Consider the following 144,179-nt stretch of genomic DNA (forward strand, 5'->3'; position numbering starts at 1 on the left):
GGATCAGGCCACACTCCAGGCCTGTTTGTGCAATTTTATCAACACGCGGACTTCCTTTTTTTATTTTTTTTAAAATCCGGTGGAAAATTGCCGGCACCGGGATTCGAACCAGGGACCTCTTGCACGCGAGGCGGGTTTTCTACCTCTACGCCACCGCTGCAATCTGCCACAATTTTGCCTGAAATGATGGCACTCACCCACTACGGGGGACCCCCTGTAACATTATATTGGGCTTTGTTTTGCTCGAATGACTAATAAATAGAGAGATTACAAGCAACAATGCCTTGAAGAGGTAATATGGCACAAAGCGTGTTTGTTCTTGTGCGAGAAAAATAGTATGCCACATTATTGCTTATCTTCTTGAGACTTCAGCAGCAGCAGCAAACGACATTATTGGGGTCCTGAGGGGCTAAGCGGGGGACTGCAGGTCCCTATACCCAGCCGTTGGCTAGTCCCATGTCGGAACAGAGTGGCCATGCCTCTCCGCTCGTTCACGGGCCCCCTGGACAGCCAGGAGCTGGACGTCCTGTCTCGCGTCTCTGATGGCCTTCGTCCAGTCTTCTTCTGTATCAAAATCCTGTAACACAGGGCACTGCCAGAGCATGTGGTTTGATGAGCTAAATTCAGTGCCACAATCTGGGCAGAGTGGATCGATGTCCGGGTGGAGCTTGTTCAAAAAACCCCTATAGGGGTAGGACCCCGTCTGGAGCATGCGAAGCGTGCTAGCTTGTGGCCTGTTGAGCTTATGATGGGGGAAAGGAAAACTCTGCCTATTCCCTCTGTAATGAGAGGTGATTTCATGAAAAGTAACCAGTGGATCGCTGTGGACGAGCTCTCCCGAACTCACCCGAGACACCACCCCGTCGCGGCATACGAAACCTCGCGCACGGTCGTGGGCAATCTCATTGGGGTTCATGTGACCCGGTAATACGTCTGCTCCCATGTGAGCTGGAAACCAGACTATGTGGTGAACAATGTCAGAGGGGTGTTTGCCGTTTAGAATCCTGGCTGCTTCTTTGGCTCTCAATCCCGATGCGAACGCTCTAACGGCTGCTCGGGAGTCCGTGTACACCGTAGTGCGTTTTGCGTCAAGTAATGCGAGAGCTATAGCAGTCTGTTCCGCCACATCGACCGAGGAGGTTTTCAGCGAGGCTGCCGAGAGGAGTTCTCCCCTATGATTGACTATGGCTACGGAGAACTTGTTGGCACTGGCGTGTCGCGCCGCGTCAACAAAGGTCTCCGTTCCGGATATGTTCTTTAAGAAAGTTCTAGCCCTCGCTAACCTTCGACCTTTATTGTGTTGGGGGTGGACATTTCTTGGAAAAGGGCCTGCAATAAAGGAGTTCCTTGTCTGAATATCAAGTTGCGCGACATTTTTCTGATTGAAGCTAGGACGGAGGCCTGCCGAATCCAGAAGTCTTCTGCCTGCTTTGGAGTTTCATAATCTAATAATTTGTGCTGATCTTTGTGCTTCTATTAATTCCGAAGTTGTGTTGTGTACTCCCAATGTCATGAGTTTCTCTGTGCTAGCCGTGATTGGCACGCCGATCACCCTTTTGATACTTTTGCGCATAAGCGTGTCCAATTTATCCATTTCTGTTTTCGTCCAATTGAGGGCCGCGACTATGTAAATGACATGGCTGATGAGGAAAGCATGGTGAGCCCTAAGGAGTATATCCTCGCCTATGCCACCTTTCTTGTTGGACACTCTCATAATTAACCTAATAATGTTTTCAGTTTTCGTGGTGAGTTGGGCTTATAGTCTTAGCGTTGCATCCCTTTGTGTTGTTTGAAAGCCCTAGTATTTTGATAGAGTCTACTCTCGGGATGGTTGACCCATCTCTGGTACGAATGCTAATGGGCAATTGATCGAGTGAGGTGAGTCCCCTAGCACCTCGTCTAGCCTGTCTGTACAGCAGGAGTTCCGACTTTCCAGGCGAGAGTGCCAGTCCCGTACCTTTCAAAAAAGACTCTGTAACTTCCAGAGCCTCCTGTAGAGCTTGTTCGACCGTAGCCTCCGATCCTCCAGGACACCAGATTGTAATATCGTCAGCATATAATGAATGACATACATGTAAGGAATTGCTGCAAGGCTTTCCGACAACTTGCGCATTGCTATATTAAACAGAAGGGGGTGAGATAACTGCCCCTTGGGGAGTACCCCTGTTTCCGAGTGTGAAATATTCCGAGACTGATTGCCTCAACTTTATGGCCACCGTCCTGCTCTCGAGGAAGGATGCAACGAACGAGAAGAATTTAACTCCTAAGTTCAAGGCCGATATCTCCTGAAGGATACAGTCATGTGCAATTGTATCGAATGCCTTGGATAGATCCAGTGCGAGGACGCCTTTTACATCATTGCTTTGAGAGTCGATTATCTGTGTTTTGAGCAGGAGCATGACATCCTGCGTTGAAAGCAAGGGCCTGAAACCAACCATATTGTACGGGAATAGTTCGTTGCGCTCAATATGTCTCGATATCCTGTTATGCACTGCATGTTCCGCTACTTTGCTAATGCAAGAATTAAGGGAGATGGGACGGAGGTTCTCCAAGCTGGGTGATTTACCTGGCTTGGGGATTAAGAGCACTGTGGCCTTCTTCCAACTCTCCGGTACAACGCCTTCCTCCCATACCTCATTTATCTCCTTCACTAAAGCTTGAATTGCTTTGTCGTCCAAATTTCTTAAGAGCCGGTTTGTAACTCCGTCGGGGCCTGGGGCAGACCTTCCGTTTAAATTGTGCAGCACTTCCCTGATCTCAGCTTCCGAGAAGGGGACGTCCAGCTCTGGGGCAGGCGCGCCCTCATACTGAGGGAGGGGAGAACCTGGGCTTTGGCCAATTGGAAGGTATTTGTTCGCTAGTTTCCGAAATATGGAGGCCTCTGAGATGCCTTCCATTTTTTCCTTATTAATTAATCGGCCTATGACTAGTCTCTGATTACATTTGGATTGTCCATCGTCTAAGAGATGTTTAAAGAGGGTCCATTTGCCTCCTTTGCGCATTTTTCCATCCGCTACCGAGCAGGCGTCTCTCCATTGCTGTTTATTAAGTTCGGAGCAATGCTCCTCAATGAGTTTATTGAGCTCCGCGATCTTTTTCCGTAGCCTGCGATTGAGTCTTTGTGTCTTCCATCTCTCGAGGAGAGAGCGCTTGGCTTCCAGGAGATGCGCTAAGCTTGCGTCCATCCCTGGGGCATCAAAATCCGTAACTATTTCCTTGGTGACCTTCTCGACATCCATTTGTATCTGTACAAGCAGTTCACTGAACGTGTCGTATACTGCCTCATCTTCACCTCTTATTTTCCTAGAGAGGTCCCAGTCTGTGTATTTATAGGTTTTAGGAGGAGCTGCTATTATTTCCATCCTGAGTTCTATTATGTAGTGGTCACTCCCCAAGTTCTCCTGTAAGTTGGACCACGTGGCCACAGCATTTCTAGTGAAGCTGAGATCAGGGGTCGTGTATCTGGCGACCGAGTTTCCCAGCCTCGTGGGGAAACGTGGGTCCGAGACCAGCGTCAGGTTTAGGTCTGTACTCGCTGCAACTAGGTTGGCCCCTTTCTTTGTTCGTGTTAAATAACCCCAAGCCGGGTGGGGAGCGTTGAAATCTCCTGCGACTATTAGGGGCTGCGATTTCGCAGCGGTTGCGACCCTATTTAGTAGTGAGCGGAGATTATGCTTATGAGCGGAAGGAGAGCTGTACAGGTTGAGAATGAAAATGCTTTGTTGGATTTTTCCGTGGGGAATGATTTCAATTAACTGTGCCTCGAGACCAGATTTCTTATCCGAGTTACAAATTTTGACTTCGTGCTCCTGAAAAGAGGTGTCTTTCCTGATGAATGTGGCGATACCTCTGCCATTTTCTCTTTTTTGACTAACCGAACGGTAGCCCGATAAATTTACCTTCTCACAAAGTGTTTCTTGCAAGAGCAGGACGTGCGGCATTATCGCTTGTGCTTTGATGAGCCGCAATAGAGCAGCCTGGCGCCTTAAGAAGCTGGCGCAATGCCACTGCCAGATAATTAGGTTTCCGGTTTGTCCCGCCATTTTGATTTCTATTGAACTAGCAGAGCCTGCAGGGGACTCGTGTTATCGGGATCCTGCTGTACTTTCTTAGCTTTTGCCGTGGTGCCAGTGGAGATGCCTTTGATTTTGCTAGAGTCTATTATTTTCATTTTAGACTCGAGGATGTCAACTCTACGTGTTAGGTGGGAGATGTTACTGTCCATATGCTCGACAGTACTAGATGGAATAGCTAAGGCCTCTCTCATCTGCATGAGCGATTCCTCAATTACCTTCAAAGACGCGAGTACGTTTGGTTCAGGCTTAGGGTCCTGAGCGGGGGACTCGTCAGTTTGCATTGGCTCTCTTTCCGTGGTCGCCGGGGGGGAAATAGCTTTGCGCTTATTCTACCCTTCTGCTTGAACTGGGATGGGTAAGGCTACTTCGCGGGGTTCACGCGAATTACGGAAGAGCTCGAACTCAGCCCTCAGCGTTCGTAGTGCCTCTTTTAGCTCTGCATTTCCCTTCTTAAGCATTAAAATCTCAGATTTCTCTCTTTTATGCTCCGGCGAGATGCCCTGTGTTACCTTTTTGCCGCTTGAGATGTTCATCCTGGCCTTGTCTGCCCAGGACATTGGTTCCTGGATTCGGACCCTGGAACCCGATCGTCCTCTCGAAAGGGAGCGTCTGCTGCTATTGTCGCGCCTTCTGGAGCGAGAGCGCGATCTGCTGGATCGCCCTCTGGATCGGGAGCAGGAGCTTCCTCTCGATGCCGATATGTTCCGGTGGGGGGAGTAGAAGGGCTTCTCTCCCGCCATTGCTTCTCCGCCGCTAGCTGTGTCGAAGCCACGCGGTCCTGCCGCCCGCTGCGCGTGTTGTGCGCGCCTGCGGCGCCGCCGTCTTTGGCGCACAATGTATGGCACCTGGAAGCTCTGTTTGCACTTGCGGTCTGCCGTTTGGTGTGCCCCACCACAGATGGCATACTTGGGATCACATTGATGATCCTCTGATGGTGTGAGCATGCCACATCCGCGGCATTTTTTCTCGTCTTCGCCCTTCGGGCAAACGTCAGACCTGTGGCCCAATTCTCCACACGCATAACAAACGTCAACTTGCCTGCGATACAAGGAACAAGGGTAGCGAACACCATCACATACGACGTTTAGGGGGACCTTGTGTCCGTCGAACAACACGATCACTGTTGCTGTCTTCTTGATTCTTCGAACCCCCAGAGCGCCGGGGTTTCTCCGGTTGACGATCATCTCCGCCAGTTCTGCGTCACTGATGTCCACGTTGATTCCGTGGATTACTTCTTTACATGTGTCGTCCGACGCAGCCACGTAGGCCGCCACTTCTATGACGACACTTGCCATACAAATCTGCTGAACCTTGGCGTAGGCGCGCGCGTTCGCCTCGAACGGCGTCGCAACCACGAGAATGTTCCGGAAGGGGTTCGTGCACAACCTGTCGTCGAACACCTGCTCCGCTGTTAGGGAAGCCGCCTTGGCGAGCGCACGCTTGAAAATAATAAGGTCCGTCTTCTTAACATCCAGACCATCCATTTAATGGTCTTAAAGTGATTCCTAGGAAGGTTCGCGATTCTGGAAGCTTCCACAACTCGTCTCAATACCTTCTGCGGTGCGGCATTGCGGGCGCCGCCATTACCGCTTCCTTTCGCTGACGTGGGCGCGTTAGGATCACACCGCTCGGCAAGTTTCTTCTTGCTCACGACTTCGATCCAGCCTGAGCACTCCACTTCCTCCGGATTGATTTCCATGCCTTCTACAACCGAGGTATTGGGGTTGGAGGCCATTTTCTAGCTCGACGACGCGTTGGGCCGAGGCTCGACGCCTGCCCGACCGCCCCGTATGGTTTGGCTCGTTAGGCGTAGCTGCGCGCCAACGTGGCGTGCGGTGGGAAAGTGTCGGAAAAGTCCGAAAAATCCACCCACCGGTAAGATTTTGGTAGCCACCTGTTCCTTGGAGTAAACTGCGTTGATTGATGCACAGTTCCTGTGGGTTGAGGCAAGAAATCTGGTCCAAAAGGTTTGTAGAAACGGGAGCCGACACGCTCGCACGTAAGCGCAAGTATTAAACTATTACAGAGAAAGTTACTGGTATTGGGGAACGGAATGGACCACCTCAGCCACTGCAGTAGTGGTCATGGTCTTATGCCCCTGTCAAGCGGGCAGTTAATCCACTTACGTGGAGTGTACTTCGGGACCTTGAGTGATACTTTAGGCTACGCGATGCTAAACGGGAAAACAGAGCGCACTCGTAGTAAAAGGAAATGGTGACAGACTAAGAGCGTGTTTTTTGAAGATGTCAATTAACAAGAAAAAGCTTCTAAAAAGAGGTTGCCTTAAGTTGAATTTTAAATAAAAACAAGCTTAATCTATTTGTCTCAACAAAAAACGAAAGGATTTTTTTTATTGTAAGTGTGTCAAGACGAATGCCTAGCCAATCCAAAACAACATGGCGGCGTTCGGCGTGTTTTAGGGCACTATCTGTGCGCGGGAGCCCGGCGACTGCGTCAAGAACAACTCGACGATGACCTTGAAGTCGCAGAAGCAACTTTCAGGTGCTTGGAGGATCAGCTCATGTCGAACAATTTCGCCATCGCGACAGTCCTGGCAGCGTACTATGGTTTGAGTACACTTTGCCAACCTAAGCGAATTTCGTTTCAGACAAGCACTACGTGTGTCTGCCTCCACCTTTCGGTACATATTGGAATCGTGCCGCCGGTACTTGAGCACCAAACCACCAACATGATGACTCCGATCTCTGTGGAAAAACGTGTCGCAGTGGGGCTATACACCGCTTGTGGTCCAGCGCCGAGGACAGAACGATTGACCACTTCTTCGGAATACGTCGCGCCACTGTGAATGTTCTACATCAAGAATTCTGTGTCACCATGGTGGACCTGCTTGAAGGGAAATGGTTACAAATTATACATCCCAACAAAATGAGTCCCCGCATGCGGAAAGCCTTCACAGGCTTCCCGCAAACCATCGGCGCCTTGGATGGCTGCCACTTTCCTGTCTTGCTGCCGAAAGAGCATGCCACGGACTATTATAACTTCAAAGGCTAGGATATACGTAGCGAAAGCTAAGGCATAGCATGGTTAGCCTAGTTAGCTATGTTGTGGCGTTTAGCCAGTCGTTCGGCGCGCTGTTCATCTGTTTCCTGGGCGATTCGTTTCCTCTTCATCTCGTTCCATGTCTATTCCCGGCCTCCTCCTGCTGATCAGAATTGTCGCCGTCCACACTGCCGCCTGAACAGGGGTTGCGGCGCACGCGAGCTCTCCTTTTCAATCCTCCAACATGTTATCAGGCATGCGACGCAGCTGGCGAAGCGAGCGGAGGCGAGCGCAACGACGAGGAACGCGCTGTGACGTCATACCAAACGGCGGCAGCGGAGAGGCGCGGCGTTACGCAGCGGCGGAACAACTGTGGCTTGGTGCTACTAGTGGCGCATGCGTAATAGTCACTAGGGATCGAGAGAGAGAGCAATATCCGCGGCGAGGCGCGAGTTGTGACGTCATGTGCCTCCTCGCAGCACCGCCACGGCGAAATTGAAAGTTTGCGGCCTTTAAAAAACAGGATAACGTGTCAGGAGGCCTATGCTAGCAGGTGAACTTACGAGCGCGCCTGTCTACCCAGTTCAAGAGCTGCATTGCATTGCAAGTGATAGCGGCGACAACGCCCCCTCATACGATAGGCGCTGGAAAAGGGTACTTATGGATAATGATAAAATAAAATAGAGTTGTCCTTTCTTTTACTCGTTACGCATATGTAAAATTGATTAGAAATGTTATCTTCGTTGAATGAATTTGTGTCTCGTTTTAACTAAAAAACGCTTTTTTTCTTTTCTAATGTTTGTTCCCTTCAAACAGTCGCGCTTCAATCGCTGCTCGCATAACCGCCCTTGCTAATGTCGGTGACAATTTGTTCTGGGCCATTTTTCACCCGAAGCTTCCTGACCTATTTGGATCGGCCTTACAATATCTGTGAAGCAATGAAAGACAGTGTAGAGCGCCAGTGGGAAAGTGAAGCACGTGCATTGAGCTTGTATGCACAGTCATCACGCAACACTGGAGAGCGCAGTGGGGGAGGGCAAGATGTAAAGGACGCCTTAGCAACTTATTTTTGGAAGGCCCAGTACTTGCCATAAATGAGTGCAACAGCAACCAGGCTGAAGCGAAGCAGCCACATTTGACTGCGTCACTGTGTGTTTTTTTAAGACAACTGCTTGATTTTGTTGCTCGACTAATGTTGCAGTTTTGGTGTGACATGACTTCAAAAATAAAGCACAACCAAAGGCAAGACAGAGGACATCAAAGAAGGATACGAGGATGTCAGAGAGAGCAGAGCTGTGTCTTTATCTGAAACCGAACTGTAGCGCAACAAAGGACAACAGAATATCAACGCGCAACAAGAACGCTCGTGCTGCGTGTCTGCGTCCTCTGCTGCGCTACAGTTTGCTTTTCAGACCATCAAACAACAAGCCCAAAAATCCCTGTTGTCTTTTCCTGGCTAATAAATATTTGAAATTCACATTTGATTTGTCACGCAAATAAAAAAAGGACTGCAAGGACACACACTTCATGTCACGTATCATTTATTTAGTTGTACATCTGTATGATGTCCAACAGCTTGTCTTCCCGAGCTTCGGTGCGCTTCAATATCGCAAGGCGCTCCCTCTGTGTTGCAACACTCTCACTTCTGTGCCGCTCTAGTGAGCAGCGCAGTTGGCGTTGCTCTTCTCACAACTGTGAGATTAGCCTTGTGGGCTCCCACAAGGCTTCGCAGTCGTTGGTCTAGAGGCTGCAGGTTCTTCAGCGGTAGAGTCAAGCGGGGAGACTTCCACTTCGAGAGACTCTGAGCTTGGCTCAGAAAGTAGTGAATCTGTAGGTGTATCCGGGGGCTGGCTCACTCCACCATGCACCATGCCATTGAACAGCTGAAGAAAAAATAAAAACACATTTTCGTGTGCAAAAAAAGTGTAAGCCTAAAACGACATCTGCGAACAAAATACGCGCTTATTAAGTGGTAGCTTGTGCTATTTCGCTGACAATAAATTTAGCATTTGTCCCTTCGCACAGTGTTCCTAGTTCCTCCATTTTTATACTGTTTTCAAACATGCATAAGAGCATGAACCAATTTGCCCCAACCTGATTTTTGAGCCAACAAAATATATCTTGCCACGAATGTGAATGTGACAGCCATTATGTCGTACTATATCAACTCGACTGGCTGACACCTGAATCAATTACTACCTAGATTGATGTTACGGTGGATACCTCCTCTGGAGAGGCGCCATCATAGTACTACAGCCAGTTTCCTTCATAAGGCTGGCATCATTCGCTGGAAGGGAGCCAAGAAAATGGTGGAGGTCCCAATAAAACTTCCGTGGTACGCCTCCTGACCCGGTCTTCGTGCAGGTCCTGGTCAGTAGCCTGAAATCAAAGAAGAAAAAAAGATGACGCCACAGTTTGTTGCAGTGTTTTCAGCAATGCACAACCACAACAATACTTTCTTTGCAGCTACAGCGAAATAAAGCAGACCCAAACTGTTCATTCTGTGGCGTAATTGCTGCGACAACAGACAATTTTTGACCCGCTGCGGTGGCTTTGACTTTCGGCTGCTGAGCCACAGAATCGAATCCCGCCACCTCCGGCTGCATTTAGATGGCGAACCGCAAAATCGTGCCAGCGCTGGGCAAAGCCCTTGGACGTCAGGGAACCCCAGGTGGTAAAAATTAATCTGGGGCTGTTCACAATGCCTCCGCTAGTGACCCGCGTGCAGCTTTGGGACAAACGCAAATGCCAACAAAAAAGTAAGACAAAATAGGAGACAACGAATACATGAAATAATTCAGCTGCCACAGGTAAAACATATGTACAATGAGGCTGTTAAACAGAATATAAATCAGCTTTCACCTGTATTTGTTGCTCATATTCTGGATCTTTTTCTTCACTTCCTTTGTGCTCTTCCGGACGCCCACTGCATGGAGACGTTCAGATATAGCCATTTAAGCCTTGAGATTTCTTTTGGTGACGCGCAGATCCGCGAAGACGTCCTCGCATATATTAATTAGAGCACGCTTCTCCGCATCAGTTTAAGTTGTGCGCTGTTTGCTTTGGCAGCTCTCCTCATTCTCAGCTGCCATATCCGCGACACGCCTGGAACACAAGTTCACACCACAGGCGACGCCGAGCTTCCAGGAGCGGTCATGTAAAGCGGCGGAAACACGGTGAGTTCGATATGCAACGACATCGCAAAGGCCGCGCACACGTTTCAAAACACAACCGGCGTAGTCAGTACGTATTTACACCGAAACATGAACACGAACTCAATGAACATGGCGAAGCCGCAGTGCCGCATCACGCCGGCGCCGTTCATAAATTTGTTTCTTTATTGTGCTCTTTCGCTTCTTGCTAAACACAAAGTATTTTGTTAAAAGCTGGTCAATAACTGAAATCAACTTCTTTGTCCTTTTTCTATGCATTACTTTTGTAATATTGGGACTACTGGCGGTGAGTCTACGAACTAGTTGAAACCGCTGGGGGTGAGGCTTGGCACTCGGCCAGCAAAGTGGGCTACGTGAACGCACTCCGACCGGAATGCGCTCTTCTGCGAGTACACTCCGCTTGCGACGTTCAGATTTGGGAAAGTGCAGGTAAAACCGAGTGCACTCTCCGTAAGTGCACTTAACTTGCCCGCTTAAGAATAACTCTTGACTTTACGAGGAGTTAGAATGAGTGGAATTGAGAGATCTGCACACTAGGGAATGGAATGGGAATAGAATGTGGTGTTACACTCAGCAATAGTGGTAGACTTCATGACAGCATGACAAATACGACGGTGCGATGACGACGATGAGGCCACGAGCATGCAAACGACGACGACAACATCAGCATTACGAGGGTTGCAACGTGGGCTTGTTGGTAATGCATCTTCAAGGGGAGTACGGTAGCGCGTTTAAAAAACGGGACAAAAAAAGACACATAGGGACACACACAGCGCTGTGTGTGTCTCTATGTGTCTCCTTTTGTCCCGTCTTTTAATCGCGCTACCGTGCTCCCCTTGAAGAATCAACAGTACCAATGAAGCAAGACGACACCGGATTCCGGACAGTTTGACGACAACGGCTCGACGACGACGGCACAGTGACAACAGAAAGCTTACAGAATGCAGGACGATGACGTGAAAATGGTTGTACCTCTTCATTTCCTTCTCTGGCTGTTTACTCCACCAAGGCCACGTACTTCTCCGTCCATTCGATTTGAAAATAATGCAAAGCCCACGCACCTTGATAGTAGGTCTAGGCGAAGTTGTGGTGATCTGGCCAGACTAAGAGGCGCACCTCGTCAAGGGACACGCAGCGCAGTCCGGCGAGGAGAGCGTCCAATAACCGTTAGCCCAGGTGGTGGAGGAACGTAACGGAGTGCCACCAGAAAAATTTTCGATTACCACATACACAACCGCCCACATAGTTTTCACGTGACAGCACGTAGGTCTCAAAGAGCTGGATCGCGTTCGGCGACAAACGGGCCCTGCAACTCGGTAAGGCAGCTCTCGCGCCAGAGGACGTGCCTTTAGCCTCAGGCTACATACCTCACCTGCCGACTGCGGAAATCTTTGGACCGTAGCCAAACAAAGGCATTCTCTTTAAAAATTCGGGCACATGTCGCCAACACCCTCGCGACGGGTGAAATCAGAGCACTCCCAGAGAAAAATTTTCTATTTTTAAGCCACATCTTTAAATGCGTAAGCATTCTTTGGCGAATAACCCAGCCCCGTCACGCGAAATGTGTAATGCTTTATATCCGTACAAAAATGCGTATTTTGCAGAGTTAAGACATTCAATCCTTATAATAGTGTAAATGTAGATTGGTAGTTTTATAAGCGATAATGAACAATTCAAACCAGGAAATTGATCACATGGAATACCCACACAGATTCATGGACATTCACAGAAGATGCACGGGGAAGGTTGAAGTAGGGGTGGGCCAACTGGAATTTCGGGGCGGGCCAACTTTTGGCGTGGACAAACTCAAATTGGGGGGGTGACCCACCTTAAATTTGAAGGTGGGCAACCTAAATTTGAGTATGGACCAATTTGAAGTTTGCTATGGACCAATTTCAAATTGTGGTATGGACCAATTTGAAATTGGGAGTGGGCCAACTGAATTATGGGGGTGGGCTAACTTGAAATTTGGGGGTTATGCTTATGCATAATTAGACAACTCCAGTGGAATGTCTGCATTCTTTTTTTTTCGGTGGCATATCGAGAGCGCAGACAGCACGTACGAAATACAAATCAAGCGCTTACATAGAGCCGTTGCCACACAGTGGCATACTTAAGACCGCCTCGTCAAAATTGGCGAATTAGACTGGAGATGTGCCTGATGTAGTCCCTTTAGCGGACCTAGATCTGGACCACCCCCGGAGGACGGGATACCATACAAGAGGCGAAAGCTTCCTAGTACTACTGCGACAATTCATTGAATTATTCAGGTTACAGTTTTCTACTGCATGCTTTAGTGAAAGCGGCGAATAAATAAGCAGCTTCTGGAATTGTGATATTGCTAATAATAATCACGAGACATATATATGAACACCACACATATAGAGGCAAAAAGTGAAGGAGGCTAGTAATTGCCCCCTGAAACAGACACATCGGCTACCTTCCTCAAGAAGAGGGAAAGAAAGGAAAGGAGAAGAGAACTGAAAGAGAAGAGAGGGGGTAAAATTTCGAGCTATTAGATTTACGAACCAAACTAGGTGACCGCAGTAGCTCAAGTTGTAGAGCGCTGCAGGCACAATAAAATTAATCACAATGTGGTGTGCAATCACCACGAGGTTCACCATAGTTTCGAAAGCTTTTCGAAAGGCGTTTCTAAAGCCCTCCGCCTAGTGCTTTATGTGGCAATGCTTGTTCGTGAAGCTCCTTACCGTTTTTTCAGCTTTCTCGCGACGGATTCATGAAGGGTGCCTCCGTGTGGCTGAGACAGAGAGAGAGGAAAGGCAGGGAGGTTAACCAGAAGAGTGTCCGGTTTGCTACACTAGACTGGGGTTAAGGTAAAAGGAGAACAGAAAGAAGAAAATAGGAAAAGATAGAATACTGAGGCCACATGGGAGGATGTCCAGGGACACTGTAACCAGTGTCCCGAAAATTTGAAATAACCTGAAACCAAGACTTTTCTAGCTCCACATGATATCAGCTGTATGCCTTCGTGCGTGGTGTAGGCTTGCCCTACCCTGAGCGCGCTGGTGTTACAGACGGGCCAACTTCGTCTACCCTCCAGTGCTCCGAAAACGACGCAAGCGCCGTTGACTACTGCGCCGCACCGCCCCTGAACGGAAATTCATCGCATCTATCGTTTTCATACAACCTTGCCTCAGCCGACGCATCGAAACAGACATCAACCTTCACGCATAAAACACGTCACCCCCTCGCTCTCATCAGTGGGCTTGGCAGCACTCCGACAATGCGGTTTACTGACACCCGACGCCTCTTCGCATTACAGGTGCTCACAGGCTTCTGCTTCCCCGTTGGCACCTGCTGTTCTCCTGGTGCCGTCACGAGGCCTGCGGGCACGCCCGGCTTATGGTGTGTTGGCTTGCGGGATACACTTACCTGGCGGAGCATCCTCTACCGTCTGCCCGGGAATGCCAATGCCGACCGACGTTCAGCGCCGCCTCACGTCTACAGTCAGCTGTATGCCTTCGTGCGTGGTGTAGGCTTGCCCTACCCTGAGCGCGCTGGTTTTACAGACGGGCCAACTTCGTCTACCCTCCAGTGCTCCGAAAACGACGCAAGCGCCGTTGACTACTGCGCCGCACCGCCCCTGAACGGAAATTCATCGCATCTATCGTTTTCATACAACCTTGCCTCAGCCGACGCATCGAAACAGACATCAACCTTCACGCATAAAACACGTCACCCCCTCGCTCTCATCAGTGGGCTTGGCAGCACTCCGACAATGCGGTTTACTGACGCCCGACGCCTCTTCGCATTACAGGTAACAACCAATTACGCTATTTATGCGCGTCGTTCCCGCTATGCCGCTTTGCTAGTGCTGCCAAGCCCAGGCTGCTGCATTACCATTGTTCGCGACTGCACGTATGTCATCTTACAACTTCTTTCTCTCTCTGGCGACATAGAATCAAATCCCGGCCCTAACACCCGTTCCACTTCTACGCAGGCATCCTGTGACATAATGGCTGCATTGGAGGAAATAAACTCAGGTCAGGCATCCCTTCTAAGTGAAATGAAATCAATTCGAAATAAACTATCGCAGAACGACAAAATTTTTGACGACATTAAAAGGCGACTAACAAAAATTGAAGGTGATGTTTCCGCCATAACTGCACTAAAAACCGAAGTTAATTGCATCAGGACAGTGGTCGATACAAACACTAAAGCCATTTCCGACATTTCATCAAGACTAAACGATTCAGAAGATAGGGCTCGTCGTTCTAACCTTGTGTTTTTTGGGGTATCTGATACTGAGCGTGAAACGTGGCAAGAATCTGAGAAGAAAATTGTGGAACTTTGTGCTTCTAACCTTAATGTCAAGTTGGATCCCTTAGACATTGAGCGCGCTCATAGAATTGGCAGATATAGCTCTAATAGAAACAGACCCATAATTATCAAATTAGCTCATTTCAAAGTAAAACAACACATTCGTTCAAATGCTAAACAACTTAGAGGGTCCAGCTACAGCATATCGGAAGACTACTCAGCTAACACCCGGCGTGCACGTAAACAACTAATCGAGTTCGGCAAGTCGCAACAGAAACCTTTCAAACTCCGGTACGATAAACTAATCGTGGATAACAGAACTTACAAGTATGATAACACTACAAATAGAGTTACCTCAACTTCATAGCTACCATCACGCGCTATCGCAAAACCATATACCACCCCTGTATCATTCGCTTATACTAACATTAGAATCCTGTTGCCCAAACGCGAAGCACTCTGTAGCCTTATCGATTCCTCTGATTGTAAGCTCCTTGTACTAACAGAAACGTGGCTGAATTCTACCGTCGATAACACAGAGCTTAATTCTTTCCTTCCTGATTTTGACATTTTTAGGCGAGATCGTGTAGGCAAACGCGGAGGAGGTGTTCTGATAGCTGCCCATCGTAACCTTTGTTGCTCCATTATCAATATAACTTCACCTCTGGAAATATTATTCGTATTGTGCAGTTCTTCATACCTACAAACTATTATCGGTGTATGCTATCGACCCCCCGATGCAGATGCTTCCTTCACTATTCACTTCCACGAGGCACTGCAAACTGTTACTAAGTCATTTAATCATGCGCAACTACTCCTCTTAGGTGACTTTAACTTTCCTGATATAACATGGTCCGAACCAGCCATAACACTGTCTAAAAATAACCTTGAATGTAATTTTCTTAACACATGCCTCACCTTTGGTTTGACACAGCTAGTATCTACCCCAACGCGGAAAAACGAACAGTGCTCTAACATACTCGACCTTATCTTAACATCCCATCCCGACAGTGTTTCTTCTATAACACATCTACCAGAGCTAAGTGATCACTCGGTACTACATGCAGAATTATCCTGGCAGCTACCTCATTGCAAAAAATCAAAAAAGAAAATAACACTCTACGATAAAGGTGATTACATCAGCATCAACAATGCACTAACCGAGTTTTACAACTGGTTCATTATAGATTTCCCGAAGCGCACAGTAGACGCCAACTGGACGCTTTTTAAAAATAAAATGATCGAACTCACTACGACTTACATACCAACCATCATTTTAACAGAGCGACCTTCGTCCCCATGGTTCAACAACACATTAAAACGACTAAATAATAAAAAGAAAAGATTATTTCGTAAAGCCAAGCGTTCCAATACCGCTCCGGCCTGGGAAAAATATTACGTCACTGAAAAGGAGTTTGATTCCTTGGCCGCAACAGCTAAACGAACCTTCTACTCAACTACACTCCCTAACTTGCTGCAAAACAATCCCAAACAATTCTGGAAATACATTAACCCAAATAACCGTAAACCATTACTATTATGTGATAACGATAATAACCGTGTTCCAGACCATAAAGTATCTGAAGTACTAAACTCTGTCTTCTCTTCCGTGTTCACTTCTGAACCTAACACTGACCTCCCAGACTGTCCTTACCTCAACAACCCAACGATGCCTGACATAACAATCGAAGCACATGGTATAACGAAGCTAATCGAATCCCTCAAATTAACATCCTCAGCCGGCATCGACGGCATCAATTCCAAAATGCTTAAGAACACCGCGCACATCTCTAGTGTATTTTTGTGTCATATCTTTCAGCAATCATTATCATCTGGAGTGGTGCCGCAAGACTGGAAAATAGGTAAGATAATTCCAGTACCAAAAAAAGGATCATCATCATCGTGCCACAATTACCGTCCAATTTCCCTCATCAGTGTTTGTTCTAAACTAATGGAGCATATAATTTATTCTCATATTGTAAACTTCCTAACATCCGCTAATTTCTTTAATCCAAATCAACACGGTTTTCAGAAAGGCATGTCCTGCGAGACTCAGCTAGCCCTATTCGTTAATGACATCAGCTCGCATCTTGATCAAAACATACCCATAGACGCCCTCTTCCTAGATTTCCAAAAGGCTTTCGACAAGGTTCCTCATGAACGGCTCTTTCTAAAACTATCATGTCTTAACCTTAACCCTCATGTTCTTCAATGGATACGCAACTTTCTCACTAACCGTCAACAGTTCGTTTACGCTAACCAATGCTCGTCTACCTTATCACCCGTTATCTCTGGCGTGCCACAAGGCACAGTCCTGGGACCACTACTCTTCTTAATATACATTAACGACTTACCTATAGGTTGTTCTTCCAAAATTCGTTTATTTGCCGATGACTGTGTAATCTATCGTCCTATTACTAACGACGCTGATTCTCGCGCCCTCCAGTCCGACCTTAACGTCATTGAAACTTGGTGTAATAATTGGCTAATGTCCCTCAACATCAACAAAACGTCACTACTTACTTTCCATCGTCGCCAATCATTTATGTCAGCTAATTACACTATCGCCGGTTCGGAAATATGTGCTGTAACTTCATATAAATACCTAGGCGTTAACTTGTCCAATAACCTCAGTTGGTCCTCACACATTTGCAACATTAGCAATGATGCCAATCGTGTACTAAACTACCTGCGCCGTAATCTACGTCTTGTTCCGCACTCAGTAAAACTACTCGCATACTTAACAATCGTTCGACCCAAACTAGAATACGCATGCTCAGTGTGGGACCCACACCAATCTAACCTGGCAACAGCACTAGAATCCATACAGAATCGTGCAGCAAGGTTCATTCATTCTGACTACTCTTACCACACTAGCGTTACTAAACTTAAATCATCTCTGAAACTTCCAACCCTCGAGCAGCGCCGCAAAACAGCAAGACTGTGCCTCTTTTACAAATTTTATCACTCACTACTTCATCAGACCGACATCACGCCTGCGCATCGCACTTCATCCCGTCATGGCCATTCAAAGGCTGTTTATCCCCCTCCAGCTCGCACCTCCGCTCATCTTAACTCTTTCTTCATTCAAACAGCGAAAGACTGGAATCATCTGCCTACTGAAGCGGTGCACCACTCCAGTCATTCATCGTTCAAGGCATTTATTGAAAATATTATGTAAATATGCCCACCCCTCATGTAAAACCCCAAATGGGGTATTTGAGGTACCAATAAATAAATAAGGGTCGATAGCCAAGAGTGCGTTTAGGAATTGAGAAACATGTATGGAAGAGTTCTGATGCATTTATGTTTTGGTGGACGCGAATGCGAGTTTTAGTCATCTCGAGACACTAGCTTCCTTCACGAAACTTGGGTCGAAAGCGTCAATTTTGTTCGGGCTTCTCTTGTTTGCGGCTTTAAGCATTTTGAATAATACTGAGGCCTCTGTTTCGAGCGGTAGCGTCTTATATAGGCCTTTAATTGTGCGTTTGTGTAGATCAGTAAGTGTTTCAAGTGTTTAAGGCCGCGAGCTACTGAGAACACAGAAGAGCGGATGCTGCCTGAAACCATGTCAATTCAAGCCAGGGACACGGCAACATGAGCTAGCCTTTCATGCCGCAATATCGAGAACCAATTTTAACAAGACTATAATGTCCGGCTTTTCTGCCGAGGTGAAATTAAGGATAGCAAAGATCTTTAGCACTGCCGGCATTAGGCACTTCACTTCAAGGGGGCAAATGGGTTCAAAATGACTATCTGTTTGGCCTGAAATAGTTTGAGGCGACCATGTTGACGATAACATAGTTTCCGTGGAACAGAAGTCTGAGGTGAAGAGAAGAAAAAAGGTAAAGAAAAGAGGAAAGCACACAACAACCCATCACTTCACGCACAGACTATGACCACTACAGGCAATAGTCGGGTCTCGCAACAAAAATTTTAAAACAGGTTTGCATTTCTAGCAATAGGCAATATGCCTCATTAGTTACCGCTTACAAAACAGGCTAATGACGGCCATCTTCGCCAACAAAGAGTACTAAGGTTTAGGGGCTCAGCGAAGTGACCGTTCACCACAGCTCAGATACAGAAGGAGAAATGAATTATTGATTTCACAATATCTTCTCAAAGTTCACATTCGAGTTTTAATGCGATATCATTAATTGCCTACCATCCCCAAAATTGTCCTCACCCAGTGATGTTTGGGATCGATATGACCACGTAAGAAAGAAATGAAGGAAATTTTCTCCCCCGCGAGGAATCAAACTAGGACCTGCAGCATGTTAAGCAAGTAATTATCCTTGGTGCCATGAACCGTTCGTTTTCATTCTTTATTGCGATGGTTCCATGCTAACTTTTGATTGAGGCACATAATTGTGCGTATTTTAATTCAGCCTTCACAGCCCCGTGATAGCGGCATCAGGTACAACAGATGAAGTGCACAATAATGTAATTATTCGAGATTGAATAATGTGTGTGTGGGTGCCATGCGAATGTTCTTGCATAACCTAAACAATTACCAAAGGTGAGTTCTGGCGGAAGATTTTGTTAACCAAAATCAGAGAAGCTTCGCGGGTAATCTGCCTTGAAAGAAGTGTTATGAAGTTTTAAGTCAACTTTATTGACTTTTCTTCAAAGACCGGCCATAATTTGAAATTTTACGTAGTTTTTTTACTCAGTTTCATGAACAGATTCGCCACCGTGTTTTAATTGAAAATCTCTTTTTGTATTAAGTTGAACGCCTGTTGAGTCAGTAAAAAGAAGCTTATAGACTAGCCTCACTCTCAAAAAAGAGTTACACTTCTTTCATTTTGGGAAAAACAGCGATGTTTCGTATGTTTGAGATCAAATGGAGTAACTTTCCTATCTTAGCCGAAACCCGAGAAGCAAACTGTGGCCGCGTTCTTTTTTTTTTTTCCTGTCTGACATCGGATCCGGGTCACACAATAGCAACTTCACATACAAGCATACCATACACAAGCGAAAGATATGCAAGACAGCATGGTACAGCACATTACTATATATAAAGTACGAGTTAAAATACACTCATTTATTTACAGGTATCCATCTTGATCACTTCTTTCTCTTCCTCCTCCTGTTCTTGTCTCTTCTGTCTTGTTCTTCTTCTCCGGAACATCACATCCTCCCGGACTTCGGTTTTCATCCCTCCTGGGATGATAGGGTATGACATTTCCCACTGTTGCTATTTCAGTTTTTCCTTCCGGTCCCAAATAGTGTAGCGATTTCAAGATTCCTTGTTGCTTGATGGTCTTTATCACTGTGTAGGGCCCAGAAAATTTGGACTTCGGTCCATCTAAACTCCTCCGGAATAAAACTGTATCTCCAGGCTCTATTACAGGCATCTTTGAGATATGTCGCAGATCGAAGTGTCTCTTCATTGTTGATCTGTAGCCTGCAAGCTCCTCTTCCGTCTTGCGCCTTTCCTGCAGATCTACTTTTCCAACGATTCCAAGGTCGTAGTCGGCCGGTAGCCAAGTTGCTTCGCCTGATGCAGCAAATTTAGGCGTGCATCCTAATCCCATGGTATGAGAATGATTGTGGTGCTTACTGCTGCTTCCAAGGCACACTTCCATCCTCCATGGAAATCATGGTAAATTGCGATGAATGTTTTCAAATCCCGAATGAGCCTGTCAGCTAGGCCGTTTCCTTCTGGATGGTAGGGTGTGGCAAATCTCAGGGCAATTCCTCTATCACGGGCCCATTCTTGAAGCTTCTTACTGCGGAAAGCTGGCCCGTTGTCGGAGACCACTACCTTGGTGTTCTTGAACATATTCCGCTCCAGTAACGTCAAAACAGAATTGCCGTCTTCCTTTCCTGGCTTTGCAGCTGCCATGCGTGTGCATTCATCTATTGCGACAAGGAATGCCTGAGTCTTACTGACTCCCTCTCCTCGCTTTTTTATTTCAGCAAAATCTAGATGAATTACTTCAAATGGTACTTGGGAATGATTAGCGATGACCATTTGATTCCCTCTTGGACGATACTTGACCTTGTTAATTTGGCACTGGTGACATGTTTGCACGTAGTTCTTGATATCTTCCTTCATATTTTTCCAGATGAATCGACTTTTTATCTTCCAATACGTTTTCCAGAATCCATCATGCCCTCCTGACTCTGGGCTGTCATGGTAAAACTCCAAAACCTTTGCAAGTCAAGTCTTCGGTGCCTTCCCACAAGCTGCAAACATGTTCATGATCAGATGTTCTCACTTCTGTGATGTGAAGCCTGGAAAGAGCATCTGCGTCAGGAAGCTTATCACCAGGTCGCTGGCTTACATCGAAAGTGAACTGTTGTATTTCACTGATCCAACGCGCCACTCTGCCCTTGGGCTGGGTTAATCCCAAGAGGTAGGTTAACGCTCGGTTGTCAGTGAAAAGCCGGAAATTACGACCCTCTATGTTGCTTCTGAAATACCGGAGTGCCATCACAACAGCCAGAGTCTCTTTTTTTGTGGTCGTATAATGTTCTTGAGCTTTTCAGAACGTAAAACAATAATAGCCAATCACCTTGAGCTGGCGTCCTTGCTGTTCCTTTGTGTCTCGTTGACATAGAACGGCCCCTGTACCATATTGTGAAGCGTCCGTGCACAGCTCGAAAGTCTTGTTGAAGTCAGGTAGCACAAGCACAGGATCCGACGATATAGATTCAACAAGGTACTCGTACGCTTTCTCGCACTCTTCACTCCAGATAAATGGCACATCCTTTTGCGTCAGCTTCGTGAGGCATCGTGTCTTTGCAGCGTAATCCTTAATGAACGCACGAAAATGAGCGGCGAGTCCGAGGAAAACACGGAGTGAGTGTAGGTCATATCGCTTGACGAGCTTCTTCATCCTTTGTATAGACTCCTCTTTTGTTGTTTTAGTTTTGCCGTCAAAAACTCTTCCTAGAAAGACAACATTTGTCTGAAAAAATTCACTCTTGTTCTTGTTAATCTTTAACTTTGACTTGCTCAGGCCTTCTAACACGCACGAAAGGTATTTTTCATGTTCTTCTCTTGTACGTGAGTATATGATGATGTCGTCAATGTATACGTTGCAAAACTTTCCCACGAACTCATCAAGAATGCCATTCATCATTTTCTGAAACCAAGCTCCAGAATTCTTCCAACCGAATGGTAAGCGGTTGTACTCGTACACATCGAAAGGTGTTACAAAAGCAGTGTACTGCTTGTAATCTTCTTGTAGTGGCACCTGCCAGTATCCTTTACAGAGGTCGATCCGAAAGAAAACATTTGATCCACCAGTTTCATTGATGATCTCGTCTATTCGGGGCATGGGAAAAGGAAACAAATCAGTCTGGCCGTTGATCTTCTGGTAATCTGTGCAAAGGGGAAATGAGCCATCGTCTTTCGATACTATGGTGACTGGTGACGCGAAAGTGTATGTTGATGGCCTTATAATACCGGCAATTAGCATTTGCTGCAGTTCGGCCTTTAGCCAGGTCTTTTTCTCGTGGGAAAGACTGTACGGCTTTTACGCACTACTGTGACGTCACGAAGCTTAAACGGTACCTCGAAGACATCTGCTGTTGTTGGGTACGTCTCAACACAAATAAGTTCAGGAAAATTTGTCAGTATCTCATCAGCATTTCTAACTCTTCGATGTGAATTTTCAATTCCACAAAAGTTAGGCTTAAATGATCCTTCAATAGTCACTTCGTCTCTCCAAGAAATTTTCATCTTCAATCGCTTCATATCAGGCCTAGATAAAATAAACAGGAAATCAACACCCTGCATGACAAGGGCATCTACTTTTAGGTGATGTCCACCAGATTCAACTTCTACTTCTGTCCAGTGTTGCAACCTTCTTGTTTTTCCATCATAGCTTTGAACACTAACTATTCTTCCTTCATACACCTTGCTCGGTTGGACGATTTCCTGATTTACCAGGCTTACGGATGCTCCAATATCAACCAGGGAGTCCAGACTTTTTCCATTTACCATCATTTTAACAAATAAGAGATTTGACTTCAGAAGGTATACATTTTCCATCGTGTCACATTGGTCGGACTCGGTATTAAAATATTCTACCGTTTCGACATGTGCGTCAATGCTCAGTGGTAGAGTACTATGCCTTTTGATGGGACCGTCAATCAGAAAACCACTGGACACATACTTAAGGCAAGCAAGTAAATCATCCGTGGAGGTTGGACGGTGTACACAAACCTCTCTTTGCGATTCGTTAGTCATGCCTTGAATTATCAGGGGAAGAATTGCAGAGTCCGGTAGATTAGGGTCGGCAATGTAGAGTAAACGTCTCTTCTCGAAAAAATAATCCATGACTGTCCCTTCTGTGTGTTTGAAAGCTAATGCGTCGTCCCACCTGTCAACCGGATTTCGTTCAAAAACAGAAAGAAAACTATCTTTCCACTTCTGCGATGAATCACGGCATTGACTTGCGATTCGCATGTCCCACCATTTTCTGGCATTGCCAGATAAAAAACGGCGCATGTTACACACTTTGTCGTCCAATCACGTCCAGTGGTTTTGTGCACATGCATATTCATAAAATCTGAGCCACAAGTTGGCGGCATTAGACACCCCATCGAAACTATCGGGCTTGAACTCTTCTTGATGTGGATTCTGTGCTCTTAGTGAGTCGCTAACAGCTTCGAAAATCAGTCGCTGTTGCTCATACTGCGTGGTCTGCTGCTGAAACAGCGCTTGCAACAAGGCGTTATGCGTGTGCTCATTCTCGTTCTTGGAATCTATCCTTGAATGCCCCGGAAACATAACCTCAAATTCAGACTTAGAAGCATCGACTCTTACCACACCTTTCTCAACGAGGGCCGCTTCGTTCAGTTGACTCTTCTCAGCGATGATGCGAAGCAGTTCCGATGAAGTCGCTGATTCCTGAAGAAGCACTGGATCTTCGCCGTCAAGCTGGTAGGTCTTCACGGTCGTCTGCCCATCTGTTCTTCTTGCCAACGTCACTTCAAGCCACATGGTCGGCTGCGCCAAATATAAGGTACGAGTTAAAATACACTCATTTATTTACAGGTATCCATCTTGATCACTTCTTTCTCTTCCTCCTCCTGTTCTTGTCTCTTCTGTCTTCTTCTTTGCCGGAACATCGCACTATACAAGCGCTACTTACACTAACTACACCCAAGACCTTTCAGCCGACATTTATAGCTATGGTGCTTCGACCTACAATGTAGCGCGAGTGATTGCACGTCTGCTATCCACAATTAAACAATTCTCAATATCATGCTTGTATGTTTATAGTGCTTTGACAGACCATACTATAGCACACAATCCTGTTAATATAAGCCCTCAGTATAATGAATGCCTTTTGAAAGGCGACTAGCCAATGGATTGAATTTAGATTTTGAAATTTTGAGTGTTGTACAACTTAGTTGACCTGAATAATGGGGTTCTATGTGCCAAAACCACAATTTAAGAGGCATGCAGTAGTGGGAGAATCCGGATATTCTGACAACCAGGGGATCTTTAACGTGCATCCAATGCACGGGACACGGGCGTTTCTACACTTCATCCCCATCGAAATGCGGCCACCGTGGCCGGGTTCGATCCCGCGACCTCGTGCTTAGCAGCGCGACACCATAGCCACTAAGGCACCGCGGCGGGTGTGTTCTGTCACAGAACACCTATAATACTCAGAGGAGGGAACCCGTAACTTCTACAGTAATAAGAGTAGCGGTGTCGTCATGAACTTAAGTATGCGACCAAGAGATGGTGCAGGAAAAATCAAACCTAATATCATCATCATTACACAGTGAGCAATATGGCTGCTGCGGTAGCGGCTGGTGGGACTGGTCGCTCTGCTCGCTGGCTGGTTTCGGGCATTTTGTTATCGCTGTCGGGGCGGTATTTGTGTGTATGGTACTTGAACATGACTACAGGTATCTTTGCGATGTCGCCAGGTGACCGAGCCCTAGACACCTCAACTGGCAAAAAAGACTTCAAACAAGTAAGCTTACATTCTTTATTCTCAATGGTGAATGAAGCAGTACATGCCCACTAATTTCGTTTAGGTGAGGTGGACTTAATTCTGTGAGTCACTGATTTTGCAACATAAAGAAACGAAGATAGCCATCTATTCAATGGGACTGAAAGCTCAAATCGAGCGAAGTTTTCTCACTGTATTCGGCGTACCGCTAAAGCTGGGAGAACGAATCTTCGGACAACGATACTTATGCCGGGCTGCCCTCTTACTATAGTTGCGTACAGCGCTGCTTGACATGTTTCATATAATATACACATATTGTCTGCATTCGCCAATTCTAGATAGATTTAATAAAAGAATCACGAAAAGTGCTCGCCAACGATGTAGTGCCAGCAATTGATAAGCTGAGACCGCTATGTCCAATTTTTATTTCCCGAACACGTTGGCGAGAGGCATGTAGTGGAGAAAAAAAAAAACGTTATGCTAATTTCGTTTTCAACACATATTGCCTGCTGTTGATATTTCTGCGGCACATTTAGTGTTCAGGTGCGGCAGTAAAGGATTTAACTCAAGTCATGTACTCATATGAAAGCAAGGAACGTTATGGAGACAATAGTGGTTAAAAGGACTTCAGCAGATATTGTGTGGATAAGCAACGACACCAAATAAACATATCAGCAAGCCCAATTAATGCTCACAAATCCTTGTAAGATACAATCTACAGTTTCATGATGAAAAAAAAAATCTCCGTTGATTTGTTCAAACTAGGAGAAGAGGTTGCAAGGAGATGAACACTTCAATTGAGTAGCAGCGGTGAGTAAGGGAAGCGTGAGCCTGGACCCAACGTTTCATCAAGCAAACATATTTGTGAGAGCCTGAGGTCTCCTGACGCTGAGGCTTCCGTTGCTCGTACACTGTTGATTGGCTGAAGATAAAGCCGAACTCATTGTGAGAGCATATTTCAACATCGTTTCCGTAACACACAGTGCTCAGGTTTGTGATCTGCTGTTTCAAGAGAAAGATTTTAGTGATTGGTCATGCAGGTTAAGTGTGGAGTAAGCCGGTTGTATGAGCTCGCCTTTTCTAGCTATCTCTTATCTTACGGTGCAGGGCTAACCTAGTAATTGATTGCATGCTAACTGTACATGAACCACGTCAGAGTGACTCGGTCAACATGAAATATCATTTTCTCAAAAGTGCATTGAGCGCATTTGATCCTCTCAAAGTTATATGTATTTTGGGTAAAGATCTATCGTTTTGATGGAGCATGTGATACTTGGTGGTAATGCGCACCAAGCTGATTTGCAAAGAGCAGATGACATAGTCTGTGCATTAGTAAGTAGGAGCTTGCTACATAGCTTCATGTTCTGGTCGACATGCCTATAATGACTATATAAAAATAAACAAGTTGGACTTCAACATATTACTTATACGTTTGTCATAAAACGGCCTTAAAAGCAAGTTTGTACGCCAAATTTTTGCATTCCCGCTCGGTATGATATAAACCTAGACTGCTGCTTTCCTGGCAGGGCTCTCAGTGTTATACATGGTAAACTGGCAAACATTTCATGGTGAAGCACTTCGTTCAAGAGGATTTGTTGCCCTTATGGTCACCGATGAGCTTCTTACGGCATGGCGTGGGCAGCTTGCAGACCAATAATCTCTCTTTTGTCCGTCTTCCTAAAAAGAGAAATGATGAAGCCATGACAAAGATGCAGGTTTAACATGGTGGAACAAACGTTAGTGCAATAAATGAACAAATCACGGTTCTAGGTGAAGTGTTCAGAAACATACCTTGCAGGATTCTGGGCCTTGATTTTACTTCTAGGGCTGGCACATTCACTGTTGACTTGTACGTCCAGAGAAAATAAAGCCCGAAAGGTGAACAAAAATGAACAACATCTTGGAGGCTGGAGTCGACTGAAAAGTGAGCCTCATTTACTATGGTGAAAGTGTGGGTGAGTTTGCGATTCATGTCCCACTAAGAATTGCACATAAAAAGCTCCATGACTGAGAAGCACACACACACAACACTGTCTCGCGTGTGTATTTCTTTCAGTGGTGTCCTTGTGGCGACTGTGCTTATTCTAGCTTCCATCAGATGACAAATGTGTTACCCACGTTCAAGAAATGACTACAGGTATCTGTTTTATCCGCCTCACACGCAAAGAAATTCAAAGTAGAAAATGCGAAGCACTGCTTTTTTGCTCGCCGATGCACACTCCTAGAGGAGGCAATGTTAATCCGTTTTCGCAGGCACTCTCCAAGCAGCGTGTACTCGGTTACAGCGATGAATTTTGCCCCTAGCAAGCACATTTTCTTTCAGGCAACATGTCATCACGTGGCCAGATTTGGCAGATCACTAATTGCGGAAGCCGTACAGCCTTGCGCCAGTGAAAGGCCGCAGCTGATAAAATTCCCCTTCTTTAAACACGTTCGCTTGGTGGCAGCTAACGAATGTTGGGCGCATAAACTGGCTGCCGTTTTACTATTATCTAGTTAAAGCGAACCTGCGTGCTGACACGCAAGGGCAACAGCCACCCCGGTCTTAAATGTAGCCGCCGTACAATTTGAATCGATAAACAGCCCGGACTGCAATCGGTAGTGTAGAGCTGTGCACGGGCCGCAATTCTGAGCCCGCGCCTGGCCCGGGCCCTACACTACCACAGGCGGCCCGGTCCGGCCCGACGCTAAAGAAGCCTGAGTTCGCCCGGCCCGGCCCGGCTCGGCCTCAGGCCGGATTAAGGCCCGGCCCGGGCCCGGCGCGACCTGCAATAAGGCGACGCCGACCCAAAAATAAACAATGTCAGGAAAATCAGGAAAAACAGCGGCGAGTTGCAAAAGTTCACCCGTTTCTAAGGTGCTGCTGAAATAAAACAGTGACTTTCTAGCATGGGCAGTGACAACGTGTGCTTCCTGTCAACTTCGGTCAACGACCAGTCTTCTAGCAATACCACTGCCCATTGGAAAAGCCCCCTGTACGCGGCCGCTTTGCCAATTTGTATGTGTGGCAAAGGCGACCACGCGTGCGCCGTACACAGACTTTTCTTCACTTCCCAAACGCTTCCCTTCTCGGCCTTGTTACTGGGAGGCGCCTGCAAGCGGTGGCTTTTCCAAAGCATCGGTACTTGGTAGAACCGAAAACGCATTCCGAGCCTCCGCTAGCTTTCGTTTGCCTTTTGTTAGCGTTGATACTTTTCTGCCGTCCCTTTAGATTCCATTTTTGATGAAGAAATACGTTGCACTTCCTGCTGTACCTACATGCGACACGACAAGCATACTTTCGCATAAGGTACACAGTCGAGATCGGGGAGCCTGACCGTCCGAGACATAGAAAGCCTGGACCGGGCCCGGCCCAAGCCCGAGTAAGAGAATCTTCAAATGGCCCGAGCCCTGCCTGCGGGCCGGGCCGGGTCCGGACTGTCGGCCCGGCCCGCGTCCGTGCACAGCTCTAATCGGTACCAATGGGCTGCTGCTTACCACACCTCAGTGAGATCTCAAAACCTTTATTCACCCAATACAGTACAGACTTAAATAACAAAAGTACAATAAAACCAACGACTGATTATTTTGTAGAAAATTGACATGCCAAATATGTTTGTCGGTTATTATATATCGACGACAATTGTAGATGACGTATTCAGCCGTGTTGAGCGCCCCTAGCAGAAAAATGCGAACTAAGGTATAAGACCCAACTATAGTAGTTCACCTTGGGCGCTTCATGCTAGAGGGCGTGGCGGTTGATTCGTCGGCCTCTGTGGCGATCGCTGGAACTTTGGAGTGTGCATGGCCTAGCATTCTACTGCGAAGGCCAATTCGCTCGCTGCTGCAGCCGTGCTTCCTCACGCCAGCGTTTTCCACAGCGAGTTTCCGCGTTCATTGAGTGATAGTTTGCTTGCGCGCGCGTGGCCCCAGGCTTCTTAATTTATTTCATAAAAGAATGTTTACAAGTTTATACGGCCGATAAAACTCCTATCCTTACTTCATATAGATGTATAATAATTTGCTCTTGCAATCGATGTTTCGCCTTTCTATATATGAAACTACGACTTTTTATTACTCAATATACTCAGCATATTGCAATATGCTGAATATCAATTTCAGTAAAGTAGCACGGTGGTAACAATTTGGGTGATTCAGGAGCATTATACGCTTTAGTAGCAACGAAGTGGAAAACGAACGCAAGCTTTTTGGTTACAAACACATGCGTGCTTACAGTAGCAAAGGATAGCATGGCGTGTTGCTTCGTATTGTGAAGACGAGAGCAAGATATGGTGCCATAGTGTCTCCGTGCGACGCCTTTATGGCAATTAAGCAAGCATGGGAATCGTTTGTAGTACATGGACTTTTGCAAACTCTGCAATTGTTCTTTTCAGTTGCTTTCTTCGTGCTAATTTGCCCCGGACAATTTCGCGTAGGACTATTATAGCATCATTTCGCTCGTAAGTTTTATAATTCAAATGCTTTCGGTGCACTAGCAAATGAAACTGTTCAGCCTGTCAAAACCAATTACCCATTCTCATTCTTCACGCACCAGTATTACTTAGATTTGGTGATACGCATCCTCGACAGAGTTGGTTGTTGGTTATGCGCTCAAAATTTGAGTAAACAATATAACTGAGTTAGGAAATTACAGCACATAAAATATCTAATTTTTTAAAACCTATTTAAGCTAGGGCTTTCTGCAATTGAATAAGGACTAAGAAGAAGAATACTATCGGTAGTGCCTCGATTGACGAAGCCATGCAGAAGTGCAGAGAATTGCCATTGTTAATGGTTTTCGAGGTTGCTCATAGAACTTACAGATCTAATTTCCTGCTAGTAATCTTAAGATTAAATTAAATATACTTAGGCGGACACGCTGTACAGCGCTTCAGCCTATTAAGAAATCCCGGGATTTTATCTGTCAACATCACGATCTGATCATAAGGCACCCTTTAGTGGGTGGCTCCGGAATAGTTTTGAAAACCTGGTCCTAACGTGCTCTCAAATCACGATACATGAGATGTTTTGCATTCCACCCCATCGAGATGTATTCATCGCGGCCGCAACCAAGCCCGCTACCCCGAGCTCCGCAACGGTACGCCACAGGCACTGGCTCGCGGCCGGATTCAATATATCGACACTCGCAGCAGGAAAATCCACAAAAATAAGAGACGCAACTAAAGTTTCATGAACTACATGGAGTCCCGACTTCACCGTAATACCTTCCCATCAGCTGCCTGCGCTATCGGTCTTCCTGCTGTCAGCAGGTGCCTCTTGTTGTCGGGCGTACAATCTTATCGCTGTCGCACCTATCTGCCTTAAGGTTCACTCAATGAGAAACAACGCCTCGGCCCGCTGTGTTGAAGACTTCCACTTGGCACCTGCCAGCACAAATGGTCTTTCGCGCGTACTGCAAACGAAAACACCTGCTATTTAATGCGGATATCGAATTAACGTCTCCTTTCAGGAAACGCAAAGATGTGAACGAGCAACTAATTGTTAAGATGGTGGTTGTACACGATGACAAAGAAATGAGGGGGTCTTATGTAATCGTTTGGCTCACTTATACCGCGGTAAGTTATTCTACGTACATTACTTTGGTCACGTGGTCTGACTGTCTGAGCCGATCGTATACGCACCCCTTCGCGTTTTCTTCCGAGTATCTTGCTGCCGCTGCTCACCGCCGCCTTTCCTAGTACCTCGCGCAGAACAGCAATAATATAACCAATTGGCTTGCACCGGGTATTCCACGTAACTTGAACCAGACATTTAAAACAGAGTGGCACACGTTAGAACATTGAGACCAATGGCGTATTGTTATAGTGTTCTTCAGTTACTCAGGTCACTTTTTTCCAAAATTGGTTGATTAGCTAATTAGTTACATTTAAGTACGAATTTTTTAAAATATTTGTTTTAATCCAACCCGCCGCGACGGCGTAGCGGCTATGGTGTTGCGCTGCTGAGAATGAGGTCGCGGGATCGAATCTCGGCCGCACGGCCGTATTTCCATTGGGGCCAAATGCAAAAACACTCGTGTCCCGCGCATTGGGGGCACGTTAAAGACCCCCAGGGGGTCAAAACGAATCCGGATTCCCCCACTACGGCGTGCCTCATAATCAAATCGTGGTTTTGGCTCGTAAAACCCCAGAATTCTTTCATTCGCTTTAAAGCAGTAGCTGTATACTGAAAGTTGCAGAGCACCCTCCAACACCTAATAATATTGTTTGCATGACATTTTCTTTTACGGTGTTAGTTTTCCAGGGATCCGAAAGAGGTAGCCGTGTATATGCATGTAAACTACGTCACTGCGCATTTCCGCGTCCGGATGGCAGCGCTACAAATCACGTTTCGAAAGAAGGAAGCTCGCGTGCCCATCGCTAATGAAGGAGCGTTCGGCCATGGAGTGAGCCAGCACCATCGTTGTTAAACTGAAATCAGCAAAGATACTTAATGATAAGCAATAGGCCAGCGCTGAACATGGGTTTAAAGAGACGTCGGCTTTCGACAGGTATGCAAGATTCGTTCTTTGAAAAGACGATCGAGAACACTGCAGTTCGGAAGCGCAAGCGCGCAGTGATGTCATATGTATTGTTTTCATATCGTGCGCGTTTTATTCAAGGCCCGGCAAGAATAATCATTCAAAGCACTTTTGCGTGATTCTGAGAGCACTGTACAACGCAATTACATGAAATAAGCGATCAAATTGAACTTAACAAAGTAGTCTGAGTAATTAAGGCGGCACTTGCTGTGACTGTAACCAATATATGCGGCACTCCGACGAAAGCAACGGGGGCAAGTGACCAGCTTCGAGGAGTGGAGCCATCTCTGAGCGGAGGCCTCCAGTGTCCTTTACTGCACAATCGGGCATTGTCCGCATGGTGTAACCCTGCGGGGAAGCATACCTCGCCTTGGCCTCATCTCCCGATTTCCCAACCCCATGGCCCTTAATAACGGATGAGCCATGCTTTTTTTGATAAAGATGTACCATACCATACTGAAGACGACTACAAGGCTATGAGCAATATGTCGCAGGTTTCATTCTATTATGATTTTATTGCCAAAATTAAACTGAAAAATTTGGTTCAAGTTAGGCGACAAATCCGGTGCACTTAATTATCTGTACTATACCTCTATGATGTGCGGTTTGCCTGCTCTTTTCTCCGCGGAATTATGCAATGAAAAAGAAATGGTACTAACATGCTCTCAGTGCAACATGTATAAACGTCTTCAAGCACATAATTTCTTAAGAGAACGAAGCATTCTCTGCCTCCTTAACGGGGGCTTGGCGGTTCTGTTCGATTGGCTTCTCGCTGAGTAAGGTCGGCCGGTCTTAGAGGCCAGACAGTGGAATAGTAAACTTGAATGATCCTCGAGATGACGCGATGAAATGTGGACGGAGGTAGGATAAAGTATAATCTGCGGTCGCATTGGTCACGTGGGTCGCACGGTGAGGGTTTCTGCGAACTGCTGTTTTGTCGCGCGGGCAGGTAATCGCTATGCTGCAAAACGCGTTGCAGAAAATAAGCGGTTTTATAGCATTTAGTTAATCTTTTCACGAAAGCTCAGCTTCGCACTGAGTCCAACATCTGCGTTGGATATGCATAATTTTTTTGCGTTATGTTTCCATCAGACTACCCATTCTTGCACAAGACCGGATAGATTCGCAGTGTGTTAAATCTAAAATAACATTATGTAAAAACATTAGCGCAGAAGTCACCTCATGGTAACTGTAGACGGTAATGCGATTAGCATTCGAGCGATGTAACGACAAACCGTATTACTAGAGGCACTTTATTTGCCATCTGTATTGGTCAGTGAGTCGGCTGTATGCGACATACACCGGTATCGTGCCCCTCTACAATGACACTCAGTTGCCTCTTAGGGGAACAGACAAATGGGCAAGTTGGTTGAGCATCATCTTAACAATAGCGCAAATAAAACATGGACCCCCGAAAACAAAACAGGAAACTTCTTCCGAAAGTGATTGACAGGGCGGCTGTCTTGATGAAATGGCTGGCGCAATGCTACGAAAAGTGCTTATTGCAAAATTTGTCGCCACGTTTGCCTTATCTGGGAAACAAACACACAAATAACGAACCAATTAAACAAGCAAACAATGGAACGTATAAATAAATAAATAAATAAATAAATAAATAAATAAACATTCGTGATGTTCTGTCGTGCAAAAGAATAAAGTTTTCAATGAACTTCGCAAGTGTATCTGTACGTCGGCTGATCTCACCAGCAGACTACACAAGGCGGAAGATCAGCACGTCGCGCAAGGTTACCGTGTGGCTGTGTGTTCCCTTTCATGATTGGCTTCTCAGCTTTGGCTGCGCTACACCAAATGAGTGAGCGTCGTCTGGGTTTCCGGAAAGCTTTACCCAATGTACCACCATTTTGTGTAAAGCCAGAAATTGTGTGAGGGATTAGAGCCTGAGTGCGACGACAGCTCAGTGTGAAGCGTTTTCCTCTCCCTTGACTTAGTCTAACTACCTTAAGGGACCCCTTCCGGAGATATCACATTTCAGGTGAACGTACAAAAATATTGCACATGGTTGGCTACATATTTTGAACGCGACATACACATCTTACATTACGTGTAAAGGTGACGGCGATAGATATGGTGATGGCATGACGACTGATTCATTACACTTAAGTGTAGAAATGTTAGAACCTGCTCAGCTCCAACGTGTGGCAATTTATAAGGCCCTACAATAAGGGGTGAAGTTATGCGCACTCGCTATTATAAGCAGTTTGACCCTTTAATGTGGCGCGACGCATACGAAGGGCAACAGTAAGTTCGTGGACCCAATTACCGCGCTTGTGGCGTGCCTGCTCCCCCTCCCCCTTGGAGGGGGAGCAGCTTGGCTAAGAAACAAGAAATCGTTATCGCCAGTAAGCCTATAGAATCTATGCGGCAGTACGTTTATCGATAGGCGAATTATTCACAGGAGACGCTGATCATAAAAAAAAAAGAAATTTACAGAAGAATAAAAATGGGTAAGAGTGCAGAAGGCGAGCATTACCGGGTATTGACTAGGCGCTTTCTGCTCTCGTTGAAAAGAAAAGTGCACAACCATTGCATTTTACCGGTTCTAACACATGGGGCAGAAACTTGGAGATTAACAAAGAAGCTGGAGAACAAGTAAACGATCGGGCAAAGAGCAATGGAACGAAAAATTTAAGGCGTAACATTCAGAGGCAGGAAGAGAGCGGCGTGGATCAGAGAGCAAACAGGGATAGCCGATATTCTAGTTGACACCAAAGAGAAAGAATTGGAGCTGGGCAGGTCATGTGGCGTGCAGGGCAGATAACCAGTGGAGCATTGGAGTTAGAGAATGAGTACCAAGGGAAGGGAAGCACAGCCAGTGATGCCAAAAATCAGGCGAGGTGATGAAACTAGGCTATTTACAGGCGCAAGTTGTACTCTGCTATCGCAAGACAGGGGTAATTGGAGATCGTCCTGCAGGGGTTGTAAAGACAGGTTGCTGATGATGATGATGGCAGACATCTTCCGCCACTGAGTATGTGCTGGCTGCTGTCCTGCGTAGTAAAGAACTTTTGTCACTGGGTATGTACAAGTGGGTAAGTGCCAGTGATAGTGTGCCCGTTTTTCGCCATTCTTCCAGAATGGATGTACCGCTGTGACACAAAGGGCACGAAGTTTCAAGCGCATTTAGATGTGTGCCCTACTGATCAACATCTACCATCAACAGTCTTCCCTATAACAGCCATCGCACACCGCATTCGTGCTCGTGACGCAGACAACAGCTAATGGCGACGATACCGTGCTCACATCATTAACTCCTGCGAGTATCTTGCTAAGTCAAACAAGCTTCGTGTTATTTAGATTCCAATATTGCGGTAAATGTGCGCTAAGCAAGTAGAGGACAGCACTTACGTAGACCTGCCGACCGGCATGGTGCCTGGTATTTAGAATTAGTATTTTCCCATTGTCACCTCCGGCGCATCTACTCGTCGATGTGCACATTTCACGAACCTGAAAAAGTGAGCGTCCAAGCTCGAACACACTCTGAGCATATATCAGCTATATTCGGGAAATTATGGCCGTCAGGCTAAAATCACTACAACAGGATGGACTGTCGAACAAGTCTGATGATTTAAGATTGTGGCTGAAATAATAGGCGGAAAGGACGGCTGGCGGTTGCATACACGTGATGCGTAATCGATTGTCTATACGAGCATACACAAGAAGGGATATAAAACAGAAGGGGAAAAGACCTGCGCCGACATCTTGGAGAGTTGAATGCATTGGTGACAAAGTGAGAGTAAATTCACGCGTGTATAAGCATACACGTTACATTGCGGACGACATATTTTGATGCGTTAGCGTTAGAAGTATCAAAGGTGAAAGTATGTATGTGCGTGAAGTGTGGGAAGCCGGTCACGTGGCAGAGGGGCATGCGTGTATCTGCCCGCGCGCTCGCGTGTTTGCGTGTGTGTGTAAGAAACTCATTTCTGGGGTTTGACGAGTCAAAATCAGATATGATTCCGAGGGACGCCGTATAGTGGGGGACTCCGAATTAATTTTGATCACCTGGGGTTTTTAACGTCCATCCAACGCACGATACATGCATATGTGTGTGTGTGTGTGTGTTTGTGTGTACGTGCGTGCGTGCGTGGTCTGCTCCGGACCACCGTCAGTTGCACTTCACCTTCTTGAAGAACAAGGACGTGTGTCGAGTGAGCTCCTTTCAATGTAGTAAATGTTGTTTTAATCACGGATTTGGAATTTCTAAGAAGTGCGACAGTTTTATAATTACACTTTTCTCCCGCACTTACCGCTAAATTTCCCCTGTATTTTTTTTATATTTATATGTATAAGAATGATGTAGGAATCCAGCCAAGACTGCGTGCAGCTCATCAACAAGGTAGATTCGCGGACTGCTTTTCAGGGAAATGAAGAAAAGGCTTCGGAGGCAAACAGCGAACAAGCAAGAACGTTTCTAAAAAAAAAAGTGCGAAGTTTTTCTATATATTTTAGCATGAACTCGGAAACAGAGAACGTAGATGCCTGTAAGGAAACGTAGGTGGATAAGACAAAATGCACGATTCAGTGTTAATTGACTGCTTTCTTTTCCACGGCTGGGCAAATGCGAAACCGTCACACGTGGAAGGTGCAAGTTCATTCAGCCCCTGCTCCAAAGAGCCGAAAGCGCTGTCAAACTTAGCCAAGTATTCGGCGCAGTGGCACGTGCGCAAAATCTCCTCCCCTGTACCTTTCTCTTGATTGCTACAGAAAATTGTGGGCCTGTATGACCGTAGACCTCAGTATCGCGACTGCGATGACGTCATCGCACGTAACGTAGAATGCTTCAAAGAAGCTTTTGTCCAGTTGTGAAGTTACGCTTCACTGGCGGCGGTTAACCCTCACGGTATGCCGCCACTATATCGCCTTCGGCGCAGTCTCCACTGCCTTTATTGCGGATGAGCTTCAGCAGAGCAGCTACTGGATACAGCGACTTTCGTGCCAGACACACCTCGACATATATCTGTAACGCGACCGAGGCGCCTCATCGAGCAGAAGGTTCATCGCACGTGCAGTACTGACACGTAAATTAAGCGTACCACTGACTGCTTCTGAAATTTAAAGGAGCTTACTCGCAAGGTATGACAATTAAGTCGAAAATAGTGGTAGTGTAACTAACAACCGGTGCAGTCAATCGTCGCTTGCTTTTGTGACAGCGGGCACTTGCCGACGTTCCGGTTGCCCTATAGCGTGTCTAGCGCAAACTGGACAGCGTTGCTTTCCGCTCGAGCACCTGGCTTCTCTAATGCGAATGTCACTAAAAATGTACGTGTAAAAAAGCTGAACGAGCGAGACACGCGTGCATAGAGCCATTGTAGAATGGTCGCCCCCCCCCCCGCCTCTCTACTTCTTTGTCCGCGTACACCTGAGGCGGGCGTGGAGGCAACATTATCGACTCGGCACGCGCATAAAGCTGCTCTCTCCAAGCCCACAGCAGGACGAACGCAAGAAACGGCCCGGCGACAGGTGCTCGTTCTCTCCTGAGATCGACCGCATCTGCGGTGCCTAGCTCCGATATTTTCCCTTCCCCTCGAATGAAGGTTCGCGCTCGGTCTCAACTGCGGCGCTCTAGCAGGAGGGGGGAGCTTCCAGTTAACGGGAACGGCGCAAAGCCCCCCTCCCCTCCCCCGAGCAAAACACGCGCAATCCCCGCCCCCTGCGCGCGATCGATAATCCTGCGTTTCGCGGATCGCACTCCGGATTGGACCGCCTCTACGATGACGTCACATTTGGTGGGGGCGGGGCATGGTTGGTCATCCGGAAACACGCCCGTATCCGTGCTCGGTTTGGTCGATACTTTCGAGACAGGCTTACTTGGATTCTGCGCGAATAGCTCGCCTCGTTCCACCGCAAATGTGATGGCGCGCTCTGAATATCGTGGCAAAGACGGCCCGAGACGGATAATTGGAGGTACGATAATGAAGAAAGTGTTGCAGCCAAGTACATTTATTTAAAATCGTTGAACGGTGATATCATTTTTCTCGATTGCTTCAATGTTCGTGATCTGGAACTTGCACATCGTTCTGCTCAGCGACGGGGAAGAATTAGCAACGAAAGAAGAAATGTGATCCCCGCGGCCTGTGTGGCTAAGGACTGCGAGAAAACAGGTCAGTGTATTCTTCAGCTTGCCATATTTAGAACACTCACTATACTTAGTATTTAAAACAACTTAATGATGCGTATTTGATTTATTGAGCAAGAGATAACGCGAAGACACGTCGCCGTTTGCCTCTGCGCCATATTTGAAATGGCTGCCTCTTACGTCCTCTATTTCCAAATGTCACCCCAATTGGATTTCACTTCTAGAAAATCTTCGGATTGATATAAGTTATTCGAACGTCTCACTTTGCCCAAATGTGCGAACAAAAATCTTAATGGGGACAAGATTACTGACTTTTATCGGAAATGTTGCAAAGAGAAATGTCACCCGTTTCTGCACATACTAATAAGTGTAATAAAATAGGTCGCTGGCAAGCGGAAATGAACCAGTTTTAAATAAAGGGAATGCAATAGATATAGCACTTCCACAGGTCTGCATCAAGACACCTCAGCAAAGTTAAGTCGAGAATGCACATCGCAGTTGCTAATATAGGCGAACGAAAACGTCGGAAACAAAATACAGGAGCTACCGCATAGTATTGCAGTTTAACGCAAAATTCAATGGGCGCTTCATCAGAGTTAAACACAACGAGAAATTTGTACGTTTATTGGCACTCAGTTCAAGAAAATAAATCTTGCAGGAGGTTTGAAGAATCACTCAAGAAAAAGAAAATCTATGGTTAAAGCTTAAGTTAAATCTGAGAACATGGCAAGCCCTGGAGCAGTTTCTCCATAATATTTTGCTTTGTTCGCCGGCCGAGAGCATCGTATACTTAATAAGAGACACTTGACAACATATTCACCGAAAAAAATATAAACAAAACAAGCTTACCTTAAGGAGCTCTCTCTGGTAGAATGAATAGCCGCCAGGTAAGTGATGTGTCAATAAATCGTACATTTCTGTTGAGAAATCACAATAAATTGATACAAAACTACGTGGTTCAACTGCTGGAGTTGATCATGGGTCGCTCCATTAAAGAATACGAAAAGTGAGCTGTGAAAACGAAACAAAACAAAAAGCTTCATGAAAGCGTGTTCATATTGCATCACCGCAGTTGGCAACAAGTCATGTAAATGCGGTGCTTTATGGACTGGAAAAAGAAAGAACTGACGACAGATTTTGGTTATGCAAAGAAGTCTTTTCGGGAACTATACTTTAAATTTCTTGCTACATTTACAGAAGTAATCCTCCACGAATAAGCTGCCGTCGACGTAAAACATTGTGCGGAATAGTCCAGTGAATCCCTCTCACAAAAATGCTGATATGCTATCATAGATTATAATAATAACATAAGTGCTGTGTCGTGGTGGTTAGAACAGCTGATCTAAAGGCAAAGAAACAAAAATATATATGTTTTTTATTTCTGTCCGCGCAATGTCGTGATGAGACATTCAGCTTCTGATCGACCGACCGGAGGAAGGCATCACGCGAAGGCGTATCTGTGGTTTCTGTATGACTATCACCCTTCAAAGACGGCGTATTAGTTCTTTTAAACGCGAAATTGATCCTAATTGCAACGCTAACTAATTTTTAAGCGGGACACACAGCCACTGGTGCTTTTGATAGAACGTGTTGCTGGACAAGTTGATTCAGACTTGCACGCTTAATAAGTTGACACCTTAAATGGGCCAAACTAGCGTTTCTATTTTGTCTGCTTTCTTTTGTCCCGGCTAAGGAGTGCGCTTGTCAAACGTCCAAACTAGCACTGTTAATCGGTTGTCTGTATTCTTTCTGTAAAGATCTGTATGGTTACTCGTGTAATACTTCGTGCGCGAATTGATAAATCAGAGGGGAAGGGACCGGAAATTAGTTTTACACACACAGGGGCCGAATTCACGAAGCTTTTCGTTCGTAAGTGCTCTCTGCAATTACCCGGCCGCCTTGGATAGCAATCTGTACAGCATGTCTATTCGTTGAAATGACTTTTAACGAGCGATTGAACGCGTGAGAGGTTTTTGTGAATACAGACCTAAGAATGAAGGACTCCTGCAAAGATATTCGAATGCACGAAAAGCAAGTGAAAAGAACTACACTGGAGGAACTCAACGTCAGGGTATTCCAGGGAAGCATCACTGAAAACGGCAGAAAAGGGGGGAGAAAGGCAGCAATATTGGGGTAAATTCTGGATGGCGTTAACATACTTATGTGCTAGATATCAGCAATTCATTTTTAACAGAAATACTTTGTTTTATGGGAGGGGCCGGGTACTTGAGTGCAAGGAATAATATATTGCTGACCATTCAATATTATAGCTTGGTAACGATATGGTGTACAATGTATAAGAATGACACTGTTCGCGCTTTCGATCTGCTTTCCATAAATTCTTGCCAACGCTGGCACTAGGTCTCGGAACAAACTGCTTTGTCGTTCGCGTTTTAGTTTCATTCCACTGCAGAAACTTCCGTTCCGGTGGTGCTCCGGAACGAAAAAAAAAAAAGCCCCGTAACTCCTCATAACGGTTTTGGTTTGCATGCACAAATTTTCGAAGGAAAGTAAAGATAAAAAGCGTGGTGTTTATTTTTCTCAATGAGTGAATTACGAATTCTGTGATCACGCTCAGTGCCTTGATTCAAAGCACTGTGCATGATCTGAGCAGCGGCACGTCATCGAGTGCACTCGCCGAAACGTGGGACCGCTGTTCCGACAAAACCTATTTAAACGATCAGGAACGAACGATGAAACTTCGGTAAGAAAGCGTTGTACTTGAAGAAAACGAAATGATGAGCTCTTCAGCGCACAAGCCCTGGGGTTTGCTACGATGCCGATCGTTAGTCATCCGAGCGGCAGGCTTTGATTAGTGGAGCGTTCGACGGGCTACTCTCGCACTGTCCCTGCCTGAGATACGCGAAAATTCTGACATTGGCTGACGACGGTTGCTTCTGATGGCCGACTTTCCCCTTGAACTTAAGACCGATCAAAAATATTTCGGTTTTACCGAAAAACAAAATAATAAATAAATATTCGGTCACGTTTTTGTTGTGGTCAAAAATATCGTTCTTTTTATTTCGTTCTTGTTTTTTTTCTATTCCGACAAGGTGGGCACAATGAGCAAAACCAGCACCTGAATTAATTTCTAATGCTGTATCTGGCTTCACTTTATCGCTTCTTTGATAACAAGATGTCTGTTTTTATTATCGAGGTACACTTGTAGCCCTTACATAAGTGTCGACATACTAGATATAGCGTCTGCTGCTGACTGCGCACCACAGACTTGAGGCCTGTATTATCAGCACTGATGTGAAAGCAGTTATTAATATTCTCCGTGCAGAGTGGAGAAACCATAAGTCAGAGTCGTCGGTCATTCTGAAAATGATGTTTGTCCACCGAATAACTTTTCTTTAGAATTTCGGGATGAATCCGAAATGATTTTTGCTCGCGTAAGTGCCACATGCCAGTGGCTGGCCATCCTCACTGTGACCAATATGCTTATATGTGTAGCTCATGCGTAAAATATGTTTTGTACATACGCCCAGGACTTTGCGAAATTGGGTCGAGCTTCTTTAGCGTGAGTGTCACCTGCCATTGGTTCGTGGACTGGGGTGATTGTCAGTGGCTGTACTCACAAACCTTGTGATTATTAAGTGCTGCTTACCATTGGCTAATTTCCCCCGCTAAGAATAATTATGTTGGACATCACGACCGGTTGGCATATGACCTTACGAGCAGTTATAATATAAGGGCTTTTTTGTGGATAGAGGCTCTCAGACTTCATAACGAAAAAAAATCACGTTTCGCCAGAAGGGCGAAGCAATGAATACAACAGCAACATGCTAGAATATTACACCAAGTGTAAGTGTATATTCGCAGCTGTAGTGACAGTATCAATTGAAGCAAATGTAAGCTGGCTATGTAAAAACGAGCTGTTGTGCTAGAAGTCCTCTGTTTGACTGGTGCCACGGGGCCATTTCATTTAGGCTTATTAACTAAAGCCAACGTCTTCTTGTAGCGACTTTCCCACCATTTTCCTCTGTAGGGCCTGTTTCAAACATCTTTCCTGGTAGGATCCCGGAGGTTGTGACCAACCGCACCAATTAAAAGGCATCATTTTCGTATTTGAGCTCTTTTATATTTCCTCATTTGAGTTATCTAAGTCTAAAAAGAGTTAAGATAAAAGACATGCGCTGCCATTGTTTTCTGTGGGCTGCCATTCTCAAAATTCCGAGGGATAAGTTGTCTAGAATGCAAGACCTAGTAAGACCAACTTTAGCGATAGATTGTTTTGGCAATATAGCCCGCATACACCGGATGTCATATAGCATGGCATGGCGTATAGAATGCATATACATACATATACCATATACATACCATATACATATGGAACCTCACGGCGACGCGGATGACGGTGAAAATTCGATTGGAGTGTCCACATAATTGATATCGCAATGAAAAGTAATTATGATAATTGTGTTCGGGAGAGCAGATACTAGGTCAATCGTAATGGCAGACATACTATTACAGAGGGCAGCGGTGAATGGAAAAAACACTTACAGACGGGGAGCTTTATGAATTTGTTTTCTCAGCTCCCATTAAAAAAACAATCTTACGCTGGAATTGTTCGCAACAGAAAATTCTAGCCAATTTTGGCGCTGTATATATTCCTAGCGAATTGAGGTGACCGGCGAACGGCAAAGCGGGATTACGAACGAAGGGATTTGTGAACTCACCCGTTATTATGCCGGTCTCTTCTACCATGCGGGCAGATGCCCGAAGGCCAGGCAATAAATCATTTGATGTACAAAGATTCGTGAATAAAGTCCACCGCCAGAATTCTCACACAGAAGACATCAGACAGTTACGGCCTCGCTACTCAATTACCAACAAAGCTATTTGTTTCAATTATTTGCTTTTAGAATTAGGCTTGCACGTAATTAAAACTTGAAAACGTTGCTCGCATGTGACTAGCATGTTTAGAACATTGTCCACATACAATGCTTTCAAGAACTTCACAAAGAAACTTTTAGCAAAAGCTGTGTGCTCAGTTAACTTCTCCTGCACGTGAGCCGCAAGGTTCCCCTAAGTCCAGCATATTGATCCCACTGGCTGATATACTTCTTAGAATAGCGGTACGTGAATTATTCGGCGTTCTTAAAACACCTTTATAACGGTCTGAAGTGCTTGCATTTATATTCACTGTAAAGTGCATATTAAACGCACACCCTTACAACGATGTCTGCACATCAGTCATAATCTGCCTCCTATTTGCGCAAAATATGGGAAACGAGGCTGGCTCGTTTAGTCTACATAGGACTTCGCGGGCGCCTGTTATTTTCGATGAATATAGTAGATAAATTAAAGTTCAGTAATTATTTGCAACAATTATTGAGAAACATTAACATATCTCCGCGCATCACCTTTAGCACAGCTTCAATTTTCGCCGAATGTGAAGTCGGTGTCACGTGCTCTCTTACCATCTCTTACCACACTGGGTAGGACGGAGGGTGACGGCTGTACAAGTATTTGAAGCAACTGCTAAATGATTTTTTCTAGTATCTGTACTCTACCTACAGACATTAAAAACCTCAAGCACACTGGTGATAATGCTCTCTATCTTACAATAAATTTGATGGTAGTGAAGATTATAGTTCAGCGAAGTCAGTGGGCAAAATTGCGCGCCATTCGTAATACACGCCTATATATATATGCACTGAAGGGCTGGCATTCGCGATTTACCTCAAATTGTGTAATAAACCCACAAACCTTGATATTTGCTACACATCATCCATAACCATGCACTTTGCTTGCCCGAAATACAATGTAACTCGCATAGTTATGGGAGGAAGCCGCGGGCGCCTCGAGATTTGCAACTAATCTGAACTCGTTGTATATGCACAGAGTTTTTCTGGGGACATTAAGAAACATTGCGGATAACGACCTTAAAACGCATTTGAATACTTAATGAAGAATTAAAAAAATGTATCATATATCCACATGTTTGATTTCGCATACTCACTAATTATAACGTTTCCCGTATTTTCACTAAGTTCAACGCTGATGAGAGCAGCAGTTCTGTCACGACAGCATGCTGAATTCGATCATTAAATAAAGCTTTAACTTCGCGTGCTTATTGGCCGTAACGTTCTCCCCATTTTCTCCGAATTTGACCAAAGTGACAACTACGCTGCTGTCAAGAAAGCGGGATAGACACTACATCATGCATAAATACCCACGTTCGATGCTCCGGTTCTATTGCACATGTAATTTATGACAGCGGCTACAAGTGACCCACACAATTTGTACTCAGCCTGCCCAAGAAAAGTTATCACTACTCGCACTCCGTCTGTTTTTCACTGGGCGTTTCTTCAATGCCTCGCTTCTCGCCAACAGAGTTCGCTCGCGCGTGCATACACGTGGGGCTTCTTGCGACAGGTTGCGAATAAAAGAACAAAAAAACGACAAAAATGACAAATATTACATAACGTATTAGCAGCCGTATATCACAATGTGTTTGTATCTAATGATTAAATATTGGCAGTGGCTTATCTCGGCTATGCCAGGATATACGTAGCGAAAGCTAAGGCATAGCATGGTTAGCCTTGGTTAATCTTGATTGCACGTATAGGTTAGTCTGGTTGTCTAGCTATGTTGCGGCGTTTAGCCCGTCATTCGGCGCGCTGTTCGTCTGTTTCCTCGGCGATTCGTTTCGTCTTCATCTCGTTCCGATGTCGATTCCAGGCCTCCTCCTGCTTATCAGAAATGTCGCCGTCCATACTGCCGCATCAACTGTGGTTGCGGCGCACGCGAGCTCTCCTTTTCAATCCTCCGACATGTTATCAGGCATGCGACGTCGCTCGCGAAGCGAACGGAACGATGGTGAACGCGGTGCGACGAGGAACGCGGTGTGACGTCATGTGCCTCCTCGGAGCACCGCCACTGCGAAATCGTAAGTTCACGGCCAATAAAGCTTTCGCTATAAAACTTGTTTCGTTCAATACTGAGCCTATATACAAAACAGTTGCGCACAATTGCGGTCAAAAATATCGAACTACATCCAAGTGCGATTTAGTGTCCACAGCGTTGACTGCTATGTATGGAACGGAGTATAGTTAGCCCACACCCAAATTTCCAGTTGGCCCACCCCGAAATTGAAGTTGGCCCACCTGCATACGTAAGTCGACCCATCGCCAAATTTCAGTTGGCCCACCCGCGCCACGAAACTTCTAGTCGACCCACCCCTAAGTTTAAGTTGACCTAACCCCTAATTTGAATTGCCGCAACTCCAAATTTTAAGTCGGGCCACCCCCGAGTTACAGTTGGCCCACCCTGAAGTTTCAATTCTGCCCACTCCCAAAGTTCACTTGGCCCATGTCCAAATTTTGAAGTAGGCCCACCTGAAAATTTAAGTTGGGCCACTCCCAAATTTAAGTTGCGCCACTCTCAAATTTCAAGTCAGCTCACCATCTAATTTAAGTTAACCCACAACCGAATTCCTGTTCCCCCTCCCCCGATTTAAATTTGGCCAACTCCCAAATTTCAGTTGGCCCATGTTCAAATTTAAAGCTGGCCCACCCCCAAATTTCAAGTTGACTCGCCGCCAAACTTTAAGTTGGCCCACCCAACATTTCGAGTTGGCCCACCCGCAAACTTCAAGTTGGCCTACATCCAAACTTCTAGTTGACCCAACCCCAAATTTCAAGTTGACCCACACTCAAATTTCAGTTGGCCCATCACTACATATATTTTCTAAGGAGTCGAATGTACCTCTGTTCGTATTCGCTTAATATTTTTTTGCTTTAAATTTTTCCTTATTGCTTGAACGCTACCAATCATCTGAATTTACACCATTACGATTCAATCAATCAATCAATCAATCAATCAATCAATCAATCAATCAATCAATCAATCAATCAATCAATCAATCAATCAATCAATCAATCAATCAATCAATCAATCAATCAATTTTATTTACGAGAAACAAAAGGAACTGGAGGGACACCTGGACAAAAAGCTGTCGCAGGAGCTTGACGTTATTAAATGTCTTAACTTTACAAGTTACGCATTTTTGTGCATATCCAAGGCATTACACCTATCGCCAACAGGACGGGGGAGCTCACCAAAGAATGCTTACGAATTAAGAGAAACTCGCATAATGTACCGAATGCATTAAAGTTAGTGTTTCAGGTAAATTAAATCCAAACTCCTATCACGATATCTTCAGTAACTGAGAGCTGAATACCTGCAACGGGTTGCGCGTCCATATAGCAGGGTGCAGCGGTGGCGTAGAGGTAGAACACCCGCCTCGCGTGCAAGACGTCCGTGGTTCGAATCCCGGTGCCGGCAATTTTCCACCGGATTAAAAAAAAATCCGCATGTTGATAAAATTGCATAAACAGGCCTGGAGTGTGGCCTGATCCCGGTGACCAGAACCGGTAACGCACTCCCTCACCAGAGCAGGATTGGCCACCCTGGTGCAGTACTTGGCCACAACCTCCTATATGAACAACACAATCAAACCCCGGCCCTCAGTCCCCAGCAGCTGCGAAGCAACTGACCACGCCGGCGGTCAGACCTGCGACGCTGCAGAGAGTGCTAAGAATCACTGGCTCCGGACAGGCCGCCATTGGAATATGAACCTGGCAACGTTTAACGCTAGAACGTTATCTAGTGAGGCGAATCTAGCAGTGCTATTAGAGGGCAGTAAATGGGATATAATAGGGCTCAGTGAAGTTAGGAGGCCAAAAGAAGCATATACAGTGCTAAAAAGCGGGCACGTCCTGTGCTACCGGGGCTTAGCAGAGAGAAGGGAACTAGGCGTCGGATTCCTGATTAATAAGAATATTGCTGGTAACATACAGGAATTCTATAGCATTAACGAGAGGGTGGCAGGTCTTGTTGTGAACCTAATAAGAGGTACAAAATGAAGATTGTACAGGTCTACGCCCCTACATCCAGTCATGATGACCAGGAAGTCGAAAGCTTCTATGAAGACGTGGAATCGGCGATGGGTAGAGTGAAAACTAAATACACTATACTAATAGGTGACTTTAATGCCAAGGTAGGCAAACAGCAGGCCGGAGACAAGGCGGTGGGGGAATATGGCATAGGCACTAGGAATATCAGGGGGAGTAGTAGAGTTTGCGGAACAGAATAATATGAGGATAATGAATACCTTCTTCCGCAAGCGGGATAGCCGAAAGTGGACGTGGAGGGGCCCGAACGGCGAGACTATAAATGAAATAAACCTCATACTCTGCGCTAACCCTGGCATCATACAAGATGTGGACGTGCTCGGCAAGGTGCGCTGCAGTGACCACAGGATGGTATGGACTCGAATTAGCCTAGACCTGAGAAGGGAACGGAAGAAACTGGTACATAAGAAGCCGATCAATTAGTTAGCGGTAAGAGGGAAAATAGAGGAATTCCAGATCAAGCTTCAGAACAGGTATTCGGCTTTAACTCCGGAAGAGGACCTTAGTGTTGAAGCAATGAACGACAATCTTGTGGACATCATTAAGGAGTGTGCAATGGAAGTCGGTGGTAACTCCGTTAGGCAGGATACCAGTAAACTATCGCAGGAGACGAAAGATCTCATCAAGAAACGCCAATGTATGAAAGCCCTACAGCTAGAATAGAACTGGCAGAACTTTCGAAGTTAATCAACAAGCGTAAGACAGCTGACATAAGGAAGTATAATATGGATAGAATTGAACATGCTCTCAGAAACGGAGGAAGCCTGAAAACAGTGAAGAAGAAACTAGGAATTGGCAAGAATCAGATGTATGCGTTAAGAGACAAAGCCGGCAATATCATTACTAATATGGATGAGATAGTACAAGTGGCTGAGGAGTTCTATAGAAATTTATACAGTACCAGTGCCACCCACGACAATGATGAAAGAGAAAATAGTCTAGAGGAATTCGAAATCCCACTGGTAACACCGGAAGAAGCAAAGAAAGCCTTGCGAGATATGCAAAGGGGGAAGGCAGCTGGGGAGGATCAGATAACAGCAGATTTACTGAAGGATGGTGGGCAGATTGTTCTAGAGAAACTGACCACCCTGTATACGCAATGCCTCATAACGTAGAGCGCACCGGAATCTTGGAAAAACGCTAACATAATCCTAATCCATAAGAAAGGGGACGCCAAAGACTTGAAAAATTTTAGACCGATCAGCTTACCGTCCGTTGCCTACAAACTATTTACTAAGGTAATCGCAAATAGAATCAGGAACACCTTAGACTTCTCTCAAGCAAAGGACCAGGCAGGATTCCGTAAAGGCTTCTCAACAATAGATCATATTCACACTATCAATCAGGTGATAGAGAAATTTGCGGAATACGACCAACCCTTATATATAGCCTTCATTGATTACGAGAAAGCATTTGATTCTGTCGAAACCTCAGCAGTCATGGAGGCATTACGGAATCAGGGTGTAGACGAGCCATATGTAAAAATACTGAAAAATATCTATAGCGGCTCCACAGCCACCGTAGTCCTCCATAAAGAAAGCAACAAAATCCCAATAAAGAAAGGCGTCAGGCAGGGAGATACGATCTCTCCAATGCTATTCACAGCGTGTTTACAGGAGGTATTCATAGACCTGGATTGGGAAGAAATGGGGATAAAAGTTAATGGAGAATACCTTAGTAACTTGCGATTCGCTGATGATATTGTCTTGCTTAGTAACTCAGGGGATCAACTGCAATGCATGCTCACTGACCTGGAGAGGCAAAGCAGAAGAGTGGGTGTAAAAATTAATCTGCAGAAAACTAAAGTAATGTTTAACAGTCTCGGAAGAGAACAGCAGTTTACAATAGGCAGCGAGGCACTGGAAGTCGTAAGGGAATACATCTACTTAGGGCAGGTAGTGACTGCGGATCCGGATCATGAGACAGAAATAATCAGAAGAATAAGAATGGGCTGGGGTGCGTTTGGCAGGCATTCTCAGATCATGAACAGCAGGTTGCCATTATCCCTCAAAAGAAAAGTGTATAATAGCTTTGTCTTACCAGTACTCACCTACGGGGCAGAAACCTGGAGGCTTACGAAAAGGGTTCTACTCAAATTGAGGACGACGCAACGAGCTATGGAAAGAAGAATGATAGGTGTAACGTTAAGGGATAAGAAAAGAGCAGATTGGGTGAGGGAACAAACGTGAGTTAATGACATCTTAGTTGAAATCAAGAAAGAGAAATGGGCATGGGCAGGACATGTAATGAGGAGGGCAGATAACCGATGGTCATTAAGGGTTACGGACTGGATTCCAAGGGAAGGGAAGCGTAGCAGGGGACGGCAGAAAGTTAGGTGGGCGGATGAGATTAAGAAATTTGCAGGGACGGCATGGCCACAATTAGTACATGACCGGGGTTGTTGGAGAAATATGGGAGAGGCCTTTGCCATGCAGTGGGCGTAACCAGGCTGATGATGATGATTATAGCAGTGGAAGCGTTATGCACTTTCGTCGCTGATCCATTTGCAATAAATGGACTGTGAGTGATATGTGATTACGTGATTTGAATGCGAAAGCATGAGAGCTCGTCTTACTGATCACCTAAAATTAAAGCTACACCTTAATCAACTTAGTTCTATTTGCACCAACATTAATCCACCTTGCTCTAATTTGTACCAACCTTACTGTACCTTAATTCAATTTATTCGGTCTTAATCCGCTTACATCTGCCTTATTCCAATTTTGGGAGTGGGCCACGGCGTCCTGTTCATCGTGGTATTTCCCAGGGCGAGCCGCAGCAGGTACAGCGCTGGTAACTTGAAGTCATCGCTTGTTCACGTGGGTTTTCTTGCAGTCTGATGTTAACGCCGGACACTGGCCCGGATCTTCTGCTTAATAGCCATAAGATACGCTGCGAAGGTGCTTAAGACAGCTAATTTTGAAGTGGTAGCGTTAAGATGCTTGCGTCGCACAAAATCCGGTGTCAGCGTCCCCGTGCGCAAAGATTTCCCTATAATTGACGTGTATATGTGCACGCCACGCCTTGCGATATTGCATGCGGTATATGCGGGCTGTATTGCCACACCATTCGAAAGCGAAAATTGCTCATACCTTGCCTTACATTCTTCACAAAAGACAGGGAATGCGGGAGATGGAATTTCAAGACGATGAGCAACCATAGAACAAGGTGAGTGCAGAAGATAACGTTTCGACAACTGGACCTGTATCTTTCAAGGCCTTGAAAAAAGCAAGTTCACTTGTCGAAACGTTGGCTCCTGCTCTCAACTTGTTCTCGTGTTGCTCACATTCAAGCGCAAAGTTATTCCTCGCAAATTTGAGGATGACAGCGCATACCTGTTATGTTAAACATTCTCAGACTAAAATATTGAACGTGCGAAACAATAACGGAAACTTGAAAATGATGTAATTTTTTTTCGGCACGGCTGTTCACAACCTCCGTGATCGTCCCACACATGAGGCTGCGTTTCTACCAGAAAGCTCGCCTTAGTGCATAGCATTCGCCGCACGCTTTTCCCGATAAGCATTAAGGTTACGTAAGTTGGAGTTGCCGGGAAGCGTTAGAAGCAGTCAGGCATCTCTGAATGCCGTGGTGTTCCAATCTTAAATACAAAGCTTAAGCATCCTCCGAATTTTTTTGCAACACAGACACAGGGTCGACATGTGTCTTGGTGTTGTCTTGGTGTTACTGGTCTTCGGGCGAAGCCTGAACGTCTTAACAAATTTCATCGGAAGTTGCGTTCTCAGTACTCGACAGGAAACAAAACTTTTTTTGGAAACACCCAGCTTTTACTTTGTAATAAGCCTAGCATTGACATAAACAGAGCAAAACTACTTGATCTGAGTACGGACTCCAACACAGCTTGCTGAGAAGCGATCAGTTATCATCCATAGCAATAGCCGAGGTATGCCTTGTTTTCCAACCAGATTTTGTAGTTCGGCAGCTGCACGGAAGGGCGCGCGCTATTTCGCAAGTCGTCTAATAAACTTATATCCCTTGAAGTAAGGATTAATACGTCATGATTCGTCCATCTGTTGTGCCGCCTATGTTTTGATTATTGTACGGATAACAAGGTCCACAGATTTCTGCCTTAAGCTCAGTAATCCCTGACAAGCTGACGTCTAAAAGTATTTAAAAAAGAAAGAGGTAACCTGCAATGGCAAACTCTGCTTGTTTGAAAGGTTCGTCCTTGCAGCCGCCATGTATGCATTATGGCATCAGAGCTCCGTTGTCGAAATGCGCGGCAAGACGCAGCGTACTAGGACCACTTGTTGAAAAGAATTGGCATTCTTACCTGGACAACACTGCAAGATAAATTGATGGCGTGCGTCGAGGACAATTTTCTGCGCCGCTCATCTGTAAAATTATGTACAGTTAGTTGATAATGCCTGTCTAGAACCTGTACTGCACTAACACAATATTTTTTCCGCTTTATGCAATATTATATGCTACACCGTTAGTAATGATAATTTCATTGTCTAGAGCCTGTGTTGCATTAGAATCAGATTTTTTTCGCTCCTTTACACACGATGCTGTATGAGGCTCTTCCAAACCCACATCTATGCAGGAAGCCGTTCGGCTTAGAAATTGCTACGTGTATTGCAGTTGGCATGAGCAGCACCATATCTGTTTCCTCGTCATAAAGTTAACTTGTTTTAACGTGTCGCAAAGCTGTACTAAAGCTTCACAATAGATTTCCTTTTCTAGCTACAGCTGTAATTGACGCGTGGGCAGATGCAGCCAGAGCTCTAGTGTGCTTCCTGCGGTGTATCGACCTGAGAGATAGGCTCTGATATTGACGTGTGTCACTTCTATCTTAAACGCCAATCCCCTTTTCTATGCTCGCCTTTCTACCTTGCTATCTGTACACGTGTCAATGTAAATATTTCCCGGCAGGGTAGCAAAGCGGTTTTCTTCTGGTTAACTTCCATGTCTTTCGTTTGTCTCTCTCTCTCTCTTTGCAAGCCTGCAGCGTTCCACAAGACAATGAAAAAGATCCTTATACGAGGTCGCTTAGCTCGCGAGCTAAGTGATTCTCAGTGGCGACGCAGGCAGCAGGCGCTACCAACGTTACCAACTAGAAAGACCAGCAACATGATGTGCTGTGCATTATTGACGTTTCCCTGACTTGTCAGTTACGTGTCAGTTACGCTTCCCTGACTTGTCGGTTAAGTTATCTAACTTGTCAGTTACATGTTCAATATGAATTTATTGTTGCATGCTTATTAACTGTTGCAGAGTGGAGAGCTTTACGCTGTGAACGCTTGTCGGTCGCATATTCAGTGTGCGCATAGATGCCTAGAGAAGGCGAATGGGCTCACTCGTACATGCACTGCTCACTTTGCGGCGGCGCCGGTCTTTCACTTTAAGCAGCGGTAAGCTGCAACAAGCACTGTATCATTTTCTCTAACATATTATCACCCAATTGTGGAGTTATACTGGGTGTTTCAAAATGCTTTCGAAACGGGATAAAAATTTCCTGTGGAAGATCGCACTATTCTATTACATAAGCTGGTCTACTCGAAGAGACGGACACTACTTGCACAAAACCTGAGATGTATAAAGCAGTAATTCACGAAACATTCCTAATTAGGTCTTTAACTAATTATGTTATGGCACATATTGCAATCTACAAATTCTAGCCGGGGAATCGGCAAGCCGGATTAACTTGAAACGAATTCTCAGGATGACACCAGTTTCAAGATAATTCTAGAACTTTGCGGAGGAATGCATTCGCGTTCAAGTTACGTTTGTGCTCCAATGCATAAAACGGCATTTTGTTAAACAAATATGTGGGACGACAGTGCATTTTTGCCGCAAAATTCTCGTTAGTAGTGTTATCACGTCAGTGGTGTCACTCACACAATACTTTTTCAAGTTGATATGGCTCATAGTCTCACACGCCAGAATTTGTAAATTGTAACATGTGGCATTAGGTAACTAGTTAAAACATAATTAGTGAATTTTTGTTATTTAGGCAATTATGCATTTCAATATTTTGTGCAAGTAATGTCCGCCTATCCAAGTACACCACCTCATAAACCAGAATTGTGCTATCTGCCACAGGTAACTTTGACAGAGAACAAACATTTAATAGTGCGAATCAGTCAGAAAGTTCTTTGTTCACCTAAGGCGGGTGGCCTGCTCAGTCCACGTGGCCATTGACCTGTGCTGCTTCCTTGGCCTGGTCCACCAGTTTTCGCTGGTCCTCCAAGTTCGGGGCCGCGAGCATGCCATACCACGATTATTGGCGGTCTTCTTATGTGCTTTTGTTTTTTGGTTCTTGATTGAGCTTCTCGGTTGTTTGGTTCAGCAAGATTAGAACACGCCGTCTCATGTGACAAAGGGCGTCCGGCGCCCCGCAGGACAGGCAAAGGTATGAGAATTGGGTCGGGTGCGTTCTATGCAATATAATGCCGTGTACATAGGAGGTAACCTTGAAAAAAACATTTTTTAAGGTTCGCTGAAACACCCTGTGTGCTTGATCACCTGTTAGGGGACAGTAAAGAACGTTTTCTTCGGTGCTTTTCAACGAAGTGCTTGACTGTGTTTGACGCACATGTGAGTTTACGAACTCTTCCGTACTAAACGAATGAAATTAATTGCCCGTTTCTCGTATGGCCTATGCGAGCCAAGCGCACCTTTAAGGGCAATCCTAGGAACTGTATTTTAATCTTCAGTATAGCCTTATACTTCAGCGCCGTGTCTTCATAAGTGACAACATGAAAGAGTGTTCATCGTTCACGCTCGTATCACGTACGTTTGTAGGTTTCTTTTTTTTTTCATTCGTACTCTTCGATGTTACAATTTGTTCTTTATAGGCTTAGATTCTGCATGAAAATTCCCTTTTAAGTACCGGTTATCTGAAAGAGTTTACAAGGTAAGCACCTAAGGTGGCGCTAGTAAGAAGATGTCTTTAAGGAGCCTTCATCAAAGTTCTTTACCACCAGCGTGAAGGCTCCTTAGGCTTCTTTAGCTTCCAAATTCTCGTACACCACTGCTACATGAATTTTATTATGATACCATAGCAAAGCAAACGAGAGTTTTCTAAGCTTTAATTGTGTTTCACGACAACCCACCATGCACTAACTGTCGAGAGAAAACGCTGCATCGACGGCAGATAGCTCAACTACATGAGCGAGATTGCGCCATCCAATAAAGTGAGAAGCTCTGCCCTAATTACTGTGACTATGCTTTACAAATTGTTGATCTGTGAGCGTCGATCTTGCCCTGTTTTAAAGCTATAAAAGCCAATTTCACATGACTACCACATTTAGCAAGGTTGTAAATATACATACAACCACTCTAGAGAGCATAGCCGCAATAATTACTTTAAAAATTCGTGAATTGAAGATAATCAGTGAGATCTTTTTTCGGAAAGCTAGCGTCGCAGGAATGCTCTAACAAAAAACCACACAGCAATTAGTAATATTTGAAATGAAAAGCGCGTGTTACTTTTACAATATCAAATCTGCTTCCATAAAGGTGTAAATGTGTTTGGAGTGTATGCTTACGGAAACTATATCTGACGGAATGTTTCAGAGAACATCTACCGCTAACACTCTTTTTTTCACTTCATTTATATATTGTTTACGGCTCCTGTGTGCGCTGCTCCTGGCCATGGCATCAGCTGTACTGTACTTGATAGTTACCGTATTGCAAAAAAACGCGACGCAAAACGAAACGTCTGAACGCAGAGGAAGAGCGCGGAGGTGATCGGCTTCGTATACGCGCAAAGAAAATTTGGCTGTGAAAACGACGACGTTGTTACGCTGGCTGTGGGGAGTAATGTTTCCCGCCAATGGTTTACTACTAATTCCGAAGCAATGTGCTCTTAATCTGAAGCCCATTACCCGAGCTATGTCAACGTGTCATCCGACCAAGCGATAAACCTCCCTTCAATGCTATCTCCCGTCTTGGTATCTTATTTTATGGCGATAACAATTATATGGAAACTCTAGGCGTATTTCCGCCGTCGTCGTCGCCGTGATGCTCAGCGTAAAGTTCAAATGCGATAACAGCGTGGCGGCGGGCCATATTCTGTTGGTGCGATTTAAAGCGTGCGATTGTGAGCCGGGGATGGTGGCTCGACCTCTCGCGCGCAACGGGGAAGGCGGGGAGCAAGCGCGCCGTCTTCCGTCGCGCGTAATGCACCATGGGCGTTTCACTCCGACAGCGAATGCGTATGGCGTGACTGAGTGCCGCCGCGCGGCCCCAATATTGATAGCGATCTTCGAAGAGTACAGTCTAGGCGCGCAGAGGGCTGACGCCTTCGGGCGTTGTATTCTCGCCGCTTAGTTCGCTTTAAAGCGAGCGGCAGCACGGAGGTCAATTCGCTCGCTGCTGCTGCCGAGCTTCCTCACACTAGCGTTTTAACAGCGAGTTTCCGCGTTAATCGAGTAAGATGTGTTCAAATTTGAGAGCGCGCGCGTGAAGTTAGTAAGCGAATGTTTCGAAGTTTATACGATGGATAAAACTACTATCCTTACTTCGTATAGCAGTGTAATAATTTGATAACGTGATCGAATCTTTACCTTTCTGGTGACAGCGACTTTTAAAAATTTTGCCTAACCAACTTCGGCTAGCTTGCAGTTTATTTGGAGTTTGGAAACACACGCACACACGCGCGCACGCACAGACACACATGAGCGGGCAGTCGCGCCCGCACGCAGGTCAAAGTATTTGCGGTGCTCGCTTGCCCTATACGAAACAGAAATCGTGGATGGGCTATATTTCTGGAAATGCATATATATAATGGCGCCAAAAGACGAAGTTTGTGATCTTCTGGTGTTGAGCAGCTGACAGCCATCAAGCTTTAGTGGTTGTTAAAAACTTTATTTAAACAGAGGTGTTCGGGCCACGTAGGCCCCTGGGCCCCCGCACGACCGTAGACCACTCAAGCGTTTATGTTCCGTAGGACCATAACCCTAGCAGCCCGGCTGGTCGCGATGGTCTGCGTTGCCGGGTCCTCAGAGCGGAGCACGGTCTCCCAGTCCTCCCACGATGTCAGGTGCTCCAGGCCCCGCGGGGTAGGGTCCGCCGGGCAAAGCCAGAGGATGTGGATGGCGGATGCGAACGGTTCGGGACAGAGGGCGCAGGCGGGGGTGGGGAAAGAGGGATGGTAATGGGATAGGGTGACAGGGGAGGGAAGTGTGAGTCTGGAGTCGCCTCCAAAGTGTCGCATGTCTGTTGTCTAGGGATGCGTGGGGTGGGGGGTAGATCTGACGTGCTGCTCTATAAGCCTGCGCCAGATCGCTGAAAGAATGCATGCGCTCCTTCGTGAATCCCGGATCGGAGGCCACCTGAGCCCGGTTATTAGAACCACGGGCTAAAAGGTTGGCAGCCTCGTTTCGGGGATTCCCGGAGTGCGCAGGCACCCATATCAGCTCCACATGGCGGGGTGGAGGTGCAACGGGTGAGCCCAGTATGCAAAAAGCAGGAATATGGACTCGGCCTCGTGCAAAATTTAGTATAGCTGTTTTTGAATCTGTTATTATGTACCGGGCTTCCGTATGGGTGATGGCAATGGCAATCGCAGCTTCCTCTGCAGCTTCTGCGGAAGTGTGGGGGGGGGGGGGGAGGGGTAGTGTGATGAGTGGGGAGAGGGAGGAGTCCACCACGGCGGCAACCACTTGCTCTCCCATGCATGCGGCGCCCACCCATACGGCGTCCGGTTCGGGGCCGTAATAGCGATGTTGAGACGACGCACTTGAGCTACTGAAACGTTGCAAATTATTCGATGATAATTCCATAATGAAGCCATGACTGGTTGTTGCCTCTCTAATTCTGCAATATAAACGCATAGGGCCAAATATCACACATCGCGCAGGCCACTCTAGACACGTAGCGCTTCTCCTGGCATTTGTCCAAAGAGAACCAAAGTGGTAAATCATGGCCTAGGTTTATAGTGTCCTTAGGAAGCAATTTACCCGGTCTGGTTAGGTGAAATTAATAGCCGATTATTTTTACTAAATGTTTCTGGCACTGCAGGCTTTGCACAGATGCTAGCCATGAATGTTTCTTACAGTGGCGGTAAAACGAGCAATGAACATATCTTTTGGGATTGCAGTCTCAGTGAAAATAACAGCGAGTAAATAATGTTGTCACGACAGCATACAGGCCGAGTATTCTGGCTCTATGTATCGAGCATGCGGCTTCGCAACCTCGCAATTTGATATACATGCACGTACGCACCCTATAGCTCACATCGCTAGACTATAGTTTTTCAAGAGTAAGCGTTGTTTACCATCATCGGTCTTGCAGTCTACACTATCACTATGTTTTCTGTTTCTGCTGCACGTCACGACCTGTCGTGGACCACCGTGAATGACAATGATAAGCAAGGGCAGAACAAGGCATGTCGCAGGGGGCAGCGTTTTGACTAAGGAAGGGGTCTTGCCAGGGCTCTTACGATGACATGTCTTTTCGGCGAAAAGTTGGCTGAGCCTGAGACGTCCTTTCCTCTACCGCTGTTGCACACTTTGTGTCTGCAACTTAGTATGAACCACACCGTTGTTCAGTTTGCGAATGACGGGTACCCCTTTTGCCACCCAGGTCAGGAACGAGAGCACGTAGTCAGCCTGTCATCGATAGAACCGAAGCAAGCACAAGCGCACACGAAAGAAGCCGAGCGAGAGCCGAGACATGGACCAGTTCGACCTGAGCCGGGGATTCCTGCAGCACCTGGAGAGCCTGGGCGGCGCCCGCCTGCTGCAGAGCTCGCCGGACCAGGAGAACGACGAGTGCTGCCGGCCCCGGAGGTCCCGCAAGCGTGGCGGCGGAGGCGGCTCGCAGCCCCGCTGCTCTGGTGGCGCCCAGCAGGCCGCCCATCAGCGGCAGGCGGCCAATATGCGCGAGCGCCGTCGCATGCAGTCGATCAACGACGCGTTCGACGGGCTCCGGGCGCACATTCCGACGCTGCCGTACGAGAAGCGCCTCTCCAAGGTCGACACGCTGCGGCTCGCCATCGGCTACATCGGCTTCCTCACCGAGCTCGTCGACTCGGGCCGGCACCCCGCGGACACGCTACAGCAGCAGATACAGGAACAGCAGGCCAAGAAGGTCATCGTGCAGTGCAACAAAGGCGAGTGCCGGGCACTGTAGCTGGCCGAGAAGGTTGAAAGGACCAGCCGAACAACGAACAGGCAATGCGCAGTGCTAGTTAGAGAGTTTTAGATTAAGGGGACGCAGGCGTTTGGGGCCCCAAGCGTGAGGGCGCGCCAATGCCTTGAGTCCCCCTAATCTAAAACCCTCGCTTGAAAAGACGCATACCCCTTCTACCTATAAAGACTTTCAGTAATATTAAAAATAGTGATATGATTAAATATAGTGAAATAAAATGGCGGTCCTTCCAGGAACACACCGTCAGTGGTGGTGACCATGGTATGATGTGTAATACGTGGTAATTTGTGACTAATTAACGAAAATAGATTAATCATCTTTTAAACCTCTAGTCTCAGCAGCCTTATCGTAATCGGAAAATTTAAGCGGTTTCTCTGTACAAGATTTATCAACTTTTGAATTTGGTAGCATGCGGTTACCCGCGGAACTGTAGCACGATGAAATTTGGCAGTCAGAGCGTGCGAAAACAAAACTGGGAGGGCTTTTTTTTTCTTTTTACAACTTTATTTCCATAAATGCGGAGTAAGGCCCGAAGAAAAGGTCGGAATAATTTCACCTAACAGAGATTCGGGCCCCCACAGCAAGCCGACAAATTTCAGAGTCAGACTTTTCCAATTTCAGACTTTCAAGTATTAGGATGCAAAACTTGGCCGGTTTAGCATATTCAGAGGTGAAATGCACGTAGACGACGACACACGTAAGAGAGATACGCGCACAGCGGGCAGCCTGCGCGCTGCTGCTCCCTGTTCCTCACTGTCGGAGCGCGCTGACTGCCGTCTGCTGGTTGACGTAAGCAGAACGTCGCCTCGATGTCCGCGGCGTTGCGCTCGCTGCAGCCTTCCAGTATCCCCCCCCCCTTTTTTTTTTGCGCACTCCGAAGGCAGAAATTTGTCGTGCCACAGTTCCGCAGGTTATGGCATTTTTCGGGATCTAAAGGTTGATTGTGGCTTGTACGAAAAGCTCGCGTCAATTTCCCAATTACGATGAACTGAAACTAAAAGATAAAAAGTGGGTTATTGGATTTTTGGTAATTAGTGACTATTTACCACGTATAACCCACCATTCCATGCTCACCACCACTGACGTTATGTCTCTGAAGTCGTCTTCTCTGTCTTTGTCCCTGCTATTTTGCGCTAGTCTTTTGAATAATGATGACACACCAATTAGCCCAGCTTTCTGCCTTGATTGCCTTGGTCTCTGAAGGAAACGTCCTATTATTCTAAAACAGGTATTTTTAATATTTCTTACAATCTTGATACAAACAGCCGGTTTATCAAGGGAGAAACGCCTGTGCTACTCCTTCTTTTGAGATCTTATTTTCTAGAATTGCTATTGTTGTATTTCTCGCCTGCATTTTTAGTTAGTAAGTAGATACAAGCCAAATGTTTGAGACAGCACCAGCTCCCGCTGTAGCGCGTAGTGTACACGTTGGTCACTTTTAAGTTATTCGCAATTTTTAATGATCGCCTGTGGCACATAGCATAATTCTGGTCGTTGAGATGGAGTATTGGAAGAGGCGGACATTACTACCATGAGAAATCTAAACACATATTGAACTATCTGACAAAAGTTGACTTATTAAATACTGAATTGATTTACGGCACATATTGTAGCCGGTGAGTTTGCAAGACGCTTTTGTTGAAATGAATTTCTAGAATGACAGTAGTTTCCAGACGTTATTTCCCGAAGTATGAGACGAAATAAATGATCGTTCCACCTACTTTTGTGTTTTAATGCAGAAAAGAGCGCTTAGTTAGAAAATTAAGTGGACCAACAGTGCATTTTGACGGCGAGATTGATGGCGCATATCTAGTAACTGGTCTCATCCTGGAACTTCTTCCCAATTCGATACGCTTCACAAGTTCACTGCCTAAAATTTGTAAATTGAAAAATGTGCTGTACAGTTAGTTAAGGAGTTAGTCAAGTTTTGCTAATTATTTGAACATGTGTTTCGATTTCATTCTGCAAGTAATACCCGCCTCTCTGAACCATCCAGCTCGAGAATTACAATTATGTCCTCGGCAACAGGCGATATTCGAAAATACTATAAACCTTCAAAATGACCACTCCGTATAGCACGAACCCTAACTCTATGACTATAGCACAGGAGCGCGAGGGCACCAGACACACGAAGGAAACAAAGGCCACGGAACAATAGCTCTTCCCGCCACCTCCTTGTGCCTTGCCGTCGTGTGCTACTGCAGATCATATCCGGTCTATACTATCTATATCATATGCCAATATGGTATCTTGCACAAACCGCACAATGGAGATATGACGCTCTCTTTTTCAACGTGTAGCGTCCCTGAGCGCAGGGCGCCCAAATAATTTTCCGTCTTCACAACAGCTCGCATCTGTGAGCCAGAATGTGCCAGAAATTGAACATCAATAGAGTATTACGTATATTTGGCGCACCCCCACCAAGAAGAAGTGGAACAGAATTGATGATGGCCGTTATTAGATCGCGGTTAGATATGGTCTGCGTGCGCTCACGTGTATTGAGCTGTGAACAATCTGACGGAAGCAACCGCACTGAACTTCGGAGTTGGTATTGTGAATGACAGTGCAAACATCTAAGTAAATGTAGCGATGCTAAATAAAAGGAACAGTGTCTATTGACAAACGAGCACAGTGACGAATTATGCGTCTCTCTCCGATTATTTGAAGTAATGTTGGCTTGATTCTCTCTCCATTTCGGGTTTCCTCTCCTTTTTACTCAGGCTCGATTCGCCTCACTCTTTTTTGTTTCGCTCCGGCTTTCTGTTCACTACTCTGCTGTAGGTTATTGTGATTATTATTACTTTTTTCGAGAAATATGTGTCATCACAGCCATACATTTTAATATTTCTTCTGTAATAACTTTGTACAGTCCGTGACATTGATCAGTCTTGAGGGTGCTCATCCTCGTCATAACTGTGTCGTTAACCCATTTTCGGTTTTAAGTGAGACAGTACTACTAACTTTTCACATTTTTCAACATCAAGAAAGTTCTAATACATACTCGAAATATAGCGACGGCATAAACTTTACTTTCGCCATGCTTCTTGATAACACGCAGTCGACTTAACAAACAAGAATTTCATGCCTACTTCAGTACTGCATTCCTGTCGGTGTAGCGTTTGCATCGCGCAAACAACACTCTCAAGCAAAATTACATTTTTTTTGCCACACAACAATAATCGTCATCTGTCTTTTCCGCATTTCCTTTCTTTAACGCGGAGAGCCCGGTACATCCCAGTAACGAACGGCATGCGCGTTATCAGCTTGGCATTGCATTCCCAACAGGAAAGTAGCGAGCGCGGTGTTTTCAAGAAAGGAAACGCAAGGAAGGCAGATGAAGATTATTGTGTGGCAAAGATACACCCCAAAGGGGCGTAACTTTGCCTAAGAGTAAAGAAGATGGCGGTGGCAGGATGCAATGTTACATGCGACTAGACCACATAGTGTTTGCCATATACGAATGCAACACCGCGTAAGGCATCCCTGATATGACAATTTCTTCTGAAAACGTATGACAGTCAAAGATAGCGGAAGCAGAGGAAAAGCCGAACCTGTGCATGCAAACTGTCCCTAAAACACGCGCTATATGCGACATTACAATTTTGGCATGAAGTTTCCATTATAAGGCAGGCGTGCCCCTTACTGTATTTTCTTGTATTCTCTTTTTCAGGTCTGATGAACGGTTCCTACCTTCCCCTGGCTGGCCACTCGTTGTCTTGGTCTTCAGAAAAGCAGGGCCCCACTGGCAACGTGATGGTAGCCAAAGTCTGGACGCCTGAAGACCCCCGGAAAGTGCAGCAAAGGAACAGGAACGACAACGAGCCATGAACTTCTCGCCGCTTTACTGCCCATCTTGCTGAATTCCTATAGTCTTCGCCACGGATCACGAGCCTCCAACACGAGGGGCTTCAGAAAATGGCGTCATCGTGTTCAATGCCTATAATAACTACTCGCGCATGCGTTTTGAGATGTAGTAAGCTTCGTGCCATCTACTATTTGCAACGCCAGATCAGGCAACGCTCTTTCTTGCTGCCTACTTAAGTGTGTGGCGTACGACGATCTCATTTTCTGTGCGCGACTTCAACTGTGTTTACCTTTTCTTTTGACAATTTCTCCGGCCACTTGTCTCAACTAATCAGTGAGCGCGTAACCTGCGCAATGAATATGGTTAAAGAAGCTGAGAATTGTCGATGATGCGCTTATTTAAAAACCCCTATATAGGGATCCGCTTGGAAAGCTGTTACGTAGTCTCGCGTGTTTCTTTTGTTTGTTTTTCGTTTTGTTTTTAGACAAGAGCCACCTTTGTCTTCTAGTCCAAATGGTGGTCAGAATGACGGCGTTGCATTCCTTTCTTTATGTGGAAGATACGCTGGATTGACCTCGAATGACGAAGGATGATAGAGAATACTGTTCTAAACCTGTATCTGTTAGGGCAAATCTGTTCTGTGGAATCCCACAGAGTGGAGGAAGTTTCATGAAAGGAAAAAGTGTGATCTATCCGCATGTAGCGTGAAGCTACAAAGGAAACCCATGCCGGTTTCCCTTGTAGCTGCCTGCTACACGCGGGTGAATGATAATGTTTCCTTTCCTGTATCTGTTACCTGAGTTTCTACCGAGCGCGTTTGCCGTATGGCCCAATGGGCGAACCCTGTAAGCTTTGGACTCTGATAGAACGTCTAGTCATTACCTCAAGACACTCAGTGCATTGTATAAGCATCTGCTCACTTGTACCGGTGTAATTTTTTGTGAATTGCTGTTATTTCTTGCGGCTCTGTGTTACTTTGAACAAGTTTGCTTATCTAATAATTCGTTAACTCTTTTCAGTCGACGCTTGGCCACAGAACTTGTGCTTATTGGGCATAAGAAGGTGCCAGTAAATTCCTGCACGCACTATCACTTCAGAGTCCCATTGTGTGCAATCTTCGTTGGGTGGTCGTTGATTTTTTCCATGCGTTGCTTTAGCCCATGTTAGTTTATGCGGAAAGTTCGGTCATATTGGCGTGCCTATTGTCATTCCGCTGTAGATTGGATTGCTGTTCACAGTCATTATATTTACATGAACAGAAGAGATACTGCAAAAGGGTCGTATCTTCCTTTTTTTCTTTTGTGACAGTGTTTATTGTGTGAAAGAAAACGACTCTCTGAAATATTGATTGATTTATTGATTAAACGATTGGCTCATTGGTCAACCTAGTGACCGAATGACTGACTGAATGCATGATGGGCGATTGGTTGGATGCAGCCGGGTGCCCAAAACCGTCAAGTGAGTTGTGAAAGACGTTTTAGTATTGGGCTCCTGAGGAACTTGAAGCATCTGGAGTTCATAGGCCTGCAGCGAGAGCGCTCTGCGTGAGTGTTTCTTTATTCCCCCCTTACGGGAGTGCAGCAGTGGGGTCCAGCGACGGAATCCGCGACTCTCCCATCATCATCTTAAGAGGAATCCTAAAGGAATCTCAGAGCAAGATAAAACTGCAATTTTTTTGTTCCATCGTGCGCAAGATGCTTGAGTTCTGCTTATACAGCCGGTGAAGCGATTTGCTGACGCGATTGAACTAAAACTTGTTGTGAGAAAAAGAGCAAGGCTGTGAGAATACAATCTATAACGTAACACAATTCATTTTCGCGCTTCGTGAGTGACCCGAGTGATGCTCCGCAAAAATTTCAACAATAAAGGGCCGTCGTGAATAACATTGGATAAGGGAAAATAGTAGAATCAAGGAGAAGGATCCTTGCAATAATGCAACCCTAAGCTTTATCGACCATAAGAAGAGAATATTTATGTAGGGCTTCACTTTTAAAAATAATGCCATGAACCCAGTATCAATCTGAGATATCCCAATTCTGTAAAATGGCATAGCAGGCAGTCTCAAGTGGAAAAGATGATGCCTTAGTTGCATGCAGTCTGTGTGACATCGATAGGTCATTAACGGAGGTCCTGAAACAGTTATTTTCCTAGACTACTGATATATCTTAAATGACTGTTTAAGTGATTTTGTTATCTTTAGATGTCCTAAGTGATGCAGCTGACAGAGTTGTGACATTGTTTGCTAATGTAGAATGACAGAGTTCTTAACCTGACGCTTGAGGTTTATGATATTTTAATGTTGTAAACAATTTCCGTAAAAAAATTGAGTGCGCATAATCAGAAGTCTCTATTTTAGAATCGGTAGACTTTCAAAGTTTATTTTATGTACTACAAAGCTAGTGAAATTCATGCTGCCGTATTTAGATAGGAGCTCGCGATTTGAAGGTATTAATCCTGCTAGGCACGTACCTTACCTCCAACCCCCCCGCTGAAATTTTTACAGTGCCTGTTATAAAACGACTTGCGACGACGCACGCCAATGTTTTACTAAAAAATGACGAAGAACGTAAATTTTCGGAAAACAAAAGTATGAAGTTTATAACTATGTAAGTTAGCAATAAAAATTATATCACAATTCTGTCAATTATATCTAATAGCACACCTAATGCGGACAAAATTGATGTATTATATATGTCCCTCAAATGGGTCAGTAAAATGTGAGTAGGCTTTTTGCAAAACCTTTGTAAAAAATGTAACACATTCACGTAACATGTAAATTGATAAATCAAATTTGTCAGTTTTAGATGTTCTAACGGATGCAGTTTACAGAACTGCGATATCTATTATGGGTGCAGCGCTACGAATTTGTAAACTTCGTGCTTCTATTATTTTCGAATTTGCCAGTTTCTGAAAATGTCATTACAAAGTTCAGTTCCTTAATCGAAATTCCGCTGCCAGCAGTCACTACAGTTGAGCTTTCTCTCTCAAATGCAATACGTTTCATTAAAATCGGCCGAGTGGTTATCTCCGAAAAGTGTTTCAGCATTTTACATTTACTTGAATAGGCGACATCGGAGTTGGACCCGAGGCTTACTCTTAAGGACGGAAACGAGAAAACGTTTTTAACGTAGAATATCTCTATAACGCTCGTTATACGTTGAGGATGTAGAATGTAATCAAGTAGATGGCAAGAAATAAGTTACATGTCAAAGTGAATGTGTTACATAACACAGCTCAAAAAAAAAGATGCCTTCATAAACGCATTCTAATCCGATCGATTCCTACATGAGAGACCGCGAAGCTCTATAAAACTTTCACACCCTTACGTATTCCTAGGGGTCTGGTATGGCATTGCTTGAAACCGACCCATGACTTTACAAACGCTTCTTCATATGCAGTGCGTTTCGTTCTCTATACTAAAGCCCTTTGAACACTATATCCTAGTTTAGTACCTTTTACGCTGCATTATATTCCCCATACGATGCTGCAAACAACGCACGTTCCGACTACATTGACAGCTGTTCGTGACAGCTCGTCACCGCCGCCGCCGCTCAGCTGCGCGTTCCCATCGACGCCTTGGCCCTTGGTCATACGGCTACTTCGGGGCACCGACATAGGCTGCGATGCTGGCTGGCCAAACGCAAAGCTTTGTGGAACGCATTAACAGATTCGATTTAATGTCGGTTTCATTGCATTGTATCGTGGGAAATAAACGATACAAATGGCACAGTTCAGGAAAACATAGGGCGTAGGATTGTTCCTTCGACCCGGTAGGCGGCCATATAAAACGCAAGAGATGACGCCCGAAAGCAGAAAGAACACTTTAATGTCAAAAGACGCGCTGGCGCAAGGTCTTAACGAAGAACTAAGAAAGAAAAAATAAGAAAGCAAAGCAAGAAACTCAACACTTTTACCTCAAACCTAAACAAACACGCTGTGCACGACGACTGACACCACGTGATCCAAAAGAATGCTGCCTTCTCACGACGGGCATTTGTGACAAGTCCTGCACCAGCTTGCGCATAGATCTTGGTCAAAGTCAGCCGACGCACGCTCGACAGGCTTCCCGTCTTCTCTCCTCCCTACTCAGTGCACGCCCTGACGCCCTCTGACAGCGAGGTGCGTGGTTGACCTCGACCAGTTCCACCCGAGTCACTCACTCTTCTTGGGGTCGCTCTTCTTGAAAGGTGCAGCAGAAGCCGCTGCGTTAGCTTTGTACCGGAACACGTAGCCACGGCGGCGTCCCAAGTCACCCCCGATGAAACTGTTCCCGACCTCAGAGGGCACCTTGAGTTCGTCCGGGACGAACTCCTGGTCGTCGATGACGTCTGGCAGCGTCTTGCGAGACATGATGGGACTAAAGGGAGCTTTGGCAAAGAATGCGTCGCCCGAACCTCGGGTCACGTTCTCGTTGAACGGCACCGGTGCGTCGGGGGAGCAGCATTGAATCGAATCGCCGCCGCCGTTGCTCGTCGGTGCTTCTGGCGGTGGTGGCTTCTTCGCGACGCTTCCTGCGTCTCCAGTGGCGGGCTTGGTGTTCTCGCCCACCTCGTCGCAGGGCCCGAGCTGCACGCTATCCATTCCTGCTCAATGAGAGAGAGAAAAGTGCGACGCTTGCGAGCCTGACGAAATTCTCCGAGAAAATGAGACCCTTTTTTCTGTCGCACGCGCTGCAGCTGCCGCTTCTTTTTCCTTTCGTCTGAGCATGGGGCCCACGCGTTCCTGACTGGCTGTGGTAGGAGCGAATTGACTGATTGAAAACATAATTATTCCACCGAGCTGGGGTGCCCGCCTCTTAACCTACACGTAGGCAGTGGGAGGGGGGGGGGGAGGGGGAAGACGCAGCAGTCCCCGCGCGTTGAGGACGGTGAGTCTTCACGGCTTCAACGACCAGGCGGATTGCTCGACGCTGGTCGCCTTCAGCCTCGCTCTGGAGCAAGGCTTCCCAGGCTTCTCCACTGTGAAAGGTTTCCTTGTTCTCTCGGGAGCCAGCACACTCCCATATTATGTGGTCTAGCGTACCTTTTTGCCAACAAATTTTGCAGAGGGCGTCGTTATAGTGCAAAAAAGAGGTGAGGCGTGCAGACAGGACACAAGAGTAGAGAAGTGGACAACACGAACGCCGACTATCAACTGAAGGGAGCACAGAGGCGGAAAAAGAAAGAAGACACAAAACTCATCTGCGCATGCTCAGGAATGGTAACACCACGTGTCAGTCGGGTACACGTGCCGGTTTACGTGAGATAACTGTTAAGGCGCTTAATCTCTTCCTTATGTAATGTAATCGAAGGTTGACTGAAGCACGCACTTCCACCACTATAGATATGCAATGCCTCTACCATAAGACGCGTATCTTCATTCTTATGCCTGTACAATATCGCGCATTCATCTAACTCGGCGTGCAGTTACAATCTGGGCAATGTAGGGAAAAATTAGAAGGCGATCCACCGGTTAACGACCTTTTATGTTCCATTAGACTCTGATTGATACACCGCCCCGTTAGCCCTACGTAGAACTGGCCACAGCTAAGGGGAATTTCATAAACCACGCCCATACGAAAGTCAGTAAAACTGTTGTTCTTATTGTGCTTCACTGGACAAATATCTGTTCTTTGTTTCCCTTTTACTTGCTCCCTTTTCCTCTGTACGGCAGGGCATACCTTACCTAGCTTATTGGGAGCAGTGAAAGCAACATTAACATCCTTTCTACTTGCAGCCTTTTTAAGCCTGTGCGACACTGAATGAATGTACGGAATAGCCACTACTCATTTTTTTTCCTATTACTGCTTTCTGTAATCACGTTCGTCCCCCTCCAAACCGACTTCTTTAGGCGTTCAGCCACAGTGGCCGCTGCTGCGCTAGGATAACCTGCTTCTAATAGGCGCCGGATCTCCGCATTAAAACTGGAGCTCATGTTGTGCGTGGATGATCTGGTAAGAGCAGACTTAAGGCACGATATGGTAGTTCTGTTTTTTACTACTTTGGAATGCTTGGATTGAAAGTTTAGCAATGGCTTCGAAGATCTTGGGGAGTACTGCCAACAAACGTCATTTCTTTCGAAGACCAAGGAAATGTCAAGAAACTTAATTACGCGTCGCTGAGGAAACTCCTTGGTTAACTTTAATCCTCCTCCATAAAGTTGAAATTGCTCACACACTGAGGTAGCAGCGGAATCAAATTCTTCCCTATTGCAGAAAATCAGGTAATCATCAATGTAACGAAATATCTTGATAAGGCTTTCTCTAAGCAGCTGTCAACCTTACTCAGGTAAATAGTGCTAAGAATAGGGGCAACCTTTGAGCCAATACAAATACCTGATTTCTGCAGAAGAACGCCATCTCTCCACCCAATCAGCGTCGACTTAAGTACATTGAAAGAATTTCTAGAAAAGCTCCCGTGGAAACAACGCATCTGTCAAGAAAAGCAGACTTTCGCACTTGTCTTTATGCGCACTCATTTACGGAATTTAACAACCCGCCATGCGGTAAGGAATAAAACAGGTCTTCGATAACCATACTAAAAGCTGTACAATCACCAGGATTTACCTCTCTCAAATATTGAACTAGTGCCTGAGAATTACGCAAGCAAGAGGGTTCCAAAAAAACTGAGTCAGCCTTCGATTACTTTACATAACGAAGAGACTAAGTGCCTTAACAGTTATCTCTCACGTAGACCGGCACACGTACCCTACTGACACGTGGTGATACCATTCCTGAGCTTGCGCAGATGAGTTTTGTCTTCTTTCTTTTTTCCTCTCATTGCTGCCTTAAGTTGATAGTCGGCGTTCGTGTTGTCCACTTCTCTGCTCTTGTGTCCTGTCTGCACGCCTCACCTCTTTTTTGCTTAATGAATCCTTACCAACTAGCTCAGGTTTCTGTCGTTCTATGTCGTTATAGTCCCTCGTTTGTGTTAAGTAGATCCAATGTGATGATGAACAATTATTGCCCTGTAGGGGCTGCCAGATGCGAGCGTCTCCAGCGAGAGAGACCGATGCGGCGGCGGAAAAATTCTTCTTTCGGCTTCGTAATGATCTACAATTTCCCTGTACGTGACCATGCTATCTTTTATCCCTGGAACTGGCTGCTCTGGAGTTGCCCCGGAGTAGAGTGCTCGGGCGAGCTCATGAGCGGCTTCGTTGCCTGGGACTTCTTCAAGGGCCGGAACCCAAATAAAAGTTAGGTCCCTCCTAGGAGGGTTATTGAGTAGAATTTGGAGGGCCTCTTCCGAGATTCTCCCCTTGTTAGAATTTCGGATAGCTAATTTGTTATCGCATATTATTACTCCCGCTTTTGTACCCGCACAAGTGAACGCTACTGCAACCTCCTCGGCTGTACAGGCGTCCCTCGTGCACGTGGAGCACGCTATCTTAACGCACCCGTCGCCATCAACCACCGTCGAACGATACCGCAGCCCCGTCTCTGCCGCAAGCGGCGACCGCATAGGCTACTTTAAGCGCCGGTATGTTTTTAGGTTTATTTACTAGAGCCCTAGCCCTCTCTTTGTTGTAGATATAATGCATATTTTTAGGTAGGGGAGCGATTGAGAAGCGTTTACGCACGTCCAACGGTATGTCCTTCCTGTCAGTGAGGGCACCCCTGTCGCATTTGATTCGTACCCATTCCATGATTTTTCTCCCTGTTTTTGACTGGCCCTATCTTTCCAACTGAGACACTCGTACTGCCTCAATGAGTACAACTAGCGTGCTGTGAACACCCATTTTGAGGAGGTGGTCTGCCGAGGAAAGTGAAATGTGAGTGGAGCAGATGAGACCGTAAGCGACGCTCACCTTGAAACTGTGCAGTTATGTGGCACGATTAAAATTAGTTCGCTCTATTTCGTTTTTACTTTGCACTGATAACACGATACGCGATTTTTTAACTGCTTCCCAGTTTCAATCTAATGAAGTAATTACACGCCTTTTGCTGCATCGCTTACGGAAAACATATAAAGACAAAGCTTTACTGTGTGTATGCAGAGAAATTCATTTTAGTAAGGGGTCCTTCAGCGGTACAGAAAATCATTTTGTTCAAAGGACTTAGTTCACCCGTGTGTCCAGGGCATTAGATATTGCGGTTACTTGTATATATAATGCTGCGCGCAACTAAAGAAGGGACGTCAGTGCTGGAAAAGAGGCTGTTCTCTAAAATTCAAGCCCAACTGCCCCACTGAAATGCCACGCTTCCCTTCGTTAAATTGCGATTGAAGGCCACGATCATTTCCCTTTTTTTTTCTTTTAATCTAACCACTAGGCGGCATTATGCTAGTTTTCGATAGTTAGGTGCCCATGTTTCAAACTTCAAATGATGTTTTGTGCGACAGTAGTAGCCTTTCGTCTCGAAAGCGATGGCACCGCAAGCTTAATGCACACTATGTTTTTCGGGTCAAACGCTTCCCCTTCCCGCGATTCTTTAAAATAATGTGCCAACGTGGTTCTGCTATAGTAATGCGCAGGTCCATACTCCGAGAAGTGTTCACTCGTGCAGCTTCTTTTACCAATACATTTTGTCCCATTGCTCGCCTAACCGGGAGTTGATCATAAACTGCACGTAATAATGACAAGAAAAATCGCACCCTCTGCCTTCTTTTAAAAGAGACAGTTCCTTATTTTACTAAAACGAAGCATAGAAAGAGATCATCTCACACAAGTCAGAAGGCAATAACTTTGCAATAATGCACACGAGAGACAAGGACAAAAAAAGCAAATCGTTCACACCGCACGTGTCCAACTGTCCGCTGTATAGTTCTCGGAGCGTTCGTCAACGGCGCGCAGCGGTCTTGGCTTTGCGATCCTTCTGTGGCTCGCTGTCGTCGCGGAGCAGGACCCCGTCGCGACCGGTGCTTCCGAGCGCCACAGCGTGGCGCTGCTGCTGCGATTGTTCAGGCGGTGCTGCCGCCTGGCCGCTGCGACGGCGCGTGGAGGTCGCGTACGCGTCGTTGCTGGTGGTGACCGTCGTGGTGGTGTTCGTCACCGTGATCTTGCTGGTGCCGTTGTACGTGACCGTGACCGTCTGCGTGGAGGTGAGGTACGCCATCGGTCGGCCCTGTGCGTCCACGTAGATCCACTCGTCCCGGGACGGGTTGGCGAGTTCCTGCTTGGCCGCGCGACGACTCAGGATTTCAAACTTGCGCCTGCGACGCGCCGCTCTCTCGGCCACCTTGGGGTCGGTCGCCACTGCGGGCTGGGGGGCGCTGGCCGAGTTAAGTGAGGGTTCGTGCGAGAGAGAAGAGCGATTGAAGATCAAATGGCAAGGACTGTAATTCGTATTTGGTGAATTTAAGCACCAGTTAACGTGCGGAGAGAATGCAAGGGAAGAAAGACTGGCCATAAATACAAACTATTGTTTATAGTTATCGCAAGGGATCGTCCGCGATCTCAAAATATTATTATGCCAGGAGTATGTTGGCATGAACAGGCGTACCTTCACTTAGCCTTCTCATGCACAAGAAAAACGCTACTATCACGATGATATTTACTGGAAGTTCTTATTGCCAAGCGCTCTCTTTGGAAGCCAAAAACCCATGGTTTATTCAGAAGGCTCTGACACACACGCGCAGCAGTATGCCAATATGCCAATGTATGTGGACAAACTGACCAGTTTCCAAGCGGTGTCTAATAACAATTATTTCGTCTAACTAAATACATAGGTTATGGTAACCACACCAGTTTGTTGTATGGAGTCCTTATCTCAGATAAACGCTCAGTTAGGTGATATTAGGACAGACAAGTTTGGATTGTAATATGCTAGGATTCTCTTCGTGCGATTCTAATCTATTCCTGTCATTTGTCTCACTGAGGGCCTGATTTCAGTGATAACGAGTATGGAAGGGCATCAATAATAATAGAGAAAGAAAAGCGTACCTTATCTGAGAAAAATTTATTTATCATATTAATTGGTTAGGAAATTGTTTTCAGAAATATACGCAACTGAAAACTCACTACCGCTGGGCAATTTCTAGCTTTCTTGCTTTCGGTTTCCCACACTTACATTTCCATTTATGAAGTAAGAAACCGAAGCTAGTGAATGGGACATGTAGTATTTTGTAGGGTTAATTGAGTAATTGTGCTTTGCAAGCAGATACTGAGGAACAATATCTATGGAGTTTCCACGTGTCCCGGTTGCATAAAACGGAAGTGGAATCTCTATACCATGCACAGACACTTCAAAATGCGGTCCTGCACGTAAATTTGTCATTAAATTTAAGGTGTAGATGTATTACGCTTCATGCGCATTGCCTCACGTTCAGGAGACGTTATCGACAGTGTCGTGTATGACGCGAGACGAGTTCATGTCGTGCGAATGCAGCGTGACTACATGCGCGCCGCGTAGTCTTTGCAAATCTTAGAGGTAAGCGTTTATCAATAAGCAGCTCTGTCGTCCGTCGTAGGTCGATAAGCTTCTTCGATGAATGCGCACGTTTTCTTTTTTCGTTATCGCAAAAATGTCCTGCTTGCTACTACGGCGTTGTGGTAGTGAAGTAGGGGATGGATGGATGAATTCTGGAGTTTTACCTGCTAAAACCACAATTTGGTTATGAGGCATGCCACAGTGGGGGACTCCGGATGAATTTTGACCATCAAGGTATCTTTAGCGTTCCCCCAGTGCACGGACACGGGCGTTTTTGCATTCTGCACCTATTAAAATGCGGCCGCGAAGGCGAGGATGTCATGAAGGACGTAAAGACAACTACTGGCTGGTAAGTAGCCTATTTAAGTTACCTAGATAGTTTTTTGCAATTAAGGAATTTCCATCCACGCCTCAGCATTAACATAGAGCAACGACATGTCCACTACCATGAGCGTACACGATGACGGCAGTGTGATAGCAACTGCAGGAGAAGCTTGCAAACGGGTTCTAACTGAAATGAAAAAGCGAGATGCAGACGACACCCGATGTACTGCTAAAGTGAGAGTAAATGAGCTGTACAAAGTCAGTGCCAAAATTGAATTGACCTTATATTTGCTGATACCCACAGCCTCCTATGGTTAGAACAAAGCAAACATTGCAAGCAAGGCAAACAATTTAGGCAAACAAAAGCAGGAACGCACACACACACAAACACACACACACACAAACACTCGCACGGTCGCACGCACGCACGGTCGCACGCACGCACGCACACACACACACGCACACACAGAGTGAGAGAAAAAAGGTAGCGGCAACCACCAGTATCTTTGCATGCGCGAGTCATTGTTGCGCGAGCAGGATCCAGTTCCGCGCCCAAATTCTGAGTGGCTCTAAATGTGACGGTATTTGTGAGAAATGGCGCTTTTCCCGTGGTTTTAACACATCGGTCGACATACAGTGGCGCTGGTTCCCCTTGGCCACGTATTTTGCCGAGTTATCTGGCGATCATTGTCATGTTTCTTTCGGTTCAAGCTGCACACCTAATATCTCGCGGCTGGTGTTTGATGTTCTGGTTATCAGGAAAGCTCAGTTACTCCTGAGAACAAATCACATGGCAAAATAGGTTGATACCGAAACATTTTTTGTCGATTATTTGGCGTGTTATGCACTAAACTTGCGTCTTTCCCAGAAGCCTCTTCTATTATGAGACCTTATTGTAGGGCAAGCGTGTCAAATGTATTTCTTGTTCGAGATAATCGTCAAGCATCACATGTTCCACTAAGCTTACGTATGAGGCTACAGTGCTAAACAACACGCAAATTTCTCATATCCAGGGTTAAAATCTTGTCCCAGAGGATGTTAATTTGGCGCTGAATCTTCGTGCATATCTATGCATCCTTCGTGGGCTAGCATCGTAAACAAATACCGAGGATATAAGTATAATTTTTGTTGACATTTTATTTTCCTTAGTTGCGGAGGTTGCACGTAGAAGCATCGTGGGAACGAGTGAAAAGGCAGCACCCAACCAGAAAAGGAAGACCCACCACGTCGCTTGTTGTCTCGGTCGATTTTGCTCCTGTACATACTCTCAGGTTGCAATCATACTGCAGCTTGCTCAGCGAACAATTCCTTCGGCTAAAGGGCGCGGTAAATGCGCAATAAAGCGTTCGCTTGCTTGTGCCACCTGGAATCTATAATTTCGTTTACATCTATAAGCAATGCTGAACTCTCTGCGGCAAGAAACGTAAACATCACTAAATCAGCCATTCCTAAATTATCCCTAAAAATAAAAAAAAATCTCACAGGTAGCCTAAAAACTAGCATATCTGATTGAGGAGTTCAAGGAACTACTTCCAAAGAGGTGAAAGTCGCTCTAGTATCAGCTAAAAACGCACACATGGTAGGTGAAGGCAGTTCTACCCTGCCAAGCTTTTGCTGCTTCGTCTGCGACTTCAAGCAAACGCAGAGTGCACAGAGGTGCTTGAGCACAAAACTTCGAACGGGTAACACGGATCGGCGAGAGTCTTTTGAATTGCTGTATCATACTGCTCAATAGAAAACTCCCAAGACCGGCAGTGTCATCGTCTCACTTTTTCTGACCTTGCAGATGTACAAATTGAACATAACGGGGGACGTATTAGTGCCGCAACTATAGCAGAATGCTGGGAGACGTATTCGACAGTAGTAAGCCTGGTGGCAACATACTGCGTTGCTTCAGTTATTGATAAATTTTCTTGGGCAAGGAAATATACGAAATTTAATTAATATGATTATATCATTGCTGACAGGTTTACACCAGAAAATCATCGGAACAGTCCGTCACTGCGATAACTGTACTGCGCCCTTTGACAGAACACGGCCTTACAAGATGTCGCTACCAGCGCCGCTGCTCCCATCAATACGTCTACTGCTTAACGTCACTCTAGCACATCTTTATTATGCGGAATACTAGGGCTATTCTTTTACCAACGCTGGCTGCACGAGTGTACCTATTGTAGGAAGTTGCCTTTTTTTTTTTACTTGGTGTAGAAAAGTGCAGCTGCTCCCACGTACACGAAGCCATTTTTCCTAGCTGTAGTGTGTGAAAACTACACTTTCTACACTGCGGTTTCTATGAGTGTAGGCAGCAGACGACAAATGAGCAGGCTGGCGTTGCAAACGCGTGGTGCCATTTTGGCTGCGACTGTCGGAGTTGATATAGCTACGATAGTCATTATTAGCTGCAAGCGGGGTAGCGAAGTACTGGCGTGACCCCGTGTCACAGAGGAAGGTGAGCTAACCTTCCAAGAAGATAAAATGATCTTACTCACAGATGGTGCGGGCTGTTTCATATACCGCGTTGTATTATACGCATTGAGTAGTTGTCTTCGTACGCTGCGCATTCACTATGTATTTCGCTGCTGTTCATACATATTTGTAGATGAAAGCCAGCTCGTACATTGGCGTTAAGCTTTAGGCATACGTATATACGCCGCCAGTAACTGCGAAGTCAGGGGAAGGGCTGAGTCAGATGCTTTTCGTCTGCTCATGCAGAATACACGCGCTGTCTGCTCTCCTTGGCTACAGCCCAGCGAGCCAAGTGCAGCACGTGACGCCATATCCTTTACCCGGCACTACACTCGTCTACACGAGCCTGCACGAAGTGTAGGTAAAAAAAATAGCCCTACTAAAAATATCACTGTAGTACCGGACGCTTACGGAATGGTTGGGCAAGCGGCAGCTATGCAGGGACCAATGCTAAAGAAAACCGCCTCTATAGTAATGTCGAAAATGAAAGCACTTCTTACTCGTCACCGTCTTGCTTCGAAGGTTCCCTCCGGCGGTACACCGAAAGAGCGAGGACCACGCATAATAGGCACGCCGTCACGGCAAAGGCGAGCACGAGCCTTCGCACGCTGTCGTCAGGGGCGCTGTCGCCTTCCTCCTGGTACTTTAAAAAGAAAATCTATTATCATTCAAGGGCAGAGATCAATGCGCGAACTTGATGCAGGCGTTACCGAAATGCTGTGGCTTACTGCTGCCCTTTCACGGACACCGTTAGCACCACTGCACTTGAATCTGAGCAGTAAGAGTTCTGGCTGTACTCATAGGGCCCCTGACAGGGATAGTAAAAGTACTTCTAAACAGGTAACCGTAAGGTAAAAGGTCAGTATTTTGTCACAGTGTTAATAATCGGTTATCACTAACACGACTGCCTGGTGTCACTTGTGCAGGTTAGTGGGTAGCCCACAGCAAGTTCAGGCAGTAACTAACAATAGCTGTATTGCACTAACACTACACAAAAATGTTGTGGTATTGAGTCTGAGTCATGCTTTATCATCGCGAGGAAGGGGCCGATGCTTTCGTAATTGTACAACTATGATATTTATGGGAACTAAATTAACGTATGGGTCGACTGCCACCCGGTGTCGATGCTCTCACTTTCAATAACAGAAAACTTTTTTCCTTATCACAAATTGGTGTTAATACAACTGAGGCATAATACTTGAAAAATTGAACTGAGTCTGTTTGCAGCAGAATGCTGAAACGGCTTAATTGCAGTACCCTCCAATAAATAATGGAAGCTCATGTTCTTGAGGCGTCTTCAATTATCTTGGTGTCGTAGGAGACGCTTCATTAGAGTCTTTGCACCACACTATAATTCTGCACGTTGAAAAACCAGTTGCATCTGCACGGTTTTCAATTATTCGTTTCATTTGCGCTCGCTCTTTAATGAGATGTGGGTATACTGCACGTTCTAAGCTCTCCTAATGTTAGTCAGAAGCTTCAGGCAGCGACGCAATCGTAAAACCACATTTACGCCCCAAGAAGAAACTACATTTGTTGGAGCCATTGTAAAGGATATCAACGACGCCTTACCTTCTGCGCATTGAAGAGCAGGGAATACATAGCGCCATTGTGCAAGACAAGCAATGAACATGCGCTAGAATAAATTCTCGAACCACTCCATACGAAGATACGATTCTTATAAAAAATATAACAATGGGAACTTACCTTGGTCATTGCGAACAGCGTCTTCTTTGTCTTTTCTCTAGCTCCCTATAAATGACACTTACCCCCTATGGTGGAGTGACTACGATGCCGGCGATAAAAGAAAACGAAATATCAGAGAAATCTATACTGTAAAACTGACTTTAAGTAACAGTTAAAAAGATATTAAACAAACTTGCGCCTCTAAGGCATTCAAAAAATGTTTCCCGAGCAACACTTGATATGGCTGTGCTCCCGCATGTCACTTACCCATAGCCTCTTTGCAAAGTTCCACGAGAACTGGCAGATCCGCGTGCCAAGTCAGCGTGCCAAGCCCGTGTAGCGAGCTCACGTGCCCAGCACGCGAGCAGGTGGTCGGTCAGCTGGTCCTCCGCAGTAGAAGCCATGTACTTGTTAAGTCTGCTCCCTCCATGTACCCAGTTTGCGTCCATTCATAAATGCGTCTTAAGTTGAAGGCCGTGCTTGCTTTGATATAATTGGCGCTTGGCGTGAACGCGCTAAGTCGTTTAGTGCGTTTCATTTGGTGCGTTCACGGCAGGTGTCATTTAAGTTTAACCAAGCCTGGACTTCAAGTTAAGATGCGTTTCAGGATACAAGGGTAAAACCCTTGTATAATTTTTCCAAGCTTCTCAGGCCTGTTCGAAGCCCCGTGTACAACGTAATCTTTTATCAATAATAGTAAACGCAATGTCGAGGCAAATAGTTAAAGATACTCACTAATTAGATAATAATTTCCCCGGTTATATGGCAGTAAAATTGCGAAATTTACGCTGACCAGGTTTGAAGATATGTCTTTTCTGTAGTAAAAATAAAATAAAATTATGGGGTTCTATGTGCCAAAACCACTGTCTGATTATGAGGCACGCCGTAGTGGAGGACTCCGGAAATTTCTACCACCTGGGGTTCTTTAACGTGCACCCAAATCTAAATACACGCCGTGGTTGCTCAGTGGCTATGGTGTTGGGCTGCTGAGCACGAGGTCGCGGGATCAAATCCCTGCCACGGCGGCCGCATTTCGATAAGGGCGAAATGCGAAAACACCCGTGTTTCTGTAGTAATCCTAGCAGAACGTTGGGGATATCTGTCCCCAAATTTCTGCTTAACAAATCACGGTGCGCGGCCTTTCTAATTACAGCACACCTTTCCGGGAAGCTTTTTCTTTTCGAGCAGTTGCACTATATAAAGTACCAGTAAGTGAACCGCGCACTTTCAACGTGCCCGTACATGACTCCTCCGTTTGAAACCTTGCCCGCAGTAACGCTTCTAGCACTGGAGAAAAAAAAATATACGAAGCCTGTAATTGAGCCACATGCGTATTTTAATTTCACATGCTGATTTACAGGAACTTCTCTCTATTAAGACTGAATTTGATCTCGATGTATGTAATAGTCATCGGAGGGCATCGGCTAAATTCTGCGCCGCTGTTTACACGCACATTTAATGCTCCGTGATGATTTCAATAAGTAGGTTATTGCGAAGGTCCTATTTAACCCACACACTTTGAACTTTGCTTACACATCCCCAACATCCTTCCTGTTATTTTTTTAAGGTCTAAATGAATTGGGTCGCTTAGTTTACAGAAGATGCCGCGGACAGGTAATGTGAGCCTGGGGTAAAGGGATAACATATGTAGAAACGAAGGTTTAGTAATTAATTAGAAAGCTTCCCATTAGGCTGGAAAGGCTGAAACTACGCCATACAATATGCCGTGAACTTTCGTCAAGTGTAAGTTTGGTGTGACGTAGACCCGCCGTGGTTGCTCAGTGGCTATGGTGTTGGGCTGCTGAGCACAAGGTCGCGGGATCGAATCCCGGGCACGGCGGCCGCATTTTGATGGGGGTGAAAACACCCATATACTTACATTTAGGTGCACGTTAAAGAACCCCAGGTGGACCATTAAGGTGACAGAATGGGTACCAAGAGAAGGGAAGTGCAGTAGAGGACGGCAGAAGAATAGGTGGGGCCACGAAACTAGAAAATTTGCGGGTGGTAGGTGGAATAGGTTGGCTCAGGACAAGGGTCATTGTAGATTGCAGGGAGAGGCCTTTGTCCTGCAGTGGACATAAGTAGGATGATGATGATAGAATGTATAAGCATGACTCAACGAGGACGTAGAAAAGAACAGACAAACAGAGACAGCGCTATCTTTGTGTGTCTGCATCTTTCTGCGTTATTTTTGAGTCACGCTTACACATTCTATCATGGATCCCAACCAACTAGCCCATCAAAGTGTTTGAACTAAATTAACCAGCACGGTGTCACGCGCGCACAGGTAAACATGAACACATCTCGCTCGATGACAGCAGGAACTGTCTGTGAAAATGCTGGAGTTGGGAATAAAGGCGACCTAAGGGCGACAAGCAGCGAGTCAATTGACCTCCGTCGCTTCAACGTGAACGAAGAGTCGAAAGCACAGCGCATACGAAGCTATGGCACTACGCGCACTCTAGAAACATCGCAGATCGCATTGAAGAGGAAGCCCCGCGCGGGTTGATGGTCGCTTTCAAGACAAACGATCGCCGGCAACGCTTCCCTACGGTGTCCGCCAAAGGCGTCTGCTACGGCGTCCACGATTCGCGTGGCCAATGCCGTAGAAGACGCCGAGGTTGCGTTCACTCTGTACGAAGCGGTGGGCGAGGAGGACATCAAGGCACCCTAGCAGCAGCTCGAGAAGAACGCCTGTCCTCCTCGGCCTGATTCCCCTGCCTGGCGCTCAATAGGAGAAGGCACGGATTTGGGCGGCTTTTCTCGCTCGCGTACGCGAGGTTGAACCGCGTTTGCCGGCTCACCCTCACACGCTTTCACTCATACGGAACTTCAAGGCGACGGCAACAGTCACGCGACGGCAAAAATGCGCCTGGAATGTCCATATAATTGGTACCGCAATAAATGCTTTACTGCTGCGCTGCTAGCCTCATGCCATAAATGTGTGTATGAGCGGAGGCAGCGAATACCCGGCTAGCTCAGTCATTCTTCCGGCTACCGTTCGGTGCGGACGCAGAATGATGTGCTCCAATGGAGCAGCGTTAACGGTCTTTCTTAGCCGCGGAAACAGGATTGAAGATAACGAGGTTCAGGAATGCGAGGGCATTTTGCCTACATTGCCCGCCGGACTTGTGTTTAACACCGTCTTTTTCTCCTTTTTGACACGGTAACATACGAGTTGCCGTGTCAAGCCCTACAGGGTATAGGATTTCCGCGACGCCATCGCGAGAACTGGTGCGCTTCATGACGTTGCGGCGTACGAAATCAACGGTGTCTGGGCGGTAACTCTCAGCAGTTCCGAAGCAACGAAGAAGCTGGCCGCTCTCAAAGAGCTGGTAGTAAAAGGTCGCGGCTGCATCACCTTCAATTTAGACAACCAGCCGGTGAAACTACGGCTACATAGGATGTTGCATGGCGTGGACCACGACGACATTCGGACGGCTCTCGCGGCTTACGGGAACGCAACCGAGGTGACCCGGAAGCGTTGGCGTGTCTCAGGCGTCAAGGAGAAGGAGCCCACAATGACGACCGTTCTCCTGAAACTGAAACCACGTATGAATGTCAATGACCTGCCTCAGCAGCTACGCGTTGCGGGATTGTTCGCCCTTGTAGTGGCGCCTGGGCAGCCTATGCAGTGCCTACGTTGCCGCGGCATGGGCCATGTTCCACGTGAATGCAAGGTGCTCAAAGTTTAGACGCTGCGGTCATGTCGACAGTGAGTGCGTCCGAACATGCCCGGTGGCTACGGAGCTGGCATCGCAAGGCAGGTCCGTTGAGCTTTCGATGGACGTGGACGAGGCAAAGGATGCGGCGAAAGGAACCGAGCAAGTAGGCAAGCCAACAGAAACGATTCACCCGTCGGGGCCTTCCAACGGTGACACAAACACGTCTAGCAAATGAAGGAAGCACCCCGAGAAGAAGAAATCGCCTATGACCCTGGTGAAGGCGTCGGAGACTGAGGAGAGCGGTCCGGCAGCAAATGTCGGCGAACCAACGAACAGACCGGAAAACCCGGACGAGAGCGGTGGCCGTGCAGCCAGCGTCACCGCCCCAGCCAAGCGGCCTCATGTCCTCAACGGCAACAAAGGGGACAAGGTGGCAGCCCACTGCATTGAGGAGCCGCTTGCAAAAACAATCCTTACCCGCGGACCAGTCTCCGGTTGCGACCTAACGCTTCATCTGAGAAGCGAAATGGCGATACCGATACGTTTCAGGGTTCCACGCCTGCACTGGTTGGCTCCGGCATCAAAGAAGGCGTCTAGGCACGCGCTAGGCGCGAAAGGTAAGCGCCATGCTAACGGCCTCTTCACTCTATACGTAAATGGCTCCTGCACCTCCGTTGAAAGTAGCCATGTTAGGGGATTCGCAAGAGAATAAAAACGGTCAGGTGCACTGCAAAGCTTTTAGCAGGGCATGGAATTGATGCACTGGCCGTGCAGGAAACAACTGTGTACGGGGAGGAAGAGACCGAGAGCATGGTACGACGTTTCACGTCTACATTCTACGCTGTTGTAATCCATGTCATCGACACATCTGCTGGTTGTGTTCTTTTTATTAAGACGTTGCCGGGTGTGGTCGTGCAAACTCATTTCTCGTGTTCGTCAGGTCGGTGTGTTGCTGTCGATTTTCCATTCAGTAATACGGAATGGCGCGTTGTATGTTTGTATGCACGAAATGTGGATGAAAGGGTTGGTCTTTTTTCCAAAGTGTTGAACAGCGTCTCAGTTTTGATAAACAGCTTAATATCATGGGCAAGTTCAAATGCGTCTCGAGTGCTTGCGTTAAAATCAGCGCACGGGCATGCAAGGACGCAAGTACTGAGGTGCTGTCGCAAACCATGGACAAATGGAACCTCAAGGATGTGGCGGAGTATATGCAAGGCGCAGGTGATGTGAAGTATACACTTTCAGCGTGCAAGCTATGTCCGTCTGGTCTGCCTTTATGTAACGCTTGACGTGATTCCAAAATGCAACAGCTACGGCGCAGTGCCAGTGTCTTTCTCGGTGCACTGTTTAATAGAGTGTGGGACAGGATCACAATAACGTGGCGGTGCTTTTAGCTGGGGCCTGTGTACGATAAATAACAAGCTGATTAAAGACGATGGTTTCAACAGTGCGGTAATGGAAGAAATTGGCAAAATAGAGCCGAGTAAAGAACTGAAGATAGGGCAACAGTGGGAACTTTGTAAGGAACAACGTAAAGTAAAGGCAATGGAACGGTCTTGTTGCATTGCGTACGAGGAGAAGCTAAATGAACGCAATCCAAGTTCTGGGCTTGCAAAACTGCTGGATAAAGAATGTGAAGCGCCTGGTAAAGGAATTGATAACATTGGGAAAACAAAAAGAAAAGTGAACTGATAGAAGAGGAGCGTTATCGCGGTGCGCTGGTGCGAGCGAGAGCGGAACATGTAGCTGCAGCAGAGGCGCCGTCGGAACGAGCGCTTGGAATTGAAAAAGACCACGCTCGGCCAAGTCACATTGACAACATAGAGTGCGGAGTGGTCTTATCCGATGACAACGAATATATTAAGTGTGCGTTTTTTAAGTAGTATCAGACGTTGTTAGCATTACATGATGCCGACACGAACACGTTTCAGCAGAGGTTTCTTGGTGCACCGCCGCGACTCGACGTTGAGAAGAAAGATAGAGCTGCCAATAACCTAATCAGAAGTAGAAATGGCAATAGAAAATTTAAACCCTGTAAAGTCGCCATGAGCTGATGGGTGAAGCGCCGCGTTTTAATAAATATGTGTATAGATAGTTTGCACAGACGTCATCGTGGCCGCCATCTTTAGGTACTAGCACGTCGAGAAGGAGTGTAATCAAGAACCATGACAGCAGGATGGGCCCATCTTATGTCGAACGACAAAGCGATAACAGTGATAAACCGGTGAAAAACAGTCACCGTCAATAAGCAAAACAACGTGCGCGTGCTAATACAATGCATTGACGTCATCGTGGCCGCCATCTATGGGTACTAGCGCAGTGACAGGTGCATCCGTGACGTCACATGAAAACTATACGAGGAAAGCGAGTGAGAGCCCGGTTAGTTCATTCAGTAGAGCATGAGACCCTTTACCTCTTGATCGTGGTCTCAAATCCACGTTTGGAGCATTATTTTGCTACTTCATAATTGTTTTCCACCAATAAGGGTTGTCATAGCTGAAACAGCTTCACAAATGTTTCGCCGGCTCACACCTACCTTGATTACATAATTGTGTGTGGAGGAGCCGAGGGACCTAGTGCCCGGCTACTTCGCCACTTTCAGCCACGACAGCGGGCTAATACGGAATATGGGCTCCCGCAAGGGCGACTTTTGCGGCCCCGAGGGACCGTGGTATCCGGTTTATGGATGCTGCTATTCAGGTTACTACATTATTTTGCCGGAATTGCCGAAAAGGTATGACCGTTGCTAATACCTTCTCAACGCACGGGGATGTCAAGACGAGGGCCTGCCGCAGAGAACATTTTCGAGACGCGCTTGCCCGTCTGCAGCTCATGCCAGAAGTGTTGGCTTTAGGAGCCTATCAAATGAATTTCGTATGGGCTATCTCATTTAAGATGAAAAAGGAAAGTAGAAGCTGCTGTCCACGGCAGCGTAAAGCGCGAAGGGCGGGCGATGTTTGTCGACTGACCCACGCTGCTGCCACTCTACTGGCTGCTGCACACCACACCGGAGGAGGTCCTGCGAGCAGCGTTGACCCCCTTCGGAGCAGTGACCGAGGTGCCAAGAAAAAAAATTTGCTCGCCATCGCTATTCTGCGAAAGTGGATGCCCAGCGAAGCTGTTAGAAAACCACTGAAATGTCATCGATGGGGATGCGGAACGTTTCATTGTTCTGGATAGTCTCGGCACGACACCATTGTTGAGCGTTGCGATTTTGCACTCTTCGATGCTCATCTTATTCACGGTGCTCTTCGGGAGTCTTAACTTTGCGTGGTCTACCCATAGCGGTCTTGCAATGAACTAATTGTGTTGCTAGGCAGGTCTCCTTTTTATATATGAAGTTTCGTGACGTCACTCACTGCTTTATATGCTGCCGCTGCTGCACCTTACCCACGGGAGCAGCTCATGCAACGCAATCTTTACTGGAATACACACGCGGGAAGAATGAATGTGCCTTGTATTGTTCACAGGTGCCTTACCATCGATGATGTGGTTTTTACGCTTATTTTTGTGCTTTTATTTATTGAGATGAATATTGAGCTGTATGTTGTCTGCCTGATTCCAAAGGAGATATGGACTTGTTTGGGTTCAATTTTTTTTTAGCTGACAGACACGAAAATCCCGACCAAGTTGTGGATAGCAGCTTCACTGTAAATGACGTGTTGCCGGATGCAGTAACCGGGGGTCACACTTAGGACTGGTGTCCTCATGTCTGAAACTTGGCGTTACCACAGAAGACCTCCCGCATCAACTTCGTGTCGGCGAGGACCATGCATGCACTTGTTTTAGTGCCTGGTGGAGTACCGCGCTGCCTCCGTTGTTACGGCACCGGACCTATACGGCGCGAGTGCCGCATTCCACGTTGCGGGATCCGTCGTCACTTCGGCCCCGAAAATAGCCAGTGAGTGCGAAGTTATACAAACGTGACAGGGTTTGGCAAGAGCGACGTCATAAACGAGCACCTAATGGGCCAAGCTGACGCGGAGAACACAGCTGAGCAGGGCGCGGTCCTGCCAAACTCTGACGAAGCGCTAGCCCCTACGAGCAATGACAATTCATGATTAATGTTATTTGCGCACCACTTCCCTTCCTACCTATAAACCCAGTTCAAAGTTTTCGCTTGTGTCTGTCGTCTCGCATTCCTCGTTCCAAGTGATGACAAATAACACTAATCAGGAATTTTAATCAATTGGCCCAAACCAGTACCCTTCTGAGCGATGTCAAAGCGCAGGAGGAAGAAGTCAGCAGACAACATGATACAGAAGCCGGCGACATAAAGTTGCAAAGAGGTGAGGCTGTGCGGGGGACCGCCGTGGAGACCACAGACGACAGATCTGGAATCGTCGGTTGCAGCGCAGAGTCGTCAAATAGCGGCAACTCAGCCACCGTCTCAAAAGGACAACGCGACGAAAGCGTGGAAAATTATAGAAAAGCAGACCGGAGCGCAGCTGAAGGGCAGCCTGCTAAGGCTACCACCTCTCGTCGGCGTTACCCGCCGTGGTTGCTCAGTGGCTATGGTGTTGGGTTGCTGTGCACGGAGGTCGCGGGATCGAATCTCGTCCACGGCGGCCGCATTAGGGAGGTGAAATGCGAAAACACTCGTGTACTTAGATTTAGGTGCACGTTAAAGAACCCCAGGTGGTCCAAATTTCCGGAGTCCTCCACTACGGCGTGCCTCATAATCAGAAAGTGGTTTTGGCACGTAAAACCCCATAAGATAATTTTTTTTTTCGTCGGCGTTGGCTGAAGCCCAAAGTTAACGCGCCACCGGACGAGAGCACGATGCCAGCAGTGCCCCCGCCTTAGACTGCTGCGGCAGTAAAGCACGAATTGAGGTTGGACGTTGTGGGGCTTCGGGCTAACGTGCCCGGACCCGGCTAGCTAAGGTCTAAGGAGACACACAAGGAAGATACGAGGGCTTCGACTAGTGTGGCGGAGCCATTCAACGGTATCGTCCAGTCCAGGTACGTTAACACTAAACCTGCATCAGTTACGAGACAGCCCGCCGGTCCCACAGCTTTCTAAAGGTGGCTTCATAATAGGAACGCTGAATGTGCATGGTCTCTCGACGAGGAAGCGGCTGGCTGAGGTTAAACGGTGTTTAATTGGCCATGACATTTATATTCTTGCAGTTCAGGAAACAAAAATTGAAAGTGAGGTACAGACGAATAGAATGGTCAAAATGTTTAAATCAAATTACAAGCTTTGTGCTTGTCATCCTCATGGCAAGTCCGGCGTGAGACTCCGTATTATTGATGGGAGGGTAGTGGCGTTCGAGGATGGCCGATTGGTTGTGTGTAACTTAACTTGCGATGAATACCCTGGACAATAATGGGTAGTTACACCCCGAACAAAGCAAATTGCCCATCTTCATAAATTGTCATAGGAGGTATCTTATATTAGGTGATCTTTTCTGTGTAAATTTGCCCCAGGACACCCCTTAAGATGTGTTGATGCAAGACAAGATTGCGGAAACGCTCAGTTGCACTGTTCGAGAGTATGACCTTGTTGATGTGGGTGATTTACCGCGTCAAAACCAAGTAATATTCACCCATACTCAAAGGCAGAGCCACGTAAGGCTCGATAGGGCGCACGTGCCGTTGGAACTGGCGCCGACTTGTAATCACTACGCTATTCGTTAGCACAGTTTAGTGGTGTTCGCAATCGGTCTGAAAGTGAAGCCGTCCCGTTTTAACAGGAAGCTGCGGAAGCTCAATGAAAAGCGGCTACAGCACCAAAGATTCGTCAGCGAAGTAACGGGAAAAAATTTAAGAATTGCGTGTGAGAGAAACGAGAAAATGGTTCTATGCGTGGCACGAATTCAAAAGCAAGGTGGAAACTATAGCTATTCAAAGGGCGCGTGTATTAAGCCATCAGGCTGACCAGCGTGAAAAAGCACAGAACTGTAGGCTGAAGTATCTTTTCGATGTTGAAAGCGCAGTCCTTGGGCATTTTACAAGTGAAATCAAAGAAACAAAACAAAAGCTGGAAGCAACTGAGACTGAAGCAAACGAAGGAGCGGTGATAAGATCACGCGCCGATCGCTTCTGGTCAGGTATTCGGGGATATTCAGGCATTCGGGGACGAAAAGAGATGTGCGACAAACAAAGAAATTGCATAAATTTGCTATCACGGCGTTCTTTCATGTGATCAAGAAACCATTCCAGGGGCCTTTGAAGAACGATATTGCAATCTGTTTAACAACAAAGTTGAAGTGGATGAAAGAGTTCAAGGCACGTTCTTCCGGTCATTCCAGTACTGCAGGACGAAGTAAACATGGGACTCGAGAGTCTTATAAGTATTCAAGAGTTAGAAAGAGCATTTGATGAGCTCACTACGGCAAAGGCTCCAGAGTCCGACGGCCTAGGTTCTAGCTTCAAATTTTCCAAGCCTCATATTACGGAAATACTCTTACACCATCATAACTGAAGCATACGAATTTAAACGGCTGCCTCGTCATTCAGGTCCACCCATATCGTCCTGATATCCAAGACCGATGAGCCCGCCAAGTTGCAGTCGGTCGAAGCATACCGACCAAGAAGGTGTACATGAAGGTCCTGGCCAAAAAGCTTCAGTCAGTTATTACATCTGCAGCTAGGCCACATCACACATGTGGCGTGAAGGGAAGTACGATATTAACCAACATCCACACAGCGAGAAGCGTTCTCGAGTGCTGTGACATAACTTCCGGACAAGTGGTAATGGTCTATTTAGACCTCGACAAAGCCTTCGATTAGGTGACCCACACATTGTTGTTCAGTCTGCTTGAACACATCAACTCCGGAAAATTACTGAAGAAGGGATTCATATGGCATATGCAAACTGCAGTACAAAGCTCATAATTAACAACAAGCTGAGTAATAGTATACGGGTTCGGCCGAGCGTGCGTCAGGGATGCCCGGCCTCACCGTTGCTTTTCGCCATATTTCTAGAGCCACTCTCTCTAAAGTGTTGAACAACGAGAAATTCAATGAATTCCTACTGCATGTGCACTAAGTTAATATAATCTTATATGCTGACGATATCAGCATCTCTTGTGGCGATCAAGACAGCATTGTTGAGACCATGAAAGATGCAAAAATGTTCTGTAAACTTACTGTAGTGCCATAAGCCGGCAGAAAAGTATCGGTTTCTGGCACGGAGAATTTACCATTATAAGTGTCATTTTCTCCCTTCTGATTAACGAAAAATAGCCGTTGTGTTCTATTCATATCCACGAAAAAAAGAAACTACGCTAGGGGTGCGCCCCGTCTGGAAAAACCAACACTAAAAGAGCAAAGAAAAGGCTCATTGTATCTTTACTGTTCCTTTAGCCATTAAAAACCGCATATCATCGTCATATTTATTTTTTGGAACATGTTTACTATTCGCAGTCGCAATCGAAAAACGCGCCGCAATGATTCACCGCTTCAAACGGCAACAACACCGCTACCACGCAATCTGGCCATTTAATATTTTGACAGGAGAAAGAATTATGGACATTTTTCTTTCTCTACTCGCCCGCTGCACGGCACGTACATTTTACAACAACTGCTAGGGAAACAAAAAGAAGAGGGGGGGGGGGACATTTTCTTGAAAAGACACGGAAAGAGGAGGTGAGCGGAGGCAGAAAACACGATGCAATACTGGTTACCTTTGATTGCTGGGAAAGCAGTTAAAGGCACTTGCCAGAGAGTTGGCGCACCTGTCTCTCTTATAGACCGGAATTTCCAGTGTCACTTGGCGACCTCCATGTAATTGGTATGACGATGACAATTATTATTATTATTATTAATATCATTATGATGAATATAGTCAGAGGACTGCTGAAACGGAACGGACGGCAGCGGGCCACAGTGCGTACGCGAAAGTGTTGCAGCCGTCTTGTTGTAGCCAAACGCCGGTAAGTGTCTTCTTTAATGCGATCGCACTTCAGGCCACTCAAATGCACGACGGAGATAATTTAGCGAGAGCACCCTGCGGCACCATCTGCTTCCTATGCACCATCTACAGCGTCGTCTGCTTCATTGCAATTGGCCAAGTTTTTTTTTTTAACTGCGTAAGTATGCACACATATTTGAGGAGCTTGAGGTACTGTATGAAATTTATTAGACGACATATAATATGCTATACTTTGTCTTTTTCTTTAACACGAGTATCATATTTGTGCCACGCACCATACAGTGTGCTGCATTTTATTCTGATTAGTGATCTGGATCGTTATGTGCGTTCTGTACGACGATTGATATGAGTAAAATGAAGTTATTTTCTTCGTTTGGCATGCTGCACGCAGTCGCAGTTAGAGCTCCAGCTCATACGTGTTTATGTAAGACTGACACGGAGCAACTATGGGCAACATTCCGCATCGACGACGGACGCACTCGGTAACATAACCATTTAGTGGGCCCATGTATGCACGAGATAGTATAATTGCACTTTATATCGCCTTTGCAGACAGTTACAGGGGCTTTATTATTTTCTCCCTTGCAGTCAATAGAAAGCACAGAATAATTTGCCAATTCATGTACGACATCGCCGAACGGAGCTCAATCTTCGTTAGGAGCCACTCAACATGCTAGTCGTAAAGCGGAGTGTGAGCACCGCACTATTACGGCAGTTAAAACACCCATCGATTGCTCAGAAGATAAGAAAACCTTTAGAAATTCTGATAATTGTCTTCTAATGCGTGGGCATTGTTTGGCTCAGCTGTGACTTCGTTGTTGCTTAGCTTTCCTTCCGTGTTTCTTCTAGCTTATGCGTGTCTACCCATGCTTAGGCTTTAGTAGGCAATTGCCAAATTTTGTTGCCACATGGGGACCCTTTATTGCAATAGTACTAATTGTGCCGGGACACCGGGCACGAGCGTGCCTCGGCGGACCAGGGTGGTCCAAAGGGAACACCAGCTGCCGCAGTAGTGCTTGAGCCATTGCGTGAGGGGAGAGTTCATCGTCACGATGCCATGTCACAATCGCTGTTGCTCTCGCAAGCAGGTGTTATGCGTGCCTTCGTTTTCTACGCAAGCTCTCCCTACCTTCTGAACGCACCTCGGTAAGGCCCAATAAAAACTTGCGAAGCGTCTCAATGCGCTCGCTTGCCAACGAAGTGCTCATAACCAGAAGGAAGCCCAGCAGCGTTCGATTGGACATTGTGGCAGCCCAAAATCTCAAGTGGACCAACACCCAAATTTTAGTTGGCCCACCCGCAAATTTAGGTTCGCCCACCCCCAGATCTAAACTTGGCCCATACCACAATTTCAGTTGGCCCAAGTCCAAATTTCATGTTGGCATACCCCAAAATTTCAGTTGGGCCACTACCAAATCTAAGTTACGCCACCCTAAGATTTCAAGTTGGCCCACCCCCAAACTTTATTTGGTCTATGTCCAAATTTCAAGTTCTCCTATCCCGAAATTTTAAGTTAACCCACTCCTTAACTTAACTTGGCTCACCCCATATTTCAACTTGGCCCACCCACGAATTTCATAACCACTTCCAAAATTCTACTTGGCCCAACCCAAAATGTCAAGTTGGCCCGCACCCAAATTTCAGTTGGCCCACCTTCAAATTTCAAGTTGACACAACCCTAAATTTCAGTTGGCCCACCTTTAGTATAAGTTTCCTCATGCAGTTTCTAAGAAGCTCTATGTATCTCAATGGGTATTCTACTTTTTATTTTGTGCTTTCAATTGTTCCTTATCGCTTGAGAGTTGCCGATCCTTTAGAGTTACACCATTCTAACGAGCAAATGTTCTAAATTTGCAAATGACGCATTTTTGTGCAGATACAAGGCGTTACTCGTATCGCGTGAGAGGGCTGGGGAGCTCTCCAGAGAATGCTTACGCATATAAAAAACCAAGAGAGACATATGGCGCGGTCGCAGCCCTGTTTCAGTGCACGCTAGTCACCCTCGTTTTGCTGTAGCGAGTATACTCGAAGGCCGCGCATTCATGTGCATCAACAACCCCGGACACAATATCGGTTGAGTTCCGTGCAGGCTTGTTTATTTGTCCTAACGCAAGAATCGCTGCGCAGGTTACGAAGTCGGCACGCGCACCCGAACGCATTCTGCTTATCTTTTTTTCTTTCTTAGAGTTTTGCGCACTTTATATGATGGACTGGCCGTCCGGAAAGTGAACCAAACAGGCCCAATTTAAAGGCTACGAGAGGTCGTAAACAGCACTGTTATGCTGTATTCACACGCCGACAGCATGGGAAGGCAAGACGCACACTGTCGCCTAGTTTACGTGAATGAAACCAGGTTCCTTCAATACAGTATTGAAGGATCCCCTGATAAAGCGAAACCCAAGCAAGCTTGCTGGGCAAGAAGTCTTTTATTTAAATCCATTATGCTATGGTGTCCTTTCTCAGGCACTGCAGGAAACGTGTTAAGCGAGTACAATCCACACAAACACAAGCATCTTGTGTGTCCATGTACGCAAATAGCTGGGCTCTTGCATGAGCAGGTCTCTCTCTCACTGGTTGTTGGTGGAGCCAATGACAGCACAGTGCTAACCGTAGGACAAATCTATGCACTTCCCGCTGAGAAGACGCGCAAGGAAAACGTCAACAGTAAAGAGCTCAGCAAATGCAGCAAAAACACGTCTAAAAAGGCAACACACAGACGCTCTCGGCGCTAACGTGCGCGCAGAGCGCCTCTGGCGGGGGTGATACGAAACACTGACCTTGAACCGCTGTTCGTTTTCAGTCAATACATTAGGCAGGGTAACTTCCAGTTTGACCTTGGCTGAGCTTGAAGGTCAGATTTACGGAACCAGACGTTCTTTGGTTCTGCACCTAGAATTATGGAGCTATCGCTCTAAAACACAACATGCGAACGCGCACCGGCAGTGCAGACTTTTTCTCCTGTGCTTTCTGTTGTCCTTGTCGTTCAGGTTGCGCTACAACAACATAAGATACGCCGTACCAACAAGCCCCTATAGCTATCGCCACGCAGCCACCGCAGGACTCGCCAAAAGGCAGCACAAGGGGAGGTATTTCTGTAGGAATCCACCTAGTGGATTGTCCATTTCGATCGCTGCTGATTGGCCGGGGCCGCTCGTCTCCGCCTCCCTCGTACAGCTAAATCCAATCAGCAGCGGCCAAAATGGACAATCCACTAGGTGTGCTCTTACATACCAGCATTCCTCCCCTCCTTCCCCCTGGTGCCGAGTGTAGTGGCGCAGCTGACACTCACGCTAGTAGACCATAAAAAAAAATTGAGTCTATACGGTGCCCAGGATGAGGAGGCGGCCTTAGAACGACGAGGTAGCGTCGATGATGACAACGGTAGACGTCGTAGTAACGGAAGGATGAATGGATCTACGGGCACAAGCTGTACTGAAGCTGTGCTGAAATCTGTATGAAAATGTTCTGGAGAGTACGTTTGCGTTGGACTATGATTACCAGAGAATTCTTAAGCAGAGAACCAGAGACACCTTTATAAAGGCGTAAATATACTGTGTTTAGGCATGTTTATTTGGGAAGTGTTTGGTGAACGCTATTAATGTGCCTTAAGAAGGGTCGCCGCATCCGAAGTGCCATCCTGGATCCTTTACGTCAAACCTAGTGGATGTCCAACGACATTCATGATCTTCAAATATCGCTTTGCTGCTGCTAAAACGACGTTGGCATCTTCGGGTATGAAGTCAGCACTCATGCATGACTAGAAAAAAAGAAAGGTTCAAGAGAACGTGCTTTGTAGACCACATGAAATATACCGGCAGGTTCTTTGTGCAGACGCTGAGAGACAATATAGTGTATTTATTAATCAGAATGAATTCAACAAGCTGATACTTTAATTATAGCGGCCACTACTTCTGCTTAAGCGGTTAACAAGAACTTTTATTCCTGGACATGCTTCATTGTGTGACTGTAGTCAGTGTTGCCAGTTTGAAACGTTTCCTAGGAGACAATTACTCCTGAAAACTTGATAAGGTTACTGGTAGCCATTTTTCTTTGATGTGAGCGTTCACCGTAGCGACTCGTTATGTGGATTTTCAGGCTCAATGATCGAAGTGCGAGCTGGAGTCCCCCAGGGTTTTAGATTTCTTCCCGCATAATCAAGATTTTCACAGTTGTACTACTTTCGGTGCATTGATGTACCGAACCACCACGTAGAACATTGCATTACGTCAGCAAATTTCGTGGGTTTTTACTGCGCTAGACGGAGGGCTCCAGGCTACTGTATTTGTTTCCATTAGGTGATTTTATTGCGATAGCGAATTTATAAACACTCGAGGCGCGCTCGCGCAGTACCTGCGCTGTTATACTAGCAGCCCATGCACAGCGCGCACGTGCAGATGAAGGTCCTCCGACAAGCGCAGTGCCTTTGGATTTAACAACATAGAACTCAAATGGATGCACGCTTGCGGCCCGCTCGACTGCCTCTGCAGTGAAGCCAGGGCAGTCGTTCTTCGTCCCACTGCTAGCGTAAGAGTTGCGTGCACAAACACAAGTGTTTCTGTTGAGCAGCTGTATCCTTAGCACCCATTAGTGCGCACTGTGGTCTGGCCGGAACGAAGAGTGCACGTAAGTTTAAAAAAAGAAAACGATTGCGGCTTTCTTTCGATCTCATCCGGTGTGCCATATAGCTGCGACTCTTGCAACGCCGCTGATGGTACTGCGCATCACACCAGCGTTGTGGAATGCCTAATAGCTGGCAGGGTGATAGGGCGCACCAATGCTGGTAAACCCTTTGCTCGTAAACAAACCGCACCTCATTGATTTTCTAACAAATAAACAGACGTAATCAACCAAACCTGCAGAGCCCACCTCCTGTCCCCCGCTCCCCGCCCTTTCCTCATGTAGTTAAAGCACAGCCTGAAGAGGTTCGGCGCAGCCATAAACCTTGCATTCGCTTTCACTAATGCCCGATTATATTACTGCGACATCAGCTATATGGACACTCGAGGCGCATTTCTGCCGCCCGCAGTTGCCATGATATTCCGTGTAACGACCACGGGCGATAACGCCATCGCCACGCGCCGTATTTCAGGGAAGTGACGCAGCCGTTCGATATCTGACGCATCAGCTCACCAGGGAGACAGAAGAAGAAGGGGGATGAGCTCCGGCAGGGGCAAGTGCGGATCCGCAGGTATGACCACGATAAGTAGAATTTCAATTAACTAGGTTTATTCACTTGGCATTTTACCTTAAGTTTACACGGTACAAAAATATCTACGAACAGAACGATGTCATACCCGTCGTCGTCGTCGGCCTGCCTGACCGGCCTGGTCTCCCCTGGTGAAGTTGCGCCGTCTGCTGCTGTCTACTTGCTCACATTTCAAAAACTACTTGAACTATTCCTTAAATAAGTTTACACAGCATCCAAGGGACACATTTCTCCACCAATGGGCTATTTCGTTACTCCGACCAATCAGGCAGGCGGACATAATCCAATAAGCGTCAGAGTTTAAGGCGCCAAGAAATGGTCGCGTCAACACTCCGTACACAAAAGCACTCTGAGCATAACTAATAAGCTTTTGACAGCCGAGCGTGGGAAGACGACGCGTCATGTGCACGTGTGACGTCAGGCGCGGCGGCGGCGGCAGCACATGCCCGCGGCGCCGTCGCGGTTATTTGTGTACAAAGGTTTCCCCCCGCGTCGAGGAGCCCACAATATTCCCGGAAAGAAAGCCAAGAGGCCCGCGATATACTCTTTTCGCGACAGTATGCTGTAAAGCGAGCGAAAGCTTACACGAGGTAAACCAAGGATCGCGGCCCAGTCTCGCGCGCGCAAGGCAAGAAAGCGCGGAGGAAGCGCGCGCAAGCCACCGGGGAAATGGGAAGGAGGTTGAGGCAGCGTTGTACTCCGGCAGAATCTGCGTATTGCGCGGCAGCGCATGTCTTATCTTGAAAGCGATTTGCGTTGGGTGCAGCGCCGAGGCGGTCTAGATGCGCCGACGGCTCATACCCATCTGCGTGCGGCGTTCTCGCAGCTAACTTTGTTTACGCTGAAGCCATAGACTGCACGAAAGTCGCTTGCTTCACTGCTGCTGCCTGTGCGCGCTGATGCCATGGTTGTTAATTTAGTAAGCGAATGTTTCGATGTTCATATGGTCGATAAAACTACCATCCTTACTTTGTAGAGCTGTCTGCTAATTTGCTATCGTAACTGATGCTTCGCCTTTCGGACAGAACTGCTACATTTATTTAATGCTAAATGAACATGTAAGTCAGTGTTCTCGTTTCGGCGACACTATGAGCCGTTAGCTGTAAAGTCTTGTTTTGAATAATCAAAATAAATGATTTATGAAGACAAAGCTCGGTGATAAGCCGTTTAGGTACCCGTGAGATGAACGGCATCGCAAATTTTTCAGAATTCGTCCAATGCAGACACTTTCACAAATTAAAAGGATGCGGCGTTCCAATCAATAACATCCGGAAGCTAGTAATTAGTTTTTACTCCTTGGGAATGCTTTGATGCTCGTTTCATTAATCTTGAATTTGTTGTTTCATAACTTGTCCGCAACAATAACTGTGCTGAGATCCCATGACGGGCATAATCTTTCGGTAATTTTGGTGAGTGCAACTGCGTTTTAGAATAGCTCGCTACGCCCTTTCATAACTCGTAAACAACTTGTATTAGCTTGCATAGTATTGGTAACTATTCTATGTGGTAAGAAAGATCTCGGGCCAAGTGCTTAACGTTTACATAGCACATCCATCATACAGGAGACAAAATATTGCAGAAAGGTTCATATATGTCCTAATGGCTGGCAGTTTCAATGCGCATTATGCCCAACTTGAACATACTTAAGGCCTTGTAGCAGAACATCTGCAGTGCACGATGATTGTGTTCATAGAATTGACTTGACAGGTAGCAAAAAGTTTTTTAAAGAAAGCTGCAAGGGCCAATTCTGCTCTAAGTTAAGTGGCTGATGTTCAGTGGCGGATGGAACTCGATTCCTTCCGGCAATTTAGCTGATAGCATCTTTTTATGTTGCAGAGGAAAACTTAAAGAATCTCAAGAATGCGCAGCTTCAGACATAATAAAGGAAATGGTACACTGACCCAATGTGAAAGGATCTGCGGAGCTTCTGCTCAGTTGAACATGGCTCTCGCGTGTCCACTATATTTGTTGCCCTTAAGAGTAACGGTGCAATTATTTCTTCCTTTTTATAGCAACTAGTGCAGTTGATTAGCCTGATTAATTCGGCTTTCTCTACGAAATTGACGGAACGCAATCGATTATCTAACTTCGGAAACCGACTGTGCTTCGTGGAACCAGAAGTTCTTCGTGAAACCACAAGGAGTAGTAGACGTAGCACAAATTGATGTGCTGACATCTCTTGCTGCCTTGAAATGTCACTAAAAATTAATACATTTCCCGTGGTAAATCTTGCTATTCGAAAATTTAATTTGTAAATGCATCAGATATATTAAAAGGAAGCTTTAGCTCGGATGCTCCTATCTAAATCCATGTAAAGGGAGAATTCGCTTTTCTCGGCAACCACTGCATCAAATTTAACGACGTTTGCTGCATTTAAAACGAAAACTTAAAATGTAGTGACTGTTCATATCAGATTTTTGATTTAGGTCGTGAATGTTCTATTAAAAATTGGCAAAATCGCAAATTTTCAGAAAACGAAAGTATCAAGTGTACAACTATCTAACTTTGCAAGCGAAAATGATATCACACTTCTGTGAATTGCATCTGATAGTACATCTAAAGCGGACAAAATTGATACGTTACACATGAATATAAAAAGATTGAGTGATGTGTAAATACAGCTTTCGCAGAACCATTGTAAACAACGTAACAAATTCACGTAAAATATAAATTGACATACCGAATTTGTCCGCTTTGAATGATCTAATGGATGACGTTTACACAACCGCAATATCTGTTTTTGATGCAGAGCTATTGATTTAGAAACATCGTGCGACAATTTTTTTCAAACTTTCGAATTTTTGAAAATCATTTTCATAACATAGAGGCCCAAAATCGAAATTCCGCTTCCAACAGTCCCTATAATTTAACATTTTCTCTCAAATAAAACAAATTTCATTTAAATCGGTCCAATGGTTATCTCAGAAAAGCATTCTTACGTTTTACCTGTATTTGAATAGGCCGCGTCGGAGTTGGGCCCGATCGAAAGCTTCGAACCGCTTTCAAAGCTGCTCTGGGCCTGCCTAAATGTACTTCAACGGAGCGCATGTTAGCTTTGGGAGTGCACAATACTTTCGACGAACTGAGGCAAGCCACCCTGATGCGACAGAGGGAGCGCCTCAGCTTCACAAAAACTGGTAGGGCAATATTGGCTAGACTCAATATCCCAGCATACCCCATTTATCTCACAGAGCAGGCCGTACCTCTCCCTCCTTCGATGAGATCCAAAATTACAGTAGCCCCAATTCCAAAGAATATGCATCCAGAGTACAACAAAGAAAGGCGCAAAGCACGTGCACAACACATTCAATCAGCCTACTCTAACAACCATAGGTACAACACGTACTACACGGACGCAGCTCTGTATGCAGAGACGACCGGGCAGCGCTACCAAAGGAGGTACGCCCTGGCAGTCGTGAACGCTGTCAGCCAACAGCAAATTACCGCGTCGGCCACGGCGGGATCCCCAACCTCGGCCGAAATATTAGCAGTGGCGATCGCACTCGCTCACGCGGAGCGTTCGCAAAGGGACTCGGTCGTGGTCACGGACTCCCAGGAAACATGTCGCATGTTTCTAAAGGGGCACGTGACTGCGGCTAGCCTCGCGATAATCCCGAAATCCTTCAACCACCATCATCGCCTACTCTGGTGCCCGGGCCACACGGGGGTACAGGGGAACGAAAAGGCTAACGCGTTAGCTCGAGGGTTCACTAACCGAGCGACGGCGTCCTCTTCTAACCCCAACCACCCGCACTACCCATCACAAAATTCCACCAATTTAAATGCCAAAGACATCCTTGCTCATCAGCGTGGAGTCCGAAGAAAATACCCGCCGCCTCACCCACAACTTAACGGGGAAGAGGCCGCCGATTGACGTAAAATACAGACCGAGGTGTTCCCCCATTTAAAATTGCTAAACGCCATGTATCCCACTCGTTATAGGGCCAACTGTCCTTGGTGCGGTGGCATACCTACCCTAATGCACATAACCTGGGAGTGCACTAAGCACCCTCATAGGCCAAACACCAGTAGGACAATGGAGCAGTGGGAGGCACAGCTCGCCCGCTCCGATCTGGCAGGACAAAAGTCCTTAATTAGCCAGGTCAGGCAGGCGGCAGAGGCCAGTGGGGCCCTTTACTGAGAGGCTCCGACCACCCCTCCTTCAAATCTTTACAATCACAATAAAGTTTCTCTCTCTCTCTCTCTCCTCTTAAGTAAGCTTTTACCAATATGAACAGCAGCACACATACGGCAATCGGTCAGTTGAAGCCAGCGAGCTCTGAGAGTGCATCAGTTTAGTAGAAATTATGACAAGCACCAGGTTCTGTATATCTTTTTCTGACGATGCGTTTCCTAAACGCACTGGGTGGCAGAATAACATACAAGATTAACGTTTACTGTGGCAAACATTGGGGTCAGAGTACAGACCTACACGTTGAAGACCACAATTAAACGGCCGTAACTTGATTACTAACCGATTTCAGTTGCCCAATTTCTGTACATGCGCGAAACGCTAAAGAGGAACCAATAAATTACGAGTTTAAGCAAAATAAACATTATGTTCGCGGTTTCCGATAAAGCCACCCAGGAATGCGACTATTGTTCATCTTCTGGAAACTAGATGTAGTAAACAACCTGTAGGATTCGTTGCTCGAGTTACGTGAAGATAAAGAGAGGAACTGCTGTGTTCGAAGATAAAGGCTCAAATGCGCGGCGCACTGCATGCTTTCCGTTACACGTTTACAATAATTTTACTTCTTGCATCTTCTCTACTACTGGGCATCAAGCTTTTAAATTTGATCTCGGCCTTCCTTACTCCGATACTTTAGATGTGGATGCCGCGTTTCATAATTATCTGATCAATTATACAATTAGCCTCCTAACCACCCTCAGACTGCCCGGCTCTCCACGAAGTGTGTATATGTGTTATTATGCCATGTCACGGGGAGGTTTAATATGTATGTTGCAACGTGCGTTGCAACATACATATTATAGAAGTTGAAATTTGAGGTTAAGATCCTGGAAGCTACATTAAAAGCGGCACTCATTTCTACATTTTAATGAGTCAACATGAGTGCGTTTCTAAAAAGGTGTGTACGCTTGTCCATGAAGTGTATTAATGAGCTAATTTTGTAGATACGCTCAAATTACTACAAAGTTTCACTCACATGTGAAGGTCACATAATAAGCAATACTGAGCCCTATCTTGCATCCGCCAAACCAATTTCTTTAAATAGGCTTCGATTATTCTTTGTCACATTGCAACTAGAGCTGAGCAGATTTAATGGGTTTTAAGCTGCGTTTCTGCTTCGCTTGCACTCCTTGTGTTTCTTTCGGTTTGCAGAAGGTGCTCTTAGTCACCTGTTACCCTTGCCGCACCCTCTCTAGTGGAGTTCAAATGCCTAGTAAGGCAAGAGTGCAAGAACAATTGACCAAGGTGCAGACGGCGGCCACGTTGTGTTGCGCGCGTGAGTAGTAGACGAACTCTGCATGTGTCAGCTTAACTAACGGGCAAAGTGCAAACTGAGCTGACGGAGTAACGTGAGCTAACATCACGTCGACGTGATGAGCTGACATACTACACGAGAACAGGCTGGGACCACTGTTGCATAGCGCTCGGCTAGCTGTTCTTACAGTTCATTTATTGATAAACCACTTTTGAACAAAAGTAAGGATGTTAATGTTAATTATTCGTTACATAGAAGCCGTTGGTTTACTCTTTGGCTGTTTGATAAGCTAATATTCATTAAAACAGATCGGAGAAATATATTTGTCCGTACTCTCCTGAGAACTCGTTTGCAACAAAGAGCAGTGAAGCAAAGCCTAGTCCTTTGTGTCTGAATTTATAGTTATTTTCTTCTACATGGATGTCGCATTCCAATGATGTTCCGTGTCTTCCTTTGACATGTCAAATATTATACCGAAATAATAAAAAAAACTATTGACTCACACGTAGTTCAGTCTCTAGCCGGTTGAACAGATCTGGAGACAACATGAACTGGTCCTAAAAAAAAGTAAAAGGAACAATGGGCTTGCAGTGCTAAGTCATTTGCGTGCGATCAATCAAAAACAATCACATCCATAAGTCTGTTGACTCTGTTCCTAATATCGATGCCCGCTATTTTACTTTTCAGCATAAGTTTTGCAGTGTGTTTATGTGCACCCTATACGAGAGGTGTTACATACGTTGGCGCATTCGCTACCATTAAAACGCAGACATAAAGGGCTCAAACGCAGGGATTCTATAACGTAAAGTTATTTGTTTCTTACTTAATTCCAAACACCTGATGTCAAATTTGCCCAAACGCTGACGCAAGCATGGGTAGTGACGCACAATTAAGGTTGTTTCAACAGCCCGATCAAAAGCTTTTTTGATTGGTTTCAAGGCGAGTGTAATTGCCTACCATGACAGGTTTTTATGCCGTAATTGGCTGATGAGAGGAGATGAGCGCGCAGAAGAGAAAAGGTTTTGGTCGGGCCCAGCTAGCCCAGTGAAAGCTGATAATCGGGTAAGGAGAGTGGCTGCCGCTGTCAGAGATTGGTCCGCTTTAGCTTGCTTAGCTTGTTTAGCTTGCTCGGCTCGTCGACAATCGCGGTGGCACTAAACCCTTGCGAACCTAAACATTCGCCGTAAACATCACTACCGTTGCGTACCAGAAGGGCAATGCGCATTCCTTGGGGCTCCCTACGAGGCAGCCCCTTCGTCAGCGCATGTCTAGACGGCGACAGGGCCCGAAACCCGGTGTGACGCGCAAACAAAGAAGCTCACTTCAATGCGGCAACAACCGCTGCTATCCGTGAAGGCGGTAACGACCGCGAAGGCCAGACTCGTGGCCCCGACAACCTGACCGTCGCGGAGAGCAAGGGACCAGTGTCGACGACTCTCGTGGAAGGAGTGTGAACTCGTCTCCAGATTGTCTCGTTCTTTCTTCGAAGGTGGGATATTAGAGGCGGAGTCCAGGAAGGTGGTGCGGCCATGGGCGGAGTTCTGTGAATTGTACGACGTCCCCCTAATTGGTCACAGCAAGGTCGTCGAATTCCCTTGTGTATCGAACTAGGGAAAAGAACTGTTTTAAAGTAGGCACCTTTGGTACAGTGAGGTGTGTCCTGATGTGTGTGCTGACCTTCGTGCTCAGACATGTAGTGGGCTCAGACAATTAAAGTGCTCCTATACGGAATGTGCTCCCATATCTGGAGCCAGTTGTGTAAATATGTAAAGTAAACCAGTTGCTCGTTTGCTTCAGCATCCCGCCCTCATCTCCTCACCAACAGGTAACTCTGGGCGATAGATACGGACAACGGTGTGGTTCCATTAGCCAGCTTGGTGCGACCCCCCGGTGTACCGTAGGCCAGCTGCCATGTTTTTGGCACCCCGGCGATGTAGTCAAGCGACCCTCTAAATGACTCCCGTGTCCGAACCACGAAGCCCATAACCGGATCACAACACTGCCAGTTGTCGTCAATCAATGCAAACAGCAACAAATATTCGCTTACATCAATTCCCCGAGGGCGTGAGATCCGCATAGCTTTTTAACCCAGAACCAAATAACTGGAAAATTATCCAGCCTCTATGCAGCTACCACCAGGATTACTGCTATGTGAGAACTGTTAAGCACTTCGTAGCAGCCTGTAGAGCCATCGTATAATTAACATATAATGTCCCTTGTTTTTATCGAGAGAAGCGTACATCTGGTCACTCATGCTTTAAATAAGTCATTTCGACCAGATGCACCAAAAAAACGCCAAAACTAAAGGATAAACCTTCTTTAAATTTAGAATGAATGGGAGTGTAAGCGGGCGAGCTGGGACTGAAGTCTGATGTCTGCTGGTTTTTTAGTCATTAATGAAATTGTCATGAAAGGACTGACTGAGACAGTAGGACCCAATTTGTATGAGGATGGTTTGCTTGTCATGGATTGTAGTAACTCAGGTGACGTAGCGTTATAACAGGCAATATAAGGAACGTTTAACAGCAGGCCGTATTTCGGCACACTCGGATCTTGAATACGTTATTAGCGTACGAAATGCGATAACGAAGAGCGAAGACTTACTCATTTACTTACTATACTCACTTACTTACTCGCTTACTCACTACTGAAAAATGTTATTGAAAGGGAATATATATTACATGCGTACACAAAAAAGGGGGAAATAAGCAGCGTATGCCTGTTAGCCTGCCACAGCAGAGATTGCTGCTGTTATTCTGTTTTGAAAGGAACTCAGATTATCTCAGGCAGTCAGCGGCGAAGCGCTTCTTTGTGTAACCCTGCTTTTCGCTCTTGGCAGGACGATCAGGTGTGCTGCGAACTTCAAAGGGGCGGCTGCGCCCGTACGACGATCCCGGACACTTCCATCAGGATTGCCTCGTTGCGCATCGTTCACCTGGGCGGTTATCATCCACGTGCAGTCGGCAAGCCCAAAGTTCCCGAATGCAAGAAGCCGGGCGGAGGATCACGTGGTGTCTGCCAACAGCCATATAAACCGATCAACACCCAGGCATCATCGCAGTCAGCGGCGAAGCGCTTCTTTGTGTAACCCTGCTTTTCGCTCTTGGCAGGTGAGTTTGACTTGTCAATTGCTGTAACTAGTTATATTGTATTAATTTTTTTTTCTCGCCGCTGACTGCAAAAATGCCTGATACATGCTCTACTTGCACCAAACCCGTAGACGGGAAGTGTTTGAGTTGTTCTCGTTGCAAAAGTTGTTACCACTTTGGAAAGAACTGTTCTAGTATCTCGAAAAATGCGTTTTCAAAAATGTCGACTGCTGAGCGTGAAGCCTGGACATGTCCATCATGCGAATCCAGCACAAGCAATCACTCCGACTCGGATGATTGTGAAGCTTCTTTTGGTCATGAATTCTCTGCTGTTAACAGCAAGCTTGACCGACTGACAGTTACGGTTGAAGCACTCGTAACTAATGTGGCGGAACTACTTCATTTTAAGGACACAGTTGAAAAAGTGGCCGAAACTGTTACTGAAATTCAAAAGTCAATTGAGTTCCTTTCCAATAAATATGAATCTGTAAAGTCTGGCCTGGAAGCTAACCAAACAGAGTTAACTCAGCTACATGCCCGAGTGGAATCACTTTCTGAGACTGTTGACGCTCAAGCTGAGCTACTGGATAAATCAAGGTGCGTAGTTAATGATCTTGAACAGTACAGCAGGCGATGCAACTTTGAAATACATGGCCTCCGAACCAACCCTAACGAGAATTTGGTTTCTTTCATGGGTGATCTAGCTCAAAAACTAGATTTTTCGGAATTTGAAGCAAATACTATTGCTTCAATACATCGAATGCCGAACAGAGACAGTTTGACTCCCCCTATCCTTGTGCAGATGCGTGACGTGGCGTCTAAAGAAAAATGGCTTGCGCTACGGACAAAGCTTCGCAATTTGCCTACTGATGAGTCTCATCCTCGGTTGTATTTCAATGAAAATTTGACAAGGACAAACAAGGAGCTTTTCCGATTGGCCAGGTCCAAGGGAAAAGAAAACCAGTACAAATTTGTGTGGACACGTAACGGCAGAGTTCTGGCCAAGAAATCGGAAGAAGTGAAGTCTGTCATCCGCATTGAGAAATTGTCTGACCTAGATAAGATCTGCTAAGCATGAGCAATCTCGAATTCCTTACGTGTGCAACTTTTTCTGAAGCTACAAAATATTTCACAAGTGACGCGCAACTTGCATTTCGCGCAACGCACGTTAATATCCGTAGTATCCGAAAGCACTGGGATGAATTCATGGCCGTAACTTCACCTTTTCGTTCTACATTTGACGTATTTGTACTGACAGAAATTAACATTTCAGCTGATATTTTTAACCAGTATGCGATACCGGGTTACCAAGCAATTTCATGCACACGACCTGTAAAAAAAGGGGGCGGCGTCGCAGTTTTTGTGAGAGACAGTTGGACTATTACAGAGCTAAATTTTGGCTTCCAGCAAGCAGAAGTTGTAGCTTTGCGTATGAGCACGCCAGCTCTCTCTTTGATAGTCTTTGCAGTATACCGACCCCCCTGTTTTAATGGCAGGCTCTTTTTGGCCGAACTTGACACCGCCCTATCAGCTCACTCGCATGAAGACTATATCTGTGTAATAGGCGATATTAACATAGATACCTTTCGCCCTTCTATGGCTCTGGTCGCAGATTACCTTGATCTTTTATCAAAATGGGGACTGCAACCAACTATCCAGAAAGCAACGCGAGAAGAATTTCTGGCAGGGCAACTGGTAGTCTCTTGCATCGACCATATAAATATAAGAGCTCCGAATTTCGCCATACAGTCTGCTATCGTCGAAGCAAAACTATCAGACCATTACTTTGTTTGTTGCTCTTTAGCCCGGAAATCGAACCCTCCAACAGCGGTTCGCGGCAAAAGGGAAATATCCATCTGTGATCCCAAAATCTTCTACAGACTGGCATCGGAATACGATTGGGAAATGTTTTTGGAAAAAGTGTCCCCGATAGACATTTATGATAAACTTGTTGAAATTGTACAAGAGTTTAAGAAAGCGACTACTCGCGTGGTTGAAATCAGGGAGCGCAATAAAGAAAACTTGTGGATGACCTCCAAAATACTATCAGCTATAAAAGAAAAGGATTTGCTCTGGGCCCAGTCGAAAAGGGCACCTGCTTCTATCCTGCTACGGTCAAAATTTAAGGTTGCGAGAAATAAAGTGAACGCAATGATTCGTCAGGCAAAACGAGTACATTTCCGTAACAAGTTTAAAAAAGCAGGCTCAGATACTAGGAAAACATGGTCTTTGGTTAATAATCTAAGAGGTGTCAAAAGGAGTGGCAATGATGGAAAAGATTTCGTGTCGTATTTTGGCACTGATGAAGAACACATAGCTAATGAATTCAACAAGTTTTTTTCGCAAGTTTCGGGTAGTCCGCAACAGCATCCCGAATTTTGTACTCTTAAGCACAGCACTGTCGAATCCGCACACCTACCTTTGCTAAGTGAGGATGATTTACGTTCAATTATTTTCGGTCTTAAGCGAAATAGATCTATGGGAATAGATGGCATTTCAGTTGATGATCTGCGAACCTTGTTCGACATACTTAAAGGAGTGTTGCTGTCGCTGTTCAACAGCATTATCTCAAGTGGCATGATCCCGCCGAACATGAAAGTGGCAATTATTACCCCAATTCACAAAGGTGGTGCACATAATAGATATGAAAATTATCGTCCTATTTCAGTCTTGCCCTGTTTGACTCAAATATTAGAAAAACATCTGCTGTTTACAATGACAAGTTTCTTAGATAAGCACAAAACCCTGTCACCGCGTCAGTATGGCTTTGTACAAGGTAAAGGGACGGAAGTGCTCTTGGAGGACTTTTCTGACATGTTAAATCGTTCTTTTGAATGTAACCAAGGTGTGTGTGCACTGTTTCTGGATGTCAGCAAGGCTTTTGACAGCGTTTGTCACACTCTGTTATTGTGTAAACTATCCAGGTTAGGCTTCCGTGGAGTGTTTCTTTCGCTTTTGAAAAATTTGTTGCAGCAGAGAACGCAGTACGTCTCGATTGGGCGGGCAAAGAGTGCTTCTTTTCTAATAAAAGCTGGCGTTCCTCAAGGTTCCATAATTAGTCCGCTGTTGTTTAACGTCTACGTGAACGACCTTTCAAACGCCGTGCCTGCAAGCCTGTATCAGTACGCTGACGATACTGTCCTCGTATCCCAGTCGCCGAACTACTCTGCCTCCCTTTCTTCACTTCAAGCTGCAGCAACTATTGCTATGGACTGGTTCTCACGCAACCTAATCAAAGTAAACAGCTCTAAGACCCAACTTATATGTTTTCACAGCCCGATGAAGAAAGTAGATTTGAACCAACAGCTGCTCTTGCACGGATCTAATTGTTCTCAATGTCAATGTCTACCCCTGAGCTATAAAACTACTGTGAAATACCTAGGATTTTACTTTGACAGTGCTCTTTCTTGGAATGACCACTTATCCCACATTTGTAAAAAGCTCCGAACCGTCTCCTGTGTGCTGTATAACATTAGATACTATATGCCACTTTCAATACGCAAAGCTATTGTAAACGCTCTCGGTTATAGCGTACTGCGTTATGGCATAACGATCTATGGTCACTGTGCAGTTCGTTGGAAGAACAGGATCAATTCTCTCCTAAGATCTCTGTTAAAAAATATTGGCTATGATTTAGGCCTGCTCCCCAATTCTCATGTTTTTAAGGTATTTTCGCTACCTGATTTTGATCGCCTTTTGATGGAAACTATTGTCCTGAAACATTTTTGGTTTAGTGACTATAAAATTCCGTATGTTCCCACACGGTCTCTTCGACCGAAGGAAGCTTTTTGTATTCCCCGACGGTTTACAAGATATGGAAAGCGCGTAAGAGATTTTTACGTTCCCTTTTACTTCAATAGGTTGCCTCCAAGTGTTCGCCGTGCAAAAACTAAATATAAAATAAAAAAAGATGCTGCGATACGCTACTTAGTGGGTGTACGACGTTGTACACGCATGCTCCACCACTTATCAAATGAATCCTGTGAATTCGCTAGTTACTGCAGTATTTGTTGCACTTATCTGAGTATTTTCATGCTATTTTATTTTCCTTCCTTGCTCTTTACTCTGTTGTGTTTTTTTTATATGTAACTTGGGTTCCGTGTCTATTTTTATTATTATTTTTTTGCCACTATACTAATTTGATGTTCTGTAACTTTTCATGTGCGTTCATGCCTGTGTGTTTATCTGCGTGGTTCCGCTGCCTGTCGGGCTCTGCCACTCAAGCCCAATGAGGCTTTGGCAGGCCGGATGTTTGTACATTCTTTCAATACTTGGCGCAATAAAGTATTATTATTATTATTATTATTATTATTATTATTATTATTATTATTATTATTATTATCTTCAAGAGCAACAACCAGCAAAACCGTGAAATGGAACAGGCCTACCACATCAGAAAAAGAGAGAGAGACAGAAATGGCTGCGTCAGCCACCCTTTGGTCTCGCTGCAAGATAATTAATTTAATTTTCTTGAAAGTTACACTAAATTTCATTTTGAAGTTTTGCCTCTGAATGCTTTAACCCTTGTTGCTTCACACGCCCGCGCGGTGTATCCCCCCTTCTCTTGCATGCCCATATAGTGTATGTTTCCTTTCAATAAGTTTTTTGCCGTTTTGAGTAAGCTCTTTGTCATGTCTTCTCTCTTCGGTTTCGTTTTTCGTAGGCTGAAACAGTTTCCAAGATGCGAGAAAACCAACTAGCCCAGTTGCCCATTCTGTTGCACATACCATCACATGACCTGAAATGGAGGAATGCGCGCAGCCGATGCGAAGCGACGCCACGCTTGCATAGATGATGTACTTTCAAACCTTAAACTGAGTACACCTTTGTAATAAATTAATTACACAAATGTTACATAGCGCTATTGCATTTACAAACCACGTTGAAGGTTCCACTGATGTCTTTAAAAAATATTGAATTTGTACAGAGGCCTCGTTTTGCGGTTTTTTTTGTCACCTCGTGTGTTAGTGTACTGTTAAGTCGTCTACGCCCTCAAACGTAAAAAAAAAGAGCGTAAGTCTGTCTATACCTCACACCCTTTCTCGGGTGTAAGGGTGTGAGTTATAAACAGATTTCTCACTTTTAATGGTGTGTAGCGACATCTTATGGCTGATGTGAGTGCAGCGCTTCAAGAACAACAGCAAATTACAGGCGCTGTAAAAATTGCGTAAAAAAGTACCTAGGAAATAGATACACACGTAGGCATTATACGCACCACTTTCCTGTGTTATGGAAGAACTAAATGCGGCAATTACTTCAAATTTGGTAGAAATTTTAGCAATGGGACTCACCTCATCTGCGCTTTTGCAGTAGCGTCGTCACCTTTTCCGTTTCTCATAACCTATTCCATTGTGTACTTATTCGTGAGCCTTTCATCATCCCTAACGTTCACGTAACTCGTGGCACCATTCATAAATATTATGGGTTGCTTGTCAGCGCGTCCATGCTAAAAGATAATATTTACTGTGCATTTTACCCGCGGAAGCGTTAATGACTCCGTGTAACCAAAAATCCGGGGTCGGTGTCGACGGAGTTGTCCGTGAGCGAAAACGTATATTTAAATACACGTATATGTGCTGCGCTTTGCTATATGACATGCAGTACATGCGGGTTCTATTGCCACAGTATTCTACCATCAAAGTTATTCCCACCTTGCCTTACATTCCTGACATAGTTATTCCTTGGAATTTTGAGAACGTCAGCCCACAAACAAATATCTTGAAGCAAAACACGGACACCTTATGCCTTCTATGTTAAATTTGCTCCGACTTAATACTAAAAGTGCAAAACAATTACAGAAACCTGAAAATCGTATAATTCCTTTTTTTTTGCGCGGCTTGGCACTACCCCTGCGATCGGCGAATGCAAGAATTTGAGTTTCTGCCAGAAAGCTCGCCTTCTTGCATAGCGTTCGCCACCAGTGTTTCCCAGTAATCATTGCGGTTACACCAGCTGCAGTTGTCGGGAAGCGTGGGAAGCAGTCGGGGATCTTCGAATGCTACTGCGTTCCACTCTTAAAGGCGAAGCTTAAGCGTCCTCCTAAATTTTTATAGAGCATCCAATATTGCAACGGCCTTTCCAAAGCCTGTAGCTAAGGTATTTCATATATTTTACATAGGCCTATTTTGTGCGGGCAGCTAGATTGGAAAGCATGAATTAAGGAGTTCGATGGGGGCGGAGCGCAAAAAAGGTTGTGTGGGGTTAACACTATTCTAGTGTGGTGTGCACGTAAGTCACTAGGCAGCTAACTATTGTGACCATATATTTGAGTGGAAATTTGACTGCTGGTGACTGGCTCTCTTCTTGCCCCCTTTCCCACTTGTAGGGAAGCCTACCGGAGGCGACCTTGGTTAACCTTCCTCCTTTCGCCTTTTTTATCTCTCGCGCACGCTATAGGAAAACTAAACCTCCGAATTTAATTTTTCACTCAATGTAAGATCACGTAGATGAACTGACTGTAACACATTGTTGCTCATTCATTCTGCCATCTTCTCCTTTATCTCCATTAGTTGGCACTCCATAAGAACCCTCGCCACAAAATAAATATTTGTGTCGTCACCAATGCGATTGCCGCAAAGTATTGAGTTTTATTCGTGCATGTTGCTGCTGTCCTCGTAACCCATCTCTAGTTTACTCGGCGAGGTAAAACAACAGCATTACCTTGGGCGAGAACAGCTTGCAGCAGCCGTCTGACATGACAACAGAAATGACATCTGCTCTTTCACCTGTCTCGCGTTCTGACCCTTCAAGCTCGCTGCGACCTCCACACTATAGCACGAAAAGGACAGACTTACTGGAAGCAATCGTTCGCCCAATGAACTTTACAGGGATTTGTCTCTTCCAAGGAGCATTACCAGTAATACCCTCCCTTCGCAGTAACGACTTGTTTGTGACAATGTGCCACGCCTTTTTGTACGTCGAATTGATTGTAGTCGCAGCTGAAATTATTGAAAATGTTCCAGCAATGAAACCAGCAACACTTTAGCGCTACTTCTTTTTTCCTTCCTTGTCGACGCACTGCAGGCCTCCTTAAGTCCTTCACGGAAAGGCGAAGGCAGGGGTGACATAGAGCCACGTGGCTGACTCACTAGTCCGTTCACACTGTTGAGCCCCATGTCCAGCCACCGGCTTCTCATACAATTCTTTTTAGAATATAACACAACAGAACAACAGGCTCAACACGCAGCCATGACGAATCCCAGCAAGCACAACACTCCGCAATAAAAGCCGCACCGGAACCAGGGCTGCCACATTCAATTCATTATTCTTTATGCTTCCTCCCTTTTCTTGAGAGCTGCTCAGTCGACGCTCATAGGTTTTTATGCTGTCTATGTTAGAATTTTCCACCCTCTCGTGTGTTGATTACATCTTCGGCAGTGGTCAACCAAATGCACAGCTCTTAATACATCTCTTACAGAGGTCCAGTGCTCCCTAAGCCTATGATTAAGGGTCTACCTGTTTGTCCTATATAGTATTTTCCACAAGAAAGTGAATCCTGTAGACCACCCCCACGTTGCAGTTAGCAAAGGGGGTGGCATGCAGCAAAAAAAAAAATAACTAGCTGTTAACGTAGGGCCGGTACCTCGAGGACACCATTGTGTGAGTCACTGAGAGCCTCATAAAAGAGGTTAAGGCTGACCCGGCAGCCGCTCTGTGCAATGACGCACGTCCCAGTGGGCGCGCGTGACTGTGCCTTACATACACGGACTGTCTAATCGCCTAAAAAGCATGGAGAACAAGTGCGGTGTTGGTGTTGTTTTGTCAGTGCCACAAAATGTCGCAAGATTTTGCAGGTTGGTAAACAAAGCCGGCACTAAAGATACATGCTTTAAGAAGCATGCCACCCGCTTTGTGACCTGCAATGTGGGGGTGGTCTACACGATTCCGCTTGCTTCTGGAATATGCTATATAATACAAACAGGTCATGCCTAAATCATCGGCCTAGGGAGCACCGGACCGCTGTACCCTCTCTAGCAAGCGCTGGACACATGGCTGACCACTGCCGTAGATGCATTTGCTCTCCTTGTTTTCATAACACGCATGTGCTCAGACAGTTCGCCAGGCAGTTAGATAGAGAAATATCTGAAACGTTGAGCATGTCGACGCTGCCGATGAATGCGTAAGCGCACCATCACTGACACTCATTGATAAAGTGTTTAACCTTGGTTAGAACATTGCCAATTCATTGTAATGGCTCGTGTGCGCTTATCTGCTTCGTTGCACGCTCGGTTTTCTCCTTTGTGGCACATTCGTTTACGCGTTTCTCCGCACATTTATTTGAGCGTACCATGGCCAGAATCAATGATTATGTGAATAACACTTGTTAGATAAAGCCAAGCGCTCGGCCCCGTCCCAAATTCTTTGCAGTGGCCTTGTTCACCCTAGTAACTATGTCACATCAGGTGAATAGATCTGCCGCTTTAGTTTACTGAGGAAGATCAACCCTAAGCCCCCAAACACATACAATAGCAAAAGTTCCGCGTCGTTGACATAGCCGGACCCACTCTCTATAGAAGTTTCCTGGAACAAGCTTACAATCGTCGTATCCACGAGCATGTATTAGTAACCATCGGGAGTCAACTTTGTATACTAGCTGGCTACCAGCTTTTCAGGTCATCCACCCGCATGCCCTGTTCGTATACCCACCGCTCCTTTTGTCGACAAGTGTTGCTGTGTAGGGCAGCTTAGTGATACTGCGTCCTACACCTGAAATTGCAAGTATGAGCTTACCGGAATGATTTTGTAGAAGGTAGTCGTCCATGTCCGCAGACATACAAGAATGGCCTTCTTGAATGTAGGATTCTTCTGGCAAGAAAAGGAAGAAGTAATACAAAGTGTTCACGCGAGGTAGTGTTTTTAACATATCTTCGACTTTGCGGTCAACTCTTGACTAGCCGAAAAGAAGATTTGGAACACTTTCAAGAATTTAAAACTGCGTTAACATAGTCTTTCTCGCTTTTCCGTGGCTTTCTGTCTTTAAACATGCGATTTTCATAGCAGCTCCCTTTTCCTGTTCTATACGTGCATTCTAGAAATGGGCAATATTTTCATTGATTATGTCTTATTGCATAGGGCCATTGGTGCGGTAGTCCGATGTAATTTGATCCCATGTGGTGAGGCTATGTCATTGGATGCGTTGCTGAGAGAGAACTTGATTGGCAGTAGTCACGACGCGGAGTAAAACTCTACCATCTATATTCTAGTAACCAGCATCATCTTCATCAACCTATTTTATGTCTACTGCAGGACGAAGGCCTCTCATTGCGATATCCCATTGCACCTGTCCTGCCCCAACCGATTCCAACTAGCACCCGGGAATTTCATAATTTCATCGGACCACCTAGTCTTCTGCCGTCCTCTACTTCGTTTCCCTTCTCTTGGTACCCATTCTGTAACCATAATGGCCTAACGGTTATCTACCTGCGCATTACATGACCTGGCCAGCGTGATTTTTTTCTCCTAATGTCAATTAGAATACGGCTATACCCGTTTGGTCTCTGATCCAAACCGCTCTCTTTCTGTCTCAAATCTATGCCTAGCATTCTTCGTTCCATCGCTTTTTGCGCGGTCCTTGACTTATTCTCAAGCTTCTTTGTAAGTCTCCAAGTTTCTGCCCCATACGTCAGCACCAGCAAAATGTAGATGTTTTACAGGATATTTGCGTAAGTGGTCTGCACTCCTTGATTACGTAATGCCTCTATGACTGCTGGTACCTCTACTGAATCAAATGCCTTTTCGTAATCTATGAAAGCGATATATAGAGGTTGATTGTACTCTGCGTATTTGTCGATTACCTGAATGATGACATGGATGTGATCCGTTGTAGAGTATCCCTTCCTGAAATCTGCCTGATCACTTCCTGATCACTGCCTATTATTGCAAAATAATTCAGTGACGCTCGTACGGTGGAAACGTACCCGGTGCCAAATGGCTCACGTAGACAAGCTCAATGAGAATTTGTTAGACCTTCGACATTCGAACACTACTTGCCCCAGGAAGGTACAAAACAACAGCAAACATTTGGTGCGCTTTGTTGTTCCGTTTGGTGATTTGTTATTTAAACTGACGTTTTGATGATGCAGTTATTGAGGGCTGCGGGAGCGATAGTGTCGATCGGCTTCTGGCGAGAGCCACCGCATTTGATTCAGATGCTTCGAATGCAACAACCGTTATGGAAACACAAAAGCTAATTGTCGTAGACGCGTCGAGTAAGAAATGAGCCATGGACGAACTGACGGTCTTGTACTGTAGCTCCTCTATTCCGTCGTGTCCTCCTGCAAATTAGGATGCAGCAGCGATGAATAGCCGCATCCCAAGACGGTCGTGACCAGGAAATCAGCCCTCATACCGATCCTCCTGACCGTAAAGCGGTTGCTAACAAGTCCTCGTGATATCGGGGACAAGATTACATTGGAGCATGCTAGACATACAGCTTTGGAGTGCGTAATATCGTTATAAATTAGCGTGAAACGTGCCATTACGACGACTTCAGATTTGCATGGGGTGGGGGCGGGAGGGGGTGCGCAATGCAGTACGAAGGTTGAGACGCTGCTCGGTTTGCCGAGTTAAGTACCATGTGGTCCTTCAATATATTGGAAGAGACCTTTTGGTACCGACATTAACGTGGCAGTGCCTTTTAGGAGAGCTTTTTGCGCTGCAGAAATGTTGTTGCGGAATGTGGCTGCAAGACTACAGCATTACCAGCTTACTGGATAGTTCATGGAAAATTAACCGATTGTTGCTGCTGAAAATGTAAAAGCACTCGTGTACTTAATTTATGTGCACGTTACAGAACTCCAGGTCGTTAAACGACTCCTGAGCGCTCTAGTACGGCGCCCCTTATCATAGTATTGGGTGTGCTACGTAAAACAGCAGAATTAAAATTGCAGCGTTACCACTGTCAAAAAACAGCCAAGGTAGAATGTCAGATATACCTGGACGCCACGCTGCTGCTTCTCAGAGCTCAGTACTCCCGGAAGGCACTTCCGGAGGAAGCGCCCTGTTTGTGCAAAATAATGTTGGAATTGTTGAGGAAAAAACAACGGCTCGCCAAAATGACCACTTGATATTTTAGATTTCATTTTTTTGTTGGAAATGGGATGTATGTTTTAATACTCTCAAGAAACAAGACGGAAAACCTTTCTTGACAAAATTAAAACTGTCTTACAAGCAACGGTAGGAGAGTGGCTATGGCGTTGCGCTGCTCAGCTAGCTTGAAGTCGTGAGTACGATTCTGGCCTGAGCAGCTCCATTGGCGATCGATTGCTAAAAGGCCCGTATACTTACATTTAGGTGCACTCCACTGCACCCCCAGTGGTCAAACTAAATCTGCCGCCCCCCCCCCTCCCTCTATGACATGTCTCATTATCATATAGCTTTCTTCGATGGAAAGCCCCTACACTGAATTTTACTTATTAACAGCGGAGCTGTTTAAGCTTCAGTTCTAGCCATGCCCGGCAACCGCTCAAAACTCGGCGCTGTTATGCAAACGGAAGTGGAGAGGAGGAAAGGCTAGGCGAGACATAGAGAGGCAACAGGTAGGAGCGCGCGTCGCGGCGCAGGTGTTTGAGGGAGGAGGCGCGCAGTGGTGGATCGGCTGCGCCTGGCGATGACCTATGCTCTGACGTGAACGTGCACTCTATATATATATATAGTTGAGAGACGCGGCGTGCGTCGCCGGGATCAGTGTCCCATCCACCGAAATGATGGGCAGACCTAGGAAGGTGCTCTCTCTCGAAAAGGATGAGAAGCCACGGCGAAGGAGGAGAAGGCGGGCGAGGCAGTGACCAATAAGAGGCCACGCAGGACGCGAGGAGGAGAGGCGATGGGCAGGTGTTTCAGTGGTTTCAGCGCCATCGTGAGCTTGCACGAGAATGCGTTCAAGGAATCATCGGCGGCGCCGCCGACGGCCTCCTCTCCCGCCTCCGCTGCTTACGCAATATGGCGGCGGCTGCTGCTGCCTTAGCAACATAGCTGCTTGCAGACGTCGCCACCTATCGCTGTCACAACCCTAAACGTTCCGATATGTCACCCCCTATGTCTTCCAAATGTTGTTCGCAGTGGTTGCTCTTCGATTTGTCGTCCAGCAGTGGCTCAGGAGTGTCCGAGTAGCTGCGTACACCAACGCTGATTGGCTATTTCTACTGTTTTCATGACCGTCACTACCACTTGACAATAGTGCACTACCGGGCCGACCCGCAGTGGGGGGGGGGGGGAGGGGGGGGCGCTGCAGGCTTTAAGCGTTCCCCATACCTGGGCCGATCCTGAAGTTAGTGCAATACCGGGCCGACCTGCGGCGGAGGCGAAGCAGGCTTTATGCACTACCCGTACGTGGGCCGATTCCGAAGATAGTGCAATACCGAGCTGACCCGCGGCGGAGGTGCATTTCGCCAGTAACACAGCCAGCAGCATAGTTCGCCACGTACAGAGCTTCACTGGTCGTTCTTCTTCACAGAATGAAAGGGCACTGAATATTTTTTAAACAGACCTTATTTCTGACATTCATACATCAATGAGCAGCCCATTTTAGTTCTGTTGTGTAAATACAGAAGACCGTGCCAAAAAGCTTCCCGCAAAAAATTGCAAACGTGGTGTCCTTCCGGACATTCGGTTTTCCTCTTCATCATGAATACGTTTAAACAATTGTCAAATGCATAAGGTGATGCTCACGAACACTCTAAATATATTACCCTCTTACCGTGATAAGCATTTGAGTGAAATACGCCTTCTCCTTGCCGTATATTATTTCTATGTGCACTTATGCTTCTTTAAACAGCCGAACCTGAATTACAGTCACGAGGAAAAGGCGTGTAAAATGCATTGACAGCCGTAAGTTTGTTGAAACAAACCTTCGGAGTGGCGCTATGGCTTGCATAGCAGAGTCGGACGGCAACGCAAGCTTTTCTGATCATCTGCAAATGTAAACGAAAATTGCATTTGAAAATCAGGGAATGTCCTTGCAATATTTTCTCAATAATTTCTGTAATAGGGAAAAGTCAGACTGTTGCTTTTTAAGCATGACCGTGAAAAAGGTTGTTTCTATTACATGTGTAAGTCGCAGCAGGCTGAGCGGGTGCTAGTAATAAGGCAACAGTAACGCTTTATAATTTTATAACGTTATAATGTAGCAAGTATAGCAGAAAACACTAAGGAAAGAAAACACTAGCTAGCATTGTGCTGCAAAGTTTCTGCTAACCCTTTCGGGACAAAGTCGTGAAGTATGGCCCAAAAGACTATAGTTACGAGTAGTCGCTAATTGTAGATTATGACTTGCTCAAAATTTTGTCTTTGTTATATTTTAATTGTTCGCGAAAATTTTCCTTATTACCTTTAGAAATAATTGTTAATTGGTGATCTCCTTCTCTTTCAAAAATATAATGAAATTTGTGCTGTGTATATTGACACGTGTATTTATATTTATCGGGCGACCAGGTTTCACCGCCTAACAAATGTTATCGCGCAGCGCGGGACGCGCTTGCATGTATCCGAATTTTCTGGAAAGTTATCGATGCTTCTATCCGCGTGTCTGTTGTCGCCGAACCTTGTGTTATCAGATTTCATCGCGTGACATGAATGGTGTAGAACTTTGAGGAAGGCACGCGGGTCCCATCAGGTAATCTGGAACATTCGACGACTGATCTATAAAAGCCGACGCGCTTGACCCGCTGATCAGTTTTTCCGACGATCGCCGACCGTGTTCGCCGCTATCGTTGTAGCCTGTTTTTGTGGGCACAGGTTCGCCCAATAAAAGTTAGTTTTCCCGTTCACAGTATTGCTACTGTGTTATTGCTTCTTTCTTCACCGTCACTACCACGTGACATCTGGTGGAGGTGCGGTTCGTCCATGTACAGGACGCCCCCGTCAAGCCGTGATCCCAGCCCAGACCGCGAACAGAACACCAACGTAATCCCGGACCACCGAGCAAGCCGCCGTCTTCAACAGCTGCCCCCGGAGCGCGGACTTCTACCTGAGAAGACCAAGAAGACTGTGGCCAAGGCAACCGCAATGGCAGCCCCAGCGTCCCCCATCGTCCTGCAGCAGCCCAGGGAACCACCGACGTTCCGCGGTTCCACATTTGAGGACCCGGAAACCTGGCTGGAAACGTATGAGAGGGTCGCTACGTTTAACAACTGGGCAAGCGACGACAAGCTACGACATGTCTATTTCGCATTGGAGGACGCCGCCAAGACGTGGTTCGAGAATCGAGAAGCCACCTTGACGACGTGGGACCTCTTCCGAAGCGGCTTCCTGAAAACATTTCAAAGCGTCGTGCGAAAAGAACGAGCCCAAGCTCTACTGGAGACAAGAGCGCAGCTGCCGAATGAGACGATCGCGATTTTCACTGAGGAAATGAGCCGTCTGTTCCGCCACGCCGACCCAGAAATGTCCGAGGAGAAGAAAGTACGTCTACTGATGCGTGGCGTAAAGGAGGAACTTTTCGCCGGTATGGTAAGAAGTCCACCGAAGACCGTCGACGAGTTTCTTCGTGAGGCGACGAGCATCGAGAAGACACTGGAATTGCGGAACCGGCAATTTGACCGACGCACCAAGCCAACAAGCTACTCCGGAACTCAATCACTGGCCACGGACGATTTATGCGAGACCATCAGGGCCATCGTGCGCGAAGAACTGCGCAAGGTCTTGCCATCGTCGCAGCCTCAAGTGGCCTCGATCGCCGACGTCGTGAAAGAAGAGGTGCACCGATCGCTAGGAGTTCCTGAGGTGCAACCACAATTACCGCAGCCCCAGCCAGAAGCGATGACTTACGCCGCCATCGCACGCCGTCAAGCTCTCCCTCCGCGACAACGCCAGGTCCCTGTAACGCCGCAATTCCGTCGTCCACCGCCGCCGCCGCCAGCACGCCCACCCGTCGCCCGGCGCACCTACGCGAGGAAGACGGACATTTGGCGCGCCCCCGACCACCGCCCGCTCTGCTACCACTGCGGCGAAGCCGGGCACGTGTACCGCCGATGCCCATACCGCGACCTGGGATTGCGAGGCTTCGCCGTGAACGCACAGCGCCCGAGGGAAGGTGAACGCCCTCGTGACATCGCCGATTACCTCGCCGCTACTCAGTGGAGCCCTCGACGACCGTCCCGTTCGCCGTCACCAGGCCGCTACCTGTCGCCGCAGCACCGACCATACACCGGCCCAGCCCGGGGCCGCTCTGCGAGCCCATATCCGGAAAACTAAAAGCAGCAACCGATGGAGGTGCGGTTGCTGTTCGTCGAATTGACGAAGATCCTCCGCCGCCGACGAAGACGACGAAGAAACCGTCTCGACGACCTAATGACGACACGCCGCCGTCCCGACGAAGTCAGGAAGCCAAGACTACACCGACGAAAGACGACTTGACGAAGCGACGTTCCAGCTTCAGTTCAACACGACGCAGCCGTGATCCGACGCCACGACCTAACTGCAACGCCAGACAAAGAACCACCGACCTTGACGTGCTTCTCGACGGCCACGCAGTCACTGCCTTAGTCGACACAGGGGCTGATTACTCCGTAATCAGTGGACGCATCGCCGCCCAGTTGAAGAAGGTTAAGACTGCATGGGAGGGCCCCCAAATTCGGACCGCTGGAGGGCACCTCATTACGCCGACTGGAATCTGCACGGCAAGAATTACCATTCATGACCGGACTTACCCTGCCACCTTCGTTATCCTGCAACAGTGTTCACGAGACGTCATTCTCGGCATGGACTTCCTGAACCAACACGGCGCCATCATCGACCTGAAGTCGCAGTCAGTAACGCTGTCGGAAGATCAAGCGATACCATCGGAGCGCCCTTGTAGCCACCACGCCTTGAGTGTGCTCGAAGATCAAGTGAGCATCCCGCCTCGCTCCAGCATAGTTATTTCGGTCGGCACCGAAACACCCGCTGACGTAGAAGGCGTCATCGAAGGCGACCAACGTCTACTACTCGACCGTGAAATTTGCGTCGCAAGAGGGATCGCTCGACTGCACGGAGGAAACACGAGAGTGTTGCTGACAAACTTCAGCCAGGAGTTCAAGCACATCAACAAGGGCACGACGATCGCATTCATCGAGGAAATACAGGAAACCAGCGATGCCTTCGTCCTCTCGGATTCTGTTGCATCTACCCCGACGACCGTAGTTCCCGAGCCAGACTTCAACATAAATCCAAGTCTCCCCGTGATTAAGCAGCAACAGCTCAGAAGTCTGCTTCAACGATACAAAGACTGCTTTTCAACGTCATCAAGGATTCGACAAACACCAGTCGCAAAGCATCGCATAATCACCGAAGAGAGCGCTCGACCACTACGCCAGAGCCCTTACCGAGTTTCGACGCGAGAACGCGAAGCTATAAGACAACAAGTCGACGAAATGCTGCGCGACGACATCATCCAGCCGTCGAAAAGCCCGTGGGCGTCTCCAGTTGTTTTAGTGAAGAAAAAGGACGGAACCCTACGTTTCTGCGTCGATTATCGTCGACTGAACAAAATCACGAAGAAAGACGTATACCCCCTCCCACGGATAGACGACGCATTAGATCGGCTCTGCAATGCTAAATACTTCTCATCGATGGACCTCAAGTCTGGCTACTGGCAAATAGAAGTCGATGAAAGGGATCGCGAAAAGACCGCCTTCATCACGCCAGACGGCCTCTATGAATTCAAGGTTATGCCGTTTGGACTGTGCTCGGCGCCTGCAACGTTCCAGCGCGTGATGGACACGGTTTTAGCAGGATTGAAGTGGCAGACCTGTCTTGTTTACTTGGATGACGTCGTCGTCTTCGCCGGAAATTTCGACGATCACCTTAAGCGGCTTGCGACAGTATTAGAGGCCATCAAGTCATCAGGGCTCACCCTGAAGCCGGAAAAGTGTCACTTCGCTTACGATGAGCTTCTATTCCTAGGCCATGTCATCAGCAAATCTGGAGTACGCCCCGACCCGCACAAGACAGCTGCCATCGCAAAGTTCCCGCAGCCAATCGACAAGAAGGCAGTGCGCAGATTCCTTGGCATGTGTGCCTACTATAGGCGCTTTGTCAAGGACTTTTCACGCATCGCTGAGCCGCTGACGCAGCTAACTAAATGCGACGTCGAGTTCAAGTGGGAAACGCCGCAGGCCGAGGCATTTCAAGAACTCAAACGACGCATGCAGTCGCCGCCCGTACTTGCGCACTTCGACGAACACGCCGATACCGAAATCCACACTGACGCCAGTAGCCTAGGCCTCGGCGCCGTCCTGGTCCAGAGAAAAGATGGACATGAACACGTGATAGCTTACGCTAGCCGGTCGTTGTCAAAAGCGGAAGGCAATTATTCTACAACCGAAAAGGAATGCCTCGCCATCGTTTGGGCTACAGCGAAATTTCGCCCTTACCTATATGGCAGGCCATTCAAAGTCGTCAGCGACCATCACGCCTTGTGTTGGCTAGCGAATTTAAAGGATCCCTCAGGACGGCTGGCACGGTGGAGCCTCAGACTACAAGAATACGACATCACCGTAACATACAAGTCCGGACGAAAACACTCAGACGCCGATTGCCTATCCCGCGCCCCCATTGACCCGCCGCCGCAAGATGACGAGGATGACGACGCCTTCCTTGGAATAATAAGCGTGGAAGACTTCGCCGAACAACAACGAGCGGACCCGGAACTTAAAGGCCTCGTCGATTATTTGGAAGGGCACACCGACGTTGTCCCCAGGGCATTTAAGCGCGGATTATCTTCCTTCACGCTTCAAGACAGTCTACTCGTGAAGAAGAACTTCTCGCCAGTCCGCGCCAATTACCTTCTTGTTGTCCCGTCAGGACTTCGTCCAGAAGTATTGCATGCCCTACATGACGATCCGACCGCTGGACACCTCGGATTTTCCCGGACACTATCAAGGATACAAGAAAAGTATTATTGGCCGCGACTGACCGCCGACGTCGCCCGTTATGTCAGAACATGCCGAGACTGTCAGCGACGCAAGACACCGCCGACAAGGCCAGCCGGATTACTACAGCCAATCGAGCCTCCTTGCCGACCATTCCAGCAGATCGGGATGGACTTGCTGGGACCCTTTCCGACGTCAATAACCGGAAATAAGTGGATCGTCGTGGCGACGGACTACCTCACCCGCTTCGCTGAAACAAAAGCACTGACGAAAGGTAGCGCAGCCGAAGTGGCGAAATTCTTTATCGAAAACATCCTGCTGCGACATGGCGCCCCAGAAGTCCTCATCACCGACCGAGGAACGGCCTTTACAGCGGAGCTCACCCAAGCCATTCTGAAATACAGTCAGACAAGGCACAGGAGGACAACGGCTTACCACCCGCAGACGAATGGTCTTACGGAGCGGCTGAATAAGACCCTCGCCGACATGCTAGCGATGTACGTCGACGTCGAACACAAGACCTGGGATGCCGTCCTGCCGTACGTAACATTCGCTTATAACACGGCGGTGCAAGAAACAACACAGATCACGCCGTTCAAGTTGGTTTACGGCAGGAACCCGACGACGACGCTCGACGCCATGCTGCCGCACGTAACGGACGAAGAGAATCTTGACGTCGCTACCTATCTCCAGCGCGCCGAAGAAGCCCGACAGCTCGCCCGCCTGCGAATCAAGAACCAGCAGAGGACCGACAGCCGACACTACAATCTCCGACGACGCTTCGTCGAGTACCAGCCCGGCGACCGTGTTTGGGTATGGACCCCTATACGCCGACGAGGACTGAGCGAGAAGCTTCTGCGTCGCTATTTTGGACCGTACAAGATCATCCGACGTATTGGTGCACTGGACTACGAGGTCGTGCCAGACGGCATTTCGCTGTCACAGCGGCGCCGCTCACGACCTGAAATTGTCCACGTTGTGCGGCTCAAGCCGTACCACCAGCGTTGACGAACTTTGGGACTTCGCGTAACTGACCTTTGGACTTTATTTCTTTTCGTTGTTTTGTTACCTATGTTTAATAAGTGTCCCTTTGTGCTTCGCTCTCTTTGTAGCATCGGGACGATGCTTTTTAAGAGGGGGGTATTGACACGTGTATTTATATTTATCGGGCGACCAGGTTTCACCGCCTAACAAATGTTATCGCGCAGCGCGGGACGCGCTTGCATGTATCCGAATTTTCTGGAAAGTTATCGATGCTTCTATCCGCGTGTCTGTTGTCGCCGAACCTTGTGTTATCAGATTTCATCGCGTGACATGAATGGTGTAGAACTTTGTGGAAGACACGCGGGTCCCATCAGGTAATCTGGAACATTCGACGACTGATCTATAAAAGCCGACGCGCTTGACCCGCTGATCAGTTTTTCCGACGATCGCCGACCGTGTTCGCCGCTATCGTTGTAGCCTGTTTTTGTGGGCACAGGTTCGCCCAATAAAAGTTAGTTTTCCCGTTCACAGTATTGCTACTGTGTTATTGCTTCTTTCTTCACCGTCACTACCACGTGACAATATATTTAAATATATTGTGAATGTGCATAGTGTTTACAGTGTAAATTTTACATTGAAAAACACGGATGAGGCAGCCGCCGCTGGTGTTTCTAATGCGCTGGTCCTCCTATTGTCAGGATTTGCAGAAATAAAGCGAAAGTAGGAATTAAAAGCCATGCACGTCTGCGCAAAGAATAAGGTAGTAAGCTACTAGCCACAGTAACATTTCAAATGAATAGGTTGAGGCAAGTCAAAAGAAACCTCAAGTGTTGTGAGCGAAACAGCTCGAGTAATGACACTTTAGTAGAGTGTGGGATTGAGGGGGTGAGGGAAAGCTCAGGCCCCGGAGCCGCCCCCCGTAGTCGGCGCCTATGTTGAGAACTGTAATTGCATTAATATGGCGGGAGAACATATGTTACGATGAAACTTGACGTTAATGCGATTAGCATCGAAGCAATTTAGTGATACAGTCATATATTGACACGAGTGCTTGTCTTTATCGGGCGATCACGTTTTATCGCCTAACAAATGTTATCGCACATCGCAGGACGCGCGTGCATGTATCGGAACTATCTGGAATGTTTTCAATGGTTCCATCCGATGTCTGTCACCGAACCTTGTGTAATCTGATGGCATGTAAGCGCGACGCGAATAGTATAGAACTTTGTGGAAGACACGCGGGTCCCCTTCACTACTCAGGAACCTTCGATGGCTCACGTAAAAAAGCTGACGCGCTTGACCCGCTGATCGATTTCCTACGATTGCCGACTGTATTCGCTATTTTCGTTGAGCATTGAGGGTAGCCTGTTTTTTCTGGACACAGGTTCGCCCAATAAGGTTAGCTTCGCCATTCACAATTTTGTTGCTGTGTCCTCAACCGTCACTACCACGTGACAATATTGTCACCGCCGAGAACGCGTAATGAAGACCTTTTCAATGGGCGAGAAGAAAGGGGTACGCAGCGAGCCTTTCTTTCTTTCCCACTCGACCGGCCCCGGTGGCTTAGCGGCTATGGTGTGCGCTGCTAAGCACGAGGTTGCAAGATCAAATCCCGGCCGCGGCGGCCGCATTCCGATGGGTGCGAAATGCAAAACCCCCGGAGTCCCATGCATTGGGGGCACGTTAGAGATCCCCTGGTGGCCAAATTTAATAGTCCGTAGTACACCACTACGGCAGGCCTCATAATCGAATCATGGTTCTGGCATGTATAACCCCAGAATGCATTAATTCAATTGATGCCTTTTTGGCTGATGCGAGCCGGCACGGCGCTGCTTCTATGCGTTGCCGTCGCGTGCTGCCTAACGGTTTGTAGATGTTTTAGTTCTTTATTTGTGAAACTTACGGCATGTCAACAGATACAAGGTCGTCGAAGAACCGTTGTTACACTTTCGGTGCAGCGGTACCTACAGTATGACGAATCTTCTCTTGGCTGCGCAAACATGCGACCTGCATCATCAGCCCAGGTGTGTGCGTCTGCTATGAACCATTTTGGCTGTACTGGTTTTCACTTTACGACGAGAACCAGCGTCTGTGAATTGCCATTGTGAACAGGAAAATCTTCAGACTATCTGATCAGTTGGGCTGGGAACCCAAATACGATATCTAATTAAAAATTAAATTATGGGGTTTTACGTGCCAAAACCACTTTCTGATTATGAGGCACGCCGTAGTGGGGGACTCCGGAAATTTCGACCACCTGGGGTTCTTCAACGTGCACCTAAATCTAAGTACACGGGTGTTTTCGCATTTCGCCCCCATCGAAATGCAGCCGCCGTGGCCGGGATTCGATCCCGCGACCTCGTGCTCAGCAGCCTAACACAAATACGAAATCTTGCGTTCATCAATGCAACCGCGAAACATCTAAGCACCAATCGTGATAAAACATTGGCTTCAGCCACCGGCATCGTTGTCACGCTTTTCAACTCTATTAGACTGAACTCACTATGCTGTGTCTACGTTAGCCTGGCATATGTTCATGTTTGTACGGTTTCTTTAACATTGGTCTATCACGCAGTTAACAAACTTTTGATTACTATAGTTACCTTTTCTCACTGTTATTGACAAGTTATTGCTGCATTAGTATTTATTATTTGTTTGCGGTTTTTATGTTGCCATGAGAAAAAAGTGTTTCTGTTTCTTCTATTTTTTACTCCGGGGAGCTGGGAACTAGTCAAGCTGACTTGTCAGCTTTTTTTCCCGCACTCCCTCACTTCATTAGTGAAATAAAGATTATTATTAATATTATTAATATCAGGCTGATGCCGTTGCAAACACAATGATCACTCCGTTTGGTACATCACCATAACACACATAAGCTTTGGGCTTTAGGATTGCCTTGTTTCTCCGTTAAGCAGTAATATCCAAAGCGAATAGCATCAAATGAATCCAACAACTATTTATCAGGACACAATTTCCGTAAAACGGGTGGGTGCGTCGTAGAGGATGGGACGAACAAGACTGAACAAACACAAGAAAATCGAGTTTGTTCCTACTGTTACAAAATAACAGAGAGACAGAGAAAAAAGCCTGATCTGAGGCCGCGATATGAAGTTACTAGGTCATGCCGCATGCTTCGACTATGCGCTAACATAGAACAAACACATCTACAGCGCAGCATATATCACTGCTTTGGACGCTCGCGAAGGGCGAATCAGGTCACTCGACCACTCGACAAGTGTGACTTACACTGTTTGGTATGATGCAGGGGCGTAGCCAGGGGGGGGGGGGCTTATGGGGCTTCAGCCCCCCCCCCCCGAAATTTTTTCGTGCTGTCCATGCACCGCCGACCAAAGCGACCCCCGGCGCCGGAAATCACTCTGGAGTTTGTCTAGAATGTCTTTTTGACGCTCGAAAAGACATTTAACCGCGAAGATTGCAAACTCGGGCTGGATTTCGTGGCAACGCCCATACACCGGGAGTCACATAACGCCAAGCAGTCCCATCCGAGCACAAAGTTTCAAGGGCGCTTTGATGGTGAGCGGGCTCGTCGCGGCATCTCACTGAGGCCACGGAATCTATGGAGCGCATGGATATCAATTGCGAAACTTTATGGGTATAAATCTCATAAGCTCTTGATTTGAAAGGTGCATTGACATTTCCAAAGTTGTGCTTTAGATTTTCAATTGCGGTACTTTGTGGGTTTAATGTTGTTATAAACATTTGACGCCAAAAGTCTATTGATTTTTCTAAAGTCTTACATTGGAACATACAACGAGACAAGCCAAATCAACACACTAGCAGACGAGTTGACAAAGCAGGCAGCGAGGTCCAATGAGACGAAGCGTTGGGGTGGTTCATTTGTGCCGTCATGTCACGTAAAAAAATATCAACATTTCTTTTTTAACCTACGCCAGAACATGACACTAAAGCCAGCCAAAGTAACTACGTTCTTATTTATTTTTTCTACTTTGACTTTTATTCGCGAGGACACATTGAGCCTCTTCAATTTTTTTTTTGTTCTCGCTACTCTATCCGCGGGCTGCCAGAGCCAGCCAGAGCGCATACGTTTTTCTTGTATGGCCCCGACCACCGTGCGGTGGACTTCGGTGCGCGTTCGGTTTGCTCTGGCCGCGTGGATTTTAACCGGACAGGGTTTTGGACGCTTTCTGGCTAGCAGACGAGAAAAAAAAAAACAATGGTCGCTCGCCGCCATCACTGTGGGGACTCGAAGGATTGCACCGCATTCCTTGAGCGGAACCTTTCCGGAAAGTCTTGTTTCGCTGCTGTAGGATACTGAGCAGTATGCGTATGGTTCTCAGTGGACCAAGCGTCTCATGTTTTCTTCGGTATTCCTTCCGTAGCCCCATTAGGCGCCCGAAGTAGGCATTAGGTTCTGGCCAACATACTTTCCTATGCGTTTCGTATGTTTCGTATGTTTCGTATGTTTCGTATAAAGTCCAAGGGTGATAACATCGTGACCACGCGCTGCATGCTGTATGCGCGAGTGAAAGCGTAGGAGCGGAGGTGGAATGGGTGAGCCGACAGTGGTGGCTCAGTCTTGTGTACGCAAAGGAGAAAAGCGGGGAGCAAGCGCGCCGCCTTCCGTCGCGCGCAATACATCGGGGGGAGTGGATGGAATGGGGGCGGAATCTAGCATTCTGTGAATCTATGATTGTGCAACATGTTTATTTGCCTTGTTTGACGCATTATATACAGTTACTTCTTCTTACATACATAGGCTCATTGGATACTTATACGTATACTTAAATATCTTGTTGCGAGGTTTTGTGTATACATGCAGTGAACTTTGTTTCCAGTGACACTTTTTTGTCCTTTATCAAGCCGGATTTTCGCATTTGCATATACCATTGTATCTTTGCATTTCTAATGTACGAGGGCGAGTCAAATGAAAGTGAGCCTACTCTAACCGCGCAATAATGGTTCGGTTCATTATCTGCGAGGCATGCGCGCAGGAGAACGGCATGTCTCATTTACAAAAGTGACACGCAGGTGTGAAGATAAATGTTCTTTAATGCTCTCATACACTGGGTTGAATATGGTTGCGTCACATAATGGACATTTCAAAAGTTGAACAGCTCGGTGTCGCGAAGTTTTTGACAGCTGAAGGTGTTTCCAAAACAGAAACTTAATCACCATATGACTGCCGCGTACGTTGAACACTGCATTTCATTGACCACTGTGAAGCGTTGGAGCAAACGGTTCAAAGGACGTTGCAAAGACATTCCAAGACCGAGCCAAAACCATCGTGCAATCACCCCCCACACAATTTCAAAGGTTCATGAGCTGCTGAAACAAGAACGGAGGATAAGCATCGATGAACTGGCAGACCGTCTGAACATCAGTCACGGTTCGGTTCACGCCATAATTCATGAGCTTCTCGGTTATCGGCTCTTTGGTGCGCAATGGATCCCCAATATTTTTATCCATCGCGAGAAGACGGAGAAGTTTCGCGCTGCCTTGACTCATCTGATCGGGTATCACAATGAGCATAACGACTTCTTGTTTGCAACTGTGATCGGGGACGAACCTTGGTGCCACTACTACGAGCCTGAAACACGACGGCAAAGCTTACAGTGGAAACATTCGAATTTACCACGCCCAAAGAACGTAAAGACCATTATTTCCGCTGGAAAGGTGTTGTTGACTTTTTTTTCGATCGACAGGGTCCATTACTGATAGAATTTGCTAAATCTTGAGAGGCTATCAATTGTTTCCGATATTGTGAAACGCCAGAACGGCCGCGTGTCGCTATCAAGAACGAACAACGTGGAAAATTGACGAATGGGGTCATCTTGTTCCACGACAATGCCTGTCCCCACGTCGCTTATGTGGTTAATACAAAACTGACAAAGTTCAAGTGGGAAACGCTGCAACATCCGCCATACAGCTCAGACCTGTCACCTTGCGACTTCTACATTTTGGGGCAGCCGAAAAAACAGCTCAAGGGAAACAGATACAGACTTTTTGAAGCAGCAACCCAAGGAGTTTTATAAGACGGGAATCACGCAACTCGTTAGTCAATAGGACAAATGTCTAAATTCTCATGAAGACTACTTTTAAATAAAGTACCCCGTTGTTGGCTCATTCATTTGACTTGCCCTCATATATCTTGCAGAACTCCTGCTTTTTATACGTGCTCTCTGTCGCGACTATAACTTCGGTACAATTACTCACGATACACGACAAGGGACAGCTACTCCTGCGTAATACATTGGAATAAACGACAGCGTCATTGAGATTTTTCACTGGCCATTGCATATATACAAGAATGTGAGCACGGTTCTTGAATGACAAAGTCTCATTAACATATTTGTCCTCAACTTGTTCAGTTCATTGCCTTTTAATTTTAATTCTCCTGGTTTCGAACTGATATAGTTCTAAAGTTCGTATGATATTTTCTTTACTTAATAAATAGCCAAAAAACATGGAAGCATTGACGTCAGTTATGTTGGGCACAATTTTTGGCACATACGAGTATAATATTTTATGAAAAAATACATATTTTACTTGTATTTACAGTGCGTAGCTTTCAAAAATTCATTAGCAGCATCTTTGGCAATGGCAATGTAGTTATTATTCATGTATTTGATCCCTCGATAAATTGTTTAAGAGGAAGCTTTAGCTCGGGCCCAATCCGACGCGGCCTATTCAAATACTTGTAAAACGCAGAAACGCTTTTCTGAGATAATCCTGCTAATCGCTTTTATTGAAATTGGTTGCATTTGAGAGAGAAAGTTAAATCCTAGTATCTGTTGGAAACAGAACTTCGATTTAGGGCCTGAATTTTGTTTAAAATATCTTGAAAAATTCAAAAGTTTGAAAAAATAGAAGCACGACGTTTACAAACTAATAGCTATGCATGAAGAACAGATATTGTGGTTCTGCAAACGGCATTTATTATAACAGTCAAAGCGGACAAGTTTGCTGTGTCAATTTGTATCTTACGTGAATTGGTTACGTTGTGTACAAGGGTTCTGCAAAAACCGTATTTCCACAATACTAGATTTTTTTGAGATTCATGTGTAACATATCTATTTTTTCCGCTGTAGATGTACTATTAGATGCAATTCACAGAATTGTGATATCACTTTTTCATTGTTGAGTCACGGAGTTTTAAACTTGATAGTTTCGGTTTCTGAACATTTTCAATTTTGGCCAATTTTTAATAAATAATTGACCACCTAAATGAAAAATTCGAATTCAATAGTCACTACAATTAAATTTTTTCTTTTAAATGCAACAAACCTCCTCACATTTGCTAAAGTGATTGCAGGGAAAAACGAATTCCCCTTCTACATGTACTTAATTAGGAGCACCCGAGCTAAAGCTTCCTCTTAAGGAGGAGGCTGAGCTGCAACGTGCAGCTATATATATATATATATATATATATATATATATATATATATATATATATATATATATATATATATATTGGGCCAGTGGCGTAGCCCCCCCCCCCCCCCCCGAACAAAATTTCTGGCTACGCCACTGGTATGATGGTATTAGTAAGCAAAGCTATTTTATTAGTGGGCGGAAACCTCGACCACCAATTGAAGTAGTCGTGCAGCCCATCTACAGATAACAATTCGAGCGCTTGTAAAATTAGACAGCACAACTTATTCTGTAGCAGAACAGTACCAACGCTTTAGGATGGTTATATGTTCCGCTACTGCTCGTTTCTTCCGGTCATATACGGTGTACCTTAGGATGTGACCGGATAATGATATTATTGATATTAATGATATTGATAATATGATGATAATATGATAATAATGATATTGTTGATGCTGTACGCCCGGTGCAGAGATAAGATTTTTTGTGATGATTGTGTTTGTTTAAAAAAATTAGTTCCACTGACGGCTACAACGATCTGAACACTAGTCTGGACAATATATGTCAATGGTACGTAAAATGGGGAATGACCCTTAACACAAGCAAATGTGTATGCCTTCCAGTAACTCGCCAAAGAAATCCGCTGTCCTATGCCTACATATTACGGTCGTCACCATTACAAGAAATAAGTTGCTATAAATATATCGGTGTAACGCTGACTTCTAACCTGTCTGGGAATATTTATATTGATAATGTTTGTTCATCCGCCTTCTGCAAGCTTTGTCTCCTCAAACATGAACTTAAAACTGCTCCCTATAATGTTTAGCTGCCCTGCTATACTGCTCTTGTACGGCCAAGACTGGAATATGCGTGCATTACTTCAGATCCTCATTATAAGCGCTACATTGATTGTCTTGAACGTATTCAGAGAAAGGCCGGAAACTTTTTTAAAAATAAATTTTCAGCATTAGACTCACCTTCAGATTTAATGCCAGCAAATGGCATCCCCTTATTACAGGCACGAAGGCAAAAATTTATATTAGAATTTGTTTCCCAACTCTTGGAAAACAAACTAGCGCTAGATGCATCAACATGTTTGTCACGTTTAACTAGCAGGCCCACCCGATACCACAATGAAAACGCTCTAACCCCATATTTTGTTCGCACAGACCTATTTAAGTTTTCTAATTTCCCGAGAACCACTAATGAATGGAACTGCCTTATCAAAGCAAGTGCACTGTGAAGTAACCTCTCTGAGCCTGTATTATTGTTGCATTTTTTTTCGGAGCTGTTTCTGTTGTATTTCGTTTGTATTTGTATCGACCACCCTGGCTGGACCGTGAGTCTGCAGTATTGTATAAATAAAAACAAACTACAGCTTAGAACTGCGTTGGGAATGCTGCAGTAAGATCGTGTTAGTGAAAAAAAAATCATGAGCCACTCTATTTTGTGAAGCTGGATGACAAGCGAAGCTGTGTAGCACACGACAAAGAGGTGAGACAATGATTTGTACAAATGTACGAACACATTTATTTTCTTGATTGGTGGTCATCGTTACAAAAGCTGCGCACAGAATTCATTTTTATACATTCGCGTTCATTCGTGTTACACATTCGTAACACACATTCGACCCGCTCCGGTGGCTTAGCAGTTATGGTGTTGCGCTGATAGAACAAAGGTCATGGGATAGAATCCCGTCCGCGGTCTCCACATTTAGATGGGGGCGAAATGCAAAAACGCCCCTGTCGCGTACACTGGGACCACGGTACAGGTCCCTTGGTGGTAAAAATTAATTTCGAGTCCCCCGCTACGGCGTGCTTCATAGTCAAATTGCGCTCTTGGCACGCAGAACCCCATAAACCAGTTGAATTTAATTACAGACGTTCGTTATGTACGTTCTCGTGTTCATTTCGTGAACTACTGAAGCGAAGAATTTGAGACCGAAATCACCGCACCGACTGGCAATTGGCAAGTGCGGAAACGCCAGCACGACTAGCGGCATCAGATGCAACTGTGAACAAAGGCGACGACGAAGGCGCGATCGATATATCGAGGCAAATACTTTGAGACCGAAATCACTCCATCGACATGCAGTGGGCCAGTGCCGTCTGCGTCCTCGCAGAGGGAGGGCCAGTGTGGGAACCCTAGCATGATGAGCGCCATCGGAGCCAGCTGTGGAAGAAGACAACGACGAAGGCGCAAGCAGTGGCATGAGCGCGAGGGGCGGTATAGGAACGCTGGCATGATGAGCGGCAACGCAGCCAGCTGTGGAACAATACGACGACTACTAATGCGTGAGCAGTGGCCCGAGCGCGATCGTGCGCTTAAGCCGAGCGGAGCCAATGAGCCAACTATGGAAGAAAACGACGGAAGCGCGAGTAGTGGCATGCGCTATTGATGATGATGATAGTTTTTGCTCGCACACACGAAAATTATACGGAGCCCTAACCGTAAACAGCTTGGCTCTAAAAAAACTTCCGAAATACACACTATACATGAGGCTGAGTGTATGCTCAAACACACGAGCACACATCGCTCTGGGTGCTTCGTCCGCCTCAACGCAAGCAGACACTTTAACCATGTCTCCATAAATCACTTCAGTACGTGTCACAGAACGGTTTCTGGCGTAGAAGACCTAGAACCTAGGAGATGACACGACCTAGAAGACGGCGCGGTGTACTGAGTAGAGCGCTCGAGCACGTGAACAATCACCGGAAACTGCCGCCGGAAGTTACGCAGCATGTAACACGCAGCGCTCACACAAGCCAGCAAGTAAGTGAGTGGTCTTGATCGCTTTTGACTCAGAGCAGGCGTTTGTCGACGCAACATGAGGCGCATGAAGTAAAAAAAAACGAAAGAAACTAACACGTAGAAAGTAAGGAGGGAAATAACTTAGAACGCAATTCCTTCACACTCTTTGGCACTGTCTGGGTGGTCCGGCGCACTGTACTCCTGTCGCCTCGAATTTCACAAAAGCCAGGACGATCCCATCCGCCAGCCATGTAGGCGTTAAGTCAGTGTGTCTTATCCAGCCGCGCCGGTGCATGGCCAGATGTGATTAGCTGTAGCAGGCAGTGGCTAGCGCAGTTGGGGTGCTGGAGGCCAGCCGCACTTGTAGCGGCCATTTGCCTGATGCGGCCTTTGAGGCGATTAGATTTTTTTACTAATGCGTTTTGGTGCGGATCCAAAAAAAAAAAAAATGGTTGTTCGCGTAGAGTTACACCGAGGTATTTGTATTCCGATGCCTTTTTTTGAACGACGTTCAATTGGAAGGTGAATTCGTCACCAGAGCTGTTTGTGTTTATTCCCATCCACTGCGTTTTTTCAGTGTTGAAACTGAGCTAGTCGTTTCCTGCAGCTCGGGAACAGATGTTAAGTTGGTGCTGGAAGTCGGGCGATGATTCTGCTAGCAGCACAGTATCATCGACGAATGTCAGACAGAAAATTTTGGTGTATTCATTTTGCTTGTCAGTTGTTATCGAGGACAGTCGGAGGCCTGGTCCCTCATTGTCTGATGTTTGCAGGGATTGTGTGATGTATAGATTAGGTAATGTTGGGGACAAAAAGCACCCTTGTTTTAGTGCTATCTTTTGCTGGACTTTCTTCGACCTAAGATCTGGGAGTGCGCACACTGCTCTGCAGCTGTGTATGGATCCTTGAGCATGTCTGTGCTTTTGCATTCTAGCCTGGTGCCCAGTAGTTTTTGCGAAAGCGTCGGTTAGGGGACACCGTCATAGTTTTTTTTCTATGTCAAAGAACGCCAGATATAACGTTCATTTTCCCTTTATTATTTCTGTAGCCCGGGTGGAGGTGAATATATGATCATTTGTTATGCGGTTTGGTCTGAAGCCATTTTTAGATGTTGTGGTTATGTTATTTGATTCACACAACTTCTGTAGTCGCCGGTTAAACATTGCGTCGAAAAGTTTTTGGACATTGCTCAATGCAGATATGCGGTAAACTTGTAGTTGTTCAATTCGTTTTCTTTTGCCCTTATGTAAGAGGGCCACTTTTTCCTCTTTCATTGCTGGTGGGCTTTCGCTCGATTCAAGGATGTCTTTAAAGTAGTGTCGTAGTCCTTCTCTTGCTTTTGTGCTTATTACTTTTAGGAGTTCGCTGGGGGTGTGCCAATGTTGTCACGCGTACGGCACCACTTTAACGTTGGCGTGAGCAGGAAGAATGAACACATGAACACCAGGTATGATACCAAGACAACGTTCATTGCATGGGAACTTTAGATTGCTGTAGCAGAAGTTAAAAATACACTTATCGCACACGGAATGCGTCCTCCCTAACTACGTTTTGCGTTCACACCTCCCCCCCCCCTCCACCTCGTGCTTAATCAACGTCTGTGGGGTGATCGTTTGTACGCTAGCGTCGGGCCACTTACAGTACCGGTTATATGTCCCTCGTGCATGTCTTCGCCACCCGCTTGGTGGTCCGTCCCTCCAACCCTGTCGTGATCAGCCGTCGCTTGTGTACGACGTGTCCGGCGTCCTGGCTGACGTGACGAAGGCACAACGCTCGGGAGGGGTCGCGCTCTGCGGGAGCGCGATAAGCCCCGACAATATCACCAGGATATGTTGCTTTTTTGGTGCCGCGCACATTGCTCTAAGTAAATTGTTGCTATATGCAACGCTCCTCACGCGCTAAGCGTCTCAAACGCTGGCTTGGCCGTGATGACTCCATTTCAGGCATGCGTAAGTGGCCTATTGGTTAGAGCGTCAGGCTTTTGTCCTGGGGTGCAAGAGATCGGAACCTACCATCAGAAATTTTAATGCGATTGGCATTCTTTGGATACTTCTCCCACTTTTGAGGGACTGTCTCTCTGTTTGGGCCTCTAACCGCTTTCCCACCAACTTGTGTCACTGGGTAGGCTATCCGTCTAATGAGGAGAACAGTGCACTGTCGCGCTGAGTGAACCCGGATTGAAACCAAAAATAGGACCAACTTGGATCTCTCGGTAAGTTGCACTGGACACTTGTTGGTTTTCAATGACAAAATATTATTTCAATTTAACCGGTGCCCAGCGCAAAATGAAATGGCGGTATATATGATAGGATGATCTTTTCCGTATATATATATACAGACGTGCCACTCGCGTGATATAGCGGAAGCGCCGCAAGATGGTGCTGCGTGCCCGGAAAGAAACTCGAAAGAGGCTCTTGGCTGCATTCATATGAGTCTAGCAAAATTTTTTATTTCTTCTATTTGTCCATTTACTCTGGCAACTATGACACGTAGTGTCCCAAGCTGGCTGCGAACAGCCAGAAACAACGGAAGGGCCGTCAGTGCGATTTTCCACACTCTTTCGCATTTAGAAAAAGCACAGTGTACCAAGAAATGATGACTAAGTACTTTCGTTCGCGATATGAAATATTATCCGTGTTTCGTTGGTTGCAAGTTGTACCGGTGCGACTATCGCCTACAATAGAGCACGCTGATGCGCTCAACCTGTGCGGCCGTGGTATCGGCCGCTTTAGAGATCCCGCGGCACCATGGCTGGCCGGTCTAAATATACCGTGGTCACGGCAGCTACCTCTCCACGCTACCTCGCACGAATTGATGACCCGAACGGCCCAGCCCAGCCACGCCAGGTCAGCGCACCGACTCTACCAAGGCGAGTGGCGTAGCTTCACGCGGTCCAGCAGACCTCCCGTGGTTGTAGGTTGTCCGGGAATTCTACATTGACATGCCGGACATCAGGGTCATCCATCTCGGCAGCTACTTCCTTTTCAAGAAGGTTCCAGGCTCGGGCTGCATTCCAGACTCCGGCTGCATTCCAGGCTCCCGTTGCCAGCGCCCGGCCCTGACTTCTACGAGCAGTTGCGGGCAGCCGTCCTTGCTCACCGCGTCACCTATAGCGCCCAGCCTACTCCAGCTGGGGCTGCTGAACAGCAGCTCTGGCCATTCGAACCAACGCTTCATTCCGCGTCTTGCCGTCCCACATCGCCAGCGTCCAACCATGCCAATCATCCCCCCAGCAAACCACGGCCCCACCATCAAACCTCGACTCGGTCCGTTAACCTCCTCGCCAACTCAAACACAGATGCGCAATGACTCTTTTCATGGAATTCACTGGGCCAAACGCAAGCGCTATTAGCTACTCTACGGCCCGCCGCTCTCCCTCCTTGAACGTTCCCGCAGACAGACAGACAGACATAGAACTTTAATGACAAGGTCCTGAGAAGCTTTGCTCTAGGGCAGAGCTGCGGGCCGCTCCCACGGGTGGACTGGTAGGCCGAGCCTAACCACCGCATCGTGGACTCTCTGGACAGCCCAAGTTTGACGTGCATATTCTGAGCTCCAGATGGCAGAGCTCCATTCTTGTTCTGTGATGCGATTGGGTCCCTGTAACGAGGGGCATCGCCAGAGCATGTGTGCGAGATTGCTAACAGCCTCACAGTCGGGGCAAGTAGAGCTGAAAGCCTCTAGAGTGATCGTGTGGAAAAGGGCCAGATTTGGATAGCACATCGTCTGAAGCATGCGTAAAGTGGACGCCAGAGGTCTAGCCAGTTTGCTGTGAGGGGGAGGATAAGTCCTCCTATCCAGGTGATAGTGCATAGTAATTTCGCTGAAAGTAGTGAGAATGTCCCGAAACTCGAGAACCCCGGAGTCTGAACTCGTTCCTGCTCCCGCGCGGTGGGTTAGTGCGGGCGCTTGGGAGTGCGCGATGTCATTCAGATTGGGAAAGGCGTCAAGCTGGAGGTCGAGGTGAGCCGGAAACCACGTGATGGTGTGCGGAGAGATTGTCTTGTTCTTGAGAATCTTGTGAGCCTCCTCAGCGATGGATCCTGAAGGGAAAGCCCTGACCGCCGATCTCGAATCAGTGAAGATTTGTGATCTGCTGTTGTCTAGGAGTGCTATAGCAACTGCGGCCTGCTCCGCTCTGGTTCGTGTTGAGCACTTCAGGGAAGCCGCATTCACTATCTGTCCGTTGTGATCAACGAGGGCAATGGTTCCTGCAAGCTTTCCCCTTTCCCTTCGGGGGCACCTCACTCGTCACCAATTCAGAGGCTGTCACACCGGCTCCAATAGGCGCTAATTTTACTCTAGTAGGCATGGCGACGCCACAAGCACAACCTTCGTGATGCCTTCAGCGACCTCCGCCACCCTGATATTATCCACATTCGAGATTTTACCGCAAACAGCACCAAGCGAGCCTTTCGATGTATGTGCTCGCACCTTCCGCGGATGCATGACCTACCGAAGTTTTGCCGGAGCAGCTTTGCCAACTGGTCTTCTCAGCTCGAGAATCACGTCTACGTTAACTTGAGTGGCCAATACTTGCGCTATCTCCACGCAAGTCGTGAGCTGCCAGACGGTGCCCTTTCGCAGCTCCGACTTCTAAAGGCCCGGACATCTACGACAACTGGGGCAGGTCGTGATTCCGCACTACAGCATCACAGTGGCTGTGCCTCGGTCGCAACCTACGTTGCCGGTGCTGCTGCCTCGTGTATCTCGCTCGGATTGCGTAACCCGAGGTTACCAAAGACAGCGATTGCCATTACCAATACTACCGAGGCCGCTGTCACCGTTGCACGTTGTCTGACGACATCGTCTTAAGCGTTGTCCCTCTCAACGGCCTCAACTCTCGGCACGCGCCACAAACAGGCCTATACACTTCAGATCTGCTTGCCGAGTTGCAACGCACAAGGCAACGCGCACCTTGTGCACATATTTGAACTATCGCCTCTAGGCCGGTGAAGAGGAAGAGGGCTCACGATCATAGAGCGCGAGAAAAAGAACAAGCTGGCGCTCTCGACCTGAGCGGCCGAGGTAACGGCCGCTCCAGAGATCCCGCGGCACCATGGCTGACCGGCCTAAATAAACCACGGCTACGGCGGCTACCTCCTCGTGCCGCCTTCCCACACAGGGCACCTTTCCTAGGCAAGCAGCCGAATAAGTACGTATTTACAATATGTATTTCTTGCGCTGTCTGCCACATTGGGACGATAGGCACATTTCTTACCTTTACGGTCGTCGATATGTTCCAAGCGTAGTTGTGTGCGATGAGCCTTCCACATTTGTTGATGACTTTCGTAATCAAAGCAGCTCCACGGGATGTAGTCACCACGCCTGGCAAAAGTGCAGAGTATTTTTAGTGGAAATGTGTTTTGCAAAGTAAATGTATTTTTCTTCAAGCCGAAGTGGCAAAATTCTTCGTCGGGAACATGTTGCTGCTACACGGCCCCCCAGAAGTCATCATCACCGACAGAGGAACGTCCTTTACAGCGGAGCTCACTCAAGACATCCTGTAATACAGCCAAACAAGCCAAAATAGGACAACTGTCTACCACCCGCACACCAATGGTCTTACGAAGCGCCTCAATAAGACCCTCGCCGACATGTTAACAATGCATGTCGACATCAAACACAAGACCTGATATGCCGTTCTGCCGTACGTAACCATCGCTTACAATACGGCAGTGCAAGAAACAACACAGATCACGCCGTTCAAGGTGGTTTACGGTAGGAACATGATGACAAGTCTCGACGCCATGCTACTGCACGTCACCGACGAACAGAATCTTGACGTCACCACCTATCTGCAGCGCGCTGAAGAAGCCTGACAGCTCGCTCGCCTGCGTATCAAGAACCAGCAGAGGACCGACAGCCGACACAACAACCACAGAAATTCATCAAGAGCGGACACTCCCATAGATCCCAGTGTTGAAATTGACTGTAGCGCACCAAGCGGATGGGAATAACACCTTCCGGTTTCGGTTTGGGCGCGCGCGTTTTGAACGCCAGCTGCTACACGCCGCATCATCTCCGCTGGTCGGCACGAGATTTTTTTTTTCGCCTCTACTGCTGAACCATGCACGGTCTTGGCACGGAATCGTTTAATTATTTAGTAAAAATGATTGCGAACGATGTTTACATGTTTAACTGCGCGAACAAACGAACCACAAAGACAGCAAGAGACAAGGACGGGCGCAGATGATCTCCGGAACACGGTTTACAGGAGTGGGAACACAAAAACCATAGCCCACTGTAGAACATATGTAGTTTAGAAGAACTTGTTGGGCGAGTTGGTAGATATTATCGAACATTGTTTAACTGCGCGAACAAACGAACCACGAAGACAGCAAGAGACATGGACGGGCGCAGATGATCTCCGGAACACGGTTTACAGGAGTGGGAACACAAAAACCATAGCCCGCTGTAGAACATGTGTAGTTTAGAAGAACTTGTTGTTGGGCGAGTTGGTAGATATTATCGAACATTGTTTAACTGCGCGAACAAACGAACCACGAAGACAGCAAGAGACATGGACGGGCGCAGATGATCTCCGGAACACGGTTTACAGGAGTGGGAACACAAAAACCATAGCCCGCTGTAGAACATATGTAGTTTAGAAGAACTTGTTGTTGGGCGAGTTGGTAGATATTAGCGAACATTGTTAAACAATGTTCGCTAATCGTTTAAGATACCACCCCAGCGCCACATTGAAATGGGAGCATGCGCAGTATCCTCCGATTTCGCTGTACAGATCACAAGTCGTATTTTCTGTCAGCTGCCGGTAATATGACAATCACCGAGCCAATTCGAGCGCTTGGAGGCAGTGCGCATATAGGGACTTCGCTTGGCGATGGGAGTTCTTCAGCCGGCTTCAAACAGGCAGATTAGTAATGAAGCAGAGTCTCTTCCACTGCGCCTTTCGGCATCTCAGCCCTTGCTGACACAGTTATTAGGGTTCGGTGAGCACCCGCAGGCGCGGCGCTTCTGCGGCGACTAAGAGCAAGAAGTTGCTGCGATTTCTATGCGGCGCTGAACACCTTTCGATTTTAGGATTAGAATGGAATAAAGGAGTCGCTTCCACCCGCCATGGTCCTACTCGGACGTTACCTGTAGCCTCAATGTACCCATCCTGCCGGCAAAACGCACTATTTAAACTGCCGAAACAAAGATCCTTATGCTAGACCACTTGAGCACAGCGTTTCAAAGCCACGTACAAGTGTACACAGAAAGTCGATGTGTGCAAGAACAGATAGCTGCGCAGCGGCATTCTGCATTCCCTCTGTTGATATGTGATGGTCCGGCCGCCTGGATCGCGTAGATTCGATTACAACAGTAGAAAGTGCCGCAATTACCTCGACCTTGCGAAAACTATATGCCTATTCCGCACGTGACGTCGTGGTGCTGACGGACTCGAAGTCGGCGTCAAAACGATTACACCATGGCCTACCTCGATAGAAGTTTACAAGGTAATCTCTGGCACTGATCAAAGCTTTAAGGAGCAAGGGATTTAACGTGAAATTTCAGTGGATGCCATCCCACGTAGGAATTGACGGAAATGAAAAAGCTGATGCTCTAGCTCGCCTAGCACTGACATGTGTCCCAAAAGTAAGAGTGCCGCAGACTTTTCAGAACCTTAAGGATGCAATCCGAATTCATCTTAGGGAGATCAACCATACTCCGCACCAAGCCTATGTGAGCCATGGACTTATTCGCAAAGAAGTAACGCTATCGTATCACATCCGAACCGAATCCGCGTACACCACGGTGTGGTTATTCAAGACTGGACGATGCGCTCCCTCGCTCTGTGACATCTGTGGCGATGCGGTGACATCGAACATTTCATTTGCTATGCCCTCAGTGCGACAGAGACAGAAAATCGATGGGGGGCAGCCTGCACAAGAATGGTCTTTCGCACAGGCCCTTTGAAGACGTCATTTTCCCCAGAGGGCCTGCGACTTTCCGGAAAGCAGTGCAACGACTGCTGACTGCCTTTATGCGAGACATGGAGCTCTTTGACACGTGGTGACCCACATTCTGACACTCACAGGAGGCTCAGGTGGAACAATTGCCGGCTATGTATACCAGCCTAGTCTCGTCTGCTGCAACACCACCACCACTACCACCTACAAACCAATAAAGCGTCATATAACTTTCATGCGCATGGGTGCCGACTTTCTCGGCTTATACAATATCTAAAAGGACTTAGAATTGCGATATTTGGTATAACGTTTATAAACAGGGATAACGTGTATCAGAAACACGGGCCAACGTTTCGATAGGAGAACCTATCTTCGTCAAGGGTGGCCTTGTCATTCTCAGCAGATTAGTTAAAACCTACCGAGGATGACGAGGCCGCTCGTGTTTTCGTTCACACAAGAGGCGGTGCTGCATATTGAAGACACTAATAATGAATTTCTTTAGCTCAACCTCCAGCACACATAAATGAAGAATCAAATTACTTGAATCAACGTATGTTGAATAAATTGCCAACAAAACCAAGCACCCGTGCCTTGGAAGCCTCTTGCACTAAGTAAATTGTGTAGCGCGCAGTTTAATTCGGCTTGAAGTCGTAGAAATTTAGCGCTATTTACTGGTTGATGTGCCTGAGTGCAATTATTGTAACGAATGTACGTTGCACAAATTTGGCTGAGATCAAGTACATAGCATTCTAGTAATAAAAGCTTAGGCATAGGGAATTCTAGGAAACAATGAAATGCACAGAGATAATAAGAAAGGAGAAATAAAAGCTAATGTGAATAATAGTAGCCTTATTGCCTCCTTCCAAGGATATGTAATCAGAGAGGGTGGTCCGCGAATGATGAACAGCACTTAGAAACAAAAAACTTAGTTCATTAGGGTCCTCCTCTGGGACTGCCCTTGGCTGGACAGCGTGGACAATACACTGGCGCCACGCAGGTGGGTTGTTTCGCAGCAAGAAGTACCGTACTCCTTCGAAACCATTCAGCTTACCAAAATCCGTCACTCGTGTTTCTTCCTTCGCATTTAACTATGAATACCCATAACTATTGCAGACGACATGTTGCTCATATGAGCGAGAGACACATACCAATAGAAGAAAGCAAAACATTGGAAAAATTTACGTTATCATCACTTTGATATAACGATGCCAGCGTCATGCGCCGTAAGTATTGACGGTGATGGTAAGGGCTCGCCTCTAAGATTGGGTGACTTACCGTAGCCTTTACCGCATGGCACAAACCTTTGGCGTCGGGTCGCTATGCCTACGGAGCAGAGCGCGGCTAGACAAACCAGCCACGACGAAGCCCTCATGGCGCTCTTCATCCAAATGGGCGACGAATTCGACGCCTTCAAACGCACTTCCAGCTATGCAAACTTGGCCCACACAAAAAACTCGCCGGGAATGTGTGCACAGTTGAGCTCACCGTACGTTTGATGAAGAGCTAGGCTGTGGATTGAGCTTTTTGAAGATTAATGGCAAATTCACTCTCTGGGAGCGCACGCGGCTCTTGACGACCTTTAGAGTTAAAATGGGATCCATTGTAGCATATATTCGCCTCAAGACCACTTTTCCTCTTAGACATTCCGCAATAATAATTTCGCTATTACGAATATTACCAGCGTCTTTTCCCATGAATCGCACGCACAGGACTCTTGCCTGAATACGTGACCGGATTTGGGTTAGGCTGGTTGATTGAATTATTTCAAAACATTTCACCTAATAGCAGGGTCAGCTAATATGATGAGGAAGTAAAAATTGAAACACATATGTAGGTATAATCACTTGCCCTGTGAAAATAATCACATGAAACGCATGCGTGACACCTGAAGTCGAGCAGCAGTGGTTCATTTCTTGAAAGCTCTATGATTAATGTACATCGACCTACTTGGATTCTGTTTGGCAGACGCTAAAACAGTCGCTCGTATGTCTGACTAATGAACGTCGACTGCAGGACGACACAAGCCTCAGTCATGTATTGCGATATGACGTAACTGAAGTTTCCGTTTGTTTAGTGAAGAATTCGTTAGCAAGGTTATTTAAATCTTGAAGAGAGCGCTGAAGCGCTCATGTGTAATAGCAGTTACTTGGCATTGAGACGTGTATGCTTTACTTTTTCCGGTGATCGCTTTTCGCTGGTTCAAAGGATACCGCTGCATATACGCCTGCATTTATCAGAACATCCTCGAATACTGTAGCCGATTCTATATGTCTGGGTTGTCTCCCGAATTTTGGAAAGATATTGCATGCACGACGCCAATACTGGCGTGCATTCTACGAACCTACGTGAGCAACGCTCATAGGTTCATTGAGCCATGCATAAATAACAGTCCGCTTATCATATTTACCACAGTCGACGAATATGCTCTAAGTTGGCACTTTACTGAGTGTTATACCCGTGCCAAGCGTACTAGTGTACTTATGGGTAGTGTACTTCGGGATCTTGAGTCACCATCTCGCGACGCGGTGCTAAACTGGAAAACAGAGTTCACCCGCAGTAAAAAAAACAACAGCGATAGACTAAGAACACGTTTTCCCCAGCGACGCTGAATATGGCTAGCCGATTCATCCGTCCGTCCGTCTCTCGGTTGCCTGCAGGCCAAAAACTCCTCTGGCGCAACCCCAAGCGCATGCGCGAAAATAAAAGAAAAAAGGAGAGGCACGCGATTAGCCAACGCCACCTAGATAGCATAAGGCCTGTTTACTCCGATCCATGACATCAGGCTACCTGGTCCGAAATTTGCATTGGACAAGGCTGGCGCGATGAAAGCGGTCGCGTCAAAATCAATGTTGCCTAGTTGGGAGCATTCGCGCTAGATTCTATGGCAGCCGGGCTAGATAACATAACGCCATGGCTCGGAGTGAAAAGGCCTTTTGCTATCTAAGTGGTGTTGGATTAGCTGCGCCAGTAGTGACATCGTTGCTCTCCGTCGCAGCTGTGCGCGCGCGCAGCAGTTTCCCTCCGGCTCCGAAATGAGTAGGCCACTCCTCATAGGTACTTCTGAGGAGCAGGCACCTTTCGATCACCAGCGCCGCGAGCAGAACCGAAAACAAGGTCGTCTGCGCTTCGCCGATGCTCCAGCCGGGCACAAGAACAGGCTCATGCTGCCGAGTGCAAGCAGCAGCTGCGTACAGAGGATGCGGCAGCGTACCAAGACGTCATTAAATAAATTATTGGTATCAACCCAATAATAAGCAGTGGGCCCGGACGTTCCAGCTTTGCTGGTTAACCGTCTGTATGGTGTACTTGGCGGTGATAGATTTTTTGAAGATATAGACTAAAAAGTTCTAACAAAGTGATTATTTTGCCTTGTGTTATAAATAAGAACAATGAGAAGGAAGGGGGTTAATCGAGGTGCCCGATCTTTATTAGTCATATTATAAGAAGCTAACAAACACTGACATCAAGGACAACATAGGGCAAATTACTTGTGCTTAGTAAATTAAATAAAGAAACGACAGACAGACAGACAGACAGACAGACAGACAGACAGACAGACAGACAGACAGACAGACAGACAGACAGACAGACAGACAGACAGACAGACAGACAGACAGACAGACAGACAGACAGACAGACAGACAGACAGACAGACAGACAGACAGACAGACAGACAAAGAACTTTAATTACAAGGTCCTGAGAAGCTTTGCCCTAGGGCAGAGCTGCGGGCCGTTCCCACGTGGGGACTGGTAGGCCGAGCCTAACCGCCGCATCGTGGGCTCTGTGGACAGCCCAAGTTTGACGTGCATATTCCGAGCTCTGGATGGCAGAGCTCCATTCTTCTTCTGTGCTGCGATCGGGCCCCTGTAACGAGGGGCATCGCCAGAGCATGTGTGCGAGATTTCTAAAAACCCCAAGGGCGATGCAAGTAGAGCTAAAAACCTCTGAGTGATCCTGCGGAAAAGGGCCAGGTTTGGATAGCACATAGTCTGCAGCATGGTAAAGTGGACGCCAGAGATCTAGCCAGTTTGCTGTTATGGGGAGCATAAGACCTCCTATCCAGGTGATAGTGCGTAGTAATTTCGCTGAAAGTAGTGAGAGTGTCCCGAAACTCGAGAACCCCGGAGTCTGAGCTCGATCCTGCTCTCGCGCGGTGGGTTAGTGCGCGTGCTTGGGAGTGGGCGATGTCATTGAGATTGGGAAAGGAGTCAAGCTTGGGGTCGAGATGAGCCGGAAGCCACGTGATGGCATGTGGAGAGATTATCTTGTTATTGATAATCTTGTGAGCCTCCTCAACGATGGATCCTGAAGCGAAAGCCCTGACCGCCAATCTCGAATCAGTGAAGATTTGTGATCTGCTGTTGTCTAGGAGTGCTATAGTAACTGCGACCTGCTCCGCTCTGGTTGGTATTGAGCACTTCAGGGAAGCCGCATTCAGTATCTGTCCGTTGTGATCAACGAGGGCAATGGCTAAGTTGGACGACTGTCCATATTGGGCTGCGTCGACAAAACATGCCGAGTAGGGATCGTCCTTGGTACGCTTGATGAGGGCGAGGGCTCTTGCCCTACGTCTGCCTACGTTGTGTTCAGGAGGAACATTACGGGGAAACGGTGCAACTCGTAGGTTGCTCCTTCGATCTTCTGAAATTTCATATTTCCACTCTTCCATGAGGATAGGGTTGATACCAAGAAATGCCAGGATATTCTTCCCGGCCGGGGTACAGGATAAACGGGATAGTTGGGCTGACTCCTGGGTCTCGATTATCTCGACCAGTGTGTTGTGCACTCCTAGTTGCATAAGGAGGTCCGTGTTCACCCGTAACGGAATGCCTAGTACTTTTTTATACTTTTTCTAATGAGCGTGTTTAATCGTTTCTTCTCGGAGATATACCAGTTGTGCATGGCTGCCACATAAACTATATGACTCATGAGGAAGGCGTGGAACAACCTGAGGAGGTTGTCTTCCTTTAAGCATCCCCGCCTATTCGAGACTCTGTTGATGAGTCTGATCATGTTCTCAGTCTTCGTTGTGAGCTTCTTGAGCGTCGTATTGTTACTGCCATTAGATTCGATGAACATGCCAAGGCCCCGAATGGTGTCTACTCTTGGGATGGTACAGCCGCATTTAGTGTGGAGTTTGATGTTTATTTCAAACAATGGTTTCCAGCCTCTAGGTGTGGGAGCTTTCCTAACTGGCCTGTAGAGGAGGAGCTCAGACTTGCTCGGGGAGCATCTCAGCCCCGTATTTTCCACGTACATCTCTGTTTGATCTACAGCCTCCTGTAAGCCCAATTCAGCAAGCTCCTTCGCTTCCTCTGGTGCACCAGATTGTGATGTCATCAGCGTAGAGCGTATGATTGATCCCTTCTATTTTGGAGAGCCTTTGCAATAGTTTCTTCATGGCGATGTTAAAAAGCAGTGGTGAGACTACCGCTCCTTGTGGCGTGCCTCTGGGGCCCAAACTGAAATTGTCGGACTTGAGGTCACCGATTTTGAGCGTGGCTTTGCGATCGCGTAGGAACGAGCTTATGTATCTGTGGAAGGCGTCTCCCAAATTGAGCTCCGAGATGGAGTTCAGAATGTGAGCATGGGATACATTGTCAAAGGCCTTCTCCAGGTCTAAGCCTAGGATGCCTCTTATATCTCTTGTGGTGTCAATTATTTGACACTTGATGAGCTTCATGACGTCTTGCGTTGACAGGGCCGGATGAAATCCGATCATGTTGTACTGAAAGAATCCTTGTTTCTCGATGTGCTTAGAAATTCGATTGTGTATGACATGTTCCGCTACTTTCCCCACGCAGGACGTGAGGGAAATGGGTCTGAGGTTTGAGACACTCGGGGGCCTTGCAGGCTTAGGAATGAGGATGACCGAGGACATTTTCCAGGACTCCGGGACAACCGCTCGTTCCAATATTCCATTACTCTTCTCTGTAAACCATTCTGTAGAGCCGTCGTCCAGGCTTCTGAGGGCGCGGTTGGGGATAACATCAAGACCAGGGGCCGACCTGCCATTGAGATTCTGGAGAGTGTCCCTTACTTCGCATGCCTTGAAGGGGTTATCTAGCTCGGCGAAAGATGAGCCTTTGTAGGGGGGATAGTCTCCGTCACTCGAGTTGCCCAGTGGCAGATACTTGTGAGCGAGTCTGTCGAGTAGGGTCTGCAATGTCCCTGATTGTGATGCCTGGTGTAGAACCTTCGCTATCACTTCTCTTTGGTTTGACTTGGTATTGGTATTATCGAGCAGATGCTTGAGTAGGTTCCATTTAGCTCCAACTCTCATCTGGCCATCC

At 46.6% G+C, this 144,179-nt stretch overlaps 2 protein-coding genes and 2 long non-coding RNA genes across 10 annotated transcripts; 1 reads left to right on the forward strand and 3 right to left on the reverse strand.

The window, feature by feature from the left end:
* Window positions 1-8,806: 8,806 nt before the first annotated feature.
* LOC135901463 (uncharacterized) lies at window positions 8,807-10,154 on the reverse strand. Its single transcript, XR_010564131.1, has 3 exons — window positions 9,939-10,154; window positions 9,300-9,455; window positions 8,807-8,959 (listed from the first exon to the last, which is right to left on the reverse strand). It is a non-coding gene; the product is annotated as an uncharacterized lncRNA (long non-coding RNA).
* Window positions 10,155-24,302: 14,148 nt separating this feature from the next.
* On the forward strand, window positions 24,303-62,296 carry LOC135901464 (pancreas transcription factor 1 subunit alpha-like). 7 transcript variants are annotated; one of them, XM_070538039.1, is made up of 4 exons: window positions 24,303-24,477; window positions 26,282-26,411; window positions 56,552-57,080; window positions 60,789-62,296. In XM_070538039.1, the coding sequence occupies exons 3-4, from the start codon at window positions 56,642-56,644 to the stop codon at window positions 60,944-60,946; spliced, it is 597 nt and encodes a 198-aa protein (XP_070394140.1). In that variant the 5' UTR covers window positions 24,303-24,477; window positions 26,282-26,411; window positions 56,552-56,641; the 3' UTR covers window positions 60,947-62,296. The 7 variants fall into 7 exon arrangements, with proteins under 7 accessions (XP_070394140.1, XP_065287345.1, XP_065287347.1 ...); XM_065431273.1 differs by having other exon boundaries at window positions 26,282-26,380; XM_070538040.1 differs by lacking the exon at window positions 24,303-24,477 and adding an exon at window positions 33,911-34,012 and having other exon boundaries at window positions 26,393-26,411.
* Window positions 62,297-69,501: 7,205 nt separating this feature from the next.
* On the reverse strand, window positions 69,502-76,065 carry LOC135901465 (uncharacterized). Its single transcript, XM_065431276.1, has 4 exons — window positions 76,012-76,065; window positions 75,766-75,844; window positions 74,559-74,701; window positions 69,502-70,111 (listed from the first exon to the last, which is right to left on the reverse strand). The coding sequence occupies exons 2-4, from the start codon at window positions 75,772-75,774 to the stop codon at window positions 69,679-69,681; spliced, it is 585 nt and encodes a 194-aa protein (XP_065287348.1). The 5' UTR covers window positions 75,775-75,844; window positions 76,012-76,065; the 3' UTR covers window positions 69,502-69,678.
* A 14,799-nt stretch (window positions 76,066-90,864) lies between these two features.
* LOC139059626 (uncharacterized) lies at window positions 90,865-109,801 on the reverse strand. Its single transcript, XR_011514252.1, has 3 exons — window positions 109,766-109,801; window positions 98,450-98,503; window positions 90,865-91,050 (listed from the first exon to the last, which is right to left on the reverse strand). It is a non-coding gene; the product is annotated as an uncharacterized lncRNA (long non-coding RNA).
* Window positions 109,802-144,179: the final 34,378 nt, after the last annotated feature.

This window comes from Dermacentor albipictus, chromosome 1 (assembly GCF_038994185.2).
Source record: "Dermacentor albipictus isolate Rhodes 1998 colony chromosome 1, USDA_Dalb.pri_finalv2, whole genome shotgun sequence".
NCBI lineage: Eukaryota > Metazoa > Arthropoda > Arachnida > Ixodida > Ixodidae > Dermacentor > Dermacentor albipictus.

Coding starts and splice junctions, on each gene's coding strand:
- LOC135901465 (XM_065431276.1), bottom strand. Junction 70,112..74,558: donor TCGAAGCAAGACGGTGACGA/GTAAGAAGTGCT, acceptor TAACTCGGCCAG/CGCCCCCCAGCCCGCAGTGG.
- LOC135901464 (XM_070538039.1), top strand. CDS start 56,642: ATGGACCAGTTCGACCTGAGCCGGGGATTCCTGCAGCACCTGGAGAGC. Junction 57,081..60,788: donor CATCGTGCAGTGCAACAAAG/GCGAGTGCCGGG, acceptor TCTCTTTTTCAG/GTCTGATGAACGGTTCCTAC.